Source organism: Aquarana catesbeiana, linkage group LG12 (genome assembly GCF_042186555.1).
Source record: "Aquarana catesbeiana isolate 2022-GZ linkage group LG12, ASM4218655v1, whole genome shotgun sequence".
NCBI lineage: Eukaryota > Metazoa > Chordata > Amphibia > Anura > Ranidae > Aquarana > Aquarana catesbeiana.
Genome location: NC_133335.1, coordinates 52,339,206 through 52,483,384, shown reverse-complemented (window position 1 = coordinate 52,483,384; position 144,179 = coordinate 52,339,206). Strand labels below are relative to the sequence as shown.

The 144,179-nt window shown below is 44.1% G+C and overlaps 1 protein-coding gene across 6 annotated transcripts; it reads left to right on the top strand.

Moving 5' to 3' along the window:
* Nucleotides 1-48,645: 48,645 nt before the first annotated feature.
* On the top strand, nt 48,646-103,765 carry KAT7 (lysine acetyltransferase 7). 6 transcript variants are annotated; one of them, XM_073607797.1, is made up of 16 exons: nt 48,646-48,784; nt 54,966-55,014; nt 59,723-59,870; nt 74,481-74,654; nt 74,847-75,086; nt 77,598-77,680; nt 77,833-77,922; nt 85,314-85,412; nt 85,659-85,769; nt 86,464-86,655; nt 88,475-88,564; nt 88,701-88,841; nt 90,773-90,866; nt 91,321-91,467; nt 94,510-94,616; nt 96,374-103,765. In XM_073607797.1, the coding sequence occupies exons 3-16, from the start codon at nt 59,777-59,779 to the stop codon at nt 96,473-96,475; spliced, it is 1,764 nt and encodes a 587-aa protein (XP_073463898.1). In that variant the 5' UTR covers nt 48,646-48,784; nt 54,966-55,014; nt 59,723-59,776; the 3' UTR covers nt 96,476-103,765. The 6 variants fall into 6 exon arrangements, with proteins under 6 accessions (XP_073463898.1, XP_073463896.1, XP_073463901.1 ...); XM_073607795.1 differs by having other exon boundaries at nt 77,815-77,922; XM_073607800.1 differs by lacking the exon at nt 74,481-74,654 and having other exon boundaries at nt 77,815-77,922.
* The last annotated feature ends 40,414 nt before the right edge of the window (nt 103,766-144,179 follow it).

The window sequence follows — 144,179 nt, the reverse complement described above, 5'->3', positions numbered from 1 at the left end:
ATCTTTTTCATCTTAATCCCTAAATCTTCATTTTGTTGTTCAGGGAGAGATCTGATGCACACGTTTTGACGACGGCTTTGGTTTTCCTGTTCTTCCAGCTTGTATGACAGTATGCAGTAGTCGCTCTGCAATTTGCTCATCTGCGATTTAAGTCCTGAGATCTCCTTAGCTTGGTTACCTGACGTCTCCTCCACCTCCTCCACTCTGCGCAACAGGAGACCCATGTCCGTCCGCACATTTAATATTTCTGACTTTATGGCCATTTCAAGATTTGAAAACATTTCCAGCATTTCTGCCTTAGTGGGTAGTGAGACTATGTTTCTTTGGCCCTCCATCTCGCTTGAGGCGAGACCTCCTTCAAGCTCCGGGTCTTCTCTGGGCTTCTCCCCCTGACCCCCCTTTTGTTTCGACTGATCTTTCTTTTTGTCTTTCATTCCAACTTGTTTCGTATCTATACCCGGGCTCTTTAAGCTCGTCTCCTTAAGATATTTTTGAATTGAACTCGAGTTTAGGCTTTCCCTAGGGGTCTTGGGTTCGGACGATTTTTGGGTGCGACCTCTCATACTCCGCAAAAGCTTTCACTCCGCCTGTCGTAGAAGAAAATTTGACCAATCCTGCCCAATCAGACCCTCAGGTTTGCCAAGCCTCCGGCTTCTGCAATCCCCTTAAAACGTAGCTCAAAACGGTTTAACTATGGGCTTGCTATTTTTCTGCTTAAGGGTGTAATGGATGGCTTGCACCCCAGTCCTCATATATCCCGCCAAGAGGATTTCAAGTGCTGGCCTGTAGCTGTCCTGACGCCTGAGCCTCTGAGCTTAACTTGATAGGCGGGGGGTGAGACCCTCAGACATCACACTGACTGGAACTACACAAGCTCACCCCTACGCTCTCTTTACCGCCGTTCTTCCCTTTATAGGCAAGTCTCTGCACCACCCTTTAAGGGTTCCTGTCCCCACAGTTCTTCAAAAAAAAAAGTAACAGGAAAGTGTAATTCATACCTGATAGGGGTGTCTTCATGCGGCTAGACCCATTGAGAGGTTTGTCTGGTTACCTGCAAGTTCTGGGCTGTTACTGCCTTGCTGCTTCGACCTCCGGTACTCCCTGATGGATCCTGCTATATTGTGTAGATAACCGCTGAAAAGGGGATCAGCCAGGGAGGGGACACTCCACTCCGTCACTGAAAGAGAGCGGAGTATCGCTCCAAGCCACGAGCCGATGCCGCTTGCAGCCGGTGTAATGCAAAGAGGCTCGTGCTTCTCATACAGCAGATCTCCGTACCAACCCGCGATCACCTCGAGCTCCGGACCGACCTCCAATCCACCATCAGCGTCAACTCCTCAAGGGGGGGTGGGGGTTGCTACTTCTCCAGAGGCAGGGTGATCCAGGGCGTCTTACAGGCTCCTATCCACGAGCCCTCACCCCGCGCCGCGCTTAAACTTCCTGGGCCATCCAACCTGCCTCCAATCCCTCACTCCAGCACTGCCAGCGGGCGCCTCCCCCCACGCAGACGTCTCACGTCTGCATCCCGTCTATCGCGCAAAACAAGTCTTGAACAGGATCACAGGAGATAGTTTCTGTGATGTTGACCAAGGCGAAGGCAGAGATCCTCTGGACTGGACGGCTTAAGTAGGCAGGACTGATGAGCAGGATATTATCAACAGCTGAGTAACTGTGGAGGGATAGGAGCTGGCAATTAGCCGACAGCTGAGCGGCCAGCTCAGAGAAGGAAAGGCTGAGCCCAGCCCTGACAGTTTGTTACATCACTCCAAAGACATGTTGGAAGGTTATTTGGCTTCTGTCTAAATTGGCCCTATTATGTGAGCTATGGACTTTAGATTGTAAGCTACTTGAGAGCAGGGACTGATGTGAAAGCACAATATGTAAAGTGCAATGCAAAATGTTGGTGATATATTGACACCTTGATAAATAAATGTAAAAATGATGACCAACCTACTGGGCAATTCGTCCTATGCATATGATGAACAAATACTATGCAAAGGTTACCTCCAGTATAAACCACATTGAAAATGATACGTAACATCAATTAAAGTGAATCGAAACCTGCTGACTTCCCTGATTTTGGGCCGATCCCCACCCCTTGAGCAAGTCTCTGCCTTTTGATTGATCCTCCCATTGTCCAATCAGAAAACCTCAGTGTTCAGTAAAGGTCCTCTAATTGGAGGAGGATGGCACATGAGTGAAGTTTTGCTTCTGGGTATAGGGCTCAGTCCTGAGGTCAAGGAGGTTGAGTCCTTAGTAAAGGAGTGAACCAGGATCAGAGAGACACAGAAGTTGGCTTTCTGGCAACAGAGATATCAGCAAACACCTCATGTTCAATTCAAAAAGCTAACAAAACAGGATAAGTGGTAGTCATTGGTCACATTCAACAGGACTTGTTCTACGCTGTATAATGTTGAAGACATTTCATAGCTTATCCTCTTCAGTTCAAGAAGCTACGAAATGTCTTCAACGCAACAGAACAAGTCCAGTTGGACGTATGTAACTATGACCAGATATACCATGACCTGCATAAAAGGGAACAATATCAATTTTTTAGGCTTGATGCTGCCACCTCTAATGGTCTACCCTAGGCGCTAGCCCATGAATTCCTTATAATACATACAGCCATGGATGTAGGGCATTTTATGAGTTTACCACTATTTCCTTCTGTGGCCCCTGCCCCATCGCTTGACATGTTCCTGAATTCTGTGTGTTGTCTACGTAACCATTATAGAAGTTTATGCTAGGTAAAAACTTCCAGTGAGACATAGTTTCCACAATATTTTTATAATCATTTTCAATCTGGCTGTAATTGTGGCATTTTAATGACACTCCATCACCAATGATGTATTTTTTTTCCCTTCCATAAATAATTTTCGCTAACTTGCAAAATGTCTTGTAACTTAGAAAATTTGACTACTCCAGGAGAGTCAGTTCCCTAGTACAGCCCTCTCCCTCCTGCCAGGTCATAGTCCTCTCCTTTTCTAAAGTGTATAATTACTCTCTGTGCTGGTCCAGCTCCTCTGCCTTACCCATCACCTCCATACGTAACCATTTGTGTAGCTGCTGGTAAAGAAGTGAAGGGGAATAATAATATATATAAATACTATAATAGAGCAGCCTTTCTTAACTAGGGTTCCTCCAGAGGTTTGTAAGAAGGGGGGGTAGCAGCCAGTCACATCCTCCATGTTTTCCTTCTCGTTGGGCACCAAGCGAGGGTCACATGAGAGACCTAACCCAGCGTGGGTTCTTCTGGACTATGCTAGGCACTTTGTACAGGGTTACTTGACTACACATGAGGTACCTTTTTACTGTTGTGCCGTATTCATCAATGCCCTGGGACAAGGCTGAGGCGGCCATGGGGGAATACTCGATCTTAAGTTGGGCCACTGCTTTTAGAGATCAATGTATATCTGCAAAGGTAGTGTCCGTGTGATACAGAGTCCTTTAAAGGCATTCTTCCCCTGCTGGTGTGTTGCAGTATTCATCAATGCCCTGGGACAAGGCTGAGGCTGCTTTGGGGAAATTCTCAACCTTAAGTTGATGTAAGAAAAGCTAGGGGGCGCTAGATACCATACTATTCAAGTGCTCTAAATAAATATATCTCCTGCATTACCAAAAAAATGAAAATCATAATAATGACAAATCATAATTAGATTACACATTGAAGTGCCCACAATAGTGAAAAAAATATATAGTGATTGATTGTCCACATAAAAAAGTGATAGAAGTAGTTGAAGTGATATCTTTCAATATTATCCCAATCTTGTTGCTGAAAACAAAAGGTTTTCCATCACCAAAGAAAAAATAAGAAAGGAAAAACACCTCGAAGTAGTAGATATCTGCTTACCAGATACCAATGACTCCTTTAGTTAAAAAGAGAGTCACTAGCGCTTGTGCAGGGTTGTGCCTGCTCACATGGATGGCCGGACTGTGGTTGGTATTATAGGCATGGATCGTTCCCGTCAAGCTCATTCAAGATAGGATAAGGATACATAGGAAACAAAAACAGTCTCCATAGCGTAAAACCATTTATTAAAAAAGTAAACAAATTAAAAAGCCAAATGGCCGCTCTTCTTTTTTTGATTATCTATTTTTTTGATTATTCAAAAATTGGGGAGCAGCTTACACTGATTGTTTACATATTTCCACAAATTTTTTTTATTGTTGGGAATGTTTTCTTACTAGATGTACCACCAGTATATGTAATTCATATATAGTATCTGCTATCGACACCACTGGCGCGAAGGTTTCTATTATTTTCAACCTTAAGTTGAGCCTTTGCTTTTAGAGATGAATGTTCACCAGCAAAGGTAGTGTCTGTGTGATACAGAGTACTTCAGAGGCATTCTTCCACTGCTGGTGTGTTGGGGGCAAACCCCAGGTTCTGATGACTCTACATCCAAGTAATAGTGAGCGACATTCCTCTGTTCCTTATGGTTGCTGTTTTCCGTCTCATTCCCTTATGGGCTCTCGAATATTTCCTCTCTTCTTCCAGACCACTGTCCCTCTTTTATATTACAGGATAAATGGGTCGGACCCAAAGATAACCCGCCAAAACCAAAGAATAGGGATAGGCATTATTTCTTAACCTCCTATCCGGGACAGCACCTAACTGGCTATTTCAACCTGCCTACAGGATGTTAGGGGTTTCATAAGCAGTGATATGGAAATCTCCTACCTGATGGTTCCCACATAGGTTTGGCACCAGCACCCCTGAACAGAATCATCAGAATGGAACCAGTAGAGTGTCTCCTCTCATTTCTCAGATAAGTAATCTCTGACACCAGTGATCATGTTACCCATCTAAAAAGGAGAGTATTTTTCCCACTGACCACCAATGTAAGGAACATTCTTCCAAATGTCTCCCAATATATATGGGGTCTACCTTGACCACCATTAAAATGGGCATTCTTCTTACAGACCACTACTGTAATGTGCATTTTTCTTATTGGCCACCCGTGTAACAAGGCATTCTTTTCACTGACCACCAGTGCACGGAAGCCCTTCTTTCATTGACCACCAATGTGGTGTGGCTAATGTACAGTACCATGAGCTGTAGATCTGATCATTTTAGCAGGGGTTCCCTAACACCTGAATAATATTTCAACCTCCATAGTTAAAAGGCTGAGAAAGTCTGCTATAAAGCGTTACTTGAGTCTGCTGAGGCTGCTAACATCATATCAAAGATGGTTGCACCCAGTTGGTGGTAATTGAATGTCCACACAAGAGGGGCTTTTACAGGTAAATAACATTTATCAAGTATGTTAAATGCACATTCACTCACTGGCCATTTTTTTAGGTATACCTGTTCATTTGCTTGGTAACACAAATTGCTAATCAGCCAATCACATGGCAGCAACTCAGTGCATTTAGGCATCTAGATGTGGTGAAGACGACTTGGTGAAGTTCAAACTGAGCATTAGACTGGGGAAGAAAGGGGATTTAAGTGACTTTGAACGTGGCATGGTTGTTAGTGCCAGACAGGCTGGTCTGAGTATTTCAAAAACTGCTGATCTACTGGGATTTTCAAGCACAAGCATCTCTAGGGTTTACAGAGAATGGTCCGAAAAAGGGAAAATATCCAGTAAGCGGCAGTTGTGTGGACAAAAATGCCCTGTTGATGTCAGAGGAGAATGGACAGACTGGTTCGAGATGATAGAAAGGCAACAGTAAGACCCCTTTCACACTGTGCCGCCACCGGCGTCAGCGGTAAAACGGCGATATTTTTAGCACCGCTTTACCGTTGTTTTAGCAGTGCGGTTTTAAACCCCGCTAGCGGCCGAAAAGGGGTTAAATCCGCCCGCAAAACGCCGCCGGTATCATAGCGCTGCCTCATTGATTTCAATGGGGAGCAGAGGTGGAGGAGCGGTGAGTTCACCGCTCCTTCACCACTCCAAAGAAGCTGCTGGCAGGACTTTTTCGGACACCCTGCCAGCACACCGCTCCAGTGTGAAAGCCCTCGGGCTTTTACACTGGAGTGAATGGAGCAGCTGTTTTAGGGCGGTTTGCAGGAGCTATTTTTAACGCTATAGCGCCTGCAAAACGCTCCAGTGTGAAAGGGGTCTGACTCAAATAACCACTCATTAAAACCAAAGTATGCAGAATACCATCTTTAAATGCACAATACATTGAATCTTAAAGCAGATGGGCTAGAGCAGGGGAAGACCACACTGGGTGCCACTCCTGTCAGCTAAGAACAGGAAACTGAGGCTACAATTTGCACAGGCTCACCAAAAGTGGACTATAGAATTCTGGAAAAACATTGCCTGGTCTGATGAGTCTCAATTTCAGCTGCAACATTCAGATGGTAGGGTCAGATTTTGGCGTAAACAACATTAAAGCATGGATCCATCCTACCTTGTATCAACGGTTCAGGCTGGTGGTGGTGGTGTAATGGTGTGGGGGATATTTTTTTGGCACACTTTGGGCCCCTTAGTACCAATTGAGCATCATTTAAAGGCCACGGTCTACCTGAGTATTGTTGCTGACCATGTCCATCCCTTTATGACTACAGTGTACTCATCTTCTGATAGCTCCTTCCAGTAGGATAATGCACCATGTCACAAAGATCAAATCATCTCATCACTGGTTTCTTGAACATGACAATGAGGTCACTGTACTCCAGTGGCCTCCACAGTCACCAGATCCCAATCCAATAGAGCAGGGGTCCCCAACCACCAGGCCGTGGCCCACTATTGGGCTGTGGCATCCCTGCAGCCAGACCGTGGGTGCGGCATGGGGCGGGCCCCATGAGAGAGCTGGGCAGGCGGATGAGAGAGACGGGGGGATAAGAGAAGCGGACGGGCGAGCAGAGATGACATTATCTCTCTCCTCCCGCCCCGCATCACCACTCTTCCGCCCTAACAGCCGGGCATCTTCAATGTCGGAGGTGCGACAGAGAGCAGAAAAATTACATTATCTCTCACCGCCCGCCCTGCATCACTGCTCTCCTGCCCTCATTCAGAATCGACCAGTGCATAAAGGCCTGCCTCTCTGCTAAATGAACCAGTGCAGCCACCAATGCAGTGACAATCCACATCTGGTGGCACTGGCAGGCGATGTGGCAATCTGCACCTGGTGGCAGATGACATGGCAAGTGACAAACTGCATCTGGTGGCAGGCAACATGGCAAATTACATTCCTCATCTGGTGGCAAGCGACTTGGCAGGTGACATTCCGCATCTGGTGGCAGGCGAAGTGGCAAGTAACAAGCTGCATCTGAAGGCAGACAATGTGGCAAGTGACGATCCGCATCTAGTGGCAGGCAACATGGCAAGTAACAAGCTGCATCTGGTGGCAGGCGATGTGGCAAGTGACATTCCACATCTAGTGGCAGGCGACGTGGCAAGTGATAAGCTGCATCTGAAGGCAGGCGACATGGCAAGTAACAATCCGCATCTGGTGGCAGGCGACGTGGCAAGTGACAATCCGCATCTGGTGGCAGGCGACGTGGCAAGTGACAAGCCGCATCTGGTGGCAGGCGACGTGGCAAGTAACAAGCCGCATCTGGTGGCAGGCGACGTGGCAAGTAACAAGCCGCATCTGGTGGCAGGCGACATGGCAAGTAACAAGCCGCATCTGGTGGCGGGCGACGTGGCAAGTAACAAGCCGCATCTGATGGCAGGCGACGTGGCAAGTAACAAGCTGCATCTGAAGGCAGACAATGTGGCAAGTGACATTCCACATCTAGTGGCAGGCGACGTGGCAAGTGAAAAAGCTGCATCTGAAGGCAGGCGACATGGCAAGTAACAATCCGCATCTGGTGGCAGGCGACGTGGCAAGTGACAATCCGCATCTGGTGGCAGGCGACGTGGCAAGTGACAAGCCGCATCTGGTGGCAGGCGACGTGGCAAGTAACAAGCCGCATCTGGTGGCAGGCGATGTGGCAAGTAACAAGCCGCATCTGGTGGCAGGCGACGTGGCAAGTAACAAGCCGCATCTGGTGGCGGGCGACGTGGCAAGTAACAAGCCGCATCTGGTGGCGGGCGAAGTGGCAAGTGACAATCCGCATCTGGTGGCGGGCGAAGTGGCAAGTGACATTCCACAGCTGGTGGCAGGCGACGTGGCAAGTAACAAGCCGCACCTGGTGGCAGGCAACATGGCAAGTAACAAGCCGGATGTGGTGGCAGGCGACGTGGCAAGTAACAAGCTGCATCTGAAGGCAGACAATGTGGCAAGTGACGATCCGCATCTAGTGGCAGGCGACATGGCAAGTAACAAGCTGCATCTGGTGGCAGGCGATGTGGCAAGTGACATTCCACATCTAGTGGCAGGCGACGTGGCAAGTGATAAGCTGCATCTGAAGGCAGGCGACATGGCAAGCAACAATCCGCATCTGGTGGCAGGCGACGTGGCAAGTGACAATCCGCATCTGGTGGCAGGCGACGTGGCAAGTGACAAGCCGCATCTGGTGGCAGGCGACGTGGCAAGTAACAAGCCGCATCTGGTGGCAGGCGACGTGGCAAGTGACAAGCCGCATCTGGTGGCAGGCGACGTGGCAAGTAACAAGCCGCATCTGGTGGCGGGCGAAGTGGCAAGTGACAATCCGCATCTGGTGGCAGGCGACTTGGCAAGTGACACGCTCAGGGATCCCACTGATTCTGCATTATGGTGAGTTGAACTATTTAATTTTATGTTACAATATAATAATAGAAAAAATCATCCTGACAAAGGATGATTTGGCAAGTAACAGGCAACGTGGCAAGTAACAAGCCGCATCTGGTGGCAGGCGACGTGGCAAGTAACAAGCCGCATCTGGTGGCAGGCGACGTGGCAAGTGACAAGCCGCATCTGGTGGCAGGCGACTTGGCAAGTGACACGCTCAGGGATCCCACTGATTCTGCATTATGGTGAGTTGAACTATTTAATTTTATGTTACAATATAATAATAGAAAAAATCATCCTGACACCATACCGTGATGATTGGAGCTCTAACACCAGCCATTGCCCCAACAAATTGCCCGCGAGAAATCGAATACCCCCTCGCACGGGACGATTTTTGTTGAAATAGGTGGTAGAGCAACAGGGTCTCTTTAAATGTAAATGAGTGCAAAAGTGATAGTAATTTGCCATAAATTACAGTAAAAGCTGCTATGTTTCTACTTTTTATAAACAGGATTATTCAAAACAGTTAAAACAGTGTCTGCTGACCATTTACCATATTATTATACAGTCATTTATATGATAATGGCCATATTAATTTACTTGTGTACATTTGAAACCAATTTAGCATTTACATGCCTATTAGGAATGGGATGTTTAATGTAGGTTTGGTGGTATTTTAGATATGTAGGCGGTGAAATAATTTTCTGCCTGGCTGCCAGCTTCTATATCTTTATAATGAAACATGCATTTGTAACCTGGCTTTAGTTAATTAGAATATTCCCCGGTGGAGCTGCAGTTGTGCCTTACCTGAGCAGTAGATCACAGGGAGTGCCGACTCCTCCGGCTCGGCACTCTCCGGATTTCCAGTGACATTCTAGGGTTCTAGTTCATTGCTTTTACAAAACTCGCAGTCACAATGTTCCAGGAGATGGCTTCTGTCCCTGTATCTCCTCCCTACGCATGCACGGTCACACTGACCCAGCAGATAAACCTTGTCTGGGTCAAAATAATCTGACCCCTTTTGTCCTGTTCAGGTTCTAAAACAAACTGATATATTAGTGGTTCAAGCACAAGTTTGTAAAAAAAAAACAAAAACCGCTGCGTATAGTTTTTACGTATCTGAACGCAGAAATATTGTATAGTATGGACCCCTGCACAGCTGATTGTGCTTTGTAGTTCTGAATTTAATGTAAAATCAAGGTAGTAAATGACCTGTCTGCTGTTAGTAGGGTTGTCACCTGTCCAGGATTCACCCGGACAGTCCGGGTTTTGAATCATGTGTCCGGGTTTCATTCCCCTGTGTCAAAGAAATAGCAGGAGCCGGACTTGTCAGTATCAGAATGTTCCCATGCGCCTGCGCAGCAGAATAGTGCTCCGGCGCATGCGGGTGCGCAATACAGCAGGACGGCGCACGCGGGTAGGTACACGACACAGCGTAACGGCGCGGGAGCGTGCGCACTGGAGCGCGCATTAACGTTACACCCCCTTGCTGGCCTATAAGCCCCATGGTTTGTCTCTCAGCTTCCTGTGTTCCTGTCTCAAGTTCTGCTTAAAGTGGAGGGCCACCCTAAAATAAAAAATACCATGAAAAATCGTAAAAAGATTTAAAAAAAAAAAATTTGAAAAAATTTTTTTTTTTAAACTTACCTGAACCCTTGTTGCTAGACAGTCTTCCTAATCTGCCTCTTCCTATTCCGCGGCGTGTTCTTCTCCTCGGTGAGCGGCCCCGTTGTCTTCTGGGAACTGTGTGTGTTCCCAGAAAACCACGGGGCCATTCACAGAGCGCCGCGCCGCTCGCGCGTGCGCAGTAGGAAACTGGCAGTGAAGCCGCAAGGCTCCACTGCCTGTTTCCCTTAGTTAGGATGGCGGTGCCAGGACCCAAGAGCCGAGGGACGGGCGACATCGCGGGCACCCAGGACAGGTAAGTGTACTTATTTAAAGTCAGCAGCTACAGTGTTTGTAGCTGCTGACTTTTAAAAAAAAAAAATGCTCCTGGCTGTAATCCCGCTTTAACTGTGTTTACCTGTTGTGACCCAAATTGATCCTGACCTGCTCTGACCCTCTCCAGTACTTTGACCCCGGCTTGTTTAAAGGACTTCTCTGCTACCTGCTTTCTGTGTTTGACCCCCGGCTTCCTAAAGTACTTCTCTACCTACCAGCTCTCTGTGCATGACCCCGGCTTGCCTAAAGGATTCCTCTTCTGACTTGCCTCCTGTGTTTGACCCCCGGCTTGTTTAAAGGACTACTCTACCAGCCTGCTTCCTGTGTATGACCCCGGCTTGCACTAAGGACTTGCTTCTACTGAAATTTCTGTGCCTAACCCCCAGTATCCTCCTAAGACTCAGTCCCAGCTACTATCATTGGGTCTGTTGGGTTAGAGCCCCGGCCAGATCTCCTACTCCAGTCTGGTGTCAGGTCCACTCCTGCACGGCATCTCTACTCTGCGGGAGCCCTCCATTCAAGACCCATCTACCTGCTGGTAACCCGCGCCTCTCTGTGCCCTATACCCATACTTGCCAACTGTCCCGGATTTCCCGGGACATTCCCGGGACTTAGACGCCATTCCCGAATTTGTGGCGTCCCGGTAAATGTCCCGAGAAATCCGGTTCTTCACGATTTCGCATCCGCCGCCGCTAGAGGTCCGCGGCCGGCGGAGACATTGTCTCCGCCGGCCGCCATTTTTCTGTAGTTTAGGAAGACGGCTGGGTGGGGGGGCCTAGACGGAGCTCCTGCGTCGCCGCCCACCCTCCGCCTCGCCCAGCTCTGCCTCGCCCCGCCTACCCCCCGCCCCGCTCTGCCTCGCCCCGCCTACCTCCCGCCCCGCTGCCAGTCTGATATGGAAAGGGGCGGGGGTCTAGCCATGCGGAGGACACCTCTGAGGTGGGGGTTGGCGCACCGCTGTGGGACTCCTGATGCAAGGGGGGCTCCACTGGGGACACCTGATGTGAGGGGGGGTCTGCCGGGGACACCTGATGTGAGGGGGGCTCCACAGGGGACACCTAATGTGAGGGGGGGCTCCACCGGGGACACCTGATGTGAGGGGGGGCTCCGCCGGGGACACCTGATGTGGGGGGGGCTCCACTGGGGACACCTAATGTGAGGGGGGCTCCACAGGGGACACCTAATGTGAGGGGGGCTCCGCCGGGGACACCTGATGTGAGGGGGAGCTCCGCCGGGGACACCTGATGTGAGGGGGGGCTCCGCCGGGGACACCTGATGTGAGGGGGGGCTCCGCCGGGGACACCTGATGTGAGGGGGGCTCCGCCGGGGACACCTGATGTGAGGGGGGCTCCGCCGGGGACACCTGATGTGAGGGGGGGCTCCGCTGGGGACTCCTGGTGTGAGGGGGGGCTCCGCTGGGGACATCTGATGTAAGGGGGGCTCCGCTGGGGACATCTGATGTAAGGGGGGCTCCGCTGGGGACATCTGATGTAAGGGGGGCTCCGCTGGGGACATCTGATGTAAGGGGGGCTCCGCTGGGGGCACCTGATGCAAGGACGAACTCTGCTGGGACATCTGACGCAAGGACGGACGGCTGGTGGCAGGCGACGTGGCTAGTGACACGCTCAGGGATCCCACTGATTCTGCATTATGGTGAGTTGAATGATTTCATTTTATATTAATAATAGAAATAATGCACTTCAATCATCCTGACACCATAACAACCATGGTGCCGGGATGATTGAAGTGCTAACACCAGGTGTTTGGAGTATCTTTATCTGCTGATTGTTAAACTTTCTAGAATACACATATTTTTATTGTGTAGGATCTGGGGCTGCTGTCCCGTCATTTCCCTCTCCCCCTCTCCCCCTTTCCCCCTTTCCCCCTCTCCCCCTTTGCCCCTTTCCCCTTCTCCCCCTCTCCATCCCTCTCCATCCCTCATTCATCTCAGACTCTAACCACACCCTCTTGAGCCATGCCCATTTAAGCCATGCCCACTGTGTCTCGTAAACCATGCCTACAAACGAATGCCCCACCCCCTAATTATTGTACGGCTCCGCCTACAGCCACAAAAGTGTCCCACATTTTTTTTTTACAATGTTGGCAACTATGTATACCCTCTGTACCACCTTCAGGAGTAGAGTGCGCTTAGCTGCAAGGAGAGCTGCTCTCAGCATCTCGGCCTTGGTGAGTACCCTGACACCCTGAAACCTGGACACATTATTCAGACCAGACTGTGGTTGAGGGCTGGGCAGTGTTGGGGTACTCAGTACCGTCCAGGGGATAATAGGAAGAACGATCAGTGGTTCCCCTCCTCTCCTGATCCCCCCTATCTTCACCCTCAGTTTCCGGCTTTTCATCCTTCCGTATCCCTGGCAGAGGATGTTGGTGGTATTGGCCTGTAAGCCGGACACATTATTCAGACAGGACTGTGGGCGGTTACTTCAGGGGGGCCTGTGCCGCCTTCCTGTCACACATTTCTTAGAACCGATTGGCTGTATTTTACTTTTGCAGCAGCTGAATGTCGGCTTCTCCTCCTCTCCCTCCTGCTGCCACTCAGCTGAGGAGGAAACAGAATTCACCGCGATGCCCGTAGAGAGCAGGGGAAGCCGCTGCCAAAGCCTGGGAGAAGTGCTCCAGACCCGACTGTCCGGTGGGGGGGTGGTACTGTTTGCTGCCCCCCCCCCCAAAAGAAATTACCACCGGCCACCACTGATCAGGCCCATTCATTGGTGTGAATGTAGCCTACATGTGTACATGGTGGGATGGAAAGCTGAGTCAGAGGAATGAGAGAGAGGAATTTTAAAGATGTGCCCGTTTTAACCACTTCAATAGCTGCCACTTTCACCCCCTTCCTCCCCAGGCCAATTTTTAGCGCTGTCTTACTTTGAATTGCGCAGTCATGCCACCCTGTATCCAAATTACATTTTCATCATTTTCTTCCCACAAATGGAGCTTTTTTGGTGGTATTTAATCACCACTGATTTTTTTTATTTTTTGCTAAACAAATTAAAAAAACATTTTTTCTTCGTTTCTGTTATAAAATTTAGTTTTCTCCTTCACTGACAGACACTGACTAGGCAGCACCGATTGGCACTGATGAGGTGGCACTGATAAGCTGGCACTGATGGGCACCAATGAGGAGGCACTTATATGCAGCACTGATGGGCACTGATAGGTGGCACTGATGGACACGAATAGGTGGCACTGATTGGTACTGATAGGTGGCAATGATGGGCACTGATAGGTGGCACTGATAGGCAGCACTGATGAGGAGGCACTGGCAGGCATTACTGATGGGCACTGATTTTGCTTTTTTGATGGGCACTGATTGGCGTTTTTGATGGGCACGGGTTGGCAACTGATTGGCACTGATTGACATCTAATGGGCACCTCTGATGGGGGGCTGTGCTGATAATCAATGCGTTGTTTATCAGCGCTGACCCCCCTGTCAGGAGAGCCACTGATCGTCTCTCCTCTGCTTGCCTTGTCAGCGCGAACTGAGGAAAGCCGATCAACGGCACTTCCTGGTCATTGCTGTGATCAGCTGTGATTGGTCACAGTTGATCACGTGGTAAAGAGCCTACTTCATTGGTTCTTTACCACGATCGCTCTGACACACCGCCCCACCGATTTGGGGGCGGGCACGAGTGGCTTATCCTGCTGGATGTCATATGACGCCATGATAACAGAGCCACCCTGTGGACGTCATTCTGCAATAGGGCGGTAGGGACGTGGTTAAGGATGTTATGGGTATTTGCACTCCGCAATGAATATGATTTACGATCTAAAAGCAGGATCTTGACATTTTATACACATTAATATCCCTACAGCATTTAAATGCGTCAAATTCTCCATACGCATTCACATGTACGTTTACGTGTGATTTATACGTGTATGCAAGTAAAGTACTAACCTTGAACGCTGATTTTTCTATTTTGATGTTACAGATCAAAGCGCAGTAGAAATATACTGAGCTTTACGCTATGTGGGCATGGGCTCAAGGAAAACAATAGAATTGCATATCGTAAAAAAAAAAAAAAAAAAACTGCAGTACTGATAAAAATGCTGCTTTTTTGGCCACCATGTGTATATGCGTCTAATCACATGTAGACAGAAGCACATTATGGACCAAAACTTGTTTCTTTTTGTTTTTTTTTTTTTAAGCAGAATGTGCCAGCTTTCTTGCCAGTAAGATCCTATGTAAAAATCGATATTTTATTACGACTGTGCTTATAGCAAATCTATTGTGTTCTTACCTCGACTGCTGCCCCCAGTGATGAATTCTGTAGTGAGATGGAAGTCAGCTGGTAGGACAACAGAGTGCTGCCAGGGACACAGCAAATTGACACTCCAGGAAGTGTCAGTTTTGCAAGAACTTCAGAAAAGGATTTTATTCTTTTACAGTGGGAGCTTGTCTGAGCATCTTCAGTAAAGTTCCTTCATCTTTAAAGTGGTTCTCCAGCCAAAAACGATAATCTGTCCTTTTATAGCTTCCTATAATATACACTCATCACCGGCAACTTTATTAGGTACACCTTGCTAGTACAGGGTTGGACCCCCTTTTTAGGGGCGGACTGACAACTCATGGGGCCCCCGGGCAATCGGAGATTATGGGGCCACACAGTATACACAAACACACACACACAGTATAAAATCACACAGTATACACAAACACACACACACAGTATAAAATCACACAGTATACACAAACACACACACACAGTATAAAATCACACAGTATACACAAACACACACACACAGTATAAAATCACACAGTATACACAAACACACACACAGTATAAAATCACACAGTATACACAGACATGTTTCTATTGGCTGAGAAGGTACTGGAGAGGTGGGGCAGCTATAATCTCGGGATTTTTAGACCAAAAGGATGTCGGTAAGAGACATTTCAGAGACAGATGTAAAAAAAAAACACAGATTTTTACGTACTGCCCCTGGTTTTACTGAGGCTGGCAACCCTGATGGGGCCCCCTAGTGGCCCGGGGCCCCATCAGGGTTTTGGTCCATGTTGACATGATAACATCACGCAGTTCCTGCAGATTTGTCGGCTGCACATCTCCCATTCCTCCACACCCCAAAGGTACTCTATTGGATTTAGATCTGGTGACTGTGGAGGCCATTGGAGTACAGGGACCTCATTGTCATGTTCAAGAAACCAGTGGTGAGATGATTTGAGCTTTGTGATATGGTGCATTATCCTGCTGGAAGGAGCCATCAGAAGACAGGTACACTGTAGTCATAAAGGGATGGACATTTTCACCAACAATACTCAGGTAGGCCGTGGTGTTTAAACGATGCTCAATTGGTACTAAGGGGCCCAAAGTGTGCCAAGAAAATATCCCCCACACCATTACACAACATTTCCAGAATCCGCTCCTTCCTGACTAACGACACCACAAAACAGGTTATTTGTTCCTTGGTTATATCCCACCTTGACTACTGCAACTCCCACCTATACACAGGCTATTACTCCTTCAGTCTATTATGAATACTGCCAGGCCTATACAACTTACTAACTGATCTGTGACTAGGGTTGCCACCTCATCCCTTTACACCTGAACACATATGAATTACACAGGTTCTGTGGCTGATTAAGGTGGTAATTAAACTCACTTGGTGCCTTATCTGCATTAAACTAGCCTGAGAACCTGTGTAATTCAGATGTGTTCGGGTTTAAAGGGATGTGGTGGCAACTCTATCTGTGACTGCTGCTCTTCTCTGCCAATCCCTTTACTGGCTTCCACTAACCCAATATATAACATTCAAAATGCTAACCAGAACATACAAAGCCATCCACAATACTGCCCCCAACTACATCACCAACCTTATCTGCAGATATTGTCCGAATCATCCTCTCCGCTCCTCCCAGGACCTCCTGCTCTCTAGCTCCCTTGTTGCCTCCTCCCATGCTTGCCTCCACCAGGACTTCTCCAGAGCATCTCCCATACTCTGGAACTCCCTAACCCAGTATGTCTGGTCAGCTCAGCTCCTACCCTGTCCAACTTTAGGCGATCCTTGAAAACTCATTAATTCAGAGAAGTCTACCCCACCTCCACCTAAAAAACTGTACTTGAGTCACCTCCATCAGATCACCCCCCTGCAGCTATTACTTTTTGTACCACCTCCCCCTTCCTTTAGATTGTAAGCTTCACGAGCAGCGCCCTCCTATTCTTTCTGTATTGAGCGGTGTTGTATTTGTATTGTTCCCTATTTGTAAAGCATTGCGCAAACTGTTGGCGCTATATAAATCCTGAATAGTAAGTAGTAATATTATTAATAATAATAATGTAACTAAAAAAAGATACATTTAATGATGATTTTTTTAAATAAAAACAACTTTAAAAACTCTCTAGTAATCAAGCAATTGTATTTGTACCATTTGGGCTGACGGTAAGGTGGTGACTTCCCACCTACTTTATTAGGGATGAGAAAAATCGAGTGTGTTCAAAGCAGGAACACGGATCTCTGCCTTCCCATAATACAAGCACCTCCCATACAATGAGTAAGCACATTTTAGGCACACATTTAACCATTTGATCGCCCCTAATGGTAACCCCTTCCCTGTCAGTGTCATTAGTACAGTGACAGTGCATATGTTTAGCACAGATTACTATATTAGTATCACTGTGTCAAAAGTGTCACTTAGTGTCCGATTTGTCCGCCGGAATGTCGCGCAGTCCTGCTATAAGTCGCTGATTACCGCCATTACTAGTAAAAATAAATAAATAAAACATTCCATAAATATATCCCATAGTTTTTAGATGCTATAACTTTTGCGCAAACAAATCAATATACACTATTGGGATTTTTTTACCAAAAACATGTAGCAGAATACATATTGGCCTAAACTGATGAAGAAATTCGATTTTTTTAGATTTTTTTTTTAATTGGATATGTATATAGCAGAAAGTAAAAAATTAGTTTTTTTTTTTAAATTGTCGGTATTTTTTTGTTTAATAAAAACCGCAGAGTTGATCAAATACCACCAAAAGAAAGCTCTATTTGTGGGAAAAAAGGACATTTTTTGGGGAGGGTACAGCGCCACACATCCATGCAATTGTCAGTTAAAGTAACGCAGTGCCGTATCACAAAAAATGGCCTGGTCATGAAGAGGGGTAAAACCTTCCGGGCTTAAGTGGTTAACTCTTGAGGGTTTTTGGAAGCTCTTTACACTTATCCTTGACCTGTTCTTGAGCCAAAAATTCTCCCCTCACTACCCTCAATACTTTATGGTGTTTTGTTTTTTTTTTTTTTTAAGAACACAAATACATTTATAAACACTAGATTAAAAAAATGAAACTCTTTAAAATACATTTCAGCAAAAAAAAAAAGCACTTTCTAAATAAAAGAGAATTTTCTTCAAGCAAATTTTGTCTAAGCAGCTCAATGAGCAATATCGAGACATTCCGCTCCGGCAAACCTAATAACAGTTCAGTTTAATAAAGTTTCTGCTTCACGGGTTGCTTATATTTTGCGTCCTTAATAATTTACAACTTAAAAAGCTCAATTCCAGTCAAAGCATTTTATTTCTTTTATAGAGAAGGAACGAGTTAGAGCCTCTTCCAGTTTTTTTTATTGACATCTGCGTCCTTTCTAGGGACATTCCCCTCACTTCTTGACCGTATAGGAAATGATAGAAAGTCTCTGCAATTGGATCATAGACAAAAATAAATCTTAAAGTGGTTGTAAATCTCAGACATGAAATACACTGTATTGTCAAAAGTATTGGGACACCTGCCTTTACACACACATGAACTTTAATCCCAGTCTTAGTCTGTAGGGTTCAATATTGAGTTGGCCCACCCTTTCCAGCTATAACAGCTTCAACTCTTTTGGGAAGACTGTCCACAAGGTTTAGGAGTGTGTCTATGGGAATGTTTGACCATTCTTCCAGAAGCATATTTGTGAGGTCAGGCACTGATGTGGACGAGAAGGCCTGGCTCACAGTCTCCACTCTAATTCATCCCAAAGGTGTTCTATCGGGTTAAGGCCAGTCAAGTTCCTCCACCCCAAACTCGCTCATCCATGTCCTTATGGACCCTGATTTCTGCTCTGGTGCACAGTCATGTTGGAACAAGAAGGGGCCATCCCCAAACTGTTCCCACAAAGTTGGGAGCGTGAAATTGTCCAAATTATCTTGGTATGCTGACACCTTAAGAGTTCCCTTCACTGGAACTAAGGGGGCAAGCCCAATCCCTGAAAAACAACCCCACACCATAATCCCCCCTCCACCAAATGACTTGGACCAGTGCACAAAGCAAGGTCCATAAAGACATGGATGAGTGAGTTTGGGGTGGAGGAACTTGACTGGTCTGACCTCAACCCAATAGAACACCTTTGGGATGAATTAGAGCGGAGATTGCAAGCCAGGCCTTCTCATCCACATCAGTGTCTGACCTCACAAATGCGCTTCTGGAAGAATGGTCAAACATTCCCATAGACACACTTCTAAACCTTGTGGACAGCCTTCCCAGAAGAGTTGAAGCTGTTATAGATGCAAAGGGTGGGCCAACTCAATATTTAACCCTACGGACTATGACTGCAATGCCATTAAAGTTCATGTGTGTAAAGGCAAGCGTCCCAAAACTTTTAACAATATAGTGTATGAGCAAAGCATATCCTTCTATAGTGTTTACATGTCCCAGTCCAGAGCTCTAAGTGTCATTTCTGTCTGCTGCCTCGTTCCTCTGCTATCAGTATGAATAATTTCTGACAAGTTTTCCTGACACCTAGATAAAAAAGGTGACAGGGGAGGAAGCTCCAGCTAATTGACAGCCTCATCTCTGTTTCTGTTTCTGTGTGGTGGGGATTGTGTCTCTTCCCTCCAATCAGCTCTCCTTACTGAGCTCCGCAGAGTGTGATTTTAGCTCTCCGCCCCTTTTTTCTGACAGCTCAGACAAGCTGTATAAATTCTGCCCTTTGAATGGATGTAAAGAAGAGAAGACTGCAGATAAACAGGTACAACTTATGTAGGAGGATTTGTTCCGTCTCTGAGTATTACCTGAAGCCAGTCATTTCACTGTGTATGTAAGGGTTTAAAACCACTTTTAAAGCGGGGGTCCACCCACACCGCCAAAAAAAAAAAATATTAAAAGCCAGCAGCTACAAATACTGCAGCTGCTGACTTTTAATACATGGCCACTTACCTGTCCCAGGGTCCAGCGATGTCTGCAGGCGACGCCGAGAACCCGCTCGGTTCTCGGCAGCTGCCGCCGCCATCCTAGGTGAGGGAATCAGGAAGTGAAGCGTTGCGGCTTCACTTCCCGGTTCCCTACAGCGCATGCGCGAGTCGCACTGCGCGTCCCAAGTGGTCCCCGCTCTCTCCTGGGAGCTGTGTGTTTCCCAGGAGACAGCGCGGAGGGACAGGAAGAGGCATAGACTCCCATGGGAGTCTATGCCGGAAGTGGGTGCAAATACCTGTCTTAGACAGGTATCTGCACCCCCCTCCCCCCTGAAAGGTGCCAAATGTGACACCGGAGGGGGGGGAGGGTTCCGAAAAGCGGAAGTTCCATTTTTGTGTGGAACTCCGCTTTAAGTGAGGATGGTTTAGAACTCACAATGTTTATATTGCTGTCCTGGAGCGGTGGCAGGTGAAGCCTTCTGTCAGAGACCATGAAATCAGGCTGAGACAGAAATACAGTTGAATCACACTTGTTTAATAATAAAAGTAAAAAGAACAAACGTAGTCAAAACATAGCCAAAGTTCAGTAACCGGAATGGATAGTCAGACAAGCCAGAAGTCAGGCATCAATGTAGTGGAACAGCAAGCAGGATCTGGAGCCAGAAGGGATGTCAGCTATTCTTATACTGGATCGCAGGAGATTTCTGTGATGTGACCAAGGCGAAGGCAGAGCTCCTCTGGACTGGACGGCTTAAGTAGGCAGGACTGCCGAGCAGGATATCATCAACAGGTGAGTCACTGTGGAGAGATAGGAGCTGGTAATTAGCCGACAGCTGAGCGGCCAGTTTAGAGAAGGAAGGGCTGAGCCCAGCCCTGACACCTCCATATCATGTCACAGGTAATAGAGGTGAGGATAAATGTTTAATCTTCCCATCTCAATAGAAAAATAAGAAATATGAATCGAGCTAAGATTATAATAGTTCAGAAAAGATTTTGTTGCAAGGATTTAAGTTTTGCAGGTTGAGGTCATCTAAGGTCTTTTATACGTGAGCGTAAAAATATGGAATTTGCTGTCTGATCCTCATCTCCGCAGGGTGCTCCCTGATGCCTGGGACCAAACACAATGTACTATGCTGAACGCTCATTGCTTAGCAAAGAACTAAGCTGCATGCTCTAGCTGCTTTGGTAATCATTTTATTCTCGTTCCCAAAACCTCATCAGTGCTGTCGTAGGGGATTTACAATCAACTTACAGTGATTGTAAAGGTATTATTAAAAAAAAAAAAAAATTATACTTGCCCGTTCTGTGCAATAGTTTTGCACAGGACAGCCCCAATCCTCTTCTTTTTGGGTTCCCTGCCAGCGATCCTGGCTCCTCCCCCCTGCCGAGTGCCCCCAATAAATATAAAAAGATAACTGTAAGCGCAAAAGACAGTGGGACCGCGGACATGTTAGTGGGCAATAATCTAATAGATAATGTTAGTCCATTAGTCCATGGGGATCAGTACTCTTGCTATGGGGTCACTCGAGCAGGCTCGCTCCCAAGCTGCGCTCCTGTAAATGGACTTTGTGGGAGCTCGGCCCCACCCCCCCTCTCCTCATTGGCTCACTGGCTTTGATTGACAGCAGCATGAGCCAATGGTTCCTGTTGCTGTGTGTGCTAATGAGGAGAGAGAGACATGGGAGAGTCGCTGCTCTCATGCACATCGCTGGATCGACATCGCTCAGGTAAGTATAAAGGGGCTGGTGGGGGGCGGGGGCTGCACCCAAAAGGTTTTTTACCTAAACTTCTGCCTTTAGAACCACTTAAAAAAAAATGAATCACAATACCTTATTTGAGATATACTTGTCATGAACAGGTCCAGATCTAGGGGGTTGCTGGGTTGGGCTGTGTCCCCCCAGATTTTAGTTGTGCCCCTTCATGTCTCTGAGAGTGCATCCACTGATCCATGAGCCAGCCTGACACAGACAGTTGAAGTAAGGAGGCACAATCCATGTAAGGGGGCACTCTGATGGGGACAATCCATGTAAGGGGGAACTCTGATGGGGACAATCCATGTAAGGGGGCACTCTGATGGGGACAATCCATGTAAGGGGGCACTCTGATGGGGACAATCCATGTAAGGGGGAACTCTGATGGGGACAATCCATGTAAGGGGGAACTCTGATGGGTCAATCCATGTAAGGGGGAACTCTGATGGGGACAATCTATGTAAGGGGGAACTCTGATGGGTCAATCCATGTAAGGGGGAACTCTGATGGGGACAATCCATGTAAGGGGGCACTCTGATGGGGACAATCCATGTAAGGGGGCACCCTGATGGGGACAATCCATGTAAGGGGGAATTCTGATGGGGACAATCCGTGTAAGGGGGCACTCTGATGGGGACAATCCATGTAAGGGGGAATTCTGATGGGGACAATCCGTGTAAGGGGACACTCTGATGGGGACAATCCATGTAAGGGGGAACTCTGATGGGGACAATCCATGTAAGGGGGAACTCTGATGGGGACAATCCATGTAAGGGGGAACTCTGATGGGGACAATCCATGTAAGGGGATCTCTGATGGGGAAATCTGAAGTAAAGAGGCACTCTGATGAAGTCTCTGATGTAAAGGGGCACTCTGATGACGTCTCTGATGTAAAGGGGCACTCTGATGGGGACACCTGATGTAAAGGGGAACTCTGATGGGGACACCTGATGTAAAGGGGCACTCTGATGGGGACACCTGATGTAAAGGGGCACTCTGATGGGGATCCTGATATAAAGGGGCACTCTGATAGGAACCTATGACGACATCATATGACATTACCGCAGTGTCACCGCTCTTGTGTGCAGCTTGGCGATCGCAGGCACGCTGTGTCCCTAGGACACAGCCCATCCCCGATCTTGGTAAAGAGCCAATGACATGGCTCTTTACCCATGTGTTTGGCTGTGTCCAATCACAGCCGATCCCATGTAAACACGGAAGCGCCGTTTATTGCCTCTCCTCGCCTCACACTAACAGAGTGTGAGGCGAGGAGAGCCAATCGGTGGCATCTCCTCGCAGGGGAGACCTGTACGGATAATCAGGGCACTGATCATCAGTGCAGCCCCAGCAGTAATGCCAGTCTGTGCCCATCAGTGACACCCATCAGTGCCGCCTATTCGTGCTGCCTATCATTGCCCATATGTGCCGCCTATCCGTGCCCATCAGTGCCGCATATCAATGCCCATCAGTGTGGCAAATTAGTGCCCTGATCATCAGTGCAGCCCCAGCAGTGCCCAGAAGTAATGCCAGTCTGTGCCCATCAGTGACACCAATCGGTGCCCATCAGTGCCGCCTATCCGTGCTGCCTATCATTGCCCATATCTGCCACCTACTTGTGCCCATCAGTGCCGCATATCAGTGCGGCATATTAGTACCTCCTCATCAGTGCCACCTAATCAGTACCCTTCAGTGCCCCCTCATCAGCACACATCAGTGAAGGAGAAAAATTATTTATTTACAAAATTTTCTGACAGAAACTAAGAAAAATGTTTGTTTTTCAGTCTTTTTTTCAGCGGTGATTACATACCACCAAAAGAAAGCTCTATGTGTGTGAAAAAAATAATAAAAATGTTCTTTGGGTACAGTGTTGTATGACCGCGCAATTGTCATTCAAAGTGTGACAGCGCTGAAAGCTGAAAATTGGCCTGGGCAGGAAGGGGGTGAAAGTGCCCGGTATTGAAGCGATTTATGTCCAACTCCTGTTCTGGGCAAATAGGAACCACTGACAGGCCATTTTTGCTGTCCCCATTGGGGTGATTTATTCTCATTTCCTGTCCAGGTGACATATGTCAGACAGAGCAGTAATGAGATGTCCCCCAGGTTGGGGCAGAGACAGCAACAAAAGTACATTTATTTAAAGGAAGACTTCATATGTCATAAAGTTGACTTCAAATCTAGCCCACATGTTAAAATACTTCCTTTCATCCCTGCTTCCGAGTTCTTTACTGTGCAGCCCTGGCTGGCACTGCACAGTGTTTGCAATAAAAAACTTTCCCAAACGGGTCCTGTGCCTCGAGCTTATTTGTCACAGGCTCATTCTTTCCTATGGCTACCTTGGCTACCCATGAAGGCCACCAGCCGTCCAACAGAGTATGGACCATCTATAGCAGCCTTTTTCGACCTTTCTACCCCAGTGGAATTCCTCACATAAATTCCAAGTCTCAGGGAACTCTTACTAAAACCAATTATATATGGGGTTAATGATAAATGCCCCTTACATTGGTGGTCAGTAGCAAGAATGCCCCCTACAGTGGTGATCAGAATGCCACCTGTAAAGACAGCTAAAAAGATCACTGGTGTCTACTTTTTTTCTGCCACTACATGCTGTTAGCCTGAAGGCCAGCATTATTCAACTCACTTCCTCTGATCCCAGGTCATCCTGTCCTACCGACTGGACAGTGAAAGGAGAAGCAGCACAGTTTTTAAGCTCACCTCTCTGTCACACTGCTCTCTCCTCCTATTAGTATGCGTCTTGTACTGCTTCTCCTTCTCACACTCCATAGAAAAGGTGTCATTTTTCTTTAAAATAAGCTTTTATATCTATATTTTTGGTGCACTTGTTTATATTCTGAAACTGTTCCAAGAAAACCACAGTACAGATTTGTCTGATATCTGCTTATCTGCTTCTATTTAGGCATCAATAAAAGTCCTGAGCCCTGATGAAGGGGGAGTCTGGCACGAAACATGTTGGTATTTTTTTTTTTCTGCTATGAACCAGTTATGTCATTAAAAACTTTGGAATTTTGGATGTTTGTTTTGTACTCTCGTTGGACTCAATATACATTCGAATTTTTGTCCGCCAGCGATTCTCTATCCTTGTGATCTTACCAAGGCGTGACAAGATAAAAGAATTTCTTGCTGACATCCACACTGAGCTTCATCAGCTATTTGCGTTTATCTTTACCAGGTAATTGTACATTTAAAAAAAAAAATTATAAAAGCAGGAAAAGCTCTTGCGATGCCTCTACTAGTGAAAATTGTTTACATGCTTTGACAGCTTGTAATAATATAATAAGATTTATTTTTTTCCTAGAAGACTTGAAGATTGGATCACAAGGCAGCGACAACAATAATTACAAAGCTGTTGACAAGCTTGATGCAGTCAACTTTCTCTAAACAGATGCAAGTTTTACTTTGTTGCCATCATAGAGTTTCTTGGGAAGCGGCGTTACGCCGAGAAGAACCAGAGTTCGTATTACAATTTGAATTGAATTTCCCAGTCCCCAAGGCTCTTATGTACACCACTAACTCATTTTGCATTCATCGGAAGTGGTCTCTGTGCACGGCAGACACCCCTGGGTATTCCTGGTACCTACAGGCTAATTAAGACTGAAACAGAAATTAAAATCATACAAATCACAGAAACGTACCCTTGCTGCAGAATATCGGATCTCAAAAAAATTTGAAATGGAAATGTCAGAAATAGCAAATTTATTGACTAACAGTGTTTAGGATTGTACCGCCACCTGTTGGTTGTATGTGATACTGCACTGCCTTTACTAAGGCTTCTGTGGCCGAAGGGAGCACTTGGCTGCTTGTCTGTGAATTTTTTGAAGCGTCAGTAGTAGAGAATGGTGCATGCCGTAACCATTGGATGCAATAGTTGAGTATGCACTCACCGGCCACTTTATTAGGTACACCTTACTAGTACCGGGTTGGACCCCTTTTTGCATTCAGAACTGCCTTAACCACATAAGCCCCGGACCATTTTGCTGGCCAAAGACCAGAGCACTTTTTGACAATTGCGCGGTCGTGTGATGTGGCTCCTAAACAAAACTGACGTCTTTTTTTTCCCACAAATAGAGCTTTCTTTTGGTGGTATTTGATCACCTCTGCGGTTTTTATTTTTTGCGCTATAAACAAAAAAAGAGCGACAATTTTTAAAAAAAGGCATTATTTTTTGCTTTTTGCTATAATAAACATCCCCCAAAAATATATAAAAAAACATTTTTTTTCCTCAGTTTAGGCCGATACGTATTCTACATATTTTTGGTAAAAAAAAAATAGCACTAAGTGTTTATTGATTGGTTTGCGCAAAATTTATAGCGTCTACAAAATAGGGGATAGTTTTTATGGCATTTTACACCACCGAATAAACCAATTGTTATTCCCCTACCTGCGCAAATGTGTGTATGTGTGATGATGATAGAGGCTGCTCGTCGTAAAGTGTGAAAACTTACATGTAGAAGAAAATAATAGTGAACCGCGCAACCTACTTAATAATTAAACATGCACTGTACATCATAAATGCAAATGAATGCAATATATTAAGCAAACACTAGGTGTCCCCAGCAGGTTTCTAACGATAAAATGACAGTGCAAAAATTGTAAATACCAATTACATAGTGACCACCGCATCTCTCCAGTGTGTGACAATATACTTCTGTAAACTATCATTTTATTAATATAAACTTATAGTGCAATGTCCAAAAGTAAATGATAATAAGTAAACAAAGTCCATTCATTTCCCATCAAACGATATCAAAAAGTGTATGTGATTCCATGTATCCAACAATAGTGACTAGGATCTTCCTCCACCAACACCAGCCACATAGCCTTCTGACTGGATTTATATGACCCCCATGAAGTCATATACAGACAGACACCCGATGATTGGAAGATTGTCTCCTTTTACTTTTGTACAGCACACGGCTGTCTCCCAGGGGGCACACATACTCTGTCCAACTTCTGTGCAGTGCATGCTAGTCAGGGCTTTATCATATGCCACTAGCTTTGCTGAACTCTATTTAGGGTTTTCTTTCCCTCTCTGAACCTTGGACTTTCCAGTTGTAGTGGTTTGGTGGTCACTCCCACCTTTGGACCGAAGACGCACGCTCGCCCCTGCCATATTTTTGTCTAAAGGCTACAGAATAGTAGTTTGCCATATATATCCTATATTTTTGGAAACCTTTCCGACTACTGCAAATCTGTACAGGAGGCCTAATCCATTTGAAGATAGTGAGATTTGCTCTTTTCTTGTGTATATTACATCTTAGAACCTTGATCGTGTCCTGAAGAAGCCTCATGACGAAACATGTAGACGCACAAGGGCTCACTGTACAAACCGTTTCTTCATGTTTTTAACCTTTTTTGAACATTGTGACATATTATGAACTTTTTTCAATAAATAATATTGTGATAAATATTTGTTCTGTTGCCTCTCCATTGTTTCCATGCCTTAAAAGTCCGATTTTTGGTTACTCAACCAGTACCCTCTTTTGTCTCCCTTAATTTACGGATGTGGCATCACGTTCCCCCTTCTTATTGTCTTCTTTTCCTTTACTGATACCTGGGAAACCGGTGAGGGCTTGACCGGATCTGCGACTGGAGATTCTTTTTGCTAAATCTGTGAGACGAACTTCGGGAGTCTGTCTGTATTAACCTGCTGTATATGACTTCTGTCATGGGGGTCATATAAATCCAGTGAGTAGGCTATGTGGCTGGTGTTGGTGGAGGAAGATCCTAGTCACTATTGTTGGATACATGGAATCACATACACTTTTGGATATCGTTTGATGGGAATTGAATGGACTTTGTTTACTTATTATCATTTACTATTGGATATTGCACTATACGTTTATAATAATTAAAATAAAAAAAAATAGGCCTGGTGAGCAAGTGGATGTAGAGTATTATATGAGGGGTAGAGAAGTAATGCAGGTCATATATCATATATGGGACACATTAAACCCAGTGGTGCCCCCTGCATCTATATACAGGGATGCTGGATGCATGGATTCCAATGGAGGGGGTAGGAAGCACACCCAGTTTTGTGACGATAGCGAATGAATAATTCATTATCGTCACACTGATCCTCCTGGCCAATCAGTAAGTGGGTCGGAGACCCGTCACCCGATTGTCTGAAAGGACAGGCGCTCTTATTGGACGCCTAGCAGGAGGAGAGAAGGGCCGCAAGGCAGAAGCCACCGTGATCTAAGAGAGGACATAGGAGCCACTGCCTGAACCACAGCTCGCCGCCCGTCACAGCTTCCAGACCCACAGCTCGCCGCAGGTCACCTGCTGCCTGACCCACAGCCTGTCACCCGCTGCCTGGGGGGGGTCTGGGGGACAAGGGTGTGCTGGCTAAGTGCCGCTGGCCGCCCAGGGGGCGGGTGGGGGTTTTGGTTGTTTACCGCCCCCCACAAAAAAAACACCAGACGCCACTGATTAAACTATATACTGTATATATTGTACAGTATTATATTCTAGTAGTATAACAGTATTATATTGTATACAGAGTAGGGTTGCACCGATACCGCTTTTTTAAGACCGAGTACAAGTACCGATACTTTTTTTTTCAAAGTACTCTCCGATACCGATTTCTTTTTTTAAAGTCATTTGACAGTGGCACCAATATGCAACACTGATGGGCACTGATGAGGCATGGATTGTGTCAGTAGTTTTTTATTTTTATTTTATTTACTTTTTACAATATTATTTTTTACAATTTTATATTTTTTTTTTACAATGCGTTCTACTCCTGTTCCCCTCCCTCCATAGTCTCTTGGGAAAAGTCAATTAACACTGCTCTTCCTATGTACAAATTGACATATGTCAACAGAAATTGCCCAAAGAAGTATGATTGAGTGTGGCAGCCATGGACCGCATAGAAAGGTGGTACTCCCCCCCCACGTTGATCCTGTTCATCTGCCAGTGTGGATGCTATGCTCTCTCATGATTCTCTTTGATTGACTCTGTTAAAGGGTACTGCTGATGTAGTTTCTATGATTTACCTTGTCCTTGTATAGTTATGATGACTAAGATCCTCACTCATTGTCAGTGTATTTTATATAACATTGCTAATTTACGTGTTGTTTTTACTTTTTGCACCATGCCTATGTTTCAATAAAGGAACATTCTGTTTTTATAAAAAGTGTCTTACTTCCATGTAATGTGCCCTGCCCCCATGTATAGGGCCTTTCTGGACCTGCGTACTCCACCCCGCTGCCCCCTTTACACTGCTTATTTTAAATTCAATCTAAAATTGAGCTTCTGTGCAGAAAAAGAGCAAACACAAGTTTCACATTAAATCAGTATGTTTTAATATTTTATTCTATTATTTAATGCTATTTCTAAAAATAACTGTTGTTATATCAACAGCTTGCTGATCACACCAATGATCCGTGAGCTGTAGATTTTAACATTATTTAAGGGGTTTCCCGAGATCTCAAACTTTTTGCCAAGGGTTCCTCCAAGGTAAAAAAGTTGAGAAAGCCTGATATAGAGGAACGGGATTGTCAGTGTAGAAGAGAACGCGTTTTAGGATAGAATAAAGCCTTCCCCTCTCCAAAACATAAGGGGGGTGTTTTGTAGCTTAAAAAGATAACTGGGAGCTGTGCTAAGTGATAACAGTCAGCACGGGCAGAGAGCACAGAAAGTAACCAGCGCACAAGATTCCTGGCTAGTACAAAGCACTATCAATAGTAAACTTACCTAAGACTGAGACCTCAACTTACCTAAGACTGAGACCTCAACTTACCTAAGACTGAGACCTAAACTTACCTAAGACTGAGACCTCAACTTACCTAAGACTGAGACCTCAACTTACCTAAGACTGAGACCTCAACTTACCTAAGACTGAGACCTCAACTTACCTAAACTGACCTAAGACCCTTTTCACACTGGGGTGGTTTGCAGGTGCTACAGCACTAAAAATAGCGCCTGTAAAGCGCCTCTCCTGTGTCTCGGCTTTCACACTGGATCGCTGCGCTTGCAGGACGTTAAAAAAACTCCTGCAAGCAGCATCTTTGGATGCACTGCTCCTGCCCATTGAAATCAATGGGGCAGCGCGGCTACACCGCTGGAAAAGTCGCGCTACAGCGGCGCTTTGTTGGCGGTTTTAACAGTTTTTCAGCCACTAGCGGGGGTTAAAACCATCCCCGCTAGCGGCCGAATAGCGCCGCAAAAACGACAGTAAAGCGCCGCTAAAAATAGCGCCGTTTTACCGCCGGAGCCCACACCGCCCCAGTGTGAAAGAGGCTTAAAGGAAGTGCAAATAAGGGCGTATTCACACTTCCGTAGAAGTAACATGCGCTCAGTTTTTATGCACACCCTTTTTGTGTTTCAGCGCACTGCACATTTGAAAGGGCTGCCTTATGCATGACAAACAAAACAGAGAAGCTCCTGCACTTTTTCTCAAAGCACGTTTGTTGTGCATTTTGTCCTGCAGCAAGAATGAATGGCACCCAAAAACATGTTGAGTGCTTTGTCGCAATTTTAGCACGATCCAATATCGGGCAGAATTGCGTGATTCTGAGTTGCTCAGATGTAATTGGAACCTGAGAGAAGTATATTGTTTGGTTTACACATCTTTTATGGGGGATGATATTAATCTTGCTTAAAGTGTTAGACCCCTTTCACACTGGAGGCGTTCTATAGCACTAAAAATAGCGCCTGCATAGTCTCTGAAAAAAGCGGCTCCATTCCATTGTGAAAGCCCTGGTGCGCTGGCAAGGCGTCAGAAAAAGTCCTGCTTGCAGTTTCTTTGGAGCGGTGAAGGAACGGTGAACTCACCACTCCTCCGCCGCTCCTCCCCATTGAAATCAATGGGGAATCGCTGCTATACCTCCGGGAATGTGTCCCATAGGAAATCATGATAAATGAACAGTAGTGTGTTTCTACAAAAAGCACCAAAAAAACATATAGGTGTGAACCAGGCCTTACAGGCTGGTACTCAAACTGGTTAAAGAAAGTCGAAAAATAACAGATTTTCACCAGGTAATACACCTAAGTTACACAGGGGGCTCAGGAAACAAGGACTGCTGTGTTAATGCTAGTGACACATTGAATAATAAAGATCATTTATCATTTTGTCCTTATTTTACACTTAAATACCTAATTTAATATATTTAAAGAGGTTTCCTTTTATGTGCTGGTTCTAATGTCTCCTTTGTTCATTATAAATAAAGTTTTACAAAAAAACGACTTGTTTATTTGTTTACCTCCAACTGTCACTTCTGCAGAGGTTTTTGAGCTGAGCAGTTGCCTTGGAGCTGTGTGAGACTTTCTTGTGTCTGGCTTGTGATTTGTAGCAAATTACTACATTTTCTTCACCTGAGGATGGGTGGTAAGTTGACAGATTCATAATTTAACACTTTTTTAGTAATTATAGGCATTTAATCAATGTAGTATTCAGGGGGTAGGCAGCCTTTGGCACTCCAGCTCTTGTGTTGTATATACTGTGACAGCCATAGACATGGCACATGATGGGTATTGTAGTTTTACCTTGCCTACCCCTGCTGTATACACTGATAATTGTGTGAATTATGGGCTGTCATCAGCCATGGGGACAATTCATGTATTCAAATGTTCATTGGAAAAGTGGGAAGTATGTGTTTATATGATCAGCCATGGTCTGAGATTCTCCACATGTCTTACAGAGGCTGGATGTATATTTAAAACCAACTGTCACACCAGCTTATATTTCATTGGTTACTTTTCAATATGGGCACACCTGGATGTTGATATGGTGATTGGAAATGGTGCTAAAAATGTATCCAGCCTCTCTGTAAGTCATTTATGTCATCTAAGACAATGGCTGACAGCAGTGGCGAAACTACCGCCATAGTGACCCACGCGGACGCTATGGGGCCCGCAGCCGAGTTGGGACCCGGTGAGTGGTGTTGCTAGGCGGGTGCAGGCCGCACCAAATGACACCCTTGGGTAGAGGCAGCTGCACCACTAACAATGCACGCTGTGCCTCGCGCCGATGTGTCCCTCAGCGGCGCGGACTGAAGCTGCCTCCCCTCCTCTCTGTTTACATCCACAGAGGAGGAGGAGCCTGCACTCGAGCCTCGAGGGACACACCGCTGTGTGTATCTGGAGACTGTCAGCGCTGTTCTGAGGTATGTAAGGGGGGGCGTCTATACTGCTGGGGGGTCTGTACTACTGAGGGGTAGTCTGCACTACCGAAAGGGGGGGTCTGCACTGAGGGGTGGGGTCTGCACTACTGAGGGGGGGGGGCTGCACTGAGGGGGGGTCTGCATTACTGAGGGGGGTCTGCACTGAGGGGGGTCTGTACTACTGAGGGGGGGTCTGTACTACTGAGGGGGGTCTGCACTGCTGGGGGGGTCCTGCACTGAGGGGGGGGTGCCTGCACTGAGGGGGGTGTCTACACTGAGGGGGGTGTCTGCAATGCTGGGGGGGTCTGTAATGCTGGGGGTCTGCACTGGGAGGGGTGTCTATACTGAGGGGGTGGTCTGCACTGGGGGGGTGTCTGCACTGGGGGGTGTCTGTACTGAGGGGGAGTGGTCTGCACTGGGGGGGTGTCTGTACTGCTGGGGGGGGTCCTGCACTATGGGGGTGTCTGCACTGAGGGGGGTCTGTAATGGGGGGGTGTCTGCACTGCTGAGGGGTGTCTGTACTGATGGGGGTCTGCACTGAGATGGGGGGTGTCTGTACTTGGGTGGGGGGTCTGTACTGAGGGGGGTCTGCACTGAGGGGGGGTGTCTGTACTGCTGGGAGGTCTGCACTGAGGTGGGGTCTGTAATGCTGGGGGGGGTCTGCACTAGGGGAGGTGTCTGTACTAAGGGGGGTGTCTGCACTGCTGGGGGGGTCTGCACTAGGGGGGTGTCTGCACTGAGGTAGGGGGTGTCTGTACTAATGGGGGTATGCATGTGTGTCCTTCAGGGGCTGCATACGCCCCTGGTTGACAGTGTTGCACACACGGGCGAATTAATGGATTTATTATCATTATTATGTATTCAAATTATTAGTCCGGTGTGGTTTTCATTCAGCAATTCAGGTGTGAATTTGACACTTAAATCGCACCTGAACTGGAATGAAAAACACACAGGACCCTTTTTTAAATCGCAACCGGCCCGCATGTATGTGAACCGGCTCCATTGAAATCCACTCTGGTTTGCTGTATGCAAATTAGATACAATTCAAAACTCATCCAGTTTGCATATATGTGAACCAAGTCTGAATGTTCCTATTTTATGATTACAACTGTTTGTACTGCAGGGTTTCAGCCCCATACTAAAATGTTATTTTTCTTATAGCACCGATGAGTTCGGGGACAGTTAGACGCCACCGACTGGCCAATGAAGACCGACAGAGGATCCTGATCGGGCTTCAGCGGATGGTTCGCTATCATCCTTTCCGGAGACCATAAGGTCCTTCTGTGCCTTCACTACGCACGTATCCAGCATATAAAAGGTAAGTCCCCTCTGCAAAAAAAAACCTACAAAAACACAAAAAATTAAAAATTCAAATGAAGAAAACCCTTAAAAATGTTAAAAAGTAGAAAACCCCCATAAAAATATATAATTTTCCATTTTTTTATTTACAAAACTATGAAAAAGCAAAAAGTATATGGACTTTTGGTGAATTATGTTTTCTTACCATTTCTTCCCAGTGGAGGCCAAACATCTGGAAAAGAACGTCTTCGTGGTGGCGGTCAACAGATGGGTATCACGCTGCATCGTAAAAAGGTAAGTACTTCTAAGTATTATAACGCAGCCCTCAAATTTTCCACTCGCCTTTTGCGGGTGGAAAATGAGGGCTGGCGAGGAGCTGGGCTGCCTGGGATGGATGGGAGCCGTTCTCCCAGAGGAAGAGAGCGTTGGAGGGCCAATGCCAGGGCGCATTCTGTCACAGAAGAGACCCGGACCGCTGAACAGGCTTACTCTATTTTATCAATTTTCAATTCCTTTTTTCATTGTATTTCTTAGAATAGGAGTGATATTGATAAAAAAACATAGATGAAGGGTTTGTGGGGAGTTTGGGGGTGGGGGGAATAGCTTTATACAGCTGTGTGTGTGTGTGGGGGGGGGGGGTAAATTACCGTTTGTATAAGGTTTTGTCTTTCAATTTCTTAGATTTGTGTTATATAGTGATAATATATCTATAAATAAAGAATCTTCATATATCTTCATCAGAGCCTGATGAAGAAGGAATACCTTCGAAACGCGTCAGCCAACAGCGGTTCGTATGTCCACTCTCCAGGACTCAGAGACTGCAATCAGTAGACAGACTGCCATATGTCAAAGACCTTAATAATGCACTAGGCCGGTGCGCCCACTTTAAACTGATGGCCTATAGGGGCTTTCATAATGCTGCCTATTGAAAAAGTAGGGTACTGAAGTTTGTTTTTGTTTTGCAATTCTAATGCTTGACATGTTGGGTTATTATATATTCTTATTATTATTGGGTTATTATTTTGTGTGCACCAATACTAAAATTGCATTTTTTCATTTCAAGCCTGCTTCACGTGAAGGCATTAAAGCAAATAACAACCCGGAGATTTCAAAACCATTTGCACCTATAAGGAAGGAGGAGACCTTTATCTTCATCAAATCGGGAGGACCAAGATTTTTCGACCGAAGGCAAGATAAACTCCAAATTGCAGATGAGTTTGGCTATGTGCCCAGGTAAAAACAGGACTAACATTTAATTTACTCACAGACACTGGTCAACATACAATGACTGGCATGCAGTGACCTACACTAACAGAGGACATCCAGATGTACATAAACTGACTGGTCCATGATAGAGAGATGCACACAGACAGACAACCAAATTAGGAGAGAGTAGATCACACGCACAGATTATAGGATGAGGCCTACTACAAACATACATCCAACATTAGAAAAATGATGACTAGCATCCAGTAGGGTACCTTAGTGTGGTTTAGTGTAGGTCCTGTCCTAGAAGAGTCTACCTTGTCGTGGTGGGCAGGCTTGAAATCTCTTGGTCAGAAATGTGTCAGCGAATGGGCGAGAGGATCACTAGATCTTCACTTCTGGTCAATTGATTTTACCAAAGGACTCTTGGTTTAATCAGAGTATATATCGTTGGAAAAGGAAAAAATGTGTATAGGTCCATAATTATACTTTCATAAACACACACAATAAAAATTTGGTATATTTACATTTGAATTGCTTCCTCTTTTATTTAATCCTTTCATGACCGGGGGTCATTACCACTTGGATGCACAGGCCACGTTTGCAAGGCTGGAAGGGGCTCTATGGCTACTTCTTCCACTTCTAGTGTGTGTAGAGATGTTTAATTGGTGTTTATGTATTAACATGTGTAGAAAAATGTGAATATATTGCGCTGTGCTTCTGTGTCAGTATATATATGTGTAGCAGCGCTCATATATATGTTCACAAAGTGTTATCAAAATACATTGTGATGTTTACATAAGTGAATACCATTATGAAATGGATCAATTATATATCAAAAAGATCGTGAGGAATGAATAAACACTCAAAATTAATTATTTAAATAAATACATTTATATGGAAATAAGCATATAGCAATGTCAGTCCACCACAGTGCATAAACCAAAGTTTTAAGTGAAAAGATGCAGATAAATGGACATCATTGGATTGCAATGAACCAAAAAAGCCTCGGAGAGAGCGGAAAGCAGGAAAACTTGAAGAGAAAGCCGCTACCAACTGTGTCAAGGCTTCCTGGAGGTAATGGATTTAAAGAGGTATATACCACTTAAGTCAGGCGAGCTTGTGGTGATGTTCACCGTAGAGTCAAAGATAATGGTGCTCACAAGTCCAGATCACGACCACACGGGTACGTCCCAGAAAGAGGGTGGATTTTCCAATACAATCAAGGAAGGTCTCGATATTCATATGTGGTTACCAAAAATGAAAGAAAAGGTCCACATAGCGTAATACCGTAAGGATTTTTATTATTAAAGGAAAAAGTAAAAGGTACACTCACATTTTCGTAGAACATAAAAGCATTGAATGGAAGCACAAAGTAGCATAGTGGTGCAGGCAGGTCTCATCCGACGCGATTCGTCTTATAAGGCATCATCTAGGGTGATGATGTCTTATAAGACGAAGAAGACGAAACGCGTTGGGTGATCACCTGTCTTTTCAGTCAATCAGGTAATCGGGTATCAGACCCACACTTCCTGATTGTCAGAGAGGCGATTCAGTGTTAGAAAAGCGAATATTCATTTGCTTTTCTAACACAGCTGGGTGGGCTGCGAGCGCAATGCGCTGCGCCACAAGCCCACCCTATTTTGAAGCCTATTAGAGCCTCTGGCTCTATTCAGGTGCTTCACAAAAACACCCCCGCTGCTGTAATTCAGGTGCCCTGAAAGGGGCTGGACGCATAAATAAGGGGTGGCTGTGGCGGCTGTGTATAGATTCATGCTATGCATGAATCTATCCATTATTCATATAGGGGGGTAGCGAGGATATAGGCGGCGGTGCCCGTGCGCCTTTAATCGCTTGCCGACCAGCCTCCAAAATTATACTGCAGCAGGACGGCACGTTTCTGCGAGCACGTTGTAGCTGTATGTTGACCCTTAAAGCAGGGGTAGCAGGCCCGCGCACGCTGCACTGCGGGGGACCTGATGCGTGTGGCCGGCAGTCAAAATGACCGCTGGCCATGCGCAATCGCGGGCACGAGAGGCAGAACAGGGACGTGTGTAAACACAAAAATCCCTGTTCTGTGAGGAGACGAGAGAGAGAGATCGACATCTCTAGTCAGTCCCATCCTCCTTCTGTTAGAACACACACGAGGGAACACACTTAACCCCTTGATCGCCCCCTAGTGTTAACCCCTTCCCTACCAGTGACATTTATACAGTAATCAGTGCATTTTTATAGCACTGATCGCTGTATAAATGTCAATGGTCCCAAAAATGTGACAAAAGTGTCTGATCTGTCTGCCATAATGTCGCAGTCCCGATAAAATTTGCAGATCCCCACCAATACTAGTAAAAAAAAAACCAAAAAAACATTATAATAAAAATGCCATAAAAATGCCATAAAAATGCCATAAATATTTCCCATAGTTTGTAGACGCTTTAACTTTTGCGCAAACCAATCAATATACGCTTATTGCGATTTTTATTACCAAAAATATGTAGAAGAATACTAATTGGCCTAAACTGAGGAAAAAAATTAGCTTTTTAAAAAAAGCTGGGAATATTATAGCAAAAAGCAGGGGACGGGGGGGGGGGGGGGGCAGCGGGACCTGGATAGGAGGGGTGGTGGCATATAGAGGAACCGATCCCCCTCCATTTTTCTCCTGTGGGAGGGAGAGAAGGAGGAGCAGGCACTGGTGTACAGGGGGGGGGTTGCACGGGCACCCTGGATCATGGTGCTGGGTCGCAATTGTGACCCCTGTAGCTATGCCCCTGCCGTTGGAGCAAAGCTAAAGCTCTGTCATCACATATTAAAGCCAGTATAAAGATTGCTTTGTTTACATTCAGCTGTCTGCACTGCACTACAGGCTTCAGAAAACAACAAGGAAGCATCAATGATCTCTCCAGATGTGTAGTTTTATTTCTACAATATCTGTCTGTTATCATCCCGGATATAGGGATAGATGGAGCTTCCTCTGATCTGTTTTTATGAAAACCATCATTAATGGCTCCCGTCATAACATAACAGGTAATGTTTAAATTTTACTATAAAAAGCATGCTTGTCCTTTAAAGTAAATATAGCCAATGCCAATTCGTAGTCCATGGTTTGTTCAACTTCTCCTAAGTTCAACCTGGCTGTCAGTTCTCCCTTCGGTCAGTAGGTGGCACTGTTGCTTCTGGTATTAGTGAGAGATCTTACAGTAGGTATCCATTATGAATGTTCATATCTTTTTCCCAGCCCATCCCTAGGAGTTTCCTATGTCAGTTGTGTATTATGGAAAAAGGTATAAATATTTGGGGCCAGCTAAAGCAAGCTCTCTTCCTCCCTGGCTCTGGCCTGGGGAGGGTGCATGTGATGGAGTTGCTGATTTTGGTCTGTCTAGCCTGAAGGGGCCCTGGGAAGTGATGATGTCTAGAGCTGAGGCCTGGTGCTGGTGACCTTCATTGGAGGCAGAATGCAGTCCCATGGAGGCTGGTTAACTCTCCTGCAGAAGATGGAAGCTGTTGCTACAGGTAAGTCAGATAAGTTCCCACTGACACCATTGATCTTTTTAGCTATCTGTAAGGGTGTAATTCTTCTCAATGACCACAAGTGTAAGGAGCATTGTTCCCATAGACCACAAGTGTAAGGAGCATTGTTCCCAATGACGACAAATGTAAGGAACATTCTTCCCAATCACCACAAGTGTAGGGAGCATTCTTCTCAATGACCACAGGTGTAAAGAGCATTCTTCCCAATGACCACAAGTGTAAGGAGCATCGTTCCCAATGACCACAAGTGTAAGGAGCATTCTTCCCAATGACCACAAGTGTAAGGATCATTCTTCCCACTGACCACAAGTGTAAGGTGCATCCTTCCCACTGACCACAAATGTAAGGAGCATTCTTCTCACTGACCACAAATGTAAGGAGCATTCTTCCTACTGACCACAAATGTAAAGAGCATTCTTCCCAATGACCACAAGTGTAAGGAGCATTCTTTCCAATGACCACAAGTGTAAGGAGCATTTTTCCCAACGACCACAAGTGTAAGGAACATTCTTCCCCCCAGCCATCACACTAATGTATCATGAGTTGTAGATACAGTGAAACCTCGGATTGCGAGTAACGCGGTTAACGAGCGTTTCGCAATACGAGCATTTTTTTTTTTTAAAACCTGACTCGGTTTACGAGTGTTGTCTCGCAAAACAAGCAGGATTCAAGCCTCTGCGGTGTGCAGTACCGCATTTGGCCAGAGGTGCGGGGGCGCCAGAGCCAAGTGGAGCCGTTCGGAAACTCTCTGTTCCCGAGCCTTTCCGAGTTCAGCTGACCTGTCCCCGAGTATTTCCGAGGCTCTCCGGCGCCCCCCCCCCCACCTCTGGCCACATGCTGTATTGCATGCCATAGAAGTCAGTGCGGAACAAATTATTTTCGTTTCCATTGACTTCTATGGGGAAACTCGCTTTTATGTGCAAGTGCTTTGGGTTACGAGCATTCTCCTGGAACAGATTATGTAATCCAAGGTTCCACTGTATAGTGATTTTTAGAAGGGATTCACTGAGACTGGGAAGTTGTTTCAAGGGTTCCTTTGTGTTAAAGAGGTTGTTCTAATCATACGCATCGGTGTTTGGTGTCTATGAATAGCAGAATAACAGCTGAAACCGTTACTTTTACTTCGGATCCATAATTCATAACTTGACATACAGTCACTGCACTCCACTGGGATCTCAAAAGTCTAATGTTGAGATCTAAAATCAAATCTAGGTTGTATCTGGGAGTTCCTTCTACATTGGGGGGGGTATGACCTATATGCTTCCATCCAGACCCTGGAGCTTTTACCTTGTGATCCTTTTTTTAAATGAAGAAAATGGCTGCACACCAACATAACGAAAGTCCATTTATTGAGTAATATCAAAAGTGCATGACACACATCACAGATACATCAGCTGGTACCAGAGGTTCACGCGTTGCACACAAGAAACTGTGCTTGCTCATGGTTATGAAACGCGTCAACCTCTGTTACCAGATGATGTATCTGCAATATGTTTCATGAACTTTTAATATTACTAATCAATGGGCTTTTGTTATATTGGTGTGCAGCCATTTTCTTCATTTTGGCTGATTACGGCAGGCGAGTCGAGGCGTGCACCCACACAAGTTCCACCCCACCTAACCACACCTGGACCTACTCACCTGGAGTGGTGTCTTTTCTTGCTCTATAACCCTTTTTACAACATTGTGCTATTGTGGAGATCATACTCATGTGGTAGGTGCTTTTTCAATGAGTTGCGCCAGTTCAATCTGTATGGAAAGCGGAGTTCCACTCGTTTTTCTGTTTATTAAAAATCCACAGCTACAAAAAGTGTGTCATGGTTATGCAGTAATGTTTGTCTGTCAGCTTACCTCTCCATGTGTTCAGATTAAGAGGCTAACCACTCTCATCTGGCTGCTTAAATAATCTCTCCTCAAAGCATGGCTCCACCCCAGCCCCTATCAGGGAACTCTATATTAACCTGTGCACTGCAAGCCAGCCCTGCTGATCCACCATTGTGTGTTTAGCTTTTGTGTACGACTTGCTGTGTCTTCTATGTCTGATTCCAGTTACCGATCTTGGCTTGTTCTTGACTATCCCTGCTGGCTTGTGACCCTGACCTTTTCGCCTGTTCCCTGTCTATCCTTGTTTGCTAGTCGCCCTGACCTTTTGCTTATCTCCTTACTATCCCTTGTTGTCCTGGGCTGCTGCTTCCTCTCTGTCCACCTGTAGCCTACCATTAGCGTGAGCTGGGAGACCCTGGAGTCAGTTGCAGCGCAGTCCATCCTCACCACTAGAGGCTTTGGTGAACACCCGCTGGCTCTTAGACTGTGCGCCCTGGGGAATCTTATGCTCTAGCCCCCAGTGGGATCCGTGTTGGTCTGCAGTGGACCTGCCTTCCTGAACCACCCAGAATTCCATCCGCAGCAGTCAGCCATAGGGTCCACTACCTTAGAGGTGCACTCCTGACTTCAACGGTGTGCATCTGTCACCTGGTCTCAGGTGACCTGACAAAGTGTAGCTGCTGACTTTGAATAAACACACACTCACCTGTCCCATGGTCCATCAATGCGGCTGCCCGAAGCCTAGGTTCTCTCACCCACCTATCCCCGGTCTGGCATTGCAGCTAGCAGCTTCACAGCCGGGTGCGCACTGCGCATGTGCAAGTCACACTGTGTGTCCTGAGTGGCCAAGCAATCTTCTGGGACCTGTGACATGTTCCAGAAGATTGCAAGGAGGAAGGGGAAGAGGAGGAGTCGCCTAGGTGGTGCAGGCGGAAGTGGGAGCTGGGTCAAAACTAGATACCCGTTCTCCCCCACCCTCCTAAAAATGACATGCCAAATGTGCCATGTAAGGGGGTGAGGAGTTCTTAAAGAAGAAGTTCCACTTTTGGGTGGAACTCCGCTTTAAGGACATGGCAGCAACCCGCAAGGCAATGTTAGCACATTAAAAACCAAACGAATTACCATTCAGTAGTGGTGAAAAATATAAAAAACTAAAACAATGTCCCTACACATCAAAAAATGTATATCAATAAATATGATTATAAAGAATGAATAAACATTCAGTAGTGGTGAAATATAAAAAGTGGAAAACTAAAACAGTGTCCCTATAAAACTTTAGTTTTTGGACATAAGCAATCAGTTAAATGATCATGCAGTGATAATGGAAAATGCAGATGGAAAACTAAAAATTAATAAATCTCATGAGAGACACATAAAAATTATATAAGTGACAAAAATGTGAGTCACAACTAAAGAGGCACATTGATGCAGAAATATAGAATATCAAAAACATTAAAGAAATTCCAAAAAGAGAGGATGATCATGAAATATATATAAGAATTATAATAAAGTCCCAAATAGGTAACAAAAATTGTTGAAGAATGTTCATAAGAATATAAGCAGCTGATCGCCGTGAAAAGAATAGTGAAAAGCCTTCATCCAAATAGGGTGTCCACCCAAAGTGAGCATGTAGTCTCCTTACCCGCATGGATGACCGCAATGGCGGTCTCACCAAGCCCAGGGAATTGGGTCTCCCAGAAACCTGAACGGATATCCTAGTCAGCTGGATCTTAATCACTTGTAAAAATGGATCATGTGTATTGTCCCGGCCAATTGCATCCCCCTATGTCCATGTATTCATTCACCTTGCTTGTTCTGGGTCACAAAGCATCCAATCCATGCCGTGGATGGATTTTTGGGAGGTGTGCCCCATGTGTGGTGCAACACAGAAATGCCACGGCATGGATTGGAGGCTTTGTGACCCAGAACAAGCAAGGTGAATGAATACATGGACATAGGGGGATGCGATGGACGGTGCATGTTTAGGAGATATTTACACTACCTATAGGTAAGCCTTTATAAAAGCTTACCTATAGGTAAAAATTATGCATGGGATTTTACTCCCACTTTAACCACTTCAGCCCCCTTAATGACCAGACCATTTTTTGTGATATGGCACTGCATTACTTTAACTGACAATTAAGCAGTCGTGCGACGCTGTACCCTAATAAAATGAATGCCCTTTTTTTTCCACAAATAGAGCTTTTTTTTGGTGGTATTTGATCACCTCTGCGGTTTTTATTTTTTGCGCTATAAACAAAAAAAGAGCGACAATTTTGAAAAAAAACAATATTTTTAAGTTTTTGCTATAATATATATCCAATAAAAAAATGTAAAAAACAAAACAAATGTATTCCTCAGTTTAGGCCAATATGTATCCTTCTATATATTTTTGGTTAAAAAAAAATCGCAATAAGTGTATATTGATTGGTTTGAGCAAAAGTTATAGCGTCTACAAAATAGAGGATAGATTTATGGCATTTTTATACCGCAGGTGCATTTTTGATGCGTTTTTGGTGTGTTTTCTATAGAAGTCAATGGGAGATGCATTTTAGATGTGTTTTTTGAAACATGACAGCAAAGATGCAGCATGCAGTACTTTTTAAAATGCACAGCACACTGATGTGAAGAGTTCCAAAGGATTTAAAAGGAAATATTTTATTGCATTTTTGTTGCATTTACAGCTGAGTTCATCAAACTCGCATCAGTGTGAAAGGGGCCAAAAGCTGACTAAAGCTGAATAATGCCTTTGCTATAGGCGTAGGCCATTTAAATACCTCATGAAGCCTGACTGGAAAACTTCTAGGACATTGCTAAGTCAGGCAAAGTTTTACTGCTCACCTCCATCATCACAGGAGTTCTGTATCTGATTCAAACCCCCTCACATGCTCTTACTCTTCCCTGCTATAGGCCTAGACCTATAGCAAGGGCATTATTCAACTTTGGTCAGAGCTGCACAATTGGTTTTTATCTACAGATGCCCCTTATCTGCATAGGCAGAGTTTTGGTAAAGGTGAACTAACCCTTTAACCACTTGTACACTGGGCACTTTCATCCCCTTCCTGCCCAGGCCAATTTTCAGCTTTCAGCACTATCACACTTTGAATGACAATTGCAGCATGAAATGGTTATTCTTTTTTTCACACAAATAGAGCTTTCTTTTGGTGGTATTTAATCACCACTGGGTTTTTTATCTTTTGCTAAATAAACAAAAAAAGACCGTAAAAAAAAATTTTGCAAACAGGTAATTTGTCTCCTTCACTGATGTGCGCTGATGAGGCTGCACTGATGGGCACTGACAGGTGGCACTGATAGGCTGCATTGATGGGCACTGATGGGCACTGATAGGCTGCATTGATGGGCACTGATGAGGTGGTACTGGTGGGCACTGATAGGTGGCACTAATGGGCACTGATAGGGGGGCACTGATGGGGACTGGTAGGCGACACTAATAGGTGACACTGATGGGCACTGATAGGTGGCACTGATGAGCGACACTGATGGGCACTGATAAGTGGCACTCATGGACACTGATGGACACTGATAGGCTACACTGATGGACACTGATGGGGTGCACTGGTGGGCACTGATGAGGTTGAACTAAAGGACACTGATAGGCTGCACTAATGTACACTGATAGGCTTCACTGCTGGGCACTGATGGGCTGCACTGGTGGGCATTGTTGAGGTGGCACTGATGGACACTGATAGGCTGCACTGATGGACACTGATAGGCTGCACTGGTGGGCACTGATGAGGTGTCACTGAAGGACACTGATAGGCTGCACTGATGGGCTGCACTGGTGGGCACTGATGAAGTGCGACGAATGGGCACTGATGATCACTGTAGGCTGCACTGATGGACATTGATGGGCTGCGCTGGTAGGCACTGATGATGTGGCACTGACAGACACTGATAGGCTGCACTGATGGACACTGATAGGGTGCACTGGTGGGCACTGATGAGGTGGCACTGAAGGACACTGATAGGCTGCACTGATGGACACTGATAGGCTGCACTGGTGGGCACTGATGGGCTGCACTGGTAGGCGCTGATGAGGTGGCACTGATGGACACTGATAGGATGCATTGATGGACACTGATAGGGTGCACTGGTGAGCACTGATGAGGTGGCACTAAAGGACATTGATAGGCTGCACTGGTGGGCACTGATGAGGTGGCACTATCGGACATTGATAGGCTGCACTGATGGACATGGATAGGATGCACTGGTGGGCACTGAAGGACACTGATGGGCTGCACTGGTGGGCACTGATAGGCTGCACTGGGGGGCACTAAAGGACACTGATAGGCTGCACTGGTGGGCACTGAAGGACACTGATAGGCTGCACTGGTGGGCACTGATGAGGTAGCACTGATGGACACTGATAGGCTGCACTGATGGACACTGATAGACTGCACTAATGGGCTGCACTGGTGGGCACTGATGGGCTGCACTGGTGGGCACTGATGAGGTGGCACAAATGGACACTGATAAGCTGCTTAATTGCCACTGGTAAGGCTGCATTTCATTGGGGGTGGGGGGGTCAGCACAAAGCGCTATCTCCCTGAAATTAGTTTTTGAAGGTTGGGATGCCTGTCTTTCACACTTGGCCTTTCTAAAAATGCAGGCACGCCCCTTTTCAGAAATGTAGCAAAATGCGCACACAGTTCCCCCTTTTTCTTAACGGCACCCCAAACGCAATGTGATTTTGAAAATCGCCAAGCGCGCCAGGCTCATTGCCTAAATCTGGTTTATGAGCTGCTTTGGCATGTTGGTGACCAATAGGTCGACCCATTCAGGTGAAGGGGCTGCCCCATGCGCGGCATGCGGAAAACATGCAAGAAATAAAAATTCCTGCTACATGAAGCCCTGGTTCACACCGGGGCGGCTTTGAAATCGTGCTACCTTACTGCGGATTCAAAGCCGCACATCAGTGCGGTTTGCACTGCTGGTTTCATTGCACTTTGTGACTTCATTTAACAGAAGTCTCAATGAAATCGGTAAAAAGTCGTACGGGAACCTTTTTCATAACTGCTGCGACATGAGTGGTTCCATTGCTGCCGGCAATGGGGTGCGACTTGTCATGCAAATTGGAACTGTTCAATGACAAGACGCACCGGTGTGACTGAGGGCTAAGTGTGAATGGGGCCAGCTCTTGATATATGTACATGACTTTATTATCCTCTAGGTGAATACACAGGCCCATATTGGAAATGGTTGGGCTCCATAGGCAGTGTACAGGTTTGTGAGGAGGGAAATGGTTTATTTATATTTATTTTTACTTTATTTTTTTCAGGTACTTATATAGCACCGTCAATTTACGCAGCTCTTTACATATACATTCACATCAGTCCCTACCCTCAAGGAGCTTACAATCTAAGGTCCCTAACTCACATTCATACATACTAGGGCCAATTTAGATAGGATCCAATTAACCTACCAGCATGTCTTTGGAGTGTGGGAGGAAACCGGAGTACCCGGAGGAAACCCACTCAGACACAGGGAGAACATGGAAACTCCAGGCAGGTAGTGTCGTGGTTGGGATTACGAACCAGCAACCCTTCTTACTGCTAGGCGAGAGTGCTATCCACTACACCACTGTAAATTTCATTGGTATGTGTGTGGGAAGCCTTGGCCCGGTGTCTGCGTCCATTACTCAGTGCTTATACTGGGTGACATTGGTGTGGAGGGTCATTACTCTGTGCTTATTCTGGGTGACATTGGTGTGGAGGGTCATTACACAATGCTTATACTGGGTGACATTGGTGTGGAGGGTCATTACTCAGTGCTTATACTGGGTGACATTGGTGTGGAGGGTCATTACTCTGTGCTTATACTGGGTGACATTGGTGTGGAGGGTCATTACTCTGTGCTTATACTGGGTGACATTGGTGTGGAGGGTCATTACTCAGTGCTTATACTGGGTGACATTGGTGTGGAGGATCATTACTCTGTGCTTATACTGGGTGACATTGGTGTGGAGGGTCATTACTCTGTGCTTATACTGGGTGACATTGGTGTGGAGGGTCATTACTCTGTGCTTATACTGGGTGACATTGGAGTGGAGGGCCATTACTCGGTGCTTATACTGGGTGACATTGGAGTGGAGGGTCATTACTCTGTGCTTATTCTGGGTGACATTGGAGTGGAGGGCCATTACTCGGTGCTTATACTGGGTGACATTGGTGTGGAGGGTCATTACTCTGTGCTTATACTGGGTGACATTGGTGTGGAGGGTCATTACTCTGTGCTTATTCTGGGTGACATTGGAGTGGAGGGCCATTCCTCTGTGCTTATACTGGGTGACATTGGTATTGAGGATCATTACTCTGTGCTTATTCTGGGTGACATTGGTATGGAGGGTCATTACTCAGTGCTTATACTGGGTGACATTGGAGTGGAGGGCCATTGCTCAGTGCTTATACTGGGTGACAATGGAGTGGAGGGCCATTACTCGGTGCTTATACTGGGTGACTTTGGTGTGGAGGGTCATTACACGGTGTTTATACTGGGTGACAATGGAGTGAAGTGGCATTACTCTGTGCTTATACTGGGTGTCATTGGTGTGGAGGGTCATTACACAGTGTTTATACTGGGTGACAATGGAGTGAAGTGCCATTACTGTGTGCTTATACTGGGTGACATTGGTGTGGAGGGTCATTACTCTGTGCTTATACTGGGTGACATTGGTGTGGAGGGTCATTACTCTGTGCTTATTCTGGGTGACATTGGTGTGAAGGGTCATTACACAATGCTTATACTGGGTGACATTGGTATGGAGGGTCATTACTCTGTGCTTATTCTGGGTGACATTGGTGTGGAGGGCCATTGCTCAGTGCTTATACTGGGTGACATTGGAGTGGAGGGTCATTACTCTGTGCTTATTCTGGGTGACATTGGTGTGGAGGGCCATTGCTCAGTGCTTATACTGGGTGACATTGGTGTGGAGGGTCATTACTCTGTGCTTATTCTGGGTGACATTGGTGTGGAGGGCCATTGCTCAGTGCTTATACTGGGTGACATTGGAGTGGAGGGTCATTACTCTGTGCTTATACTGGGTGACATTGGTGTGGAGGGTCATTACTCTGTGCTTATTCTGGGTGACATTGGAGTGGAGGGCCATTCCTCTGTGCTTATACTGGGTGACATTGGTATTGAGGATCATAACTCTGTGCTTATTCTGGGTGACATTGGTATGGAGGGTCATTACTCAGTGCTTATACTGGGTGACATTGGAGTGGAGGGCCATTGCTCAGTGCTTATACTGGGTGACAATGGAGTGGAGGGCCATTACTCGGTGCTTATACTGGGTGACTTTGGTGTGGAGGGTCATTACACAGTGTTTATACTGGGTGACATGGGTGTGGAGGGTCATTACACAGTGTTTATACTGGGTGACAATGGAGTGAAGTGGCATTACTCTGTGCTTATACTGGGTGACATTGGTATGGAGGGTCATTACACAGTGTTTATACTGGGTGACAATGGAGTGAAGTGCCATTACTCTGTGCTTATACTGGGTGACATTGGTGTGGAGGGTCATTACTCAGTGCTTATTCTGGGTGACATTGGTGTGGAGGGTCATTACTCTGTGCTTATACTGGGTGACTTTGGTGTGGAGGGTCATTACTCTGTGCTTATACTGGGTGACATTGGTGTGGAGGGTCATTACTATGTGCTTATACTGGGTGACATTGGTGTGGAGGGTCATTACTCTGTGCTTATTCTGGGTGACATTGGTGTGGAGGGCCATTACTCAGTGCTTATTCTGGGTGACATTGGTGTGGAGGGCCATTACTCAGTGCTTATTCTGGGTGACATTGGTGTGGAGGATCATTACTCGGTGCTTATACTGGGTGACATTGGTGTGGAGGGTCATTACTCTGTGCTTATACTGGGTGACATTGGTGTGGAGGGTCATTACTCTGTGCTTATACTGGGTGATATTGGTGTGGAGGGTCATTACTCTGTGCTTATTCTGGGTGACATTGGTGTGGAGGAGGGTCATTACACAATGCTTATACTGGGTGACATTGGTATGGAGGGTCATTACTCTGTGCTTATACTGGGTGACATTGGTGTGGAGGGTCATTACTCTGTGCTTATTCTGGGTGACATTGGTGTGGAGGGCAATTCCTCTGTGCTTATACTGGGTGACATTGGTGTGGAGGGTCATTACTCAGTGCTTATACTGGGTGACATTGGAGTGGAGGGCCATTGCTCAGTGCTTATACTGGGTGACAATGGAGTGGAGGGCCATTACTCGGTGCTTATACTGGGTGACTTTGGTGTGGAGGGTCATTACACAGTATTTATACTGGGTGACATGGGTGTGGAGGGTCATTACACAGTGTTTATACTGGGTGACAATGGAGTGAAGTGGCATTACTCTGTGCTTATACTGGGTGACATTGGTGTGGAGGGTCATTACACAGTGTTTATACTGGGTGACAATGGAGTGAAGTGCCATTACTCTGTGCTTATACTGGGTGACATTGGTGTGGAGGGTCATTACTCAGTGCTTATACTGGGTGACATTGGTGTGGAGGGTCATTACTCTGTGCTTATACTGGGTGACATTGGTGTGGAGGGTCATTACTCAGTGCTTATTCTGGGTGACATTGGAGTGGAGGGCCATTCCTCTGTGCTTATACTGGGTGACATTGGTATTGAGGATCATTACTCTGTGCTTATTCTGGGTGACATTGGAGTGGAGGGCCATTCCTCTGTGCTTATACTGGGTGACATTGGAGTGGAGGGTCATTACTCGGTGCTTATACTGGGTGACAGTGGAGTGGAGGGCCATTACTCAGTGCTTATACTGGGTGACATTGGAGTGGAGGGTCATTACTCGGTGCTTATACTGGGTGACATTGGTGTGGAGGGTCATTACTCTGTGCTTATACTGGGTGACATTGGTGTGGAGGATCATTACTCGGTGCTTATACTGGGTGACATTGGTGTGGAGGGTCATTACTCAGTGCTTATACTGGGTGCCATTGGTGTGGAGGGTCATTACTCAGTGCTTATACTGGGTGACATTGGATTGGAAGACCATTACTCAGTGCTTATACTGGGTGACATTGGTGTGGAGGGTCATTGCTCGCCTCCTCGGGGTCTCTGTGTCAGTGACCATCCCCTCCCCCCTTGTTTCAGTCACAGGTTCTCCTCCCGCCAAAGCCGAAGAGGAGGAAGGGGCGGGGTGAAGTACGACTAGGTGGGCGGGGTCGCGCATGCGCGCTAGTCTCCCGTTACCCGGGGATAGCGCTGGACGGATTCCCGTGCTGAGTCAACTCTGTTGCCGGGGAGCAGAGCCCAGCGGAAAGCAGGAGGGCAGAGCGATGCCCCGGAGGAAGGTAAGTGAGGGGAGCCGAGACGGACGAGGGTTTGCTAATGACGGTGCCAGGAGGCGTGTATACTTGGCTATTTCCGACAGGGAGCGATGACCGTCCACCACAGGCCGGGGCCCGCGTGCGCCCGCAGCCAAGCGCGTCCTATTCCGACCTTATCCTGCAGCAGCTTTGGACGCGAGGGACGCAATGTAAAGCAGGCCTGTGTGTCGGTTATCTCGTGATACATGTCTATTGGTCCGCTGGTTGGCAGGGTAGCGCGGCCATTGGTGCCGTGTCTGGCGGCGCTCTCTCTGATAGGCTGCACGTGTTGTCATTCACAGCTGGCGCCTTGCGTATGGTCGCGCTCTCATTGATAGGCAACAAGGGGTTTGGCCACGCCTCGCTTAACGGGATTGGCGGATTGATTAGTTCAGTGGATGTTATTGGGCGGCGTCCCTGTACGTTAGCTGAATGACTCGACTTGATTGGTAGCGCGCTGCCCATGGTAATGGTTACACCAATGGGATCTCAGAAAGGTGTGGCAATAACAAACGGATTGTAACAGTATCAGATATCACATGGGGCTGGTGCACAAAGAGTGCTGCACTATGTACGGGGCTACAGGGGTCGTCTGTGTGTGGCAGCTCCATGTATATGTACCAGTCCCTGTATATCAGGCCTGAGACCTGCTCCTGTGTCATGCATGTCATTCAATCAAGCAGTTTCTTCTATCTTCTGATCAGTGTTCATTGGCGCTATCAGGGATTGAGACACGGCTGCAAAATTTGGCTATTGATCATTTCTGGAGCGATCGTGTTCAGCTTTTAAATAAAGTATCGATAGGTGGATTGATAGAGCTGGGTTGTATTGAGCAATAGTTTTCCAGTGTTATAACACGTCGGGGTAAGACCGCGCTCTATTAAGATTCCTCAGAGTTAAGAGGGGTTAAAAAAAACCTACATACTCAGGTGGATGCAGCTTTGGTCCGATGCTGCATCTCTTCCCCACCACCTCTACACTGAGAACTGAGCAATCAAAGACCATTGATCACTCAGCTCCCGGTATTCAGAGAGCTGGTGACTGTCAGTTACTGGCTGTCTGCCCCCCCCCCTTACCTGGAGAGGGCGGGCGCGGGTGGCTCTTGGCATCGTGCTGAGAGGGGTGATCTAGCTGCCAGTGTTTTATCAGATTGCCACTCCCTGTCTGATAAGTGACATTCCGACCAAAAAATACTTACTTTCCAACATGCGTGCCAAACACTTCATGATCTGACAGGTAGCGATATTCTGGTAGAACACCCATGCAGACCTCTTACTACACCCAGCTAAGTCTTGAATTTCAGAGATATCTTTAGCAATAAAGTGAGCGTATATAAATTATAGTGTATTGGCATCTGTGATTTTGTTTTGATGTTACATTCTGAAAGAAGCTGGACGCCAGCAGTAGGAAGGTGGCGGAGGCCATGTTGGTACACCCAGACTTTCAAAATGAAACATCCAAACTGCATCACAGATGTCAACTTACATTTATTTATATATACGCTCACTTTATTGCTAAAATTACTCAAGACGTAGTAAGATGTCTGCACGGGTGTTCTATCAGAATAGCGCTAGCTGTCAGATCATGAAGTGTTCGCATAGCGCATGCCCAGTAAGTATTTTTTTGTCTCCGGTAGCGATAATCCGATAGAACACTGGTCCAGGCATCTGGGTGGGACATTAAAGTAGTTGTAAAGGCACAAGGAAAACCTGTGTGCAGCAGCCCCCCCTAATGCTTACCTGAGCCCCCTCTGCTTTCAATCACAGCTAGTGAGCCGGTTGGGATGGAGGGGGCGGGCCTGAGCCGCAGCTCCATGTGTGAATGGACACAAAGCCGCGGCTTTGGAGCTCATCTGCTTGGGTGCCCCCACAGCAAGCTTCTTGCTGTGGGGACTCCGGGCAGGAGGGATTGTAAAATGCAACACATGGAGGAGCCAGGAGCACCGGTGGCGGACCTGAGAAGAGGATGATCGGTGTGAAACCATTACACAGCGCAGGTAAGTATGACATGTTTGTGACATCACCCGACAGCGGACTTTTTCTCACTGTCAGCTGAATACCGGTCACAGAAGTGCACGCTTTGGTGTGCACTCCTGTGATCTACAGGAGAAGTAGGGCTGAAAGAGATTTGACCCTGTTTCTCCTTTAATGTGTCGCTTATAGGCAAAACTTTTATTCATTTTGGAGAGGGTGAGGAAGGCTTATAACCCCTTTCTGGGTTTTTCTTTTGCCATCTATGTCCCAGTGCTGAGATTTCTTTTCACTTCCTGTCCCATATCCAAAATGGGAAGTCTGAGGGAATCCCTGAATGTAACCAGAACTAGTGTCCCCATTGGAAGATTTTCGGTCTGTTCTTGTCCTGATGCAACCCAGAATTTGGATTTTACTTTCCATAACTAAATGAATGCTGCATCTGTCCCCCCGCCGGCTCTAACACTGAGAACCGAGCAATCAAACACCGCTGATCACTCGGCTCTTATGGCTCCCTGTCAGTCACCGGCTCTCTGCCTGTCCCCTCACTGGAGCGCTGGAACATGGAGGGGGCTGGAGCGGCCAACTCAGGCTTTCAGCGGCTCGCTGAGAGGCCGAGCCCAGTGCCTGACCGTATGGTCACGATCATGCCCAACCCTCGATCGGCTCTGTGACGTTAGCTGGTAGCAAGCTTCTGCCCGCTGTTTGTTGAAAATGGGTCACAGGAGTGCAAGATGAACTCTGATGACTACTCTGATGTACAGAAGTACCGCCAAACCAGCTTTTGGCGGTACTTCTCCTTTAATGGACCCTGCAAATGCAATTTGACCCTGTTCATTTTGAATAGACTCAAATCACGCCAAAGTTGTGCATGCACCAATTTTGGAACCTCATTGCTACCAGATTGCATGGTCCTTTTGTGTCGTGCAATCCAGTGCTGACAAACGCTCTGCATTTGGTGTAGTTAAGATTGCCCTGACACCCGCTGCAGAGCACAAGGGCAGTGCCATTTGAATACGGTGCAGGAAACATGCACAGACCGTGGGTTTCCCACACTGCATTCTAGTGTGAACCTAGGCTAACGGGGGGCACAGACAGCAATATAAACTGACAGGTGTTCTAATCTCTCCACTCCATCAAAAAAAAAGACACTTTACAGAGGAACCAAAAGGCACCCCTTTCCCCAATGTTTTTCGCCAGATTACATATTCACATGCCCAGCAAATACAGCAGTGTTCTATAGTGAGCTCCTGCACACCTGGTTGCGTGCCGCCATTTTCTTCTTTCATCAGGAACAAGCTGTTTCTTCCTGTTTTTTTCTTGTTCTTGCAGCCAGCCCCCTGATGTGCAAGTGGCCCATCATGGTGCAGTCAGCTGCAACCAGCAAGGGACAGTAAGCCCCCCTCCCCCCCCGATGCTGCACCATGGCTTGTCATCTGGGGGCCGACTGCAAGAACCAGGAAGAGACAGTTCCCCTTGTCCAAGATGGCTTCTGACAGCAAAGGTAGGAATCCGGGAAGTACAGGGATGTGATGCCCAAAAAACGATATAAAAAAAAATTGCAGCTGTGAGAGGAGATGGTTACGTAATAGGTAAGGCTGTAAAAAAGACAATAGTCCATCCAGTTCAACCTGTGTGGGTGCACGTGTATCAGTGTCTATAATAATAATGGTTAGGGATAGATAACTGGAAAGAGGGTGAAGGTCTGCTTTAAAGCAGGCCTGTCCTTTTGTAAGCTGAACTCACACGCACCAGTGTTGTCTTGTAAGCTCCCTGCAGCTAATCTTTTCTCTTTACTGATGTACCAGGCCTCCATCTGCATGGCGTGGTGTTGACCATCTTGGTAGAGAATCATGGCTTTGCTTCCTCTTGTCAGAGTTGCCCATTGATGACTGGTGGGGTAATGATCAAAAGGAAGCAGGAGAGGCACAGATCTACAGAATAAATGAAGCAGGGAGATCCTTGCACTGCAGGTCTTCAGGTACAGCTTTCGCTTGAGCAAGGAGAACAGTGAACAGCACAGTAGTGAGCTCACCAAATCTCCATAGATCTCACACTTTAGATATACAAGCATAAGGCTGTAGGCACAGTAGTATGTCAGGAAATGCACAGCAGTTTTTCAGGAGGTTTTCTTCCTCTTTTCTGAAATGTTCAGGTTGGTCTTGTGAAGCACAAGGTATTCCTTGTCATCAATGACGTTGGTGCTTTTCTTTGTATCGTTGTACGGTGAGTGCTGGGTGCTGTTTTGAAGTCATGCACTCAAAGGGAGTGGTTTAATCAACACTGGACCATAGAGCAGGTGAATATTGCAGCCAATACGGCTTGAGTTCTAAAACCTGCTGGGTACTGATTCAACAAAAAGTGGAATTCGACTTTAAGGAAGTTCAGGTAGGTATTTATGGTTAAAAAGGAACTTCATTCATTACATGGGTGTGATACATGAGAATATACTTTGGGTCATAACACGCTGACCAGAATGTCCTGGGGGAGTAAGTATTTGCTGTAGGGGATAAAGCGAACCTGTTTCTTTGCCCTAAATGTTTAACCCTCCTGGCGGTATTCCTGAGTGTGACTTAGGGTTAAATTTCAGTACCATTAGCGGTAACCCCAAGCCACACTCGGGAATGCATTGCAGAATCCTGGTACAGCGTACTTGCCTTGTCACCAGGATCCTGACATGTCCCCCCGCTGTGTCCTCCGCCGGATCATCCACCCGATGCTCTGTGCTCCGTTCCCTGCGAGCGTCACAGTGCATGGGGGCTGAGCCCGGCGGGAAATTCAAAAAGTACAAAATACATAACGCGAACAGTACAGATTACATGACTGTATCAAATCATTTCACCTCCCTTTTGTCCCTAATGCTTTGTCCAGTGCCCTGCATACACTTTTATATTATATATACTGTTCTTTCTGCCTGGAAACTTGAGTGTCTTTAGCATCCAAAAAGTGTCCCTTTACATCAAAAGTGGTTACAGACCAGCTAGAAAACAGCGATAGTAAGTTAGAACACTTGCAGAATTGAGCGATAGTGAATAGTGGGGGGAATTAATTTTTATTATTTTATAGTTCTTTATTATATTATGATTTTGTGTGTCAAATTTTCATACCCGGGATGTCTACTAGACTCTTGTTTGGACATATTTAAGTGTGTTATTACTAAGAATTACAGGCCTACAATATAAAACGGCAAATTTCTATGCAAAACAATGTACTGCTTTGAGATTCAAAAATCTGACATGATCATACCACCAGGGAGGCTACAGCACAGGCTTGATTTTAAAGCTGACCTGTTTGCATCTCGATGAGCTTCAAGTCAATGTCCAAAAAGTTAACACATGTAGTTTGCATCTCATCATACTTCAAACACATGTGCAAACAACCTAAACTTTGTTTTTGATGGAGTGGGCAAAGTTTACAACCACAGCCAGGTATTTATTACTGTCTGTACCATCCTAAGGGAGGTTTGCTCTCACCTCTTAACAGCCAAAGGACCAGCAGTAAATGGAAATCCCACCGATTTTCATCAGAACAGGTGACCCTTTTGGAAGATGTTCCCTTTATGTCTGTTGTGGTGACATCTGTGAAATTTTGCTTTTTCCCTGAACTCCGTTATGATTAATGTTGTCATCGTGACAAACCGTAATATTAGATCTCGTTAATATCAATGCAGACAGCAGTCTATGGTATTCCAAATGCTAAAAAGGAATAAAAGGTTTTGGTTGGAGAGTCCCTGATAAATTGAGAACACTGCATCAGAAGGTCTGTCCTGTCCCTGGATCCCATTCATGCAGAATATTAGAACATATTGGGTAATGTAGCCTACCAGTTAACACTTATGGTTTTGGGTTCAAATATGTGCGAATTTGGATGCAAATGACTGGCTCTCAATGGAGCTGGTTCACACAGCTCTGGGGCGGCTACGGAGCAGATTGTGTGTTTTTGGTCTGGTTCAGGTGTGAATTCAGGCAAAAATTCGGACCTAAATTGCACCTGAACAGGTGAACAAACACGCACCGGACCCCAGGCATCAACTTGCAGCTGCACATGTGTGAACCTTGCCTAAGTTTTACATTTCAGATTGTGTAATTGGCCAGATGTATGAAATTTAGCTCAGTTATAGTCAGTGTGTATTTTTTTTTTTTCTCATCGTACATACCTGGTTACTAATTATTTTATTGTTCCTCATAAATATTTAGGAGCCAGAAGGTGTTGCAAGGAGATAGAGATGTTGCAGGTCTGATTCATGTAAGTGGAAGTACATATTGTACAGTTTCAGGCATTTTGTTGGCATACTATAGTAAGGTTGCAAGGTCAGCTTGATGTCAGAAGTAATGAAATATGACATGTCACGGGAGTCTACTGTTGGGAAATTGGTACCTGACTCGTAATATGAGCAGCAGAACTGGGGTAAATGGCTAAATAACACAATGGAAAAGAAGCCTGTGTTAGGTGACCTGTAGAGGATGCACTTTCTGGGTTTGCCTTTTGCTAGTTACAACTCTGCATAGCTATTTTTGTGGTTTACACTAATCAGCCACACTTTATATCCAGGCAGATGAACTATTTCTTTATGCTGGCCATAGACTGTTCAAATTTCAGCTGATTCCTTCTGAATTGGCAGAAATTCACGAATCCAGCAGTAATCACCGCAGGTAATCACTGGCTGTGCAGAGAACCACAACTAGCTGCGGCTGACTGCGACCTGACTTTATAGTGAACAGGGCTGATGACCGCAGCAGGATTCCTCCTGCACTGTCCCTAATCGCCAGTGTGAATGTAGCCTAAGAGACTGATGATTGGATGGTGCACTCAGTGGTACTTCTGTTTAGGGCAGTTTGCAACCAAGAATTGATTTCCAGAATGCAGACTGCTTATGTTCTGTGCACTCGCCTCTGAATGCATTCTGCCCTGAATGTACATAATGCTAGGTGCACTGCTCAGCTGTCACCATTATAGAGCCTGACAGGCTGCTGGCAGCGAATGAAGCCTTAGGCCCCTTTCACACAGGTGATCTGATCACATCCACTGGTCAGCTTTTCATACGGGCCGGATCAGAAGGTTCATGCATCCCTATGAACAGGTGGGTGTAAACAGACTTGTGTCCATTAACATTTACATCCGCCTATCCCTGGGTCCAATCTTGTCTGATAAAAAGAATGGAAAGGGATCCATTCTCTTCCTTTTAGGCAGATTGGATCAAAGGGTAGTCAGGTGTAAACAGACAGTGGAGTCCGTTTACACGAAGCCGCCCATAGAGCAAAGTGGGCTCTGTTCATGTCTGCTCTGCAGAAACTGAGCGGTCTTGGATGTGTCAGCCGCCCACTCTGCTCCGATCAGCAGGGGACCTGTGAGCTGTTTCCCCGCTGATCAGAATGGAATCTGCCCCAAGTGAAAGGGGCCTTAATCACCAGCTGTGCTGTACAGAGTTGCAGAATTTAAATTGCGTATGTAGCGGTTTGCATGGAGTTCTGCTTTTAAAAGATGCTTGCTTGTACTCCGAAATCCTTCCAGTATTGTTGGTGCCTTCATTGCTGCCTGACCTCTGTTTAATTTACTGACCACACAAGTAACTAATGCAGCCCACTGTAGTGATATGAACTTACTCCTGTGGCTCTACAATGAGGTCGAAGTTAACAGGAGAGGTACGTTTTCATATAAAAGACATAGAAAGTTGAGATGTTTATAGGACCTGTGGTGTGTTTTTCTTTAGCCAAGTTTACAAAGGCTTCATCTTGTAAATGCATGTCTTAAGAGTGGTGTGTACAGCAAGTCTTTCAAAACTTTCCGCAAGAGTTAAACTGCTTTCTTGAAGCCTTTAAGCAGTCTTCAGCTACATCCTGGCAGTATCGAACATGGATCTCAGTAGGAGTGCTAGCTTTTCCTTAAAAGAGAAGTTTGCGTAAAAATAAATGCATTTTTTTTTTTTTTTTTTTTTTTTTTTTTTTTTTTTTTTTTTGCAGGTAAGAAAAAAAATATGCTTTTACTTTTTTTTTTCTTTGTAGGAGCTTGGAAAGCATTGCACCCACGATTAGCAGATCACTGGTGCCATGCAGGACTCCTGCAGAATGTCAGTGTAAGCTGTCTGCCTGTACAGGCAGTTTCACAATGACAGGAAGACTCGATAAACTACCACATCGCTCAACAGCGCCCTGGTAGTTCATTGAGAACTACAGTTACAAAGGCTGTCGGTACTTGTAAGAAAAAAAGAAAGGACAAGGCCTTCCAAAGGGGTCACAGTAACTGAACACTACGGTTGAATTTGATAAAATTTTATTTAGAAAAAACACACCATAATATCAAATATGACAAAATACCAAAAATAGTGGTCTGAGTATAACCTTCCAAATTATTAAAAAAGACAACGCCATTTAAAAAGAGGGATCGCAGCTGCACATTTATACACATAGCTCAAAGGATGGGAGTTGATTGAAGTATTGTTGATCAATATATTGCATATACAGTGGAACTTGGGTTTGCGAGTAACGCGGTTAACGAGCGTTTGGCAAAACGAGCACTGTATTTCTAAAAATCCTAACTTGGTTTGCGAGTGTTGTCTCGCAAAACGAGCAGGATTCAGGCCAAAAGCTGTGTGCAGTACGGCTTTTGGCCTGAGGTGGGCGGCGCCGGAGCCAAACAGCGGCAATCGGCGATCAGAAATCCACGGAAAAGCCAGAGGACAGTTCGGCTGATCTCAGCAAACCTCGGAAAGGCTCGTGAACGAGGTTTGCCAAGGTCAACCGAAGTGTGCTCGGGCCTTTTCGGCCGTTTCCAAGGCTCTCCGGCGCCCCCTGCCTCTGGCCGCATGCGGTATTGCATCCCATTGAAGTCAATGCGGAACTAATTATTTTCATTTCCATTGACTTCAATGGGAAAACTCGCTTTGATATGCGAGTACTTTGGATTACGAGCATACTCCTGGCATTGATTATGCTCGTAATCCGAGGTTCCATTGTACTATTGTCCTGCTTCCTAATTAAGCAGTGGTTTGTGGTCATCCCATGTCGGTACTTGTAGTTCGTTGGATTCACAGGAATCTGTGAATTTATGATGCGGCCGTGTGGGTGGAGTAGTGTGGGCTCCTAGTTCTGAGACATCACTGTTGCTGACTTGGACCACTGTGATTGTTTCCCAATCATGTGATCCCTATGACTGCTAATGCTGATGCTCAGGTGGGTTTGTTTACAAACAAACCCGCTGGCTCAGCTGTAATTGTGATTTAGACAGGTTAGGCATACAGACACGGCTATATTTGGTCTAGGTTTCTTTGGTCACAAAAATGGTATTAAAAAAAGTCACACTTTTTTCCCTCTTGTGAGAAGGGCCTGAATGCTGCTTTCTGCCGCATTCTCTTGCGAGCGCTGGCTGCCATGATGGGGAGGCAGGTCCCTGGGGTTCTGGGCTCACAGGAAATGAGTTGAATATTGCTGGTAGTGAAGTGCTGTGAACTGTTTGCTACTCGTCCCTCAAAGTCTTTTCTTTAGGATGCTCTGGCTGGAAGTTGCACATTGAAGTCAAGTACAATGCAAAAAAAAATGGCCCTGCATTGTATGGGAGGACAACAATGTATCTTTCACATTGTGAAGCAGAGGGAGAAGAGCTGAGCATCGGAGCGAGGAATAATGTGAGTACTACACCTTATACCACTACCCCTAATCTTAAAGCTGAATTCCAGGTATGCCGGCTGCCCTGCTGCACACGGACCACAGGAGGTCACCTTCCCAGGCTTGGTAAGAATTGCATTCCTAATGAGTACAAGGTGTTCCCTGATTGAGTGAGGTGGAGAGGCAGGGCAGTGTCGTCACAAATCTCCACCTAGTCCAACCAGAAAATACCCTGCATTCAGAAAAATGTGAGGCATTCTGTGAATGGTGACTCTGCTGAGCTAGTGACCCCCTGCGTTAGCTATGCAGCGGGAAACCACCCAGCACGGAACTTTGATGATTGTGACAATCATTGTAGTAGTCTCTGCTACTGTTTCCACCTTTTTCCTTTTGGGTATGGCATATACATGCTTTACATTGGTCCAAGCTGGAACACTGTAACTATGCAGTAAAACCTATACCTGCTATACCTGGAGTTCAGCTTTAAAGTGGTTGAATAGTCTTTTTTTTTTTTTTTTTTTTCTTTTACCTACAGGTGAGCCTATAATAAGGCTTACCTGTAGGCCTTATTAGGCCTGTACGGTTTAGGAGATATTCCCCTTGCTATGAGCCGCTCACTGCAGCTGCGCATGCGCACAGGGGATTCTCGGCTGAAGGCCCGGCAACTGCCGGACCTTGCCGGGAAAGAAATCTCCTGCGCGCATGCGCGGGAGTGATGACATCGCAGCTCCAGCCACTCACAGCGCTGGAACCGCGATACCCGGAAGACACGCCGAGGCAACATGTCAGCTACCTCGGCGTGGACCAGGTAAGATACTGACGCCTCGTTCTAAGGTAAGTATTTCATAATAAGCTAGTATGCGGTGCATACTAGCTCATTATGCCTTTTGCTTTACAGGGGTAAAAAAAAAAAAATTCAGCGGGTATACAACCGCTTTAAGCATTTCTCCCATGCAGTAAGGGGGTGGTGGGAACTGGGTAGTTGTTGAGCAATTCCCGGAATTCAGCTTTAGGAGACCTGCTTGAAACTTGCTAAAACTTTTGCAAATGTTTGCTGTGCACACTGCTTCTCAGGCCAGTGTTTACAAGATGTTCTGTAGCATTGCTGAGACACAGCATTCACCATAGACAAGAGTGAGTACATTTGAATTCCTTGTTTAAAAAGATGCACAAACCATTATGCTTTGGCGTCACTGTACAAGAACCGTGTTTTGTATTGTGGTCCTCCTGATGAGGGGGTGGGTTTGTATTGCTTTGTGATTTTTCTACTCATTAACTGGATGGGGTCACATTCAGTTCATTATAAGTAATGTGACTAGCAGTGGCATTCCTAATCTCAGCGTGTTCCATAGAGGAATGCTGGAAGCAGTTCGGACGGGACAGAAGATTCCGATTTCTCTACAGACATGGAGCACACTGACAGTTCTGAAAGCGATGGAAATTCCCGGGGACCTGCGCGCATTACACGATCCACTGCAAGACTCAGCCAGAGCTCACAAGGTAACATCCTCTTTACATGACATTATTGATTGTGCAGGAAAGTAGCAATGGTTTGCTCTGCTAGGTGTGTGTAGTGCAAATATAATTTAGTCATGTTATTTGCATGTTATATCTGTATTTGAATGTTTGTTGTTCTATGTAGATATGTAGAGCCAAGTTAAGAGAATCAGATGGGTATCTAGTGTATGAAGTTATTAGTCTTACTGCATAGGCAGCCATGTTGGGCCTAAGGGCTGGGGCAATAAAAACACAATTTAATTCAGTGGAGTGGGTGAGGTGAGTTGTGTAAATAACACATCCTGCTGATCTGAGGTTTTGCATGGATGACCTTTGTCAATACTGTCAGACCCTGCTTTAAAGAATACATTTAGTTTTAGAACATGTTACATGTTCCTCCTGTATTTAGGGTGGAATATGTAACATGTTCTAGCTTCTGTCTCCTCTCCTCCCGCTCCCCAATCTGTGACATTGGGGGATCCCCCGCACCCACAGTTAGAATTTAAAAACAGCGCGGTTGTGAGGTGCTCTGCCCACATAGCTGCTTCTTTCATTCTGTGAATTATTGAACTATATCTATTGTCGGCCTCAATGACAGGAGGCTTGTAGTTCCCACTAACCTCCGAGGGCACTGGTGAGAGCACTCGTAGTCCATTTATGTTTACTGCCTGCCCATATCAGAGGTAAGGCAGATGGTGTATGTACTGAGAGCCTGCAGGATCAAGGCATGTCGCTCAGCCATTCATAGGAATGAATACGAAGCTTCCTACGATTAAGGTGGGGAGATGGGCTGATGTCACACTCTCCAACTTATTCACAGAATACAAAGCTGCCTATGAATGGCTGAGCACCGATTTGTTCCGAGTGTGAGACGAGAGTCTCTTACAGCCGGAACCCAGCACTGTACTGTGTATATAGATATGCTCATAAGTTTACATACTCTGGCAGAATTTGATTTCTTGGCCATTTTAAAGAGAATATGATTAACACAAGGTTTCTTTCACTCATGGTTAGTGTTTGGCTGAAGCCATTTATTATCATACAACTGTGTTTACTCTTTTTAACTCATATTCACAACAGAAACTACCCAAATGACCCTGGTCAAAAGTTTACCCTGGTGATTTTTGCCTGATAACATACACATAAGTTGACACAAAGGGGTTTGAATGGCTGTAGAAGGTAACCATCCTCACCTGTGATCTGTTTGCTTGTAATTAGTGTGTGTGTTATTAGGTCAATGAGTTTCTGGACTCCTGACAGACCCTTGCATCTTTCATCCAGTGCTGCACTGACGTTTCTGGATTCTTGTCATGGGGAAAGCAAGACCTGTCAAAGGATCTGCAGGAAAAGGTAGTTGAACTGTAGAAAACAGGAAAGGGATATAAAAAGATATCCAAGGAATTGAGAATGCCAATCAGCAATGTTCAAACTCTAATCAAGAAGTGGAAAATGAGGGGTTCTGTTGAAACCAAACCACGGTCAGGTAGACCAACTAAAATTTCAGCCACAACTGCCAGGAAAATTGTTTGGGATGCAAAGAAAAACCCACAGATATCTTCAGGTAAGTTATACAGCAACCTACACAGCACTAGGATTTGGAGGCATGGGTTGTCTATTTTATTAGGTCATTTGAGATATTTTTTATTTTTTGCGACTAAAAGGTGTAATTGTTTAGTCAGAAGTGTATAGGCACTGACGCATGGTGATTATGTCAAAAAATAATCCTGGTATTTGCACAATTAGAACACAGGGCCACAATCTATGCCCCCAAGTGGCAGTGGGGGGATGGGGAAGGAGGAAGGGGGGTTCTCTTGTCTCATAGGAATTTATATAAATTACACAGATTTAATTATTTGGCACAAAATAAAACAGGTTTTGGAGCAAAATAAATTGGAATTTAAATGTATCCACCCCCTGTGGGTTGGCACATATATGCACACACAAGGGTGGGATTATCATTTACTGGCTTGTTATATTTTTTGAGTTAAAATGGTTAGGTGACAATTTGCTCATGGAATGTGAGAGGACTGGGTGATCCATTTAAAAAAAATGGCCTTATTTAAGACTGCCTCAACTCTTAGGACAACAGTGCTCTGAATAGATAAAGAAAGTGGCTGATATATGTCCTTGTTAGATACAGCACCTCATCCCAAGGATTTGTTTAAAAAGCGACAGAGGGAAGGGGATTATTGCGGTGCCAAAACAACGCAATAAGAATTATCGTTAAAATAACACATTTTATTACAATGTATTTTACAGCGCATATTACAAATATAAATTCACATCATTAAGCAAACAGAGCATATAGAATATATACTAATAGCTGAGATGATATTGGCTTTTTTATAGTGGCGGGTCAAGTCTTCCCTACATGTTTCGCCAAGACATTGGCTTCTTCAGGGGAATAAGACGTGACCAAAATAATTATAGCTCTCCAAAGAAAAAAACAGACAATAGAAATAATGTAGAGAGATGATGTAAGGTTAGACATGGTGCGCAATACTGAATAATTGGGCGACAGGGTACTGGTAGTCTCAACTCCACACACACGCACACACACACACACACACACCACCATATAGTGGGACTCAACACCCCACTGCCCCAGAGCAATCACCCAACCTACCTTGATGCCCCCACGAGCAGAGTCAGCAAGGTGTAGGTCCCAAGGAAGGCAAGCCAATACTACCGTAGTGTGGCTGCAGAGGGCAAAAAGGAGATCAATAAAAGCTGGAAGAGAAAAAAATCTTAGATGGAGACAACTCTCATAGAGCCCATGTCTGTCCCATAAATAGGGCTAAATAGCCTCTGCATTCCAAGAAAACGTAAGAATAAAATTTAAGAGGGGGCGCTGAGATGACCGAAGATATATAATCAATCGAAGAGAGGCATTTAGGCTGGCGTTTAGGATGGACAGATTAAACAATAATAGATAAATGACATTAATGTAAAGTTGACTCTGACTCAGATTAACCCACAAAATGCCACTAGATAATAACTATTACCTTACCCTTTAAAAAGGTGTGAAACAATCCTGAGCTTCAAAATATTGTTCAATGAACAGAAAGTGTTGACGTAAAACAGTGCCTGGATTGAATACCAAGCACTCCCAGGATATCACGGCATATGAGAGCCTAAGGCACAAGAGTGGTAAAAAGGGAACGAAAAAGTGAGGTTGGAAGCATCTCAAATGAAATAATGAGGGTCAGTGCTGAAGAAACCCCCCCATCCTAGACATTACCTTCAATAGGAAAGTCCAAAATAGCAGCGCCACTTAAAGCCAGCGAAAAGAGGCTGGCGAGATCTGCCTTTATAGCCCCACACCCGGTCAGCGTGTGACATCACTGACTGGGAGCGGACGAAATATGGCCATCGCGCCTGTGCAGTATCCACATCCAACGGTCTACATTGCCCAGAATGCCAGGTGTCATGTCGATCGCGTCACATGGCCCAAGCCGTGCGGTGTGAATGGACGTGGGTGGGACACAGAGGGCCCTCCAATTAGATGGAATAGGAGGACAGTGTCCGTACCTGTATGGGAAGAGAGGTGGATGATAAAGGGAGGAGATAAGGGGCGGTGGGTGGCCAGAAGGCGGACCTAATGGCAAATGACATTGGGCTCTTGGGTGTCCATACAGCCACGGGCTGTAATCGGATCACCGTCCCTAGGAGGTAACGCCCATGCGCTCAGCAGTCAGAAGAGGCACAGACCAAATGGAAGAAAGGGGGACCGGAGGAGAATGGCTGGACAGGAGATGGTCATGCAGAACTCCGTACAGTGCTCTGTTTGCAGGAGACACATTTGACAAAAGAAACAGCGTCCCGCTTAGAGGGTTTTCTCGCCAGTACTACTCCGTGCATACCCCATACTCAAGAGGTACAAGTATTTTTAATACATTCCTCTGTGTTATGTGATTGCAGGTTAGGATAGATGGCGAGGGTAGATTCATATTTATACATTGCATGTTGGCAGAAATGCCACTTGTACTTGTGTGTATGTCCCTCCCCCTTTTTAGGATAGAAGTTATTAAATATATACTGGAATTTTATAGCGGATAAACCAAGAGTTCCCGTCTTCATAATGGGTCTTTTTTATTATGGTGATGAATATTCAGGTTGATAAGTTCCCCTTGGGAAAAAGATCAGATCAGACCCTCGTATACGCCCCTATACAAGATATTTAAAGAAACAGGTCTAAAAGACATTTGGCGGGAACACCACCCAGTGACACACAATAATAGGAAGAGTGTCTGATATGGAGAAGTTATATGTAAAGGAGCCATCGCCAGATAATTTGGTTAATTGGACTGATGCACAGCAGTTATATCGAACTCTGTCCTTAGAGAAGGCTGAGAACAGAAGGTTTTTCTTAAAACAAGCACAGTATGAGGAGGGAGAAAGAACTGGGCATATGCTGGCCCTTTTGGCTAGGTCCCAGAGCTCTTCTACCTCCATAACGTCTATTGAAACTCCTAGTGGTGGGGTAACTAGGTCCCCATAGAAATAATAAGGGTTTTTCATTATTATTCTGATTTGTATAGATCTAAAGTGGGGGAAGCAAACCAAGAAATAACGGTGTAGCCTCATTAAAATGATATGGCTGCCTCAACTCCTAACACATCTTGCATAACTCCCCAATATGGATCCCTGGAGTCTGGTTCAAGAAAGTGGAGGGCCTCTTTAGGGACTTCATTTGGAGGAAAGGGAAACCCAGAATTCGGTTGAGTGTTGGCGGTACCACACCCCTGGATCTATTTCCTGGCTTCTCAACTAGTGGGGGGTGGGGGGTTGGGAAGTGTGTAACGCTATTACTAATTATAACTCACAAACATTGTTAGCCTGTACCCCACACACATCCCTGATAGGCATTAGAGGCAGGATTACTGAAAGGAGAGGATCAATGTCCTTTAGCAAAACTGTTGCTGAAGGTGTGGAGTATAACAAGATCAATTTTCCAGTACTCTGAGTATAGCGCATTTACACCTATTTGGGATAGTGTGAAGTTGTCAGAGCTTGTGGGTTTGGATAATTTTTCAAACTGGAAGCAGAGGGGGGTGGTAAGACTGTCAGTTATATACAGCGGGGGTATTGAAGACTTTCCAGGGATTAAAGGAGGAATTTGGTTTTCCAAATATAAATTTTTACCAATACTTGCAGTTGAGACATGCATTGACAACACAGTTTAGGGAGGAGAGATTGGAATGGAGCAATATGCTTTTATTAGTAACCTTAGTGAACGCTACTTCCCTAAAGGGGTTAATCTTCCAGCTATAATCACATATATGTTTGAGGGTGTTGGAAATAGACTCTCAACTGGCAAGTAGAGTAAAATGGGAGGGGTGGGTTCTTAATGGGGTGGATTTATATTTGTGGAAACTATTTTATTGCATTTTTGTAAAAGTAGTGTTTGGTCATTGGAAAAAAATTTAAACAAAGTGGATTAGAACTTCGGGTGAAATACAGAACTCTCTAAAAAATGTGGTGTGGCTGTTTCAAGATGCACAATAAGGAGGCACTTGAAAGATGGGCTGCATGGTCGAGTCCCCAGAAGAAAGCCATTACTACTCAATGCCACAAAGTATCCAGCTTACAATACGCCAAACAGCAGACAAGCCTCAAACCTTCTGGCACAAAGTCATTTGGAGTGGTAAGACCAAAATTTAGCTTTTTGGCAATCACCATAAACACTACATTTGGAGAGAAGTCATCAAGGCCTATGATGAAAGGTACACCATTCCTACTGTGAAACATGGAGGTGGATCGCTGATGTTTTGGGGATGTGTGAGCTACAAAGGCACAGGAAATTTGGTCAAAATTGATGGCAAGATGAATGCAGTATGTTATCAAATACTGGAGGAACATTTGCATTCATCAGCCAGAAAGCTGCGCATGGGACGTACTTGGACATTCCAACATGACAATGATCCAAAACACAAGGCCATGTTGAACTGTTGTGGGCTTCAGCAGAATAAAGTGAAGGTTCTGGAGTGACCATCTCAGTCTCCTGACCTCAATATCATTGAGCCACTCTGGGGAAATCTCAAACATGAAGTTCATGCAAGACAGCCCGAGAATTTACAGGAACTGGAGGCTTTTTGCCAATAGGAATGGGCAGCTTTACCATCTGAGAAGATAAAGAGCCTCATCCACAAATACCACAAAAGACTTCAAGCTGTCATTTGATGTTAAAGGGGGCAATACACGGTATTAAGAACTGGGGTATGTAAACTTTTTTGATCAGGGTCATTTGGGTATTTTTTCTTGTGATTGGGATTTAAAGAGTAAACACAATTGATTGATAATAAATGGCTTCAGCCAAACACTAACCATGAGTGAAAAAAGTTTGTGTCATATTCTCTGAATATAGCCAAATCATAACTTTTGCCAGGGTATATAAACTTATGAGCATAACTGTAGCTGAGATCTATAAGTGGTTAGAGCCAGTGCAGCACTTAGTGAAGGTAATAGTGTTTTTGGACCAGCTTGGTCCAAATGAACTATTTAAAGTCACAGAAAACCCGTAGATCCGCTTTAAAACTCAACTCCAGGTACAGCAAGGGTTACTTGCTTAGTTTTGTCGATGGGTAGGGGAATAAGGTGTAATCCTTTAATCTTATTCCTTGCTTTGGCAGGCTTCTTCTGTGTGTGCTACTGGTCCCTCACACCTGTTGCCAAAATAAAGTTGCTCTAAAAGATCTGCCAAAAAACAACTTCATTAAAGAGAAACCTTCCTCCTTAAATCTGAGAAACCAACACTTCTAGGAACGTCAGCCTCCTGTGTACCCCACAAGTTTAGTGGTTCCTTCTGCAAACCTCCATGTCACTACTTTATCCTGAAGGGACAGGGAGGTTAGCGGAAGAAACCACTGAGCACAGTGGGGGGGGGGGGGATTTCATTTTGGTGACCTGGTTATTTTAGGTGAACATGTGAAGGCCTAATGCAGCAGAGCTTATAACTTCATGAATACACATAATTTTCATACTGGAATACACAAAATCTCATACCTGATGCCTTTCCATTGTCTGTCGGACTTACAGGCTGCTATTGGTTTCATTCACTTGTAGTGACTCTGCACCAGTCTGACACTGCTTTGGAATCTAGTCCTGGTTCACACTGGTGTGACTTTGAAATGGTGCTACTTCAGCGTGATTTCAAAGCCGATTTCATTGAGGTCTAAACGGTGAAGGTTTTTTTACCACTATGCATGAAGGTAAAAAAAAAAAAAAACTGTGCAGCTCCCCTTCATACTTACCGGAGCCCGATCTCATTCCAGCGATGTGCACGAGAGCAGCAGCTCTTTCTCATTGGCTCAGACATAGCAGCGGGAGCCATTGTTAATCACAGGCTCTGAGCAGGGAATTAGGCTGAGCCATGCTCTTGTCTGTCTTATGGGCATGCAGAGCAGGGTTTGGGAGCGAGCACGCATGAGTGCCACCATAGCAAGCGGCTTGCTAATGGAGGTAGGAGCGCCAGTGGTGGACCCAAGAAGAGGAGGTTCGGGGCTGCTCTGTGCAAAACAATTACAGAGCAGGTATGTCATTTTTGTTAAAAAAAAAAAACCTAACAAAAAAAACTTTATAGTAATACTTGAAGCCACCTGACTTGACTCAGTGAGCTGAATCTTCCAGCCAATCGGAGACCGATACAAACACACTCAACTTAGGAAGTCATTGACCAGGTGCTCTTCAAATCTCAACCGAATCAAAATAGTATGTCATGTTTGCCTATTCACTATTAAAATCTGCAGTTTGTGGGGTCACCTTTACAAAGTACTCACCTCACCCAGATCTTCCAACCTCCGCTTGGTGATGGTGCCTTTCTGACGTGTGAGTCTGTGAGTCAGCCTCTATTGGTTCTCTAACTGTGCCAAGCAAGGTGGGGAATATATTTTCAGGATGGCTGCCTATGTAGTTCTGCAGGCACGTTATTGCTTAGTTTACACACAGAGGGTTCTTAGTGAGCAAGAGATATTGCAGCCGATAGGAACGCTTTTAATTTAATATAGTCTGCTTAAAATGAATTGCTTTCGTTTAGTTTAGCGAGTTCATGTTTGCTCATATTTTGGTTTTGGCTGAATATGTATTAAGCTCATCTGGGGAGTTTAGCGTTGAGCTGCCGTTCATTAGAAAATTAGCAAAGCGGCTTTCTTTGCAATCCAAACTGCACGTGGACAAAGCAATTCATTTTAATTAGCGCCTATGCTTCATGCTGTTGTCTTCTTAGAAGAGCAGCTCTTTAACCCTAATTAAAAAAAGCAACTGTGTCTCTTTACTACTGAAATTCTAGCTGTTCTTCTCTTTCCTTTCGCTGGATCATCGCAATCCTTCTTTTGCTTTGGAGTGAGGAAATGCAGGGACTTTTTGCTCTGTAATGACATTCTGGTTTTGGTGCAATTCTCCAGTGCCAGGATATCTGAAAGGAAATTTTTGGAGGTTTTCTTTTGATATATACTACAGTAGACTCCTCTTCCTAGCCTGATATAATAATGCCAATACCTACATGATATCTCTGGTATCTGTTGTGTATATGTATATTGCCAGCACCTAAAAGATTCTCATGTAGTCATGTGATGAGTATGACTATCTGACAGTTGCAGAGTAGAGCTGACCTCATGGTTGTTCAGTTTAGAATATCTGTGGTCAGTTTGCCTTAGCAGATATTTGCTGGCACTTTCCAGCGTGCCTGAACATGAAATCCATTGAGCGTACCAGTATACCTGCTGTGTAGAGACCTGGCATGTCTTAAAATGTGTCTGAGGTATTGGAAATGCCACACTGCAGCATTGTGTTTGGTCTGCAAGTAGAATAATCTTCAAAAATAATTGCAGGTGTAGATATTTTATACATTTATATAATATAATTTAGCTTGGTCCAATGTAACTATGCATATACCATACCTGGCCAATGCCCCTGGATGCTGGAAATCACTGAAGTAGACACTGCTGTTCCATTGATCTCCACTGGCTTCCAGGTCCAGTACTCAGTGGCTAGCCTGCTGCGTTCAGCCGCTAGACACTGACGCCATTCTGATAATGCCTTGCATTTTTTAATGAATGCAAAGCGTTCTAATTGGATGAGGTGGGGTGGTGGTGTCATGTTCTCCACCTCATCCAGTCAAAATGCTCTGCATTTATTCCGAAAATGCAAAGCATTCTCTGAATGGCACCCAGGTCAGGCGGCCAGCTTCTTGTGTCCAGTAAGCAGGGCAGCTGCTCGGCACGGGACCCAGAAGCTTAAGATCACTGAGGTATCAATGTCTGTCTTCAATGGTTTCTAGCTTCCAGGGGGATCGGCCAGATATGTTGTATGCATAGGGACATTGGATCAATGTAACCATGGCTTGACAAACCCCAGGTGCCAGGTCACATTGGCAACTAGAATTAGCGGCATGGGACCTGGGCTAAAGTGCCGCAGGTGTCTTGTCCCCGTGCCAGACCCCCAACCACCATAGCTTCCCTACACACCCCCCACCTCGCACAGGTGCGTGGACTAAGATGCCACGCCAGCTAGTAATTAAGGCTGCGACTTTGTGGCCTGCTGAAGTGAGATGCTTACATAGGCATGGGGAACTGGTGGCCAGGGCTGTGACAAGCAGTCCCTGAACGCGCTGAGGGCTTTCCCTGCCTGCTCTTACTGCCCACCCACCTCCGACATCTCCTTCCCAAGAGGGAAGAGCTTGAAGGTGTTGTGGGCTTGATCTGGCACCCGTTGCCTAATGGTGAGTGGACGGAGTGTAGGGTAGCTGGTTGCAACAGCCTCTGTTCCATTTACATCCCCACAAAGATGGAAACAGTTTTAATGAAAAAAAAATATATATTTTTTTTTATTTTATTTTTCATTTTCTTCAGTTTTGCACTCTCCCGGTCATGCCACAGCCACACAGCCAAAAGGCTCCTTTTACATGGGTTGTCCGATCAGGTCCGCCTGTCCGTTTTTTAGGCAGACCCGAACGGACCCTCCAGTCCTATAGAGCGGTGGATGTCAGTAGACACAAAAACAGACGAATGATGGTCCTGGAAACGGACATAGAGGAGAGCAGGACAATGTCCGTGTTCATGCTGCATAGCAGAGCAGACACAGACCTGTCATCCGCCTGCTTAGCGGAGAGATGGCTCCTAACCTTTTTAGCTGGCTCCTACATTACAAGCAAATTTGTCAAGCCCTGGATGTATCCATGTTTAAAATATCCATAGACTTGTGCTTCCCTGCCATTTACCTGTCAACTGCCCACTGATTTCTGGGTTCTGATAGTTGAATAATTGGGGCGAAGCGCGACCTAAGCAGAAGTCAAGGCACTGCCATGGTCTAGGATCCAAAGGGAGCTCGCAGGGAAGCAACGATCAATTTGAAGCCTAATGAGGGCTAGAACTGTATTTTAATTTTAGACTAGGCCCGTTCGTTTGCAGTCAATTTAAATACTGTTCTACTAAAGTAGGATTTCCAGAGATACCAATGCAGGGACACATGGTCACTACCTTGACCTAGAGATTAGCTATTCAGACAATCTGAATACCCCACAGTTCAGGTATTTGGGTGCGTGAACTAATTCAGATTTCCTCAGATGATCAATCCATACAAACTTGGGGTCTATAATCACTGGTGTTGGGTTTTTTAGTTTAGACAGCAGCTGCCAACTGAAGTTTGGCTGCCATGGGTAATGTGGGCCCGCTTCTTTACTCCAGATTTTACTGTGTACTCCCAATGTAATTAACCTGCCAGCCAATTTTAGTGCTAACCATTGTTTCGATACTAGATTGTGTGTCATATTTCCCAATTGTCTGGAACTATGTAGCTACAGGCTACTCGTTATTTTATTAGAAACTTGGCATACAGGATAATATGGTTTGTTTAGCTTGTAGATTAACACTCATTGCTCTCATACTCTGCATGGCATGCCTTTTAGCTTTGCTTGGGTTGATCTACTTTCCTCTGCTGCCCTAGTACAGTAAGGGATGTGTGTAGTAAAACTAGGTTGTATGCAGTCCACCAGCTCCGTTTTTGCCTGGATGCCCACACACAGTTGAGGCTTTTAGTCTTTCTGCTTCAATCCTGTCGGCTCAGTCAGTCACTGACCTTCGCATCTGCTTAGATGGTTGCACCACCTAAAAGTAAAACCAAACATTAGACAACCTTTGAAAGTCAAACTTTGGCTGCCAAAACTTCTCACCCACTGTTCAACAGATGCTGGAGTGCTGATCAAGCACCTCTCCGCTTGAACAGGAAGATAGATGAACGTACTGCTGATCACTTTGTTGAGCAGAGCCAGCAAATGCAACCTTGTTGGCCTCTTTTCCATGAAGAGATCTGAAAAGAAAGGAGTAGCGCATATATATATATATATATATATATATATATATATATATATATATATATATATATATATATATATATATATATATATATATATATATATATATATATATATATATATATATATATAATATTATTTGTCAGTGGTATACGTACCAAGACACGCAGAACAAGAATGGCTCTTAAAGCGGTGGGAAACTTTTTTTTTTTGTGAAAGTTATAATGTGCTCGTATGCATCGCATACGAACACATTATATGAAATCCGCCTTTAAAACGAATCCCTCTAGTGGTGTACTGTCAGGGCCTCTATCTTCACCCGGTCTTCCTTACGGTTTGGTGGGCTCTTGTCCTTTGTTTGGACAGGCCACCATGACTTCTTCCCTGCATGCGCGCGGGAGCCGCTTCTAAGGGCTCTGAAGGCAAAGCACGGTATGTCGTTCCTCCAGAGCGCATGCGCTAGTGACATCACCGATGCCTTCACAAGTAAATATTTTCTAAACAATGCACGTTCAGGAGATATTTACTGTACCTAATAGGTAAGCCTTATTATAGGCTTACCTATAGGTAAAAATCGTCCACGGGTGTTTACTCCCACTTTAGCGATAACCATTCAGGACCGTAATCGGGACCTGCAGTTACTGATGTGCTTCTAATGCCGCGTACACATGGCCGGACTTTACGGCATACTTGGTTCGGCAGACCGGAGTCCGTCGGACAATTCGATCGTGTGTGGGCTCCAGCGGACTTTTTTTTTTCCCCCCAAAAGTTCGACGGACCTAGAAATGAAACATGTTTCAAATCTTTTCGACGGACTCGAGTCCGGTCGAAAAGTCCGCTCGTCTGTATGCTAGTCCGACGGACAAAAACCGACGCTAGGGCAGCTATTGGCTACTGGCTATCAACTTCCTTGCTTTAGTCCGGTCGTACGTCATCGTGTACGAATCCGTTGGACTTTGATCGTGTGTAGGCAAGTCTGTTCATTCGGAAAGTCCGCAGGACAAAGTCTGCCGTAAAGTCCGCTCGTGTGTACGCGGCATTAGAGTGCAGGCTCCAAGGGCTTGCTGTTTTAAGTTACAGACCTGGACCAAAATGTGCACACGATGTCCTAACTTTTTGTTGGCTGTATGCTTAAAGTGTTAACCCAAAAAAAAATTAATCCTGTTCCCTTAACGCATGTTATACAGCACAGTGCTTGTGGTGTGTCACCTGGCCCCCTGTAACACATTGAAATATCTGGCCGATTCTGACAGTTTCTACCCTCCCCTCTGCGCTGACTCCAATCTATCAGGGCTGCTTACTCTGATCTGTGAGCATACGTGTCTCCGTCATCCACAGCCTGCTATCTGTCTCCTGTGTCCTCTTCCCCCCTCCCCTCTGAGTGCTCCCCGATCCTCCCCTCCTGCTCTAAAAAAACTTTATTTTCTATTCTATCTCTGATATTCAACAGTAAGCTCCGCAGTGCATGTCATTTATAAAAATATGCAGTATAATAGCTTCAGAGTGACATTCAGCGCTCACGTGACTGCCCGCCGGTCTCCTCTTCTCAGCTGACGTCAGCAGGGATTTCCCAGCACCTCCCCCTGCAGATATCTCATCGGGAGAGGAGACTAGCGGGCAGTCAGCTGAAGTAAGCTATTATACTGCATATTTTTATAAATGGCGTGCACTGAAGAGCTTACTGTTGTGTATCAGCGGGAACTATAGAAATTTTTCTTTTACCTCCACAAACACTTTAAGCTGGCCATAGACAGTTCAAATCTAGGATGTTTCATCAGGAACCAGCCGAGATTCAAACCATGTATATGGGCAGGCTGAATGTACCCAAATTGATCAATCAACTTTGATACCATCAGCCTGTCGGATTTTATGTGCCATTTATTGCTAGCGGCTGTTATAGTTGCTAGCATTAAGAGCTGTGTTGCGAAAAACAGTCGCTCCGCAGGAGGGATTACCCCGTCAACACTTAGGCCCCATTCACACCTGAGCGTTTTGTCCCTTGAAGCCTGAAGCTACAAAACACTGGAGGGGAAAAAAAAAAATCCATTCTCTATGGAGATGGTTCACATCTCCACTCCAAAACGCTTGAAGCCAGAAGCTCCAAAATGCCTGAAGCTCAAACAAGTTCTGGAACTTTTTTTTTAGGCATATTACAGGCGTTTTTCTGCTTTTTACATTGGTGACCTTTTTGACCTGTACATAATCGTGGTAAAACCGTGCAACTTTCTGCCTGAAAACGATACGCTCAGGTGTGAATGGGGCCTAACTGATGGGGAAATTGAGCAATTTTATTTTTTTCTTTCCTGCAACCCCCGGTTGCTGGAAACAAAACCGCTCTGTCTCTATGGTAGTCCTTACTCCAGGTCTCTTAAGTAATGAAGCCCTTGTCTGCACAGCTCCTGGAAAAGTTCAATGGTGGCAGATCTATGTTGACAGGCTAAAACCTTTGCTGCTGAAAGAAACCGATGCAAAGCTTATCTTCCTTCTCAGCATTCATAACATTCCAGCGCAGCAAACTAGTGCAAGCTAACATACAGACCTGTTTTCAGGTCTATCTGTGTGCCACCTATGCCAGTTTCTTTTTCACCCTTTGCTTGCCTTTTGTTAGGAGCAGATACTACTTCATTTCCTCAGCTTAGAAGATTGGTGAAGGCATATAGACTGCACCACTCTTTAATTCCCCCCATTATGTTTACTAATTATAGGTGATCTTTCTAAGAAAGCTGTCAAGTGGAACATGGATTCTACTAGAGTTCAGTCATGCCAACCCCCCTACTTCAGTAGGTGTCCCCAACCAAGAACAATTAAGCAGGTAAATAGTCCAGACTCATCTGATCTGCTCGCTTGTTCTAGGTTAGTGACTCAAAGTATTAAAGCTAATGAGTCAGCATGAGAGTCAGTAACATTTTTAGAAGGCCCATAAATGTTTCTCATGGCAAGTTTACATTAAACATTCTAGGTGTCCTCAGTTGCTTTTGGGTGGAGTAATCTTTTCACGATCCAGAAAGTCTGTGTGTGGCAGTAGGAATTGACGAGCTCAGTTTTTTGCAGTGTTTAGCCCAGGCATAGGCAACATTCCACCTGTAACTGTGGACAATCTAGATCTTTCAAGGGGTTTTCCATCACCTTTAAACAGCTTACCTGTCCATGGGCTAAACCTGCTCTTCACTTGTTATATTAGCCTGCTAGAATCAGGAGTTTCCCTTTGCAGCTAGCTATGGTCAGGAAGCAGCAGTGGATTACAGAGCAGGTCACAATAAGGTTGGCCGTGTTGGCAAGTGAAATTGTGGTTTGTATTAAACCAGATTCCAGTCCGGTTAGCAATCTGCAATCGTTTGGTGCAGAGGAGCCGGCCTACTCCACCCGGAGGGTGACCCGCAGCCAGCAGCAGCCCACCCCCATGACTCCGAAAAAATACCCACTCCGACAGACCCGCTCATCGGGATCGGAAACCGAGCAAGCGGACTTTTGTGACAGAGGTACGGGGGTGCAGCCGGGCCGAAAGCACTACCGGAAGCGCTCTCTCTCGCTCTTGTCAAAGTAGATGCACGCTGGCTGTCTTTTTATTTTTTTTATTTTTATAGCTGTGGCCCAGTAGAGTAGCTTTCTTTGTGTGCTAATCTTCACGGTGTGAATCCTGACATATGCTGACCATCTTCTCTCTGTCGCAGATGCTAAAAACGCCGGGGATCATGACGAATCCCCACCTCGCACGCCTACTGGAAATGCACCGTCATCGGAGTCTGATATAGACATTTCAAGCCCCAACGCTTCTCATGATGAGAGCATTGCCAAGGACTTGTCCATGAAGGACTCTGGGAGTGACCTGTCTCATAGACCCAAGAGAAGGCGATTTCATGAGAGCTACAACTTTAATATGAAGTGTCCCACCCCCGGCTGCAACTCTTTAGGTAATTACTTATAGTTGATGATATTCATAGATACAATTGTTTTGAATTTTTTGAACGTTGAGCACTGTCATGGGATGATGATATACATCCATAGGCACTATGTGGGATTGTTTACAGCTCATAAATATTATTTTTGCATGCATTCATTATTGTATAATAGACATATAAATATATAAAAATGTGTCTCACATTTGAAACTTTTATGGCCCGGTTCAAAATAGTGCGATATCAGATGCCGCTTGAGTCACAAAGTATCGCATGACATGAGAAATCATTTTCAATGGTTTCCGTTCACATCAGTGCTACCCAGCATGGAGCGATTTTGGAAAAGGTTCCTGTACTACTTTGGTGCGATTCGGCCCAATACAACATACAGACTTTATCAAAGTTGCATCTACATAATCGCACTGAAAGTCAGTGTGAACCTAACCTAAAAGTAAATGTCATTTTATTACTTTGGCTAATTTGAGAAGCCTGGGCTGTGTACTTTGGGACTCTAGTCGTGATTTTACTGACTTCGATGGCTAAGCTTCACCTACTTGCCATTGCTCTGCATGTTGAGAGTGGCTTAAAGCCGTATTAAAGTGATTATTAAAGTCCTTGATTTTTTTTATTTTAAATAACAAACATGTTCAACTTACCTGCTCTGTGCAGTGGTTTTGCAAAGGGCAGCCCATATCCTCCTAGTTTTGGGTCCTACGCTAGCGCTCCTGCTTGCTGTAAGGGCACCCAAGCAGGCGCGCTCCCGGGCCATGGATGTGTGTCCCTTCCGTCTCCCCATTGGGTCGCTGGCTGTGATTGGCAGCAACGGGAGCCGATGAGTGTGAGTCCCTGGAGAGTCAAGGCTCTTGTGGACATTGTTGGATCGAGATGGGGCTCAGGTAAGTGCAGGGGCTGCTGTACACAGAATTTTTTTCCCGTCATGCATAGAATGCATGAAGGTGCCTTTTACAACAACTTTAAACTCAAAAGCAAATATTTATTGTATTGCAGCTGACCAATTCTTAGATGCGATGGCTACATCCATTTTCTTTTTTAGGCTTTCTTTTCATCTGGTGATCCAGCCAGTAGTTGTGTTTTTCAAAAGTGCAGACTTTTGCATTTACAGCGATGAGACAAACCATTTACTACTGACGGGCGCTTACAATGATCTGTTATATTTTTTTCATGTAAAGTCTTTATCCTAAAAGGAAAAAACTGCTGTAACTGCTTATAAAGTGTTAGTTAAAGTTTGGCTTTAATTTGTTAGTGTTTTTAAACCTGCTAGTACATATTACACTCCCTTCCATCAGATTGGCAATGCTGCTGTCCAAATCTGCTGCCTCCTGCACTCCTCCATCCAAAGTAGAAGCAATCTAATACAGGAGGTGTGCTACTGGCCTGATCAGCAGGTAAAAACAGGCGATAAAAAACGAATGCAGCCACCACATCTAGCCATGATCGCACCCTGATTGGCCACAGGGGGAGCCAATCGGCAGGCCCGGTGGGCTGCAATGTCTGCCGGTCAAATGCAATCGCTCCCCACAGAGTCAGAGCGACGGTCTGCCAATTTGTAAACAAGCAGACCGCCATGCTGTCAGGCATGGACACTGGTCTAGTGTTCCTGCTAATTGGGAACACGGATCACTGTCTATGCAGTGAGCCCATCCCCCCCCCCCCCCCCCACACACACACAGTAAAACCGCATACACACTATTAGATTTTCTGCAGATTTTTGTCTTCAGACTTACCAAAACCATGTAATGCAAGGGCCTGCCTGATTGCATACAAATATAAACTTTTAAGGTTTGACCTCCATATTGTATGGTTTTGGTTTTGTATCTGAAGACCAAAATCTGCAGAAAATCTAATAGTGTGTATGGGGTCTTACAAAGCACAATTGGGGGATCCTTGGCCCCATCCACTGTAGCTATCGGGCCAAGAGAGGAGAAAACTACCTCTAACCCCCTATTTTTGCATATCTGAGTCCACTGTCATATGTCCCCTTGCTGGATCCAGCACAGTAGTCTGTCTGTGCAAAGATGTCCTGTTGTGTTGACATCACGCCGCTGTAGTCCTGAAGCTTGTCAGCACCCAGCTGCTGGACAGCCAATGGAAAGGGTCTGTCACCCAGACAGCAAAATGGAAAGCCAAAAGGGATCTTGCCATTCTGTTGTAGGAAGAGCGGAGGATCAAAACCCCAGCGCCTCATGTGACTTTAGGTAGATATTGTAGCCTGTTGGTTAATTTTTTGTTACTAGTTAAAAGGGCATAAGGGTTGTGATGGGAGCTTAAATTAATAGCAGTCACTAAATGGATCCAATAACCTTTTACTTCCTGACCAAAATAAACCGGTGGTAAATATGCACATTGGTTCTAAAACCCCCTTGCAGTTTGCTTCCATGAAAGAATGAAAGGAAGTGTTTTTAGGAGTGGGCAGCAATGGTGGCTTTTGTGCGCTGTCAGATCCCCTATTAACCTCTATTTTATACCAGAGTTGTTCTGCTTCTTAATACTTTCCATTTTCCTTAGGGCACCTCACTGGGAAACACGAGAGGCATTTCTCTATCTCCGGCTGCCCATTATACCACAACCTGTCTGCGGACGAATGCAAGGTAACCTGCTTGTCTTGTTCAGCACCCCATTAGTCACAGCACAGTGTGCGAGGTGAAGGGGTTCGTCTGCTTATACTTGTGCACGTTTCTCAAGAAGGCTGACCTGACCCTTCCGTGATTGCTTACATTTACAGAATTGTGATGAATTTCAGGTGAGAGCACAGAGTCGTGACAAACAGGTGGAAGAGCGGATGCTGTCCCACAGGCAGGATGACAATAACAGGCATGCCACACGCCACCAAGTGAGTGCAGTCCTAATTACATGTCAGAGGGCAGCTCTCGCAAATCTTTCAGGAATCGCTCTGCCATTAACGCTTAGTTGTGCTGTGTCTCTGACAAATCTTTCAGGCTTATTAGCATGTAAAGACTAGCTTGGCCCAAAATTGATTGTTTAATTCCTTTTAGCAGGTTTCAACACCTTCTGATTTATTTTGTGTTGCAGATAAGCATGTGCTACCTGAGTGATTACATCTCTGATACTGAGAGATATAACTACTTGTTGGCAGTATCCTCATTTGCAACACGTTTTAATAGTCAGAGCAAAGTTTAAAAAAAACTCTAGCACATTGTTGCAATACATGCACATTTTCCTGTGTATCCTTTTAAAAATACTGCAGTTACAGAAGAATACCAGTTGATATTGCAGAAGTCCAGTGTCCTGACGGTTTGACAACACAGTGCCTTTGTTGCACTGAAATCCAAGTCCTGAATTGCAAAACGGTGCCACTGGCTTGAATCACAATAGCCGGCCCACACTGTAGGGAAAGGGCTCTTGGGAGGTGTAGTTCTGGGGTATGTTCCCCTACGTCTATAAGAGCGGAGCCGTGGCCCCTGCAAGAATTTTACAAACCTGGTAATGTTATAGTAAGTAAAAATGGTTTATTAGTATAAGAACAAGGTGAAACCTAAAAACAAAAAAAACAATGCTGGGGCATGATCTAGAGGGGGGAGGGGAGGTTTGGATTTTACAAATTGATGTTCTGATGATAATTAGTTGGTGTCAGATTTTTCTCATCCATTGAGGGACACAGGAATTCAGATACATTGTCAAACTGTCGCCTGCAGATGGATTTGATACTGGCAAATGAATTGCAGGCCTAGGATAACCCCCCTCCACTACTTTGCATGCCTCAGTTTTTTGTCTGTGTTCTAGGAGGATGGACATCTTTGTTGGCTGCACTGGGAAAAACTTATCCAGTTTTACTACTCCCCCTTTTTTTTTTTTTTTTGGATTTCTTCTTACATTGACTTGAGCAAAAATTCCCCACTACATCACTGCTTGAGCTGGTCTCTATATGGCAACTATTTAGATTGACCTTTTCTAATGCTGACTTGGATGTGCTGTACCCAGATCTGACCGGACTGGAGCTATCCTGGAAAGTTACCTTCAGGCACTGGATTCTGCTTGTGGTGCTTTTCAGGTCCAGAGCTTGTGGCATTGCATTAGCGCTTGCGCTGTTTCTGAAGACTTGCTGAGTAGGCCACTGAAGGTACTAATCACTCGTAATTCAGCATAGGCCATCTGCTGCTTCTGCTTTGCAAAAGTTCCACATTGAACTCCATACTCTGGTCTGTGCCAACTGCCCTCTTACAATGACTCGGTCACATCTTACCCTCACCGGCCACCATCTGTCTGGTACCTTAGGCCTTTCATCGCATTTTGGCCTAGTTGCATCACCACCAAAAGGTGCAGAGTCTAGCTCTGACCACCTCTTGGCCTTAGGACAGGTTGGGTCACCAGTCACCCTGATCATCTGACTTAGATTTAGAGTCCCACCAATCTACCTCTGAAGAGACTGTCCTTTTTCCTTTTATGCAGTGAACTGGAAGAACCCTTGAGGGGTCCTGGGCCCCATCTGGTATTGTGACAGAACGGTTCCAATTTGAGAGGAATTTGCTACATGGCGGACCATACTAATCATTGGCACTCCCTTCAGCTATTCATCTTCTTTGTGCTACTGCACAGATTAATGCACCTTCCCTGGTTGCTTTGGTTTTCTCTCACCCCAAGTTTGCTTGCTCTGTGCAGTGGGGTTGATTTACTAAAACTTGAGAGTGCAAAATATGGTGCAGCTGTGCGTGGTAGCCAATCGGCTTCTAAATTCAGCTTGTTCAATTAAGCTTTGACAAAGAAACTGGAAGCTGATAGGTTTCAATGCAGAGCTGCACCAGAGTTTGCACTCCGCAGTTTTAGTTAATCAACCGCACGGCGTCCACTTGGCTTCTAGTGGCTAGCCCCATCTGGGCCACCATTCTTTCTCTGACAGTACATGATACCCCTCAGTGTGGGAGTCCTTCCTGTGTAGTCTGGTCCTTCTGTTGGATGGTATTGTCAGTCACAGCTACGCCTTCACTTGTTCCCTTAAGGACAGTCACTTGGTATCCGATCCCTCTTAACTGGTGGCCTCTGGATGTGGAGGAGTGATTCATGCACCTATATGTGCCTCAGTTCCTGCTTTGCAGGTGGAGGTTATCGCTGGTGAGACCCATGCCTCCCTAAATTGCTGGCAGGCAGAACACGCTAATCTCCTACTGCATGTGCCATCTGTCAGAAGCAGGGCATAACTTTGTGTGGTCTGCTCATCTGGGGTTACTCAAAGGATCCTCCTCCTTTGAATCTTTGCACCTTCTTAAGAGCCTTTTTATTTCTATGGCAGACTTGGGAGCCACTTCATACTCCTTTTATAGGCTGTTGTGTTTTAGCTGAATTTAGTTTTTTCCTGTTTAATGTTGCTTAGCGAGATTAGTTGTCTGGCCATACACTTTCTTTAGACACTTTTGCCCCTTAATCTGGCAGTCGGGGTTCTATGGTCTAGGGCATTCCCCTTTAAACCAGCTAGACTTTCTCACAAGTTTCGTTCAAGGGATCTGTTTGTTCTAGTAAATAGACACCATTTCTTGTTGACCACATTAGGCTGTGGGTCTTTCCTTCACCAAGCAGAAAATTTGTTATGGTTTCAGCAGACTTTTGGTGGGTTTGGATTGACCACCTTCTCGCCATTCATGTTTGGTACTCCTTTCTGTGTGGAGCCATTTCCTCTGGTAATGACCTTTCTGTCTACGTCTCGAACATCTTGTTGATTCTCTTCTCTGTTGTCAATCTTGTTGGCAGGTTCCCATGGGTCTCGGCTTTATCAAGTTTCAGATTTAGGTGTTGGTCCTTCAGATGGCTCTTGGGCTGCAGGCAGGCCCCAGTTATCTTGGATGGTATTTTTAGTGGTTGCTGTCCACACCTCTGTTTTACTGCTTTTGGACTGACTTCCTACGCATTGCTGTAAATGCTATCAGCAGCTCTTTTATACCACATGGTTTTCTTGTGAACTTTACAACAAACTTCTATTTTGGCTTAAAATGTTACTAAACCCACAACCGTAAAATCGGTCTATATGCAGTAAAGCATGTTTGTTATACTCACGATGGGGTTAATCCTGCGCTTTGTGTAAAAAGGCTGTTTTTATCCTGTCTTCTCTGATCCTCCCCTTTTTACTGTCCCCAATCCATCTGATGACAGTACGGAGCCTTGGGGGCACTCTGCACATGCTCAGTTTGGTGTGTATTGCAAGAGTTTTTTTTTTTTTGTTTTTTTCTTGGGATGGTGCATGTGATCAGCACAGGGTCAATCAGCACTGTCCAGAAAGGGGGGTCAGGGGTCCTGCAGCCTCATGGGACAGTCGGAGTAGAATGAAAACTCCTCCTACAAGCTTTAACCAGACACCGATAAGTCATAAGACTGTTATAAACTGCTAAATACCTTTTCTCATCAGCAGTATATATTTACTAAAATAATTTCATTTTCATGTTGTGTACTATGGGAGACCGGATATAGTGAATGCAGGTTCCTGGCTTTAGTAACTTTAACAATTGCAGCGATTACTAATTTCAACAAAGGTGTTCCATTTACCAGATGCATTCACCATACATGGGGGGTGACCATTTGAACTCTAACTGTGAGGGACACCATTACAGGAAGGAGAAATTCTACAGTTGGGAAGTCTGCTCATTGGAGTATGGCTAGGGCTACACTGGCAATAACATAGGATTTTTTGTATGCACTGTAAAATTCTTTTTGTGTAGTCCATTGAGGGACACAAATTAAGATACTATTGGGGTATGCTGCCTTCAGGAGGATTGGACACTGGCAAAAAAAAAAAATACTCTAGCTCAGGATAACCCCCTTCTACTGCCAAAATGTCTAAATTTTGTAGCAAAGCAGTATTGAGGGCATGATCATTAAGAGGGTTGGGACTGGTGTCGCTCAATGAACTCCAAGTAAAGGGTTTTACAGAAAATGCAGAAATCCTATTTTCTTTCTTGTCCATTTAAAGACACAGGTATTCTTTAAACCTTCGGGACATCCAAAAACAAGTCCAAATGAGAGGTGGGCAGCACTGCAAACACAGGCTTGTGGGCCCAAGAAATAATAGGGATCTGGAAACTGCCTGCAGCTCAGAGAGCTGTCTGAAGTACCTTGCGCTTGTAGCTGGCGCCAAATGAGGTCAAAACATCCCAATGGTAGAACTCCGATCTAGAGTAGTCCTCAACAGGAAAGGTTGGAACCATTCTTGAGATGAGCTTGAATAATGGTCTGCATTAACCACCTGGAGATGGTGGAACGAGAATTTGGTGTACCCTTACAGAGTCATTACATAAAGGGAATTGGTCATCTTTAAAGAAGCAGTGGTTGAGAGGGACTCCACAGCCTGGACCACACCCAGACAACAGAGTGACCTTTTTATTTGTTCTTCGTTTAAGCTCCAGTTCACCAATGTATTAAAGGGGTTGTAAACCTCGTGTTTTTTCACCTTAACCACTTAAGCCCCGGACCCTTTGGCTGCCCAAAGACCAGAGCACTTTTTGCGATGCGGCACTGCGGCGCTTTAACTGACAATTGCGCGGTCATGCAACGTGGCTCCCAAACAAAATTGACGTACTTTTTTCCCACAAATAGAGCTTTCTTTTAGTGGTATTTGATCACCATTGCGGTTTTTATTTTTTGCGCTATAAACAAAAAATTAGCGACAATTCAGAAAAAAACGCATTATTTTTTACTTTTTGCTATAATAAATATCCCCAAAAAATATATTAAAAAATTATTTTTTCCTCAGTTTAGGCCGATACATATTCTACATATTTTTGGTAAAAAAAATTTGCAATAAGCGTCTATTGATTGGTTTGCGCAAAAGTTATAGCGTCTACAAAATAGAGGATAGTTTTATGGCTTTTTTTTTTTACAAGTAATGGCGGCGATCAGCGATTTTTATCGTGACTGCGACATTATGGCGGACAGATCGGACACTTTTGGCGCGATTTTGGGACCATTCACATTTATTCAGCGATCAGTGCAATTAAAAATGCATTGATTATTGTGTAAATGTGACTGGCAGTGAAGGGGTTAACCACTAGGGGGCAGTGAAGGGGTTAAGTGTGTCCTAGGGAGTGATTCTAACTGGGGGGGCATGGGTATGTGTGGCACGACACTGATCACCGCTCCTTATTACAGGGAGCTGTGATCAGTGTCCTGTCACTAGGCAGAACGGGGAAATGCTTGTTTACAATAGCATTTCCCCGTTCTTCCTCTGTGAGACGATCGCAGGGCGGGCGCGCCCGCAAACCGCTTGTCAAAGGGCAGCGTACAGGTACGTTAATCTGCCTGTACAAGCTCTTCTGTTGACCTATATCGGCGTGAGCTGGTCGGCAAGCGGTTAATGCATCCTATTCATTAAGGTGAAAAAACTTCTGACATTGACTGGCCCCTCTAGCTCCCTGTTTTACTCACCTGAGCACGTTCATTCCCTCGGTGGAAACGCACTCTACCTCTCCGTCTGAGGTTCTCGGCTCTTGATTGGACAGATTGATAGCAGCGCAGCCATTGGCTCCCGCTGCTGTCAATCAAATCCAGTGACGCGGGGCAGAGTCGGGCATTCTGTCTATGCACGCAAATGCTGGACTCGGGAGCGTGCCCGCAAGGTAACCCCCAGGGAGAGCGCTTCTCCCAGGGGGTTTACCGATGCGAGGAGGCACTGCGAACGCAGCTGGGGGACCCCAGAAGACTAGGTTCGGGGCCACACTGTGCAAAACAAACTGCACAGTGAAGATGAGCATATGTTGTGTTAAAAAAAAGAGGGTTAACAACCCCTTTTTAAAGTGAAAGGAAGAAACTACCTTAGGAAAAATGTTCTGAGTCTGCAACCCCACCTTGGCTCTCTTAAAAAGAAAAAAAAAATTAAAAAAAGGTTCCTTGCAGGGGAAGCTGAGTTCCACCCACAATAGGAGGCTCTGCTTGTTTGCACCCTCCTTTTCACTGCCACATTTGGCACTTTTTGGGTACCTGGCCAGCTCAGATTGTCACAGCAAACTGAGCCGGAAGTTTCCTTTAACTTCAGATGCCAGCGCCTGCACCTTAAGTTGATTCAAGAATGTGTGAGGACATCCCTGGGCAGGTAAGTGTTCTTATACTAAAGGTCAGCAGCTACAGTATTTGTAGTTTTTGACCTTTATTTGGGGGGGGGGGGGGGGAGCCTTTCTACATTAAGAAACTTGCCTCGTATAGGTGATGACTACAAGGAAAGCTACTTTCTGGGTGAGAGTAGAGAAAGGAATGTCTAGAATGGTGCCACAGGTCCTTTTAAGACTGTCCCTCCACCGTCCAGTGGGGTGGAGATACGGTATTCCAAAAGCATGGTTGAGCGTGACCGCACTGGAAAGCTGCAGTTGAAGAGACGAGCTTCAGCAGAGATGGTCAAGTCTTGATTTGAAAAAAATAAATTGGAGGAGAGGTGCTAGAAAAAAAACTAAGGTAGACTTAAGCATAGCAGAGCTGCAATAAATATGTCAATCCTCCTTGGACACCAGAAAAACTGTAGCATGTTGATGGTGAAACAGGTTATCCTGGGCTGGCCTACAGTGTATTTTGCCAGCGTTCAGTTCTCCTGTAGGTGACAGTATAACCTAAAGGTTTAAAACCTGTGTCCCTCAACAGGCTAGAAAGAAAAATATATTTTTAACTTCTGAAATCATTTAGGCTGATTTGAATGAAAGGTGTCCAGGTTTACACTATAGGTCATAAAAGGATGACCGTGTGTTTAAAGTGATACTAAAGTCTAATTTTTCTTTTCATTTAAAAAGAACAAACATCTTATACTTGCCTGCTTTGTGCAGTGATTTTGCACAGAGCAGCCCAGATCCTCCTCTCGGGTCCCCCCGCTGGTACTTCTGGCCCCTTCCTCCTGCTGAGTGCCCCCACAACAAGCAGCTTTTCATTGGGGCACCTGAGCTGCTGCGCTGTGTCCATTCAGGTACGGAGCTGCGGCTCTGCCCCACTCTCCTCATTGGCTCACTGACTTTGACAACCAGTGGCGCCACGCTGCTGTTTTGGCCAGTGAGGAGAGAGAGTCCCGGGCAGCCGAGACTATCATGCAACATCACTGGATCGAGATTGGGCTCAAGTAAGTATGAGGGGGAGGCTGCTGCACACAGGTTTTTTATCTTCACGCATAGAATGCGTGACAATAAAAAAAAAAAAAAAACTTTCTGACTTTAGCACCACTTTAAATGTGCCAAGCCCCAGTGTTTTTCTGGGTGACTCTGAAGAAACCAGGGTGACAGAAGTGACGCTAATACTTGTCATTTTAAGGCTCCCACGGAACGTCAACTTCGGTACAAAGAGAAAGTCACAGAATTGAGAAAGAAGAGGAACTCAGGCCTAACCAAAGAACAGAAAGAGAAGTATATGGTAGGATTACAGATGCTGAATTCTGAAAACTGTTTTGCCTACGCTACATAAACAATGTTGCTTGTGCTCTATATTTACATTGCAGATCCTCTGCAATACTGGCTTGGACTGTATTTTTACCTTTTTAACAGTGTGATCTATTGTGACCTACATTGAGGTTGGGAAGATACAATTCACTTCAAATGTGAACAAGATTTGGCTTCAGGCCATATCCGTCTGTTATCAATATGGCTTCTCTGTTGACAGGAGCATAGACAGAACTATGGTAATACAAGAGAGCCACTCTTGGAAAACCTGACCAGTGAGTACGATCTGGAACTTTTCCGAAGGGCCCAGGCAAGAGCCTCGGAAGACTTGGTAAGCCGTCCACAACCACCTTCCTGTTGTATTGAATGAATGTATGTTTGCCAGGAGTAGTGGGACTTGCTAACGATAAGTATTTATTAAAATCCCAAAACGCACCCACCTACCTTCCAGGTGAAAAATGAGAAAAGCTCAATTCGTTTTTAAAATTATTGTAAATATCAACTGTTTCAAATTATCTATTTTACATTGAAATATTGCAGTTGCTGCAATACTCATTTCTTTAGTGCTGTACCTGATGACTTTTTGCTATGCGATCCAGTGCTCCTCCTCTTAAGCCCAGCTACATCAAATTTACTGTGTTTGAGCCCATGGCTTTAAGAACATTCTCTCTGGCGGTCATCTTCAAGTAGCTTTGGAGGATGCTGCAGAAAACGTCACTAACTGCACTATACGGGCATGTTCTCTGCAGTATTCAGAACCTACCCAGCACCAGAAGTGGAAAAGACATGTCCCATGACTAAACCAGAGGGTCATTGTAAAAAGGTATGTATAAAGCAAATAAAGGTTGTAGAGGAAGGGTGGTCAAGTAAGCAAAAAGTTGGCATTGCCTTACCAGTAAGTTTTTAAAGTGTGGGGGAGCCCCACAGAAACATTAGAACCCAGTGCTGCAAGACCAATTGTCCGCTTGATTGACATACCTCCCTTTAGAACATGCTCTGGTAAGTACCCTACATTGTCTTTTCAGGAGAAGCTGCGTTTGCAAGGTCAGATCACTGAAGGAAGCAACATGATTAAGACTATAATCTTTGGTCGATATGAGCTGGACACCTGGTACCACTCTCCGTATCCAGAGGAGTATGCACGCCTGGGCCGGCTCTACATGTGTGAATTCTGTCTAAAATACATGAAGAGTCAGACTATCCTCCGAAGACACATGGTGAGCAATTATCCTCTGTATGCCTTCGCTACTCGGGGTTTCAGTGAGTTGGAAGGTAGTTTATGATTGTGCCATCCTCTAATTCTCTTCCCTGCAATCTGCTGGTATTTGATAGCAAGCATGTGCATTTTCTGTAATATACATTGCTGTCTACAGGCATGAATGGCCAATGCAGGGTCAGTAAAAATGTATAGAATAGCTTAAAACCATCCTTTATTTTTTTTTTAATAAGATGTTAATGCCTTGACACGGCACGGGAATGCACCTGAAGTTGCCCTCCATCTGTTTCTATACATTGCAGCTTCACTGCAGTGAATAAAATGGGTTTTAGCGTGCGGGCTAGTGTGATTGAGCCCTTACATTTTCTTTCCAACTGGATCCAACATATTTGTCAGGCATTATTGTCCAACTTTTTCCAGTTTTAGGAGTTTCTGTGATTGAGACAATAAAGTAATGGTGTCCGTCTTTAAATCCCATCTGGGGGCCTTTAGGACGAGTTATATAATGGTGGTCTAATGCATCAGGAGTTTCAGGCTGGTAGATTACTTGGTGGTATGCGACGGTCTCCACCTTCACCTGTGTTTTTTGCCCTCCTACCTGTAGTGCTGCATTCTCACAGCCAATCCAACCTTGTCCTGCTGCGATTTGCTGTTTAGATGCCATACACAAGGTTCCACGCCACCATCTTGGTTTTCTGTGCGCAGACAGCCAGCTCTGATTACATACCTGTCTCTAGCCTTGATATATTCTGAGGGACAGACCTAAAAGAATCATGCGTCTAATGACATCAGAGAAAAGACAGTTGGAGACCCTGTCACCACTAAAGATGAGCTTGGGTTTGGACCAAACCCAGTAGAAAAGCAGTCACTCCAGCCCACTGCTGTCCAGTCAACTGTGGCCAGGGCATTCCGCACTCCACAGCTACATGTACTGAGCCATTATTGGCTTGGGATGTCATGCGTATCCCCACCGCTTTGTGTACATGTAGATGTGGGGAGGAGAACGCTCTGGCCGCAGTGTGGTTGGGAGTGATGGCTTCCTTCAGGGTAGGTCCATACTTAAATTTGGACCAAATCCTGAGCTCATCCTTTGTCACCACCCCTGCCTAACCATATAAAAGTATTAAGGGTGGTTCTGTATTTATCAGTGTAACTCCTAGCTCTGCTGGATGTAGTCCTATTGTCTGACACCTCAAAACGTTTTGGAGGCTGTGCTCTCCAGAGACTCAGCTGCACCCCCATCCTGGTTCTGATGTCAGCCAAGGTCCTGGCAGTGGCTAGGGAAGCCTTGCATGATCTGTAAAGATTGTCCATGAAATGCCATTCTGGCTTTATTTTTCAGTTTGGCTCCCCACATTGCTGAAAATGGAAAGTTTTTAATCATCTAGGCGGAGCAAAATTGAAAAATGAAGCAAGCCTGACTTATGGGTATGTAAATAACTTTAGTATGTTTATATGGTTATTTGGTTAGGCTGGTGACAGGGTCTCTTTACATACTGACAGCATACATCTTTTTCAGTACAGGTTTTCTTTAACACCGGCGGGTATGAAGAACAATGTTCTTAGTACGCTTGCACACGTTTTTATTTTTTAGACTATTGTGAAAGGTCCGCTTATTTGACTTTCCTTGGGGTGGAAGAAACTGCTTAAGTGTGGTGGGGTTTTTTTTGTACGGGGATGGCAGATTATGTATATTTTCCTTTGCACATCTGGGTTTATTGTTCTGTATAGTGTCTAATCCCCCAATGTCGCTAGTTGGAGCTGAAACCTGGTCTTCTGTCAGATAAAAGCTCATTTCTAATGCTTGCTTTTCTCCTCAGGCGAAATGTGTGTGGAAACACCCTCCTGGGGACGAGATCTATCGGAAGGGATCCATCTCCGTTTTTGAAGTAGATGGAAAGAAGAACAAGGTTAGCATTACAGCTGATAGGCTTTCTGTTTTGTAGAACTCCCACTAAGCATTCCCTGTCATTAACATAGTGTTGTACAGAAAAGCTCATTAACGCTGAATGATTAAATGCATTGCTGTGACATTTCTACTTTCAGATTTATTGCCAAAACCTGTGCCTTCTTGCAAAGCTTTTCCTGGACCACAAAACACTGTACTATGATGTGGAACCATTCCTTTTCTATGTCATGACTGAAGCAGACAATACCGGCTGCCATCTTATAGGCTACTTCTCAAAGGTATGATCATCCTTTCATCATATGTAGATGAGTTGCTCAGTGTTTGTGGAATCCAGCAAACTACTGGCGGGTTAATTGTGAAAACTAGTCAGAGCGCAGAATGGTGAAGACTCTCCCTGCCCATATGTGACAGTGCTGATTGAGCAAACAGTTGATAAGCACCAGTGCAGTCTTGTTGGAAGTAGGAGAGTGAGTGAAAAATGTATTTTAATTTGGTTGTGCTGCAATAGCTACAGCAATGGGCACTAGAGAATAGAGGAGCTAGCACTCATCCTTTTTCAGCATTTATAGTGTTCCTGGGCTACAAAGGATCTCCTAACTATCAGATTGCAAATCAGTTCACTTATCACATCAACAGTAGTTTGGGTCTAGTGCAGCAGATCACTGGTTGACATGAGCCTAGGAAGATGGGCAGTAAGCACAAAGGACTTTACCCCTTCCCTTCTTTGCTAAGGAAATGAGCATTCAGTTTTAGCTGATTCAGCCTCTTGACTATAATGGCACTGGTCTCCTCGTGATTTTATTTTTTTTTTTATCCACATGCATTTAACTGTCAAAAATACACAAATTTGATAGCCTGCTATTCCAGCACCTTAAAGTGGTTCAAAAGGCTGAAGTTTTCTTTACATTTTTTGCATTCTATGCATGAAGGTAAAAAAATCTGTGTGCAGCAGCCCCCCCAATCCTTACCTGAGCTCCCTCTGATCCAGCAATTTTCAAAATAGCCTAAGCTCCCCTGTGACTGATTCATTCTCCCTTATCTCCAGAATGCTGTTGCTATGTTTTTTTCTTTTTATGTAGCTGTAATATGTCTGTATTAAAGTGCCTTTGCCCATGTTGGGCGTTAATAAAAAAAACATATTTGAAAAAAAAAAATAGCCTAAGCTGTTCCGTGACTCTCCCTCAGCTGAGACAGCAGCGGGAGCCCACTGGCTCCCGCTGCTGTCAATCGCAGTCAGAGAGCCAATCGGGAGGCAGCGGGGCCAAGGTGCGGCTCAATGTGTCTTATAGCAGCAGATCAGGAGCGAGCATGCAGCAGTGCCCCAGGGCAAGTGGCTTTCTCTGGGGGGCACTGCTTGAGGGGGAGGAGCCAGGAATAAGTATACCCTTGGTAACATGTTACACCCTCTTTTTAGGGTGGAATATGTAACCTGTTCCCACTTCTGCAGCAGCTTGCTGATCCCCTCTCTCCCTATGACAGCACTATGGGGAGGAGTTCCCCATACTAGCGGTCACTTTTTTGAAAATAGCGGGGCTTTGCCTACACGGCCATGTCATTCATTCAGAGTTCTGTGAATGGGAAGACTACAAGTCCTGACTGACTTTGTGGCTGTCGGCTTATAGTTCTCAATGAACTACCACGGCGCTGTTGAGTGCTCTGATAGTTCATTAATTATTTCGGTCAGTGTAAAACTGCCTGGTCTTACGATGTATGGGCAGACAGGTTTTTTTTTTTTTTTTAAAGGTGAACTTGTCCTTTTTATCCTTCAACTTCCTAAAGCTCCCATGGCAGTGTGTACCTAATATTTGCTAAAGTCTTAGATGGAAGGAATTGCTAACCTTTTAAGAATTCAGGAAACAAATTCAAGCTGCGTGGATGTAAAATATCGTGTCTGATTTACTTCGGTAAGGTCTTGCTAAAAAGGAACAGTAATCAATCTGCAATGAAATGGTTTTCGTTTCAGATTGATGCCTAGGCACGCTCTACGTTCCAGGTACTAAAATAAACTTAGTGCACTCTTTATCCTTTTTATGGTTTGCTACGAAACTCCAGTGAATTTGGGGTTGACTGACAGTCCAGTATTTGTGAAGTGAGCTACAGTCATGAGCAGTGCATACCTTTTTTGCATGCTTTCTCTTCTGATGATTACAATCATCGTTTTACTTGGCAGTAGAATGAAATGTGACCAGATTTTTTTTTTTACTTACAGGAAAAAAACTCCTTTCTGAATTACAATGTGTCCTGTATCCTGACAATGCCACAGTACATGAGACAGGGTTATGGGAAGATGCTAATAGATTTCAGTAAGTCTTTTTGCTACCATTTGCAGACACCAACACAAGCATTGGTAGCATTGGTGAACTTCATATTATTTGCATCCATACTGCAAAGTAGGTGGTTCAATTATTTCATTAACTCAAGATCAATTTGAATGGAAGCTTTTTCTTTTTTTTTATCAGTTATTGAAAGTGTCCTAAAATCTAAACCACAATTTTACAATGAATTTGGAGCTTTATTCACTCATAGGCTACAGTATGCCTTCTTAAGGTCATACTGTATATATTACAGGATGTATTTTTGTATTTCAAGTAATTTGCTAACTATAGAAAATGTCATACTGTATAGGTTTGGCTCCTTGTAGGGGTGGAGAAATTTCCTCTTTTGACCATCTGCCATAAGCACGTTAATTGCCTTTTATGCACAAATATATCTGCTGCTTGCAGCTACAACGCCTCCTTTTTGTTTGGATCTCCTCAGGTTATCTGCTTTCCAAGGTGGAGGAGAAGGTGGGCTCCCCTGAGCGTCCCCTCTCTGACCTGGGCCTTATAAGCTACCGCAGTTATTGGAAGGAAGTTCTGCTACGCTATCTGCACACCTTCCAGGGCAAAGAAATTTCCATCAAAGGTAACGATTGCTTGCACAACACTGCATGAAAGTTACATTTATTTTCTTCTGTGTTAATGATTGAACCTTGAAGAGGTTATACTGGGATCATCCTGGTATCTTTTCAGCGATGATTCCTTCTCATGCAAAAGCCATCCTAGTGACTGATTAGCCGCTGGATTGCTTTTACAGGCAGTGGGAGGGGATGTCCCACAGATGCCTCTCTGGGCTTTCCCCTGTGATTGGAGAGACCAGGATCTGATCCAACAGTGGCTGGCTGGTGCTCAAAATCAAAATGTTATTGGGGGGGGGGGGGGCGCAAACAAACTGAAAAATTCTGAAAAAAAAAATCAATTGCAGCCTCACTTTGCCCATCAAACACAGCCACTGTGCCCCAACCCCGCCCGCCGTCTGCTTGGCACTTACCCTGTCTCGGTGGGGCAGTGCGTGACAGTGGCGAGTGGTGTCTCCATGCGTCCCATCCCCTCCTGATAGGCGTTCAATCACAGTGCCTGTCGTTTTTAGCTAACCAGGTGACTGGTAACAGACCCAAGCACCTGATTGGCAGAGAGGCGTTCAGTGTTAGGAAAGTGAATATTAATTCGCTGTTCTAACACACCAGGTGATCACCTTTTTTGATGCCTATTAGAGCCTATGGCTTTAATCAGGTTCTTCAAAAACACCCCCTGTCGCTGAAATTCAGGCGCCCGAATAGCGGGTGGCGGCGGCGGCCATGGATAGATTCATGCTGTACATGAATCTATCCATTGGTCATAGAGGGGGTGGCTGGAGAGATGGGGCGGCGCCCGTGCGCCCTTAGACGCACTGCCACCGGGTATACCACAGAGCTAGCTTTGGACCGGATGGTCTCTAGCCATCTCTTTTGATCCTGGGATGCTGGAAGCAGCATCATGACCTCCCTTTCAGTTGTGGCAAATGTAAACATTTCACTTTTTTTCCTGGGAAGCAGAAATCATCTCATGCTTTCCAGGGTAGAGGGGAGAATTTGGGTCCTATAGACCCCAGATGTCTCCATAAAAAGGACCTGTCATTCCTTATTTCTATCACAAGTAATGTTTGCATTTCTTGTGATCAGAATAAAACTAATCCAAAAATTTAAAGGGACAGTGTAAAAATAAAATGGTAATAATAAAAATCTTAAAGCGCTGCGGAAGTTAACTGTACTGTACAGTGACATGTTGAGCATTTACTCGGAATAACATCCTCTTGTATTTTACCAAAATAATTGGGTTATATATTCTTCAAAAAAAAGTGCATTTGAAAAATCGCTGCAGAAATACTGTGTGACATAAAAAAAAATTGCAATGACAGCCAAGTGGTCAATTAAACACGCATAGTGCAGAATGGGCCACTGTTGTCACCATCTGCTAACCCTCCCTGGGAAATGCCATGCAGCCATCTCCACATCGCATGTACACAGGAAGTGGCTGCAGGAGATCAGCAGCACTGAGATGCAACAAAGGATGAAAAAGGAAAGGTGAAAGCAAGCATTTTTTTTTTTTTTGGTTGACTGGGTTTTAGAAAATTTAAAGTGCTTTTACCTTTTTAAGGTGCATTAAGGTGAATAACCTGTGTGCAGCAGCCCCCCTAATACTTATAAGAGCCCATCTCTATTCATCTATGTTGCAGGAGACTCTCCCTCCTTATTGGCTGAGACAGCAGGGCGGCACAATTGGCTCCCACTGCTGTTAAAGTCAGTGAGCCAATGGGGAAAGAGGGGGCGGGGCCTAGCAGCAGCTCCATGTCTGAATGTACACACACAGCTGTGGCTCAGCTCGGGTGCCCCCATAGCAAGCTGCTTGCTGTGGGTGCACTCAGCAGGAGGGAGGGGCCAGGAGCCTCAAAGAGGGACTCGAGAGGAGGATCTGGGCTGCAAACCACTGCACAGTTATTTTTAAACACAAAAAACAAGACTAGTATCATTTTTAAATGTGGCTCAAGGTTTAAAGTGGTATTAAACCCGAAAGCTAACATTTATTATATTGCAGCATTACCAATTCTTAGCTGTGATGGCGGCATTCATTTTTCTTTTTTAGGCTGCCTTCTATTTTCACCTGGTGATCTGGCCAGTAAAGTCTGTAGTGTTCTTTAAAAAAAAAAAAAAAAAGCTCTCCAGCTGAATGTATCAGTGACATGGATGAGACCAACCATTTATCATTGAAAGGGCTTCTTACAATGATCGGCTTTTATTTACGTAAAACCTGTATCCCAAAAGGAAAAAAAAAATATTTGCTGTAACTGCTTATAAAGTATTAGCTGGAGTTTGGCTTTAATTTGTATTTAAATATGCTAATACATTTGACACTGCCCTCCCCTCAGACTGACAATGCTGTCCAAAGGTGGCCCCTGTGCTCATTCACCCAGAGTGGGGCCACTCTAATACTGGACAGATCACCAGGTAAAAACGGGAGAAAAGCCTAAAAAGAAAACTATTGCAGTCACCACATCTAATCATTGTATTACATTTTTGGATTTTGCAAAAATTAGATGGCAAAGAAAATTTTTCAATACTAGGAAATCTACTCCAGTCCATTCAGCAGATTGCAATCACTGAGTAATTGCTAAAGTCCTGATTGGCGAGGCTGCCGATATATAATCCAATCTTGAACTGGCTGTTCACACCTCTTTTAGCCCTGGTTCACACTGGTGCGATTTTGACATGTCAAATCGGCAGCAACTGCTGGCAATGGCACCGTCCTAATCGGTGCAACGCCGCATTTGCGCTGCCACACCAATTTCCAAATAGTTTCTTTACTACTTTTTGCGATTTCCATTGACATCTGTGCAGAAACCTGCACAGATGTCTGTGAAAACGCCGCTGAAATAGGGACTGACGTGCAGGAGTGAAATCGTGCGAGTTCAGCTGAACTTGGACGGCTTCATTCACGCAGCTCAGTGTGAACCTGGGCTTTACTGTCTTAGGAAAGCTGGCCTTTGTGTTGGTTATTCTTATGTTTTGCATAAGTTTTATCCAGTTTGTGGTGTAATTTTATCTTGGAATAAAAAAAATTTGGCTAAAATCCCCGTTTTTGTGTGTTGCAGAAATTAGCCAGGAAACAGCAGTGAATCCTGTGGACATTGTAAGCACTTTGCAGGCCTTACAGATGCTCAAATATTGGAAGGGGAAACACCTTGTACTAAAGAGGCAGGTGAGTACTGTGTGCAGATGTTCAATCTTCGCCATCCTTCTAGCACAGGGACTCAACCTTTTTATGCTGAAGGGATTTTCAGATCTCAAGGAACTCAGTGGCATACTTTGCTTGTTTGTAACCCCTTGCAGATCCTTTTCAACAACCTAGCTTATTTAATACCCAGTGCAGAAAATTTTTTAGCACCCCTCTCTGTGGCACAAATATTGCCAGTAATACACATGATATTAAACAATTAGTAGCGGCCAGAAAAGGAATACCTGAAAACTGTAAGAACTGCTTAAGTTGTGGTTTGTGGAGTCGGGGCCCCTACTCGAATTTAGAACTGGCAGAAGAGAGAGGGCACCCACTCTGATTTTTGACAGACGCTGATCTGAACTATGCAGAAACCATGTGGTGGGACATCATCCCACCCAAATAGATCAAAATCTCATGCTAAACCACTATGGAACCCGAATTTCTGTGAAGATCATCCCGTTATCTATCTTTTCAGCCGATAGTTCCCTCTCATGTAAAAGCCATCCTAGCAGCTGATAATCTGCTAGATGGTGTTTACAGGCATCGAGAGTGCCCACCCTCTAGGCACTTCCGTGTGATTAGAGAGACCAGGATCTGATCCAGCGGTGGCAAGTTCCCACAGAGATAGCTGTGGACTGGATGGTCTCCAGCCATCTCTATGATCCTGGGAGGCCGGAAGCGGCGTCTAGACATCACTTCTGGTTCTGGCAGATGTAAACTTTTTTTTTTTTTTCCTGGAAAGTAGAGACAAATTTATTTATTTATTTTATATCCTATGCTTTCCAGGTTAAACTAGAGATTTAGGGTCCTATAGACCCCAGATGCCGCCATAAAGAGGATCTGTCATGGCTTATTTCTATCACAAGGGATGTTTACATTTCTTGTGATCAGAATAAAAGTGATCAATAAATTTAAAGGGACCGTGTAAAAAAAAAAAAAATTCTTAAGTGCCCCCCCCCCCAAATTTCCTTGTGCTTGCGCACAGAAGCGAACACATACATAGATCGCGCCTGCATATGTAAACGGTGTTCACACCACACGTGAGGTATCGCCACAAACGTTATAGTGAGAGCAATAATTCTAGTGCTAGACCCCCTCTTTGAATCGTCACCTATGGAGATTTTCGAGTACTGTAGAGTGACATGTTGGGTATCTATTTACATGTCGTAACATCGTTTATATTTTAACAGAAAATTTTGTTTTTTTGTTTTTTTGTTTTTTTTTTTTTTTTTTTGCATTAAAATTCATTAGTGTTTTTTTCGCCAAAAAAAATGTGTTTTGAAAAATTGCTGCACAAATACCGTGTGACATAAATTGCAACGGCTGCCATTTTATTCTCTAGGGTCTAAAAAAAAAAAAAAATTGTTTGTAGGTTCTGAGTGATTTTCTAGAAGGGAAATTTTTTTATTTCTTATTGAATCCGAGAGTTGATTTTTACATGTAGGATAGAAATGCCAGAATTGGCCTGGGCTGGAAGTGGTTAAAGAACTTCAGTCACTGCTCATACATTATCTGTACACCTCTTCATACAATGAACAATTCATTTTTTTTTCTAGTCAATAAAATGTTGCCATTGTCCACCTCCGGAGTGTCCTTTGTGACTATGCATGGATTGGAATTATGGTTAGCATTTAGTCATTGTGGTTTATTTGGATTGTTTATCAAACAGATCTATTGTATAATATTTAGCATATAAGAAACTCCAAGGTGTTCCGTCATTTGTTTTCTGTCCCATGCAGGATCTAATTGATGAATGGGCAGCAAAAGAAGCAAAGAGAAGCAACAGCAATAAGATAATGGATCCTAGCTGCCTAAAATGGACACCACCTAAAGGAACATGAACAGCATGATCTGTCCCACCCAAAACCTCTGCAGTCTCCTGTCACGTCTGTGGATTTCCGGCATGGACCAACACATCTAACTACAGAAGCTTTGTTTCCTTTTGGATGTCCCGTTAATCTACCATCTCTTCAGCTAAAGCCACATCTTCATAGAAGTTCCTTCCTGCAATGTGACATCATAAGCTTTCATACAACTACAAGCCCCATTCTCTGCCAACCCACAGCGAGGCGTGCTGGGTTTGTGGCTCAGACATTTGGAGTTCAGCTTTTAGTTTTATTTTTCCTATTTAAAGTGCTTTTTATTTTTCATGAATTGATCCAGATTTCAATACCTTGGGTGTAATGATCTTTTACCTTAGTTGTTATACATGGTGCGTTTTCCAGAGTTGAGGAGGACATGTCTGTTTTTCTAAAATGTTTTGGCCATCAGTTGGTTTGACGCAAGACATGAAATTTAGTATGGAATCTGTCTTCAGGACTTCCATTTGCTTTAGAAACTACTGTCATGTTCTATGGTGTCCATTTTAGGACATACCTTCTTTATATATGTAGTCTTCCTTTTCATTTACCTCATCCTTTTCTAGCAAAGCCGCCACCACCTCCCTGCTACATTTAACATCCTGGTATCAGAATATCTGTATTACTTTACCTTTTTTCCTATGGTGTCCTAATTAGCATTGTAAGTAATGACTTGGCTGCCTGTAAACATGGGATAAGTGCTGCCATTTTCACTTTCTGGTTGGGACTTCTGGAGGGAAGGGGTTCAAAGTATCGAGATCTCTCACATTCGCTTTGTTAGTATTGCTGGAGCTTTTAATCAGCACAGGCAACTCCCATGTGATCCGCAGCAACTGGGAAGGGAGTAAGAAGTCACTGTTATCTGAGAACTTTTAAATCTGCTCGGATTCAAATGCCCTGTCCAGTTTGAGAACTAATCCTCGGAAAGTGGTCATTTTATGCTAAGGTACTCTTGTAGATATATTCACAATGAGTACAGGTACACCTTTCAGTCCATGCTCATTTTTTTTTTTTTTTTTTTTTTTTTGGTCGGGAGGTATGGCGAGGATGTCTTTGCTGAGAGTTGCTTCAAAGTTAATGATATCAAAGAACAGTTCTATTTAATGCTGAGACCACAGCCCTCAGTTGAGGAATTATTTAATTTGTATCTTCAAGAAAGTGGTAGCTTAAAGAAAAGCCAAAAAAAGTGAAAAATGTCCATTTGCTTCAAACTGATTGAACAATGTATTCCAAAGGTGATCTATTTTTCTTAGAGATGGTGTAAATGGCATAAAGAGTTATCACTGCTGCTATTGTGGCACTAGTTAGGTCCATTGTCTCTTGCGATAGGAAGCAGATCTTTCTACATTAGAAGTCTTCTACCTGCCAGTACAAGCATATTTTTTTTATTTTTACATTCTGCTCTCCATGTATCGGGTGTACTTAAAGTGTTACTAAACCCACAACCGTAAAATCAGTCTGTATATGCAGTAAAGCATGCTTGTTATACTCACTGTGGTACCTAAGGTGTTATTCCTCTGCATTGTGTGAAAAGGCTGTTGGATCCTGTATGCACAGATCCTCCCCTTCCTGTATTGTCTCCAAAACATGTCCGGATAAGACAGAGTAAATGGAGTCAGGCTGCACATGCTCAGTTGGGTGTGTTGCTAGAGAGTAGTATTTTATTTCTATTGGGAGGGTACATGCGATCAGTACAGGGCCAATCGGCACTGTCCCAACAAGAGGGTTAGGAGCCCTGCATTCTGATAGGACAGGTCACGAGACTGCTATATACTGCAGAGAAGAGGGTATTTAGCAGTTTATATTTACTAAAACTATTACATTTCCATGTTGTGTATTTTGGAAACTAGATGTAGTGAATGGAGGCTCCTGGGTTTAGTAACACTTTTTAAGAGAGACCTCTATATACCCCACTGATTACAAAAAATACTGGAGGACCGGAAGACATGCAGTGCGTGCTCCTTGCCAATTGTGTTTCTAGGACTGTATAAGTGTACTGGGGTTTTCAGCATCAATCAATTTGAGCAATCCTCATAACGGAATCCAAACCACCTGTCTGAAGTCCCCTGAAGCAAACACTTGGTTTTACACCTGACCCATGTAGGCATTGACTATCTTGGCCATATGCCCCTTTTTAAAACTTGGCAGCCCCTGCCATCCTGCGATATGGGTTTTGCGGTTTCCTGGCCAGTCATGATTGTATAATGTGGTTTCTGCACCTGTCTGCTGCATGCATGGACTTTGTTGCAAAAGATAAAATAAAAATACAGAGGAACATTCTCCGCAGTAGAAAGAGCTCCCCCCTGCTGGAATCCCAGGTCTCCTACCTTCCACTTGTTCCATTGCTGCAGCCTCGACCAGACTCTCTAGCATTTAACACTTTCAGGAATTTGGGATCTCTGGCCCACCTAATCCCCACCTGCTGCAGCGGTGGAACAGTATGAAAATAGGAAATGTGGGCTACTGGAGAGTATAAGAAACTTTCATCTCAAATTTTTTGGAAGCCAATTTAAAGCAAACCTATAATAAAGCATGGAGGTTGTCATTGCTGACCTCTTCTGAAAGAAAAAAAAAAAAAAAAAAAAACCTTGGCTGTTGTGCACTTTTTTCCGTAACCAAACAATTATGCAGAGTAGAAGTTTTTCATGACTTTACTGCATGCCATCTCCAATTTCTCTTGCTACAGGTTTCCTTTTAGACCCCTTTCACACTGGGGCAGTGCAGGCGTTAACGGTAAAGTTAACGCTTCTAACCCCCTGCTAGCGGCCAAGCAAAGTGTTAAGAAAGCCCTTGTTGCGGTGCTGCTGAAGCAATTTGCAGCCGCTTCGGCAGTGCTGCCCATTCATTTTAATGGGCAGGGTGTTTTGGGAGCGGCGTATACAACGCTCCCACACTTCCCCAAAGATGCTGCTTGCAGGACTTTCACACTGGGGTGGCTTGAGAGGCACTATTTTTTGCGCTAAAATGCCTGAAAAGAGCCCCAGTGTTAAAGGGGTCTTAGTGATAGACATCTGTGCCCTAACGTAGAAATGAGGGATGATCTTTATTGTACATGCTTGTGCAATCCCGGTCTACCTACCCATCTGTAGTGTATGGCAATCGGAACAAGAATTCCACTGTTGTCTGGTGGGGAAGGGTTTTGTGCCGCTATTTAGAGAACACTTGCCGTCTTTTATTTAAACTGATACGGTTACCTCTTCCTTTTTTTATTTAATTTTTTTTTTTTTTTTTACATGTTTCCTTTTAATTTTATCTTTTCAGATGCACTGCTGGTAGACGAAAATATTTTAGATGCCTGTTGATTTCAATTCTCTAGGCCCACTAAAAGCCCATTAAACAGGCTACTCTTTTTTTTTTTTTTCTATTACAGCCTTGAGAAGGGCATTGAAAGCTTCATGACAGCAGCTCCCGCTTCCACACATTGAATAGACTCTTTAGTATGCAACCTTTCAAGGACATAGTGCAATCCTATGGAAACTGTAGATTTTGTAGACAGTGTTCCAAACCAGCTATTAGCATATTTTACCATTGCTCGTGTCGAGTCTAGGTTAGTCTTGCTTAATAAGATCCAGTAAAGCGTTGTGTATTGCTTGCAGTTCTATTGTCCTATACATAGATCTCTCTCTGTATGAGCTCCAGTGCCCAGATATAAATCACACCTTAATCTGCATACAGGACAGGCTCTATATCTTGTAGATAACACCGTCTGATTTCCATATGGTTAGCTGTGTGTGTCCGTAGACCTCCCCGAGTCCCTGTTATTTACAGTAATCCATGCATTGTGGTGGAAAAACAATAAAGTTGTTAGCATTGATGGCAACCAGTGCATTAAAAATACATGAGCTTCAAGCCTAGTAAATGTCGAGGCAATTTAATCTCTTGCCTCCCCAGTGTATCAGCACAATGTTTTGTTAAGATTATGGTTTTTAATTAGTTTCCTTTTTAGTCAACTGTTACTGATCCATCCCATTTTAATCTTGTTTTTATTTTACTTTTTATCCTTTTTTTTTTAATCTACACCACTTCCCATTTGTGTTGGTGCACATGGTTTATAGTTTTATAAAGCGTCTTCTGATGAACATGAGCAGTCTTGTTCATTAAAGCAATCCTGTGCTTTGTCTTGGCAAGGGAAAGTAACAGATTTGCTTTAATGCCCCTCTCTGCAGTAGAACATGCTTTTTAATATTACTACCCCACTGCTCCATTCAGCCAAGAAAATACTTCACATATAGAGGAGTATATAGCTCACTCCTTGCTCTATGTACAGCACTGGTGATTGGACCAGAGTAGAGATTTCTCTGCCCTGTGTAAGCTCTAAATTGAGCTTACAGAGGAATTCCATCCTCCTTCCCGATGGCTGACCGTGTGCTGTGTAGTAATCAGAACCTTACTATTATAGAGGAGTATGTAGCTCACTCTTCATTCTCTCATGTGCGGTACTGGTGATTGGACCATAGTAGAGATTTCTTGGACCTGTGTAATCTCCTTGCTGATCGCTGACCGTGTGCTGTGTCGTAATTTAAACAGAACCTTACTAGTCTTCTAGTATGGAGGAATCTTACTAGTATGTAGCTCACTCTTCATTCTTTCGTGTACAGCACTGGTGATTGGACCATAGTAGAGATTTCTTGGACCTGTGTAAGCTCTAAATAGAGCTTACAGAGGAATTCCATCCTCCTTGCTGATCGCTGACCGTGTGCTATGTCGTAATTTAAACAGAACCTTACTAGTCTTCTAGTAAGTATAGAGGAATCTTACTAGTATGTAGCTCACTCTTCATTCTTTCATGTACAACACTGGTAATTGGACCATAGTAGAGATTTCTTGGCCCTGTGTAATCTCTAAATAGAGCTTACAGAGGAATTCCAACCTCATTGATGGCTGACCGTGTGCTGTGTAGTAATCAGAACCTTACTAGTATAGAGGAACCTTGATGGTATAGAGGAGTATGCAGCTAACTCCTCATTCTATTGTGTACAGCACTGGTGATTGGCCCATAGTAAAGATTTCTCAGCCCTGTGTACTCTCTCTATAGAGCTTACGGGGAAATTCCATCTTCCTTGCTGATGGCTGACCGTGTGCTGTGTAAAAGCAAACTCTGATTGGTAGTTATAGACCATGTGCTGTGAAGTAATCAAACGTACTAGTCTGACGACCTTTTGTAAAAGCAAAATCTGATTGGTAGTTATAGGTTGCTCACCATCGCACATTATATTTGCATTGGATGGTACCTTCACGTAAACCCTATCGGGAAAAACAAAATTTCTCCCTTGCCAGTGCACTTGCAAGGGATAAATGCAGGTTGATGTTTGGGATACCAGAAAAAGCATGCTTTACCTACCTACCGATCACTGCTCCACCAGCAGGTGGTGCTCTCTCCTCTTATAGACTGGCCCTCTTGTATAGTAGAGGGTTATGGGCCCAGGTTTGGAAAGGGCATTTGACCTCTGGAACATGGTACAAGAGGCTGCAGGCGTTGATCTAGTAGCTTTGAGGAAACCTGTCAGGAACCAGGTAAAAAAAAAGTGCTTTTATTTTTTTTACATTGGCTTCAGCATGATTTTTTCTAACTTGACGTATTGTAAAAGTTCAGTGCACAAATGCTTTAAACACAAGATGGATTGTGACAAGTACTGTACGTGTTTTCTTTTGTACTGGACTGGCAGCAGTGAGCTTTGTGATCAGAGAAGAAGAAAAGTTTGCGTTGCCCATAGCCTCCAATCGAATTCTCCCTTCGGTGGCTCCTGGTACAGTGTACAGTACAAGAGTGCCAGATTGCCAACACTGGTCATTCATACATGTCGGTATCTTGAAGTTTTTTTGCACAGTGACTTTTTGTAGTCTCTCAGATGAATTTCTCATGATATTGTTTTTGCACAGTGACTTTGTGGTCTCACATGAAATTCCCATGCTATAGTTTTTACGTAGTGACTTTTTGTAGTCTCACATGAATTTCTCAATATACAAGTGAAAATCACTTTTTTTATTGTAAATAATAAAAATAGCGCTTTTTTCCTTTTTTTTTTGTTTGTTTTTTCTGTTTTGTGGTTTTTTTTTCCTCTTGTTTTTGTTTTTGTTTTGTTTTTTTTTTTGTTTTTTTTTTTTTTGTTTTTGTTTTTTTTTTTTGTTTTTGTTTTTTTTTTTTTACCACTTGTGCCATGTAACTAGAATCAAAAATAGCAGCTGTATATCAGCAATGTGTTCTGTTGCAGCTCTCCAGTCTCTTGAGATACTATAGAAGTATGCAATGGTCCATCTGTGTTGGGAAGCCCTTACTCTTCTATGTATACAGCTTAGAGTGCCAGTACCATCAGTTTACACTAGGGGGGTGTATAATATATCAAATACATTTGTGACTAATGTTGCCGAATATGTTTTTAAGACTGATCTACTTTATGCATTTTTAAAGAACAGCAGCTCCATCTAGTAAAAATTGTGAGGTATTACGTGTGTATCTCAGCACTTGGTCTCAAGTAAAGGATTATCTTCTGGAATCCCTGCTGATTGATCTCCGTAACCTCAATATTTATGTGTACAGAGGAGAACACTATCAATGTTAATATCCTTTTTATTAAAGGATCCCGAAAAGACAGGTAATTTATACAAAAAAAAACGTTTCTTGTGTGAATTACAAAAACTTTGCTGTATATAAGGTTTTAATTTGTGGGGACAGGCAGTTGACTCATGTATAGTAAGGACACAGTGAAAGTACATTAGATGAATTATTTCTATGAATTTTTGACAAAGGAGTCAACTTGTATTTTTAATGTTGGTGGCCCTTATTTTCTTAACCTGACAGGATGCCTTTACAATATCAATGTATTTTTATGTTGCTCTTTCGTCCATATTGTGTTGGTGTGGTAAATTACTGCTGTTACCCATGCTGTACTTTGCCTTGCATTCCAGCCAGCAAACACAAACCCTTTAGTTCAATTCAATATATTTATGTGATGCCGGTATTAGGATTGTGCCGCAGCAAACTGTTCACACTTCAAAAGTAAATGGACTCTCCCCAGACAAGGACTTCTCAACGTGGCCCTGTGGTTTACAACGTGGCCAGGAGACTGCACCCTTCATCCCTTTATCTGCTACAAGCAGGAACAGTCCTGTTAGAGCAAAGATCTTACATGTGCAGCTTTGCAGATTATTTGCACTGGATAAACATATTTTATTTATGTTTTCTGCTGTAGGCTGTTATGTGACTCACTTTATGTTAATATCAGAACAGTATCTTGCCTACTCAATAAAGCATGTACTCTTCTTTCAATGGAATAGTTTGTGGACTTCCCTATTATGTGAATGCAGTTATCTTAAAAGGAATGTGATGGTGTTCATATTTTATTCTTTTTCTCCTGTGGGACTAAAAGCAGTAATGTGGGTAATAAAATATGCATTTCTTTTCATTTTTGCAGACGAGCCTGCAAAGCATTATAACCATGATCAGTGGAGTAAGTGTCATACCAAGCTCTTGCAGATTTTTTTTTTTCCTCCAGCTCTGTCTAAAAAGAGGTATGGACTTTCAATTGGAGAGCTGGAGGAGGTGTCAATGGACTAAGGCTGGGTTCACACTTGTGAATTGGCTACGGGTTTCACCGCATCCAATTTGCATGACAGGAGAGTGTGCCAGTCTCTCAACTGAGCCGGTTCACACAGCTCCGGGCCGCCACGGAGGGGATTGCACAGGGGTCCTGTGCATCTTTGGCTTCGGGCAAAAATTCCGGCCTGATTCGCCCCTGAAACAGAGAACAGGGACGCACCAGACCCCTGCTGTGAACTGCATCCAAAGATGATGTGAACCCAGCCTCAAAGTGGGGTTAACACCGAACTTTTGTTCCATTTGAGAATCAAGTCTGTCTGTCTAGATGGAAGATGGGACTTGTAGTTTGCAGATCCTCTGTGCATGATTCATACGGCTGTGCAGGTAGATCTACTCAGAGCCTTGCCAATATCAAATCCTGACTGCTGCAGGGGAATGTATCCCCTGCACACTGTCGGGAAGGAGGCTGTTTTGGAATGGGGTCCAGTTGGCATCAGGTTGCATGTTGACCATTTTCTGACTGTGCAATAGTCGAAAGACGGCTACAGCGCAGGCATCTATTGATGTCTTCCCAGATCCCATTGACCATGCGATCAGCTGTGTTCAATCGTTGCTAATCCCATGTAAACCAGTGGCAGGTATCGGCATTTCCTTTCCTCAGCGCTGTTGCTGTGTGAGGAAAGGAGGAAAGCCGATAATCGGCTATCCTGTGACAGCACACATTTATATACCGATAATTGGTGCAGCTCCTTCAGTGCAGCCTCATCGGCGCACATCAGCAAAGGAGAAAAATGACTTATTTTGTACATTTTATGACCAAAATTTTTGGTGGAAAGAATGCCCCTTACACTGGATAGAATTTCCATTACATTGGTGGTCAGTGTAAAGAAAGCCCCTTACATTAGTGGGAAGAATGCCCCTTACATTGGGGGTCAGTGGGAAGAATTCCTCTTACACTGGGTAGAATTCCCCTTACTTTGGTGGTCAGTAGGAAGAATTCCACTTGGGCTTCTGCTGGAAAACTCGGCAAAATCACGTTTTCTGGTCAAAAGGTTTCTTCCCTGAACACTATTCTTCTGTGTTCAGGAAGGGGAAGGTTGAACCACCCCTATGTGCATGGACACATAAGCTTTTATGGAGTTGAGTTTAGGAGCTTTGGCCAAAAAACGCCTGTAGTGTACATGAAGCCTCACAGTGAACAGTGGGAAGAATGCTCCTTACAGTGGGTGGAATTCCCCTTTATATTGGTGGTCAATGGGAAGACTGTCCTTTACAATGGGTAGAATTCTCTGCACATTGGTGCTCAGTGGGAAGAATGTCTCTTGCAGTGGGGCAAAAATGCCACGCTTACAGACAGCTATAAAGGTGTCATGTGCACTGGCTCTGCCTTGAATCGCGGTTGGTGTTGCGGTCCCGCAATGCAAAATTGCTGCTTGATCGTAAAAAATAAATAAAAACAGGCATCAGGAGGAAATGGTATCTGCCCTTTAATGCCTGCAAACCTCCTTTAACACTGCTGAAAAGAAATCCACTGTGCATCGCTTTTCATGGGGGGTTACAACCACATATTTGGGGTGAAACCTGATCACAGTCCCCACACTGAATCCAAGGGTTCTTCTCTCTGCATACTCCTGCCATTTTGGAATGCGATGTGGTCATGCATGGCTCTGCCGCAACAGCTGCATCATTAATTCACAGATCAAGCCCTAGTGGCAGAGGGACTTGTAGATCTCGATGGTCCATTGTTGCTTCCTCCAGACCCGTACCTGAATATCTGTACCTCAGTACTGACTGACCTGTGACTGGAGGACGAGTCCTCAAGAGCCCGTGCATTGCTCCTGCCATCCATTGAGCAGTTGCAATGACCTGCAGGCTCCAATGCAAAATTATTAATAAACGCACATTTTATTTTTTTTTTAAATCAATATGGGTTGATTTATTAATATTTTACAAAAGGCATTTTAACATTTCTTACCCAAATGGTATAATATAACCTGAACATGTGGCTAGCCTTTGTAGTCTTACATGGCCGTGAGTGCAGCCAGTACTATATTGATGTCATTTTCCCCCCTTAGATTATGAGGTATGTGATGTATCTTATGCACTGTACTATATAAACTTCGCTGACCCCCAAATATTCACACACTGTACCTCATGAGTGTATGGGGGTCCTCCATATAGTCTGTACTAGAGGAGCTACGTCTGCATCTACCACAAAGGTATAGATCACACTCAGGGTATAGTAGACGTGCCCCGAATGCAGGAACTGTGTATCCTGAGTGCCAGCGACTAAAATATACCGTGCCTTGAAAAAGTATTCATACCCCTTGAAATTTTCCACATTTTGTCATGTTACAACCAAAAACGTAAATGTATTTTATTTGGATTTTATGTGATAGACCAACACAAAGTGGCACATAATTGTGAAGTGGAAGGAAAATGATAAATGGTTTTCAACATTTTTTACAAATATGTGAAAAGTGTGGTGTACATTTGTATTCAGCCCCCCCTGAGTCACTTTGTAGAACCGCCTTTCACTGCAATTACAGCTTCAAGTCTTTTTGGGGATGTCTCTACCAGCTTTGCACATCTAGAGAGTCAGATTTTTGCTCATTCTTCTTTGCAAAATAGCTCAAGCTGTCAGATTGGATGGATAGTGTCTGTGAACAGAAATTTTCAAGTCTTGCCACAAATTCTCAACTGGATTTAGGTCTGGACTTTGACTGGGTCATTCTAACACATGAATATGCTTTGAGCCAAACCGTTCCATTGTAGCTCTGGATGTATGTTTAGGGTCGTTGTCCTGCTGGAAGGTGAACCTCCACCCCAGTCTGAAGTCTTTTCCAGACTCTAGGAGGTTTTCTTCTAAGATTGTCCTGTATTTGGCTCCATCCAACTTCCCATCAACCCTGACCAGCTTCCCTGTCCCTGCTGAAGAAAAGCATCTCCACAACATGATGCTGTCACCACCATGTTTCACGGTGGGGATGGTGAGTTCAGGGTGATGTGCAGTGTTAGTTTTCCGCCACACATAGCATTTTGCATTTGAGCCAAAAAGTAAAATTTTAGTCTCATCTGACCAGAGCACCTTCTACATGGCTTCTAGCAAACTGCAAACGGGACCTCTTATGGCTTTCTTTCAACAATGTCTTTCTTCTTGCCACTCTTCCATAAAGGCCAGATTTGTGGAGTGCACGACTAATAGTTGTCCTGTGGACAGATTCTGCCACCTGAGCTGTGGATCTCTGCAGCTCCTCCAGAGTTACCATGGGCCTCTTGGCTGCTTCTCTGATTAATGCTCTCCTTGCCCGGCCTGTCAGTTTAGGTGGACGGCCATGTCTTGGTAGGTTTGCAGTTGTGCCATACTCTTTCCATTTTCGGGTGATGGATTGAACAGTGCTCCGTGAGATGTTCAAAGCTTGGAATATATATATATATTTTTTTTATAACCTAACTCTGCTTTAAACCTCTCCAAAACTTTACCCCTGACCTGTCTGGTGTGTTCCTTGGCCTTCATGATGCTGTTTGTCCACTAAGGTTCTCTAACAAACCTTTGAGGGCTTCCCAGAACAGCTGTATTTATACTAAGATTAAATTACACGCAGGTGGACTCTATTTACTAATTAGGTGACTTCTGAAGACAATTGGTTCCACTAGATTTTAGTTAGGGGTATCAGAGTAAAGGGGGCTGAATACAAATGTACCCCACACTTTTCACATATTTATTTGTAAAAAAAAAAATTGAAAGCCATTTATCATTTTCCTTCCACTTCACAATTATGTACCATAATATATGTGTTGGTCTATCACATAAAATCCCAATAAAATACATTTATGTTTTTGGTTGTAACATGGCCAAATGTGTAAAACTTCAAGGGGTATGAATACTTTTTCAAGGCACGGTAAGGGAGGGGGTTGCATTTACTGTAGAAGAATATAGATGGAAAGGTATAACCTGTGTATAAAGCTGATGTAATATAATAATAAATATAATTACGCCTATGAGGAGCAGTGATTTATTGCCCCTCCCCCCAGCGTTGTCACCTTCATCTACATAGGACAACCTCTGGAGGTGGATTGGGATCCCAGCCAGCAGCTCCAGCTTCTCTTTCAGCTCTGCCATCTTCCTAGGATGACTACATCCGGGCACTGAGAACCTCTCCTGGAGTCTCACTTTGGTGCTGAACTGGCTGTCAGGTGGGGTGAGGGTCTCATACTTCATTTTCCCACGGTGAGCCATAGGAAGTGATCAGAGGAAATGAGAACTGGGAATAGGAAGTGTTGCTAGGCAACCACAAGGACGCTACAAACAAGAACAGGGTTACTAGGCAGCCCTACGCCCGCCCCCTCTATTCAATTAGTGAGCGCACAGCTTTCAGTTGCTCCTGCTCATCCAATCAGAGAACAACGTCTATAACCTTACATTGTAGGGCGTGTTCAGCGCTCTGGATTACAGTGTAGACACGTGTTATTGTTTACCTCCATTGGTGAAGGTAGTTGAAAGCTGTATATTAATACAGATCTCTGTAGATGGGTTTAGAACCTTAGAGAGAGCAGTAATTATTAGTAGTGATAATAATCCGAGAAGAAAAAAAAGAAATGTCTTTGCTGTGAGGTGGTGTCACCGAGACAGGATGTGACCAAAATCTCCCCAATGGTGTCACCCTTTAATTCTATTACTCAATAGATGTGCAGTTCAATATAAATGATCAGCAAACAATCGAATAGGCATAATGTCCCTTCGGATCGATTTAGACTCCATTCAAATTTGAGCAAAACTGAGTCGATCGGCCAGAGCAGAAAATTATGGCTCGTGAGATATTTTACTCATGAATCTGATTGTATTTGGTATGTATGGTGGACACAGAGATCTGATCAATTATTTACAGCCTTCCAGCTATTGAAATTTACTTTCCCGTGTGTGGCATATCGGTCAAAATGAGCTGTCAACTATAGATCGAATATTCTTATCGGGAGAGATCGATCAGAAAAGAAATCGATCATTTATCAAAGTGTATATGGTCGCACACAGGCAGCAGTTTTATTATCTGATCATTGTGTGATTTGATCAAAACGACCCAATCGATAAACAATCAAATAGGCATAACCTGCCTTCCAATCGATTTAGACTTGATTTAGATCAGATTCGATCAAATTTAGTCGATCGGCCCAGGCAGAAAAATGATTGATCGGTTTGCATCAATTGGCAGCACTGAGGTAATTTTGGTCATGAATACGAACTTATTTCATATGTATGGCGGAAACAGAGATGTGATCAATAATTCACAATCGTATCTTCCAACTACCACTTATGCCACACACGGGATAGTGGATATTATCTATAGAGCGATTATTCTTATCAGGAGAGATCGATCAGAAGAAAAATCAGTTGAAGCGTTTAAAGTCACCATTATAACGGAGACACAAGCCGCAATTTTATTATCTGATTGATGTGCAATTTAATTAAGATCAAATCAATAAACAAACGAATAGGAATAATTTCTCTTGCAGAGCAGAACTCTATATTGATAAATTATCGATCGATTTGAATCTGTTGACTGCACTGAGATCTGATAAGGAGACTGTATGAATGAATGCAGATGCTATCGACCTACGATCGTATTTTCTAACAATCCTGCCTCTTTATTTGTGTTAGGGTGGCCATATATGCTTCAATAAACAATTGATTTCTTCAGAGAGGAATAATCGATCTATGGTTGAGAACACATTTGATCGATATGACACATACAAGGGACGTGGAAATCGAGTCGGGAGATACGATCGTAAGTTATTGATCTCAATCACAATGCAACCTCATATTCTAATCGATTGGAATATGATCAAATTCATGAACAAAGCATCTCAGTGCTGCCGATCGATGCAACACAATAAATAATTTTCCCCCTGGCCAATCAGCTCAGTTTGATGAAATCTGGTCTAAAACAAGTCTGAATTGATTGGAAGGGAAGTTATGACCATTCAGTTGTTTGCCATTTTGATTGAATCGCAGATCGATTATAAAATTGAAGGTGGTGGTGCATGTATCGATTTGTGATCCATCTAGGTATGAGCCATTGCAAACAAAAATATTCATCACTGATTGAAAACACGATCGACCAGAAAAGATTTATAAAAAAAAAAAAAAGTTAATTCAAACAAGTTTTATTACAATCAGCCAAATGACACATGCAGATTTTCGTGTGATCGATCAGAAAAAAAAAAAACAATAATATTCTGCCATAGTCTGATTTTTGATTCTTATTTGATTTGATCATTTTACGCTGCCCATACACTATGCACTCTGTAATCTCTGTACAATCTCTCACTTGCTGACCAGGCTTTTTCTGGAACTTTTTGTTCACAAGTTTAACCACTTGCTTACTGGACACCTAAACCCCCCTCCTGCCCAGACCAATTTTCAGCTTTTAGCGCTCTCACACTTTGAACGACAATTGCGCGGTCATACAACACTGTACACAAATTTAATTTTGATCATTTGTTCCCACAAATAGAGCTTTATTTTGGTGGTATTTGATCACCTCTGCGGTTTTTTATATTTTGTTAATAAATTTTGCAAACAGGTAATTTTTCTCCTTCATTGATGTACGCTGATGAGGCTACACTGATGGGCACTGATAAGGTGGCACTAATGGGCACTAATAGGCGACACTGGTGGGCACTGATGAGGCGACACTGGTGGGCACTGAGAGGTGGCACTGAAGGGCACTAATAGGTGGCACTGATAGCTGGCACTGATGGGTGGCAGTGATGGGCACTGATCGGCACTGTTAGGTGACACTGATAGGCAGCACTGCTAGGTGGCACTGATTGGCACCACTGGTGGTTGATCGGTGGCATTCATGGGCATTGCTATGTGGCACTGATTGCTGGCACTTTTATGTACTGGTAGACATTGATTCATGGCACTGTGGGCACTGGCAGGCGGTACTGGTACTCTTCCTCTTTGGGACCGATGTCCCTTCAACAGAAGCCGGTGATCTGCTTTTTTTCTCCTCACAATGTCAGCATGAGAAGAAAAAAAAAACATTACCGGTCTTCTGTTTACATCACGTGATCAGCTGTCATTGGCTGACAGCTGATCACATGGTAAGGGGCCGGGATCGACCCCTTACTCTGATCTGTGATCACCCGACTCTCATTGACTCGGTGATTGGATTGGGGCGCGCAGAGAGCGTGCAAAGGGGAGGACGTCTATTGACGGCCTCCCGGGAAAGTAGATCTGCGCTGTAGTCGGCTATAGCGTGGATCTGAAGGGTTTAAATCAGTATTCCGACGGGAAATGTTGGATGTGAGCTTATTGTAGGGTGACCACATTTCCAAACTGCCATTCAGGGACACCCCAACAACCCCCCCCCCCCCCCTGCACCCACGCCCGCCCAAAAAAAGATGGTTTTTGATATTTTTTTTGCCAATTTGTCCCAAAAATGTGTCAAAAGTGTTCGATGTGTCCACCATAACGTCGCAGTCCCGATAAAAATCGCAGATCGCAGCCATTACTAGTAAAAAAAAAAAAATAATAATAAAAATGCTATAAATCTATCCCCTATTTTGTAGATGCTATGGCTTTTGCGCAAACAAATCAATATACGCTTGTTGCGATTTTTTTTTTCCAAAAATATGTAGAAGAATACATATCGGCCTAAAAAAAATTTGCTTTTTTAACCACTTCAATACCAGGCACTTAGACACCTTCCCGCCCAGGCCAATTTTCAGCTTTCAGCGCTGTCGCAATTTGAATGACAATTGTGCGGTCATACAACACTGTAATCAAACAATTTTTTTATCATTTTGTTCACACAAATAGAGCTTTCTTTTGGTGGTATTTGATCACCTCGGCGGTTTTTATTTTTTGCGCAACAAATAAAAAAAGACCGAAAATTTTGAAAAATAAACAAGTTTTTCTTTGTTTCTGTTAAATTTTTTTGTAAATAAGTAAGTTTTCTTCTTCAATGACGGGCACTGATATGGCTGCACTGACGGGCACTGATACGGCGGCACTGATGGGCACCGATGAGGTGGCACCAATGAGGTGGCACTGATGATGGGCACTGATAGGCGGCACTGATAGGTGGCACTGATAGGTGGCACTGGTATGCGGCACTGATGGGCATTCGTAGGCAGCACTGATGGGAACTCGTAGGTGGCATTGATGGGTACTTATGGGTGGCACTGATGGGTACTTATGGGTGGCACTGATAGGTGGCACGTATGGGCACTGATGGGCACTGATAGGTGGGCACTGATGGGCACAGATGGGCACTGACAGGTGGCACAGATGGACACTGATGGGTGGCACTGATGACACTGATTGGTGGCACTGATGCCCCTAAGGGTGGCATTGCTGGGCATCACTGCAATATAATGGTGCCAATCAATGCCCATTTGTGGGCACTGATTGGCACAGATTAGGCACTGACTGGGCACATTGGGCACATGTGGATGGCCATGGGGTACATACCTGGCCATCCACATGTTGCCCCCTTCCCTGGTGGTCCTAGTGGCGATCCCTGGTGACCCAGTGTGGTGATCTGAGGGGGGGCTGCGCTGATAAACAATCAGCACAGACCCTCCCTGCCAGGAGAGCCGCGCCGATCGGCTCTCCTCTACTCGCGTCTGTCAGACGCGAGTGAGGAAAAGCCAATCAACGACTCTTTCTATTGACATCGTGATCAGCCGTGATTGGACACGGCTGATCATGTGGTAAAGAGCCCCCGCCGGAGGCTCTTTACCAAGATCCGTGGAGCGGTGTGTCAGACTGACACACCGCTCCACCGATCGCCGCGATGCGCGCCCCTGCGGGCTCGCGGCGGCATGTTATCCTGCTGGACGTCATATGACGCTCAGTCAGGATAACTGAACCACCGCCCGGCCGTCATCTGCTATGGACCGGGCGGGAAGTGGTTAAAAAAAAAATGGGCATATTTATTATAGCAAAAAGTACAACATATTGCTTTTTTATTCACTCTTTTTTTGTTTATAGCGCAAAAAATAAAAACTGCAGAGGCGATCAAATACCACCAAAAGAAAGCTCTATTTGGGATTTGTTTTGCTCTCCTCCGCTGTGTATCTTTCGTGTTCTATCTTAGCCGCCCTAATTGCACTCTTACATATCTTGTTGCATTCTTTGTAAAGTCTGAATGCTGATGATGATCCCTCAGCCTTGTATTTTTTGAAGGCCTTCTCCTTTGCTTTTATATGCATTTTTACATTAGTGTTAAGCCATCCAGGACTTTTTTCGCTCTTTTAAATTTATTTCCCAATGGGATGCACTGACTAATGCCCTTATTTAATATGCTCTTAAAGCAAACCCATCTCTCCTCTGTGTTAAGATTGGTAGGGTCCAAGGACCAGACCAGACCAATTGGATCCAGTGTGTGGCGTATGGTCTGAGCACTGACAGGCTGACCCCCCACCCCTTCAACCTCTGCAGCAATGCTGGTAGCACTCATACATCTATTTCCCAAAGACAACCTCTGGATATGACGCTGAGCATGTGCACTCATTTTCTTTGGTCGACCATGGCGAGGCCTGTTCTGAGAGGAACCTGTCCTGTTAAACCGCTTTATGGTCTTGGCCACCATGCTGCAGCTCAGTTTCAGGGTCTTGGCAATCTTCTTATAGTCTATGCCATATTTATGTAGGGTAACAATTATTTTTTTCAGATCTTCTGAGAGTTCTTTGCCACGGGGTGCCATGTTGCATAGTTACATAGTAGGTGAGGTTGAAAAAAGACACAAGTCCATCAAGTCCAACCTATGTGTGTGATTATATGTCAGTATTACATTGTATATCCCTGTATGTTGTGGTTGTTCAGGTGCTTATCTAATAGTTTTTTGAAACTATCGATGCTCCCTGCTGATACCACCGCCTGTGGAAGAGAATTCCACATCCTTACCGCTCTTACAGTAAAGAACCCTCTACGCAGTTTAAGGTTAAACCTCTTTTCCTTTAATTTTAATGAGTGGCCACGTGTCTTATTAAACTCCCTTTTATCCCTATTGTGGGGTCACCAGTACGGTATTTGTAAATTGAAATCATTTCCCCTCTCAAGCGTCTCTTCTCCAGAGAGAATAAGTTCAGTGCTCGCAACCTTTCCTCAGAACTGATAAAATATATGAATATTCCTCTCCGCTACTAAATAATCGTGAAAAATTTAATAAATCAAATTAAATTGGTGGAAAAGCTGCAAAACCTAAAAAGTGTTCACAACTACACATGTAAAGATATATATATATAATGTACAGTGATCTTGCGCATAACCTTCAATATCACACCATAATAAGTGAACCATGAATGAAGAATGAAAACTTAATTAAACATAGAAGATAAAGTCCATTGATGAAGTTTATCCAGTGTTCTAAATAAAGAAGATAGTAAAAGAAAGTCTATCAGTGGTTCTCAGAAGAACAAAACACTGTCACCAACATCTCTGTGCTCCCAGAACTCTCACCTCATAGGCATGAAACATAAGCCTTGGACACCAATCCAATAGGAATCAATAAGCTGCCCTTCCGGGATCACAGCTGCAGCTCTTCAAAAAAGGATTCCGCCCCACATGTAAAGTAGACAAGCCTCCAATAGTGCATTACCATTTAAAACCATTAGCTTAAAAAATGCCTGCTTACATGAGTATATTAAAAAGCGCTTTAGAAAGACAAAGTAACGGCGCTTTCGCCGCCTCTCACGTTACTTCTGGAGCACATCGTGGACCGGAAGTAACGTGAGAGGCGGCGAAAGCGACATTACTTTGTCTTTCTAAAGCATTTTTTAGTAGACTTTAGTAGACTAATAGACTTTCTTTTACTATCTTCACTTTTTAGAACACTGGATGAACCACATCAATGGACTTTATCTACTATATTTAATTAATTTTTCATTCTTCATTCATGGTTCACTTATTATGGTGTGATATTGAAGGTTGTGCGCAAGATCACTGTACATATAAATATTATATATATATATATAAAATCTTTCCTTATAACTAATATCCTCTGTCTAGACCCTTTATTAGCTTTGTTGCCATTCTCTGTCCATTTCCAGTACATCCTTCCTGAGGACTGGTGCCCAGAAATGGACAGCATACTCTAGGTGAGGCCGGACCAGAGTCTTGTAGAGCGGGAGAATTATCATTTTATCTCTGGAGTTGATCCCCTTTTTAATGCATGCCGATATTCTGTTTGCTTTGTTAGCAGCAGCTTTGCATTGCATGCTTTTGCTGAGCCTATCATCTACTAGGGACCCCCAGGTCCTTTTCCATCCTAGATTCCCCCAGAGGTCCCCCCCCCCCCCCCAGTGTATAGATGTTGAACTTCCAGTGACCAGTATGAGAGAGAGAGAGCGATAACACCAAATTTAACACACCTGAGACCTTGTAACACTAACGAGTCACATGACACCGGGGAGGGAAAATGGCTAATTGGGCCCAATTTGGACATTTTCACTTAGGGGTGTACTCACTTTTGTTGCCAGCGGTTTAGACATTAATGGCTGTGTGTTGAGTTATTTTGAGGGGACAGCAAATTGACACTGTTATACAAGCTGTACACTCACTACTTTACATTGTAGCAAAGTGTCATTTCTTCAGTGTTGTCACATGAAAAGATAGAATAGAATATTTACAAAAATGTGTGATACCACTTTTGTGAGATACTGTATATCTGAAAATTGATCAAGCCTGATGTACTAACAGCCTAGTTCATTTCTTGATGCCAGGACAAAAATGCCAGGACAATACAAATACCTCCTAATGACCATTTTTGGAAAGTAGACAGTCTGAGGTATTTAGTAAGAGGCATGGCGAGTTTTTGAAGTTGTAATTTTGTGTGACAATTTTTTGGAAATGAAGAAATTAAATTAAAACATTTTCTTACACATATTTTTTTTACATACTGTCGCCAGTGCAGTACAGCATCATCATATGACTGGTGTAGTAGTGATCAGGGATACTGACTGGTGACAGTATTTAGGGAAATAAAACCCAAAACTTTACTTTTTTTTTCCATTTTTTAAATTTTTAAAAAAATGTTTCTTTAACATTTGTTTTTAATTTTTAATTTTTGTTTTATATACTGTCTTCGGAATAGTTGAGTGTTACCATAGTGATACTGTACTTCTCTAGGAGGGGGGTGATCAGGGATTTGTTTTTCTTTTTACACTGTTATTGCTTGTCAACGTGATGATCACTGTAACAGGAATGGTTTGAACTGTCATGAATGGCTTTCATTCATGACTCATTGGGGTTTCTTTACTAAAGCGGGATAGTGCAAAATATTCTGCATAGAAATTTTAGCTTTCTAGCTGAGGTTAGAAGAAGATTGGTTTTTATTCATTTGATTTTGCACTCTCCAGCTTTAGTAAATAAACCCCATTGTTTAGTATTGTGATGCTGTGATTGGTCCAGAGCTATCACATGGTGCCGGGTTCTGTGAATGGCCCAGGTACCATGTGATCACTGATGACAATCACAGATCACACATCATAGTAAACAGGGTGGATTTGATTTAAATCAACTCAACTCGACTCATTCTTGCTGCTAGTTAGAAACTTTAATATTTGCAAACAAAATGAAGGTTTCCTATTTAGAATAATAAGCTGTCAGGTTAGTAAAACAGCGATATCAGACCCGATTTTAGGTTAATAGGTTAATTACACATAGTTGGAGAACTACTCAAATTCTTTTATTCAATTTAAACAATCGCATTCTATTACATATTCTTATATTTGCTTAAACATCAATGTTTAGTAACTGAAGTGCATGAACAAAATATCTTTGAAAAAACAAACAAAAGAACTTAAAGCGGAACTTCATTCTTTTTTTCAACTTTCCATCTATTAAATCTTCTGCCCTTGTTGTTGTTTTAACTTTGGATAGTAAAACCTTTTTTTCTGCCAGTAAATACCTTCTACAGCCCACTTCTTTTTCTTGTCTGGTCATTAGCCTAGGCTTATGACATCATGCACATCTCTCTCTCTCACTCTCGTGAGAGTTTGCCAGCAATGGAAGAGGGATGGGTCATAAGAGGGCCAATGAAAGCTGCAGAGCTGCAGAGCTGGATTTGTGCCTCTGTGTGTCTGTGTAAATTTAAGAAGTGAATAGGCAGCAGCTTCTTCTGCCCTCAGTTAAAATGGCTGCAGCCAGTCTTAGTGGATGGAGATTTCTGCAGCATATTTGGTAAGCACAGTATATATGAAATAATATGCAAAATGGTTGGAGGGAAGCTTCAGAATGGCAAAGATGTTTTTTATTACAAATTATGTGAGCAGACTGCAGTTCCTCTTTAACCACTTCAGCTCCGGAAGGATTTACCCCCTTCCTGACCAGAGCACTTTTTGCGATTCGGCACTACGTCACTTTAACTGACAATTGCGCGGTCGTGCGACGTGGCTCCGAAACAAAATTGACGTTCTTTTTTTCCCACAAATAGAGCTTTCTTTTGGTGGTATTTGATCACCTCTGCGATTTTTATTTTTTGCGCTATAAACAAAATAAGAGCGACAATTTTGAAAAAAACGCATTATTTTTTACTTTTTGCTATAATAAATATCCCCAAAAAATATATTAAAAAACATTTTTTTCCTCAGTTTAGGCCGATACGTATTCTTCTACATATTTTTGGTAAAAAAAATCGCAATAAGCATTTATTGATTGGTTTGCGCAAAAGTTATAGCGTTTACAAAATAGGGGATAGTTTTATGGCATTTTTAATAATAATTTTTTTTACTAGTTTTGGCGGCGATCAGCGATTTTTATTGTGACTGCGACATTATGGCGGACACATCGGACATTTTTGACACATTTTTGGGGCCATTGTCATTTATACAGCAATCAGTGCTATAAAAATGCACTGATTCCTGTGTAAATGACACTGGCAGTGAAGGGGTTAACCACAAGGGAGCGGGGAGGGGTTAAGTGTGTCCTAGGGGAGTGATTCTAACTGTCAGGGGGATGGGCTGGTGTGTGACGTCATTGATCTCTGCTCCGATGACAGGGAGCAGAGATCCAGTGACACTTGTCACTAGGCAGAACGGGGAGATGCTGTTTACAACGGCATCTCCCCATTCATCCTATCCGCGAGGCGGTCGCGGGTATGCCCGCGGCGATCGAGTCCGCAGGACCTGCGACCCGACTCACGGAGATCGCGGCAGGCGTGCGCTTGCGCACACGGCGGCAAATTCAAAGTAACGTACGGGTAGGTTACTTTGCACAGCCGTGCCATTCTGCCGACGTATATCTACAGGAGCCGGTCGGGAACCGGTTAAACTGAATATATCAGCTGGGTCTTCAAACTTCAAACACGGTCCTTTCATCACTGCACATCTTCTCAAGACGTTTAAGAGAATCTATGTATACTCTGATTATACTATATTTCTGTCCCCCCCACAAAGTATTTGTTTATAACTTTATTAGTCTACTTACACCGACAGTTTATGTTAATTCTACCTTTTGAAAAAAATATTGAACACACCCACACAGAGGAAAAAATGTACATTTATTTATTTTTGCATTTGAGCCTGAAAAGCGTTACAACCACGATCAGTGGATGGCGGGTGCAATGCTCAGGCTCCTGCAGACTATTCTTCCAGCTGCAGGTCTATACAGAGGTACGGACATTCAGTTACAGGGCTGGAGGAAGTGATCAATAGACTACGGGGGAGGTGATGTCCCACACTTGTGTTCCATTCAGTGGAGGCACCAGGATGGGGGGTGCTATACCACCTTCAAAATGTCTTTAACCACTTCAATACCGGGCACTTATACACCTTCCTGCTCAGACCAATTTTCAGCTTTCAGCACTGTCGCACTTTGAATGACAATTTAGCGGTCATACTACACTGTACCCAAACTAAATTTTTATCATTTTGTTCCCACAAATAGAGGTTTCGTTTGGTGGTATTTGATCACATCTGCAGTTTTTATTTTTTGCTAAACAAATAAAAAAAGACCGAAAATTTTGAAAAAAATAAAAGTTTTGCTTTTGTTTCTGTTAAAAAAATTTGTAAATAAGTAAGTTTTCTCTTTCACTGATGGGCACTGATAGGGCAGCACTGACAGGCACTGTTATGGCGGCACCGATGAGGTGGCACCAATGAGCGGGCACTGACGGGCACTGACGATGGGCACTGGTAGGCGGCACTGGTAGGCGGCACTGATGGGTGGCACTGATATGCAGCACTGATGGGCATTGATAGGCGGCACTGATGGGCACTCATGGGTGGCACTGGTTGGCACTGATGGGCACTAATAGGCGACACTGATGGGCACTGAAAGGCGGCACTGATGGGCACTGATAGGATGGCATTGATAAGCGGAACTGATAGGCGGCACTGCTGGGCACTGATGGGCACTGATAGGTGGCACTGCTGGGCACTGATACGTGGCACTGATGGGCACTGATATGCGGCACTGATATGAGGCACTGATAGGCATCCCTGGTGGCACTGGCAGTGGTAGGCATTGGAGTGGGCACTGATTAGCAGCTGCTTGGGCACAGATTGGCACCTGCCTGGGCACATATTTCTCTGGTGGTCTAGGGGGCATAACTGGTGGTCCAGTGTGGGGCCGTCCTGGGCGGCTTCCCTGGTGGTCCTGGGTGGGATCCGAGGGGGGGCTGTGCTGATAAACAATCAGCACAGACCCCCCTGTCAGGAGAGCAGCCGATCGGCTCTCCTCTACTCGCGTCTGTCAGACACGAGTGAGGAAAAGCCGATCACCGGCTCTTCCTATTTACATCGTGATCAGCCGTGATTGGATACGGCTGATCACGTGGTAAAGAGTCTCCGTCAGAGACTCTTTACCTAGATCGGTGTTGCAGGGTGTCAGAATGACACCCTGCAACAACGAACGCCGCGATGCGCGCCCCCATATCCTGATCACGTCATATGACATCCGGTCAGGAATATCAAACCACTTTGCCGCCGTCATTTTGTAATAGGGCAGGCGGCAAGTGGTTAAGCACCCCCATCTATTGGGCATCTGCCTGGGTTTCCAAACAGCAGTACATTCACAGCGCAGTGCAGGCTATACCTGTGCTCAAGCACAGAGGAGGTGCTACTGCAGCTGCTCCGCCTCCTTCCTCAGCCAATACCGTGCTGTGAGTCGCTTTGGAAATGCCCTCTCTAACAAGTTAGCCTAGGAGAAAAGCCAGGGGACCCAGTTGTCTGCCACATCTCCATATCCATATCATGTAGGAGGAAGTGAGCCTGACACCAGCCAAGGAATGCGTCTATGACTAGTGCACAGGGATTTTACTTTATCCCACTGACATCAATTATTGAACTTATTTTAATATCACTGACACAAATGACGGCACTTATTTTATTCTCTTTGACACCAATGATGGGACGGTTTTCTTCTCATTGACACCAATGATGGGCTTTGTTTTGTGCTTATTGTCACCAATAATAGGACTTATTTTCTTCTACTGACACCAGTGATAGGACTTATTTTCTTCTACGGACACCAGTGATAGGTCTTATTTTCTTCTACTGACACAAATGATGGGATTTATTTTATTCTCACTGACACCACTGATGTACCCCCATGCCCTCTTGGCAGCACGCTTCGCACACCTCATTTTCTTCTTGAACGCTTTGAGGTGTCCCTCTTAATTATTTTCAATTGTTTGAAACTGTACTAAAGGATATATCTTTAATGAGAGCCTCACATTAAATCTGAATAAAATGGCATTGCTCCCAGTAAACAATGTGGCCGATATAAATAAAGATCACCTTCTCCCCTCTTTTGCTAAAAGCTTGATCCATCTTGTTCCAGAATTTTTCCAAAATCTACACAACAGAATGTGCAGTGCACCAAAACAAGTGACTTTGCGTTGTGGTGCGCTGTGTTGGGAGAAAAGAATCTATAAATCAATGCTCTGCACATTGCTATACACCCTTTCCATTACAAACAAACTTTGCATAAAAAGAGGGATTTTTGGTTCACACATATCGCAATACATGTTTAAGCTGGCCAACTGCGTCAAAGTAATCCCTCTCTGGCCAGTTTTTTTTTTTTTTTGCTTCCTATACACACAGAGCAAAGATTAGCGGTTCCAGTATAAAAACACTGCACCTACAGGGAAAAAATTCTTGGTGGTGTCATCTTGTCTTTTGACACAGGGCACAAAGCTTGATGGTTTCTATCAAAAGGGAGACGCTGTAGGTGCAGGACACAAGTTCTTTGTGGTTTCTTCTGTATGTATAGGAATTGATGGCATGTTTGCAGGTGAATTCCATAACTCCCAGTTGATCCAGAGGAAGGCAAAAAAAATCTTGTGCAGCATGGTGTAATTTGTTCCAATGGGGCACAAAATTCCTTCCTGACCCCCGAAGGTGATCGAGTTATTCTCTGGATGAGCTGGACCATCTGTGGTGAGCTGTCAGTGGGCACATGGCCTGTGTAGAAGCTTTGAAATCCCCGCTCTTCTACTCTCTATGGCACATGCAGGATAAATCAATGACGTTCTGACTGGTCATCGCCAGCACAGAACATTGAGTGCTGCAGATAGAAGACGGAGAAGAGCAAGGATTTCAAATCCCCGGACCACCACACAGGCTCCGTGGGCACTAACAGATCATCACCCTGAGAGGTAAGTACAGCTGATGGTACAATATGGAACTCACCCATTGATCCAGAGGAAGGCGAAAAACCCTTATGAAGCATGATATAATTTGCTCCAACAGGAAAAAAAATTCCTTCCTGACCCCCGAAAGCGGTCGGATTACTCCCTGGGTCAACCATCTGTGGTGAGCTGTCAGTGGCCACATGGCCTGTGTAGTAGCTTTGAAATCCCCTCTCTTCTACTCTCTACGGCACTTGCAGGATAGATCAGTGACATTCTGACTGGTCATCGCCAGCACAGAACATCGAGTTCTGCAGATAGAAGACGGAGAAGAGCAAGGATTTCAAATCCCCGGACCACCACACAGGCTCTGTGGGCACTAACAGTTCATCACCCTGAGAGGTAAGTACAGCTGATGGTACAAAAAAATTACTTCCTGACCCCCTAAGGCGATCGGATTACTCCCTGGATCAACCATCTGTGGTGTAAACAATGATGGTAAAAATTCTATGATGTTAAGAAATTATCAAAAATGCATAGAATTCTTTTTTCTGTATCTTCGCAGGACAATGTCAATGTCTAATGCAGATTCCCATGCGTGCCCACATGCTGTTGATGTATGTGAACATGGGTAAGTATATCTCCTCTCCTGGATTCTTTGATGGATTTGGCATTATAGCCGATGGAGAAAGTTGGTCGTCCGTTTCCATGTCCATGGGCTGTAAAAAGAAAACACAATGTGTCATATTCAATGTTTATAGATCTCTGGACTTATTGTTTAATACTGACCAGCTCTCCCAATACAACTTAGAGCAGATCTCTTCTTCCTCAGTTCCATGTAGTGAGAGAACAGATAGGACATAAATCTAGAAGCAGACTATGTGTCTATGGCCATCACTTCCACCACATGGCAATGGGTGACGTCACATCTCATAGACCTCATAGAGATTGTATCATCTCACTTCCACTCACTCCCAACTGTGCACCATTGTGTCTGGTGCCTAGAAAGTTATTTTCTTATCTTCTCCTCTCATGGAAAAGGGAACAATTGACTGGTTAATCTGTAAGGTTTTCCTGCAGGCTGGATTACGTTTGTGTTCCCTACATTATCTGTAAGGATACAGCATTGCTCCAACCTGTCAGATATATAGTAATATCATCCCATTAGGATTTGGGTACTTACCCTGTCCACTTGGAAAGGGGGCGATGCTTTCCCTTCCTCTAGTTCTTCCCAGTCGATGGATTCCATGAAGATGTGGGATCGGATGTCTTCACTGATCCCCAGTCTCTCCTCTGGATATTTGCAAAGCAGCTATAAAATAATGAACAGTTATTTATGAGGACTTGTATACATGAGTAATAAAAGTTATATCACTTGGCTCTGTATTGATTAGGAAAGAACTCTGACTACTGTGCTTCTCTTCCTGGGCGGTCCTTTTCAACCCAATAGAGCATCTTAGCGTGTGAGACACACATATAGATTAGTACATGTGCTGGATGCAAACATAAATGAGTTTGAGTTCTACTTTGATAGAATTATGAAATGTGCATATCAGTGTTTTACCCCATGTGGCATCTTCTGCCCCCTCAGTCCCATGATAAAGTGTTACCATGGTTGTTTAACTGAACCTTTACCGGGGGGGACAAAGAAGCCAAACTACCCAACAGTCAAGCCAATGACCAGATTTGTTAGCAAACTTACATTAAACCCCTAGAGCAGCAGCAGCAGTAGTAGGCCCAGAAATCTTTCCTGTTGCTATTTAGAGTTAAAAAAAGTTTCCTACTTACTCCTTCTATGAAGTCCGCCAGGTCCGGGTCCATGTCAGGGGGGTAATAGGGATAGCTGAAGTTCACCGCTCTCCTGTATTCATCAAAGGTCATGCTCCTAAATGGCATATGCTTTGTGGCCAAGATGTAGGTAATGACTCCTAGTGAAAACCAGTCAGGTTCAAACTGGTAAAAGTCATTGTTGACAACCTGCCAATCCAAAGAAAAGACATGAATAAGTACATTGGTCAGTACAGAAAACCAGAATACATCAAAGAAGCCCACAAAGATGAGTTCATTTTAAAATGGGCCGCATAGGCTGACCCCATTATCTTATAGGAAGCACAAGCCCACAGCCCCGCACCCCCACCCCACCCCCCAACTTTTATATATAATCCCTTTTATAATGTATATTAATCAAACACCTATTCTAAGGGAAGTATTTATAAAGCTGTGGTGTGTCCTTTAAATGGCCATACTGCTGCTTTACAAACATAAATCTTTATAAAGCAGAGTGGAGTGTGTTACAAAGGTATATGGCACTCCGCTGGCTTCTCAGGACTTTGAACATTAATAAAAGGAATGGGTGTAAAGAAAAATCAGAGTGGTATTTGATGAATTCTGATACACTGAATAGATAAGTTATGAGTATGGAGAAATTTACAAACCTCTGGAGCCATGAATCCTCTGGTTCCAGCCACACCGGTGGTCCTTTTATCGTCCCATAGACCTCCTACTGCCAGTCCGTAATCGGCAATGCGGACATGTCCTTCTTCATCCATTAGTATGTTATCAGGCTTGAGATCCCTGCAAAGAGAAAGACTGTAAGTGTCATTTTCTGGCACGGGTCATCTAAAACAGATTTGGAGGATCCCTTTACTGCCAACTGATATTTCAATTATAGGTGGCTGCTAGTGACAGAAGTTTTCCATTAGTTTCTTATATCAGTTGGTTGGAAAAGTGGGAAGACATTAGGTACCCATGTATATATGTGCCTCTCCTCAATCTCACCTCTGCACACATTTTACACAGGTATATGGTCTACAATTGAATAGAATAGAATTAGTTACCTATGGAGGATGCCATTACTGTGAAGGAACTCCAGTCCACAAGCTATTTCCGCCACAATGAATCTGTAAAAGAGAAAAAAAAAGTTATATTGGCACAAAATGACATTTAAAAGAAATTAAATTCAGATAGAAGCAGAACCCATGGGCAAAGGGAGGCAGGGGCAGGAAGGGGCTGGTCCAGTGTGATTAACAGTGCCACCTGAGACAGGTGCAATTCCTGGTGCAGTTTTTACCAAGATCCCAAAAAAGCCTACTGGGCGATCCCGCCTATAGGATCCAATCTGCCCCATTTTAAAGAATAGGCACCTCCAACACTGCCCCTATGCTTGTGTCTCAATGAACATGTACAATGTGACTTATTACTAGGCAACTATGTTCTGTCTCCATCTCCTTTCACATGTGCAATCATTGCCCGCTATAGGAAAAGCTGTGTGTGAGAGCAGTGGTCAGGCTTTCCAGGGTGCTGCCAGCATGGGGTATTTAAACCATTGCTGCAGCACTGAGTATGTAAAAATAAAATAGAAAGAAGAGCATATATATATATTACTCTATATACAACCTGACTGCATTACAGTAATAAATACAAAGGATTTAATTGGACTTAAATATCTTATAAGGCTTGCTTTCTTTTCTATTTTAAACTTAGTAATGAAACGTACTGGATGTCCTCACTGTCGACTGGGGAATAGTTCCAGATGAAGTCACTTAAATTTCCTCCGCAGACATATTCCATCACAAAACAGGCGGTGAAGGGTGTTTGGAAGGCGGCATATAGCTGAATTAGAAAGGGGCACCCTTCTGACTTCTCCATGGCGTAGCGTTCTATATCGAGGTCGTAGGTATTTCTAGTCTTAATGACTGACTTGATGGCCACCTTCTGCTGGCTCTTTCGGTGGGTAGCCAGAACAACCTGAATGAGAGAGAAGATAACAATTAGTGGGGTCCTTGGTGTTGAAAGGGTGTTTTGTGGGTGGGGCTAGTAATTTAAGTAATGGGGTGTAAATGAGCACTTACCCTTCCAAAGCTTCCTTCTCCGAGCACATGGTGCAATGTGAAGCTTGACAGAGTTATTGTCATGTCTTCGATTGGTGCGATGGAGTCATATCCGGTGGTTTCAGTCTCTGAGTTGAAACATCCTGAAGGTCCTGGAAAGACACTCACCATGCTTAGGGCAGTGTCATGTGTTCCAGCCTCAGCCGAGGCAGGATGGGAAGGGCTGCAAGGCCCTGAAATGACACACTCTGTGCCCAGGTTGTTGGGAGTTCCATCTTCATCTGGACATGCAGTGCTGCAATGTGCTGAATGTTGCGAATGGACCTCCATGATGCTGGAGGTGCTGATGTGGGTCCCAACCTTAGCCAAGGTGGAACTGGCAGGGCTATGACACCCTGAGGGTTCTAGAGATGACTGGTAGTGATCCTCATCTCCAGACATAGAATTGGTGGCTGCAGTCACCTCAGCCGAGGTGAGGCAGGAAGGGCTACCAGACCCTGAAATGACACTGATGTTCATATTGGTGTCATTGGTTCCAGTCTTAGCTGGATGTGCAGGGCTTGAATGCCCTGAAGGTATTGCAGAAACCTCCATCAGGTTGGAGGTGCTGATGTTATTAGTCCCAGCCTTAGCCAAGGTGGGACTGGCAGGGCTATGACACCCTGAGGGTTCTAGAGATGACTGGTAGTGATCCTCATCTCCAGACATAGAATTGGTGACTGCAGTCACCTCAGCCGAGGTGAGGCAGGAAGGGCTACCAGACCCTGAAATGACACTGATGTTCATATCGGTGTCATTGGTTCCAGTCTCAGCTGGATGTGCAGGGCTTGAATGCCCTGAAGATATTGCAGAAACCTCCATCAGGTTGGAGGCGCTGCTGTTATTAGTCCCAGCCTTAGCCAAGGTGGGACTGGCAGGGCTATGACACCCTGATGATTTTGGAGATGACTGATGGTAAAAGTCATCATCATTATTTTCGCGCAGGTAATGCGTGAAGCAATTTCCCATTGTGGAAAATCTCAGAAACTCAAGCAAAACAAGGAGCAGAAAAAAGCGATGCTTCCTCTACAACTCTCACAGCTTGAGTGAGCTCCACACACTGAGCAGCCGTTATTTTTAGCCTCTGAGCTCTGATGTCATAGGGTCACTGTTCCAGTGTCCAATGAGATTTGAGGATTGAAGTCACATGATCAAAGTGACAGTTATTTTATTTTTTATTTTTTTCAAAAACATCTGAAGTCACATGGCTAAACATGTGACTAGTTTCAAAAACATTGGAAGTCACACGACAAAAAAAACTAGAAAAGCTACAATTTCTGGGGAAATTGTGAAAAGTGTAGTCATTTTTTTTTTTTTTACAAAAATGATTTTATTTTTTCAAAAATGATTTTTTTTTTCAAAAGATTTTTTTTTCAAAAGATTTTTTTTTCAAGTGTTAAAAAGCTTAATATTTTAAAAAGTATAAATAGTAGTAAAACAGTTGAAGTCCCATCATTAGCTGAAAGAGCTGAACAATTTTTTCAAAATGTTTTTTTTTTCTGAAAAAGATTATTTTTTTTCAAAAAATTTTTTTAAAAAAATATTTTATTTTTTCAAAAGATTTTTTTTCCCAAAAATTATTTATTTATTTATTTTTTCAAAAATGATTTTTTTTTCAAAAATGATTTAAAAAAAAATATATATATTTTTTTTTTCATGGGGTGGTCATAATGTTTTGGAAGCTTTTGTCACCTCCCACTCTAGTTTTGAACATTTCGCCATTCATTCCTATGGGACCAATTTCGCAGCAAAAACGACGATATTTTGTGAACCATTCAGCGAAACTTTCCACAAAGTAATAGCCCAACAATCAGGAACAATCCGCACGTTTCGGTATATTACTGTCTATATAGTGTAAAAGCTGTGGGAGGAGTTAGGGTGGTAAATTTGGCTATAATAATAATAATAATATACGGTATATATGAGATAACAGTAAGTAGTCTTGCTATGCACGAACACTTAAAAAAACAAAAAACCTTAAGACCTTATGATTTGAGCCTTGAAACCTTGCAATAACATTACAAAAATGTCAGTTTTTTTAGCCCCTCCATGACGGGGAGATTTTTTTTTATATTCAGCACTGTGCTACTTTAAAAAATGTTTAAAGTCATATGACTAAAATAACTTTTTCTTTTGTTTGTTTTGTTTTTTAGAGTTGACTTTTTTTTTAATTTGAAAAAAATAAATAAAATAAGAACCTTTTGTGATCTGAGCCTTGTAACATTATGTAATCTTTCTGTAATCACGGCACAGGCTGGAAGAGTTGGCTCTGTTGACTTGCACAGAACTTTCCTCTTAACACTGAATATTCTTACAGGAGGGAAAACACAGGACTGACCAATCAGCAGGCTGGAGGTGTGCCCTCTCCTGGCTGTGTCCTGTAACTGCCATGGACAATCGGGGAGCTGATTGTGCCATCTATGGTGGTGTCTGGATCAGAAAACTGGCTGAACCGAATTCCCCATCTTTTGGCAGGTAAGATATTTCTGACACATATATTTCAATGGGCTCTTTATTTCTTTGGAGTTCTGCTTTATATATTTGGTGCTGGTGGGGGAGGGGCAGTATGGTGTCTGGGGAACTGCTTGTCTTGCTGATTACATGGAATTACTTCAACCTCTTCCCTCCATAAAGCTCTGTTCTGCTCTATAATTAATCTGATGTCAGTTCAATCTCATCTACTTAATGGGCTTGTCACCTAATTTGTGTTAAAGGCACAATTTTGTGTTGCCCATAGCAACCACTGAGCCTCCAGTTGTCTATTTTAAAGCCAGGATTGAAAATATATAAGGAAGCTGATTGGTTTCCATAGTCATCAGGGCTGTTGTATCATTATCAGACATTTCATATTATCAGACCCTATGTTCCCTTCCAAGTGTAAATGACAATTGTACAAACATGTCGCCAATAGCAACCAATCAGAGTGTCATTTTACTAAAATAGAGCGTGAAAAAAATGGCGGTGTTTGAATTTTTCGACTTTATAGGCTTGTTACATGAAGCGTGTTATTGGTAAAAAGAAAAAGATAGGTAAAAATTGCCTGTTGCCCATAGTGACCATAGCCCTATATATGAGATATCTGCTAAAAGGGTAACCAACCTGGTTGCCATAGCAGCCAGTTTGTTTACAATCCTGAGCTGTAATATAGACAGCGGGAGGCTCTTTTTTTGACAGCTCAGGTTTGTAAACAAATAAACAAAATGGTTGCTATGGTTGTTTACCTTTTTAGCTGACGATATCATGTATAGGGCCATATGTTCTCTAGAACAAGTATACATACATGTTGCCAATAGCAACCAATCAGAGGTTCCTTTTTTTTTTTTTATGTGGAGTGTGAAGAAATGACAGTGTTTGTTTTCTATGAAGGTAATGGGGGCATCTTGTAAAGTCCCTGGATTGATTATTATGGGAAACCTGTACTGGGAGAATACAGAGACTGTGACTGCTGACGTCTCCTTCTGAATATACTAGTTGCCTGGCTGTTATCCTGATCCATTGGTTTCTGTTCATTCTCCATCACTGATTGGGATCAAGTAAGAACAGAAGTTCTGAATAAACATGTAGTGATGAAGAAAGCATGGAAGCCAGAGCCAGCCAGGAGTCTAGCATTTTCAGAGGACGGTCAGCGATGGACATCTTCATATTTCTCTCAGGATGGGTTCCCTTCTAACCATTTGGGGGAATCCTAGTAGTTCCCTAAAGCATTCATCCCTGGAAAGAGACTCTGCAATTCACATTGGCCACCGTGTGTACAGTATATGCTCCTTATCCCCTTATTTATTGCTGTCTGGGTAGCTATGGGAGAAATTCTGCTCACTTCCTGTCCTTCTGACCCCGGAGGAAGTGAGGGGTAAATCTCCACAATGGGGACCCAGACAGTGATAAAGACTTGTCAGAGGGATCTAAACCACTCCCACTCTACTATTGTGACCAATCAGATTATGGGATTACATGATGGAAACAGAAATGCATTTGATTGCATTTGTTAACTCTTACAATTGTATCCTTTCGATTGAAATCCACTTCCCCAAATGTGTTATATTGACATCTATAGATCGGTTATTCCTATTAAAGGAAATCAATCAGAAAAGATTTATCAAAGTGTGTATGTCCACCATTAGGGTTTAAAGTGTATTTTCTGTATGTGGGTGGTTTCTGATGCATAATCAGTGCTGGATTAGGAAACAAAATCATTGACAATTCTCCAGTTTTAATGCTGCTTCAAATATAGTACATATTTTCCAGTGCTATTGTGTTTGCAAGAAGAGATTTTTTGGATTTTTTTCAATGGCTGTGTTACACAATATATTCCACTAGATGGCACCCTTGTATAAATATGAAACCTCTTAGAAATCTGTTTTATGAAAAGTATGGGAACCAAGAGTACTGGTGTCCTTATGAAAAATACTAGTTTCCTGGCTATGTCTGGCTATAACACTTTTGGGTTACAGAACACTCATGCTATGAATGTGCATCAAAATGTTTTCATAATTCATTATCACTTTAGCATCAACTTGACAGCTAGAGAAGTGAGATTCCCAGAAGGAGAGGTCAGCAATGGCAGTCTCCATTAATCTCTAATGGTGTACAGTAAAGAAAAACATAAAAGAAGAGCGCACACCATACTAGTGCAACACAAGAACTTTAATTTGAAGCTGAACACATGTGATGCCGAAACCTCCATAACTGAAACTAAAATGTAATTGCTTGATGGGGCAGGCCAGGGATAGTAAATCTCAGTGAAGAGCTAGAGGATGCTGGATGTCCTCCAGACAGGAAATGAGGCAAGCTCTATCTGACTGGCTGCAGCTTCTAATGCACACTGTGAGAAGCTCACAGTGTGCAGTGAAATCAGAGGAAGCAATTTCAGGACAGGAGAGGAGCCTGTACAACTGGGCAAGACTTGAAGGGAGGCCCGGAGTTCTGCTTTAAGTCATGGGGTTCACTAGAGGCTCATTTAGTTGTGTGGAAGCCAACACTCATATAATGCTAATGAAAATCCTGAAGTACTAAACATTCAGTTATAATATTCAAGATGCACTTTTGTAACATGCCATGGTCATACACATAATTACTCTAATAGGAGTGTTAGGAAACAAGAAGAGAATACTAAATATATTAATATTCTATTCATAGAGGAGTATTATTACAACAGATCCGCTTCTCATAGTGCCGGCCCTAATACAGACTGCATTCTAGATGCCCCATCTATCAATAGTGGTATCAAAGCAGAACTCTAGCACAATGTTTCTTAACCGGGGTGTCATCTGGGTTCCCCTGGGGTGCCGCTAGAATGGGACTCAGTTTGCCTTGAATCTGCATCATGAGTTGGCGCAGTGCAGGCGGGCCGGCTTCCAGCACCATAACAACCAGTAATGGTCTAATTCTAGGACACATGGCATCATCCGTTTCTATGGTGATGGCGACCAGCTCACCTGCACCATGACAACGCATGATTCTGATTTAGGGCAAGCGACATACACAGCTGCCCCTAGCATTCAGGGGATGATGGAAGTCTGCCTCATCCAGACCTCCTCCTCTCGCCCCCCCCCCCCCCCCCCGAAACACTATTGGAGGCAAAAGGTAGGTCTCTGATGTGAAGAGGGGACTGCATGAATGGGGTGCTCTATGATGGGGGAGGCTGTGGGATGGGGGCTCTTTGATTGGGGAGCTCTGTGATGGGAGGACTCTTATATGATTGGAGGAATCATATATTGTAAGCCCATGTAAAGGGTGACTGTAATGTAATGGGGGGCCTCTGATGTGATAAGTAACCTCTGATGTGATGGGGGAACTTCTGATGTGATGGGGGGACCTCTGATTGTTAGGATGTGGGGACCTTTGATTGATGGGATGGAGGACCTCTGATTGATGGGATGGAGGACCTCTGATTGATGGGATGGAGGACCTCTGATTGATGGGATGGAGGACCTCTGATTGATGGGATGGAGGATCTCTGATTGATGGGATGGAGGAACCACTTATGTGATTGGAAGACTTATGTTTAGCCATGTATAAGGTTGACTGTGATGTTATGGGGGCCTCTGATGTGGTGGGAGGACCTCTGATGTGGTGGGAGGACCTCTAATGTGAAGTGGAGCTTCTGATGTAATGGGAGGACCGCTGATGTGGTGGGGGAACCTGTCATGTGATGGGGAACCTCTAATGTAATAAGGGAACCTCTGACTTGAAGGGAGGACCACTGATTTTAATAGGAGGACCTCTGATTGTAAAGGGAGGGACCTCTGATGTGAAGGGGGGACCTCTAATGTGAGGTTAATTTCACAAAGGTGGTTGTGTGCATCATTCCAGGCTCAGGTTTCCCATAGATAAGTAACATTTACGTATTTTACATTTCAGACTGGGGTGCCTCAAGGTTTTGCAAACTTTTAAAGGTCCCCACGACTGAAAAAAAGTTGAAAAACACTGCCCTAGGTAAATATTTTTCAGTTCTTGCTAGAGGGAGGGGTTTGATTCTCATTTTTTTTGTTGCCTGTGTTCTGATTGGGGAGATTTCCGCAACCTTTGTTTCGGTGGCCACGAAAGTTATATACAAATCCGAACGGTATGGTTGTCTATGGCATAGATCTAGAGAAGGTATCTTCTGACCAGGAAACCTGTTACAGTGACAAGTTCCAAAGGTGGAATTTCTCTTCTGCTTTGGGGAAATTTATACTCGCTTCTGGGACAGGAAGTGAAGGGAAATCTCCCTTAAGGGGACACAGGCAGCTATAAAAACTTGACAGAGGTTCTAATCCTTCTGCACTTTATATAAACTTAAACCATTGTGGTTCTGCCTTGTTGTGTTTTGTTCCACCTTATGTGAATGTGCCATGGGCTCATTTGGCCAAAGCCCGGTGGGAGACTCATACGGTATGTTAGCACAGCTACCTATTTTTCCATATTTCACCACTCACCACCATATGCTGTCCTGTTTTCCAATCCTGGTTTCATGCCAGATTGCACATGTGACTTTGAAGATTATCTACTGTTAAAGAAGTAGCTAGGAAAAGCACTGCCTCATGTATTGGGGAAGATTTCAGATATGTTAACGCAAAGCAGTAAATCTGATTTTTTTTACTTTCCTTTTCAACATACTAATGCCCCGTACACACGGTCGGATTTTCCGATGGAAAATGTCCGATCGGAGCGTGTTGTCGGAAATTCCGACCGTGTGTAGGCTCCATCACACATTTTCCATCGGATTTTCCGACACACAAAGTTTGAGAGCAGGATATAAAATTTTCCGACAACAAAATCCATTGTCGGAAATTCCGATCGTGTGTACACAAATCCGACGGACAAAGTGCCACGCATGCTCAGAATAAATAAAGAGATGAAAGCTATTGGCCACTGCCCCGTTTATAGTCCCGACGTACGTGTTTTACGTCACCGCGTTCAGAACGATCGGATTTTCCGACAACTTTGTGTGACCGTGTATGCAAAACAAGTTTGAGCCAACATCCGTCGGAAAAAATCCTAGGATTTTGTTGTCGAAATGTCCAAACAGAGTCCGACCGTGTGTACGGGGCATAATGCGTTTTTTAAATCAAACCTTTCTGTTTTAAGAACATCCCTTATTTCAGAACAAGTGATATCATCACTGGGTCTTTGTGCTTCTCTATTGAATGCAGGCAGATGATGGCTGGTGGGAGGGGCCAGCTGGGTACTATACATAGCTTCTTGAAGACATCACATCACCCTGCCTCAGTACTCCTCTCAGGAGCCCTCAGCCCTGATGCAAGCAGTTGGCTGGCTTTTGGGAGGAGTTATGCAAATATTGAAATGCCACATGGAGTGTCAGTCTGGAGGAGGGGGATTACCTAGGGAGCCTGCATTTGCATGCAGACCACCATAGGTAACACCCACATGTGACACTGAGGCTCCATGATTGGAAGAACTAAAATCCAATGAGTGAAAAGGGTGGGCTGGGGAGGAAAGTGCTAAATGATGATAGACATTCTCCAGAAAGACAATGAGGTGCGCTCTGTCTGACAGGTTAGAGCTGATCCCCTTGAGAACGTCTCCTATGATGAAACACGTCAGGGCGGGGCTAGTGCTGACTTCATTATGCTGTCGGACCCCCTGGTGGTCCGTTTGTATACTGCTCTGTATTACTTTGCATAATGGGAGTACCTTTTCTCTATAATAAATAAATGGTATATGCGGCTTTATGCTATGGAGTTTCTTTGATTTCTTTCTTTTGCTGGTTTTGTGATACATCCCTGCTGGAGAGGCCTGTGGGGAATGGGACAAATGGGAATCATTTGGTCCATACATGACAGTGCATTTGGCTGATCTCTAAAACCACTCAGACCTCCTATAATTTGGGGTCTTGTGTTCCGGTAAGAGGCTGGTGTTTTCTATGTGGTGCTGGAATTCACAAGAGGTCACAGATGGATTTATGAATTATCAGTGGTGGACTTTTATGTATTTCTTTATGACGTATGTGTATGATTTGCACATTTTGAATGGACTTACATGGTAGATTGTGATTTAAAGGTACAGCGCAATATTTTTTGGAAATATGCCGTTTCTAATGAACACTGTGATAAAGTCACAATGTGCTTCTCACAGTATGCAGTACAATCAGACTAAAGCCCTGTACACACTGTCGGATTTTCTGATGGAAAAAGTGCGATCGGATTGTGTTGTCGGAAATTCGGATCGTGTGTGGGCTCCATCTGACTTTTTCCATCGGAATTACCAACACACAAAGTTTGAGAGCAGGATATAAAATTTTCCGACAACAAAATCCGATTGTTTAAATTCCGATTGTGTGTACACAAAGCCGACGCTCAAAGTGCCACGCATGCTCAGAATAAATTAAGAGACTAAATCTATTGGCTACTGCCCCGTCTATAGTCCCGATGTACATGTTTTACGTCACCGTGTTCAGAACGATCGGATTTTCCGACAACTTTGTGCGACCGTGTGTATACAAGACAAGTTTGGCCCAAAATCCGTCGGAAAAAATCCGATGGATTTAGTTGTTAGAATGTCCGATCAATGTCCGATCGTGTGTACAGGGCATAAGGGTTTCAGTCCAGGAGAGGAGCCGGTACAACTGTGCAAGACTGAAGGGAAGGCTTTTATGAAATTTGAATCCCTTGCGGGTTAGCTATTAAGGAGTCCAAAAAGTTGAGATAAATCTATAAATAAAGTAGAAACCCCTTAAAGAAATACAATACTTCAAAGAGCAGAATCATGCAGCAACCAATTAGGAGATGACCAAACAGGATTGGACAAATCAGACCCAACACCATGTCAGTGGGCCCTATAGCAATCACTTGGTCTAGTATGGTGATAGTTCCAGATTTGTGTCCTTGCTCAATAACGAATTCTCGTGACACTGATTACCAGTCATTCAATCTTTTACTTTCACAAGATAGTTTAAACAATCTTCACAGGACACTTTTATTATTAGTCTACTTGGTAATCACAGCAATGGTCCAGGGCACAGTTCTAAGTGTCATGGTGCTTTACCCACTTCACCACCATAGCTCTACTGCGGCAGGGCCGCCGCTGTGCACCAGATAATGTTCCTAGTATGTGATCGGACACTTCTGGGTCTGGGGTACATGTGGGCCGCCCGCTCCCACTGTGATCACACACAGCAGGAGCCCAGCGGGAGGTACAACGGGCGCGATGTCTGCCAACACCCATCGATTGTCCAGGACACAGGCAGAACAACAGTCTGTCTATGTAAACAAGGCAGATCACCGCTCTGTCAGTAGGGAAGGCATGGATCCCGTGTTCCTGCAAAGCAAGGACACGGATCTATGCCTTCCCTTAGTAAAAGCACCTCCCCCACAGTACACAAGCACTGGCTAAGGAACACATTTAACCCTTTGATTGCCCCTGATGTTAACCCCTTCCCAGCCAGTGTCATTAGTACAGTGATAGTGCATATTTTTAGCATTGGTCACTGTATTAGTGTCACTGGTCCCCAAAAAGTGTCAAAAGTATAAGTTAGTGTCCAATTTTGTCCATCAAAATATCACTGTCTCGCTATAAGTCGCTGATCGCCACCATTACTAGTACAGAAAAAATAAAAATATCCCATAGTTTGAAGACGCTATAACTTTTGCACAAACCAATCAATATACGCTTATTGGGATTTTTTTTTTCACCAAAGACATGCAGCAGAATAGATTTTGGCCTAAATTTATAAAGAAATTAGATTTTTTATTTTTTATTTATTGGTGTTAAGTAGAAAATATTTTTTTTTTTTCATAATGTTCTGTCTATTTTTGTTTATTTGGCAAACAAATAGAAAACCCAGTGGTGATCAAATAGCTCTATTTGTGTGGAAAAAATTAATACATTTTGTTTGGGTACTGAATGTTCTTGTCTCGGCACTGCTGGGAAACACTTCCTGGAAGATAAATAGTGCATTTTATATACAACTGTATTGATCAGACCAAAATGAGGAGAAAAGAGGGACTTTGTACAAAATCATCGACATATGGGGGATGTGACCTGCCATCAATGTCAATGGCCAAGTGTGTGTGTGTGTGTGTGTGTATATATATATATATATATATATATATATATATATATATATATATATATATATATACATACACACAGTATCTCACAAAAGTGAGTACACCCCTCACATTTTTGTAAATATTTTCTTCTATCTTTTCATGTGACAACACTGAAGAAATGACACTTTGCTACAATGTAAAGTAGTGAGTGTACAGCTTGTATAACAGTGTAAATTTGTTGTCCCCTCAAAATAATTCAACACACAGCCATTAATGTCTAAACTGCTGGCAACAAAAGTGAGTACACCCCTAAGTGAAAATGTCCAAATTGGGCCCAAAGTGTCAATATTTTGTGTGGCCACCATTATTTTCCAGCACTGTCTTAACCCTCTTGGGCATGGAGTTCACCAGAGCTTCACAGGTTGCCACTGGAGTCCTCTTCCACTCCTCCATGACGACATCACAGAGCTGGTGGATGTTAGAGACCTTGTGCTCCTTTACCTTCCCTTTGAGGATGCCCCACAGATGCTCAATAGGGTTTAGGTCTGGAGACATGTGTAGCAATAACTCTCGGTGGAGCTGCTGGTTTAAGCGGGCTTGTTACCTTCACTCTCGATACCTCCATTTCACCGGCACCGGGTCTAGGGTTCCGTGAGTTTACCTCTGGACGATATAAGCACCAAACACTTGAGTAGGTTTTCCAATGCTTTAATAAACAAATAAAGGAAATAGCAGGAAAGAGGTAGAAGGAAAGCTGCAGGGAAGCTCAAATACCTTTCCTTAGTGTTCTTTAGAACATTTCTCTGGAACTGATCACTTGTAGTCGAAAGCGCTCCCCTTGTGGGATTCAATCTTTGCCAGCCTGGATAGACCTCTCTCTGTCTAGCAGCCAGCACGTAGCACAAACTAAAGTCTCTGCCACAGACTTGTTTGAAGCAAAACCCGTACGATCCTCTGCCACAGAATGTATTGGTTTGTGATGAATGTCAGACACAGTACTTGAACCTTTAAGCCAACCCGGCAGTACTATACTGTAAGATTACTTCAGGATGCGTCCTCCAACTGAGTCACCAGGCCCCTCTCCAGACCAACACTCTGCATGATCCTTCCATGACGGGTCCTCCCCTGGGATCTCCTCGGTTGTCCAGCTTCTTCACTCTGAATAGACAGCCCAGGACCATTCCTCGGCTGCTGTGGTAGGCCCCAGACAGGCTTCTGGGCCCACCCACACGCCGCAGCGACGTGGGCCTCCAGAACGGAGGACCACAAGGTGGTACTCTTAACACATACCTGTCAGCCAGGAGGGCCAGCAGGTGGCTGAAAAACGAGCCCTAAAACATGGCGTCTGTCCCATAAATACCCTCTCCCAGAATGCAACTCGGAGGACCACCTCCACTGAGTTATCTCCGGGACAGAGGAGCACTCATCCGCTTCAACACGTTGCTCTTCCAACACCAGCCCATGGTGACAACGACACCCACCGGCACAGTGTGGAACTACACGCAACGTTAGCCAAGCTGGAACAGAGGCAAATCTAACTTCCTCTAATAAGCGACCCACTAGATTTTCCTATCAGCGGTAGATTAAAATCTACCAGCACTACACATGCTTGGTCAGTCCATCACCTTTACCTTCAGTTTCTTTAGCAAGGCAGTGGTCGTCTTGGAGGTGTGTTTGGGGTCGTTATCATGTTGAAATTTGCACTGCGGCCCAGTCTCTGAAGCGAGGGGATCATGCTCTGCTTTGGTATGTCACAGTACATGTTGGCATTCATGGTTCCCAGGGCAATCTTAGAAGAGTGTGCAAAAGACTGGACACTGGGGTAGAGGTTCACCTTGCCAACATAATGACCCTAAACATACAGCCAGAGCTACAATGGAATTGTTTAAATCAAAGCATATTCATGTGTTAGAATGGCCTCATCAAAGTCCAGACCTAATCCAATTGAGAATCTGTGGCAAGACTTGAAAATTGCTGTTTACAGACACTCTCCATCCAATCTGGCAGGTTCTTTGAGTTGGGATATATGAGGTTCTTGGCTCTCGTACATGTCAAGGGATCCCGCAGAGGTGGGGATATTGACAAACGTCTTCTAAAGTTGGAGACCCAGTGGATTTTTCGCCTACAGGCAACGAAGCCACCGGGCCTGACCGAACAGATCAGCTTTAAATCATTCCTACAGGAGTAAGGCTTAGTTGACAATAAGCGCTTGTCTTTCCCCTTCATGGGGACCAACCTGCCTCTTTATATGACCATTGGCTGTAGTATCTTCCTATATAAAGTGATAAACCAATTACTATGTTTGATACGTGAGAAAATGGAAACATTGGATTAAATGTATATTAAATATGTATTTTTTTTTTTACATGAGATGCACCTTCCCTCCAGTGCGGGGGTCTGTTCTCAATTATGGGGTGGTCTGAGGCTGTTCTCTATGGATAGACCTGTTCCCCTCCTCATCAAATTAGTGAGGAGGTAATAAAGCCTTGGATCCCATGAGTGTGTGAGCCTACACTGTTATATAATAGTTGTGAAAGTATGCAATGGAGTCACCAGAGGATCTTTGCTATAGATATGAAGCTTTCCGTTTGCACACATGGTGTAATATGTATTATTGTTTGTTGTGGTTTTAATTTAATATAGCAATCGATAGGGTTACACTGGCCATCTCTTTTTATTACACAAGATGGGGACAGTGAGCACTTTCTGTGCCTCTGCAATAGGTTGTGACACTTGCTATACTATATCACCACTAGATGGCATTAGGTATGCTTTCCTTTCTTATGGGTATGGGATCTGCCCAAGCTATATTCCTTACAGACATTGAATTTAGATGTGTAGGCTTGTGGTGGGACGGGGAGGCTATTTCCCCCGGCGCCCTATTAGCCCTTACCTGCATCTTTGGATGCTTTGGTTTGGACTGGCTTTGGGTGCTGTTCAGGCTGCGGCCGCGCGTCCTGCCATTACTGCGCATGCGCGGTAGCACACTGAGCTCTCATCCGGTACACAGCTGTCTAGCTGAGCCCTGACAAGATAGGTAAGCGATATTTGCCGCCAATCCACCCTATTTAAGGGTGTTGTTGGCAGCAGACATTTGTGGATTGTCCATTTGGACATCCAAATGGGAGTGGAGTCCCACCCACTTTTACAACTCTTCAGCATCCCTCACTAAACTGTGCACTGTAAACGAATTGGATATTTAAAAAAAAATTTTCTCAGCACCTACTGTATATCTGCTGTATTCATTTTTCACTTCCTCCTCCCTGGCCGTGGCCCATCGCATCATTTCCTGTTTGCAATGCCTTCTGGGAAGTGGCGGCAACTTCTTCTGACACTGCTGTTGCTATGGGAACCTGACCTGAAACCTATTACACTGCTTGTGCTGCACTGAGCATGTGCAAGATCTGCAAAGATCCAGGAAGAAATACAGTCTGGCTTCAGATGCCCACAGTTAAGATGGCCACGGCCTGCTGTAAGTTTATAAAATAACAAACTACTGCTATAAACTAACAAGACAGACCTTAGTTTACAGACTAACTTTACTAGAATACATTAAGCTTGTGTATTATAGGGGTATTTTTTATTTAAAAAGTATAATTTCGGCCGGAACACCACTTTAAGGAAAGGGCATTTGCGGTTGGTCTCTGATGCCGACTGCCATTACTAAGGTAACTTTTAATGTTTTTTAGACAGGCTAGTGGATATGTTATGTGTAACTACTAGGAGAGGGAGCCAGGCTCTTATTGATCTGCCCGTCCCATGTTATTCCAGACTTACCTTGCTGACCATCTCAGAACTTGGACTCTGCACACTGCTTACGCTGTTTTGTGAGAAGGTCCCAGGGAGATTCCTCCTAGGTATATGATATGGATCAGTTGATGCACTGTGAGCTTCCTTCCCTTCAATTTTTGTTGTTGCAGTGTACTATGGCAGGATATTTGACCAATCAGCCTTAAATGGCATATCCTTGTATATGGGATCCCTTTTGGCTTTCTGGGACAGCATTTCCATGGCTGGCTTTAGACCTACCCCTTTGGGACAGATATTTGACCTACTCTGCGGTGCACTGGTGGGAATCTGTAAAGTGCCCTTTGGAGGCATCTCAGAACCATTACTTACTAACTGTAAGTGTTTGAATTAATGTACAAATGAAATTAAAAGTGATGTTTACTAAATTAATATATATTATTTGCATCTATTTTTCTTTACAGCAACTCTGATGCACCAACTTCCTCTTAATGAAAACCCCTGCAGAAGCTACTAAGTGAAACGCGTCAGTTGTGTGTGGTTTTTCTTATCCATGTCCTTTTGGTGTATGTTATGATAGTCTATGACTGCATATATATGACTATAGAGTAGAGCTGCACGATTAATCGTTAAGAATCGAAATTACAATCTTTCTCTCTTTCCGATCTTCAAGACAGCATGTCACGATTCTTTACAAGTGCAGAGTTCTCACAGCTGGGAGAAATAAAAAAAAGCTGTGCAGCCTGCCAAGTTTAATCACAACACTCCAATAAGTATCTTTTCGTTCTTTTATCAAAGGAAAGAACTCCAGCATGTAAATGAAAGAAGTTTAACCATTTAAAGACCAAACCTTTTCTGACATTTGTTGATTACAAATAAAAATCATTATTTTCTGCTAGAAAATTACTTGGAACACCCAAACATGATTTTTTTTTTTTTTTTGGCACAGACCCTATAGAATAAAATGGTGGTTGTTGCAATATTTTATGTCACACCGTATTTGGCAAGAGGTCTTTCAAACTGAATTAAAAAAAAAAAAAAAAAAAAAATACTTTAATGAATTAAAAAAAAAAACAGTAAAGTTATGCAAATTTTTTTTGTATAATGTGAAAGATTTTATACCGCGAGAATCGTGATCTTTATTCTAAGCAAAAAAAATTGTGATTCTCATTTTAGCCAAAATCGTGCAGCTCTACTACAGAGGAAATATTCCATCTTGCTGCAGGGGGTTGTCTGTGTGCAATCAGAATTTGCTGTACTATTTTTTGTGTTCCATGTCTATTATGTTATAGACTTCTTAATGTATTGAATAAAGCTATATATTTTTCTATATCACTTTGTCAGATTTTATTCCACAAGAAGGTATCAGCACCTTTAAAGTCCCAAATACCCAATTCCTCTGTTCTACCAATCTGACAGAACTTGAGCTATTTTTCAAGCAAGAATGGGCAAAAATGTCCCTCTCTAGATGTACAAAGCTGGTAGAGACATCCCCAGAAAGACTTGCAGCTGTAATTGCAGTGAAAGGAGGTTCTACAAAGTATTGACTCCGGGGGGGCTGAATACAAATGTACTCCACACTTTTCACATATTTGTAAATAATGTTGAAAACCATCTATAATTTTCCTTCCACTTCACAATTATGTGCTGCTTTTTGTTGGTATATAAAATAAAATCCATTTACGTTTTTGGATGTAACATGACAAAATGTGGAAAATTTCCAGGGGTATGAATACTTTAACTGCTTCCCGACCACCTCACACAGATATACTGTGGCAGAAGGGCACGTACAGGCAGATTAACGTACCTGTACATTGCCCTTTAAGAGGCGGCTTGCAGGCGCGCGCACCCGCCGGGAGCTCCGTGAGCGTGAGCGCTGGTCCCGCGGACTCGATGTCCGCAGGCACACCCGCGATCGGCTCACGGAGAGGAAGAACGGGGAGGAGATGCTAATGTAAACAAGCATTTCCCCGTTCTGCTTAATGACACTGATGACCGCCTTCTATAATCGGGAGCGGTGATCAGTGTTGTGTAACACACAGCCCACCCCCCCCCCCCACAGTTAGAATCACTCCCTAGGACACACTTAACCACTACAGCGCCACCTAGTGGTTAACCCCTTCACTGCCAGTCACATTTACACAGTAATCAATGCATTTTTAATCGCACTGATCGCTGTATAAATGTGAATGGTCCCAAAATAGCGCCAAAAGTGTCCGATCTGTCCGCCATAATGTCGCAGTCACAATAAAAATTGCTGATCGCCGCCATTACTAGTAAAAAATATTAAAAATGCCTATCATTTATTTTGTAGACGCTATAACTTTTGAGCAAGCCAAACGCTTATTGCGATTTTTTCTTTACAAAAATATGTAGAAGAATACGTATCAGCCTAAACTGGGGGAAAAAAAAATTTATATATTTTTTGGGGATATTTATTATAGCAAAAAGTAAAAAATAATGCGTTTTCTTCAAAATTGTCACAATTTTTTTGTTTATAGCGCAAAAAATAAAAACCGCAGAGGTGATCAAATACCACAAAAAGAAAGCTATTTGTGGGGAAAAAAAAAAACGAACGTCAATTTTGTTTGGGAGCCACGTCGCGCAACTGTCAGTTAAAGTGACGCAATGCCGAATCGCAAAAAGTGCTCTGGTCTTTGGCCAGCCAAATGGTCCGGGGCTTAGATGGTTAAGGCACTATGAAAAAAATGCACTGATCAATATATAAAAATGACACTAGGGGAAGATGGACTCACTGGGACAACACAAAGATCACTGTTCCTGATCACTAGGAACAGCAGATCTCCATGTTGTCCCGTCAGAACGGGGATCCGTCTTGTGTACATAGGCAGATCCCCGTTCTGCCTCTCTGTGCAGCGATTGCGGGTGGTCGGCAGACATCGTGTCCGCCGCTCCCACAGTATCTACTGCATGAAAGACGTACAGGTACGTCGCTTCGCACAATAGGGCCGCCCTGCCACAGTATATGTGCAGTGGACAGTCCTAAAGTGGTTAAAGAAAGTTGTTTGTGGAAGGTCAGAATAAAAGGGCAGTCAGTGAAGGTAAAAGAGCTCCGCGTAAGGGAGATCACTGGAAGAAGAGGAGTGCTCAAAAGGCAGACTCCAGGGCTCAGAAGACCGATCACCATGAACAGCTCCAAGGCCAAGACACCACTGGAAGCTCTGAGGATCAGCACTAAGCAGCTGCACTGGTCAGAGGTAAAGCCTATTTGAGTAACAATGACTTTACCACAAGTCACCCACCAGTATCTGCCAACACTCCAATTTGGTCCACCTACATTTCAGTTCATTCTCCACTATAGTTAGACAATAGTACAACTTCCATTCTACCAATACTCCAGGCCACCTTCTTGCCCAGTCTGCAAATGCTACATAACACAAGTTTTCAGGACCATCAATGTGAAGGGGGGGGGGGGGGGGGTTATAGGCAGTACTTCCCATTGGAGGAGCAGTGGCACCAAAAGAGGCAGTCTGTGTATAGGTGAGGCTTTCAGGTCAGTTTTCCAGTGCTCCATAATTTCAAATGGCAGCCCAGCCATCTATAGTCAAGCATTTTCTCCCTTTCACATTATGGCTCAACATAGCCACCAGCCAATCACAGCTCCCTTCTAATGGCTGCTGCAGGACAGACAACTGTGCTGGATGACCCTTCTACCGTATACTTATTACCTAGACCTGAGCAATCCCCAAGAACCCATTTAGACAGCGATGTACAGCTGTCACACATTTCGTCATGGAGGCCTCATCTTAATTGCTCCAGGCCAGCAGTTCCCTAGAAGCATTAAAGCCAATGCATACATTCTCAGAAAGATTTCAGCAATCTCAACTTTCCTGATAGATTCACTAGAACCACTTAAGCAGCAATTTTACCCTCTTCAAGACCAGGTCATTTTTTGCTATTCAGCACTGCGCTATTTTATCTGGTATTTGCGCAGTCATGCAATGTTGTAGCCAAAATTAAATTTATCTTGTTTGACACAAATAGAGCTCTTGGTGGTATTTGATGACCACTAGGTTTTTTTTTTTTTTTTTTTTTTTCGATAAACTAAGACAATTTTGGGGGAAATAAAAATTTTACTTCCTCTCCCCGCTCCAACAGGATTATGTGCCCCTTCCAACTGCTTTTGAGACATATGTGACCCCTCAGCTCTGGTTGGTCATGGGAGCCATTCCATCATGGGAGTTATTCCATCATTGCATGGTCTGGGGTCTGGCACGGCATAGGCTCAAAATTCCCTCTGTGAATGCCTCTTTTTTGTGGGATACCAGATCATTGGGTATCCAGGAGTTGTAAATCTTTCACAGGTATACTGCAGTAGTGGTATCAAGACATAACTACTTAAAGATGAGTTAGAGCACCGCAACTCAATGTTTCCTGTCGCATCATGGCAGCATACACCTATGGGTTGTGGCTCCGCCCCCGCAACCTGATAGGACC

What these genes read in the sequence shown, in the direction of transcription:
- KAT7 (XM_073607801.1), top strand. Translation starts at nt 58,331, where the DNA reads ATGTATCTTTCACATTGTGAAGCAGAGGGAGAAGAGCTGAGCATCGGA. An exon ending in GGCATGCCACACGCCACCAA is followed by an intron (nt 77,923 to 85,313) that starts GTGAGTGCAGTC and finishes TGTCATTTTAAG; the next exon opens with GCTCCCACGGAACGTCAACT. An exon ending in AACAGAAAGAGAAGTATATG is followed by an intron (nt 85,413 to 85,658) that starts GTAGGATTACAG and finishes CTCTGTTGACAG; the next exon opens with GAGCATAGACAGAACTATGG.